This window comes from Labeo rohita, chromosome 14 (genome assembly GCF_022985175.1).
Source record: "Labeo rohita strain BAU-BD-2019 chromosome 14, IGBB_LRoh.1.0, whole genome shotgun sequence".
In the NCBI taxonomy this organism is placed as follows: domain Eukaryota; kingdom Metazoa; phylum Chordata; class Actinopteri; order Cypriniformes; family Cyprinidae; genus Labeo; species Labeo rohita.
Window position 1 is genome coordinate 30799785 of NC_066882.1, and position 120659 is coordinate 30920443.

Below are 120659 nucleotides of genomic sequence, written 5' to 3' on the forward strand. Positions count from 1 at the left end.
TCATGAAAACTGATTGATTACCAAAAAATTTTGGGGCGCAACGTAGTGACCAGTGTCACAAAGTAGAGTCTCCACCAGAGGACAATGACCTGAAACACACACGTCAAAAAGCACTCAGAAATGGTTACAAACAAAGCACTGGAGAGTTCTGAAATGGCCAGCAATGAGTCCAGATCTGAATCCCACAGAACACCTATGGAGAGATCCAGAAATCTGAATGACCTGGAGCAGTTTGCAAAAGAAGAGTGGTTCAAAATTCCAGTAGAGAGGTGTAAGAAACTCATTCATGGTTACAGGAAGCGATTGATTTCAGTTATTTTCTCCAAAGGGGGTGCTACCAAATATTAAGTTATGTGTGACAATTTTGTCCAGTGCATTTTTTTGGGTTCTGTGTGGAACTGTATCCGATTAGACTTTTCTTCTGTTTTTTTTTTTTTTTTTTGGGTTGTTCCAAAACATCTGCCACTGCAACAATTTTCTGACAGAATTGCAAGAGTGCAGATACTTTTGGCCATGACTGTACGTAACCCTGGACCACAAAACCAGTCCTATGGGCCATATACATCATCTGAAAGCTGAATGAATTAGCTTTCCATTGATGTATGGTTTGTTAGGATAGGACAATATTTGGCAAAGACACAGCTATTTTAGAAAATCTAAATATTGAGAAAAATCACCTTTAAAGTTGTCCAAAGTACGTTCTAGGCAACGCATATTACAAATCAGAAGTTTATACCAAGTTTTGATATATTTACTATAGGAAAACTTTAAAATATCTTAATGAGGCATGATTTTTACTTAATAACCTAATGATTTTTGGCATAAAAGAAAATTCGATAATTTTGACCCATACAATGTATTGTGGGCCGTACTACTCAAGACTGGTTTTGTGGTCCAGGGTCACATATAGTGATATTCCTATATAAGACTTCTGCAGATCCACCTGCCATTTATATGTAACAAGCCTATACATACATACACAGACTATATATATATATAAATATATATAAAAATAGATATATAAATATAACTACATTACATAAATGTCAAGATCATTAATTGTAATTTTTTCTTCACTAAGATGCACTAAAATTAACAAAAGCCATCAAATGGCTTGTTCGTGACTTATATTTAGTTTTAAAAGCTCCAAATGCTCCAGCACCATTTTTCGTCAGTGCAAATAGCTTTATATTTTGTGCTTAATGCAATGGCATTTTGGAGCGCGACTCGTGTCCAAATACTTTTCATGTTTGCCATGTACATGGAACTGAAAAATTCATCTTGTGCATTTGATAAAGTATTAACAGAGTCATCATGAAGTGCTCAGAGAAGCACTGATAGCAAACACATGCATCATCTTCAGCAGTGTAAAGATAAATACAAAGCATCTGATAAAATAAGGAAAGAAAACAAGAGACATGTGATACACTAAGAAAACTATTTTATTTAGAAAAAGCATACACTTTGTAGATTCTGCCAGATAAAAACTCCATGAAGTAATTTGGAAAGTCATGAATTGTTTCCTTTTTAATCCACTTATTTTCGGAGAAATCCAGCTTGCCATTCTTTATACAAATCGTTTAAAAACGTGATTGAACACACAAAAGGAAATCAGGAGGCGTACATTTGAAATGAAAGTAACAGGAAATGTCTTATTACATGGAACCATTTTATTTCTGTATACATAATATACAAATAGAGCATTTGTACTGCTTCAAACACCTAGACTAAATATCACACGTGAATTAAAAAGGGGAAAAAAAAGGTAATATTCAGGAAACCAGAGTTTTCTTTTTACTTAAAAAAGAAAAGGAAGAAAAAACAAAAGACAAAAGGAAAAGAAGGTAATAAGCGAGGTCATAAAAACGCAAGCATTTGAGAGCGACACCAATTCAACCTGAATCCGTTTGTGATGCAAGAAGCACATTGTGCTAAATATTTAAAGGAAACAAACTTTCAGTGAAGTACTGAAAATATCACAATAAAAATGGCAGATTAAAATACGAGCGACAACATTTCTAGGCAAAACAACAGAAGTTTGGATGCAGGCAAAATTCCTAAGTGTGCGAGGGAATCCTCTTTCCAGACGGTGACAGGAGAAGGAAATTAAGACGCCAACATGGTCGAGAAAGCTGGGACGACGATGAATCCTGCAGCCCGCAGCGGCCCCAGCACGAAATACTGCCGGAGAGGAGCGACCGCAGCCGACGCCACTCAGGAACGCAGAGTCGGGTCCGCAAAAAACTTCTGCATTATCCAAAAGCACATGGCAAATCAATTAGCCTCAATTTCCTCTAATTAAATGCTCTTTTTCATATTCACTGACCCATTTCTCCACTAAGTAATAAAAAGGAATGTGTCCTCAAACGCTCTTAAAGCGCTTCCTCCGCATTAGCGCTCACCTTGAGTGTCAGCGTGCACTATCTGTGCTTTTCAGCAGATTTATGAGTGATGAATGTTAAGGAAAAATCATAAAGATTCGCTCCAGAGTGGCAGCGGCGAGCTGAGTTTGTGTAAAGCCGATTTCTATACAAACAGCATGACTTCTTTGCATCTCTACACGCTGCCGTTGGTGTTTATGGCATCAAAGGATATTGTTTCTTCTCTTCTTTCGCGCCGGTGCTGTCTCTCTTCTTTTCTGATTTCTCTTTGTCATGCCTGGATTCCTGTTGCACAACAAACAGCACATGCACAAAGGAAACACAAGAGCACTGGTGAACACATGCAGGAAATCACAATCACAATGGATTTTTAATTGGTGCATTGGGTGTTTGAACGGTTTAGTTTCTGTGAAGTTAATAAGATCTTCTCTGCAGCTGCATGGATCATCAAGCAATGTTCATTTCTAAAGCTCTGTTTCAGTCACAGGGCTTGTCGCAAGAAAATGCCCCCGAAATATAGTCAGTATTTTGTTAATGATGTATTTTTTTTTATTGCATCCATATTAAAAAATGCATCAAACTGTAACAGCTTGCTACATAAAAAAAGAACATTTACTTTAAACGTTTTAAACAAAAATGATTCAAATAAAATATCAATTTAAACTGTCCTTGTGTATGTCCATGAGCCATGTTGTTAAGTTTTAGAGCTGTGTAGGATATCAGATTTGTATATTCACAATGTTAGGCATGTTCACACCAAAGACAAGATAACTATAAAGTTTTCTAATTCTATAAGAGTATTTGAATCAAAACTGTAATACAATAATCTAAACTATACAACAATACAAGCATTATTTACAACCAGTCAGGATTTATCCAGCTTTAAAGAGCCTGAGTATTTCGAGCAGCTATTGTAATATTTCGCTGTAAAATAACAAAAAAAGTATTATTTAAGAAATACAATAACATTCATAAACAACTGTAAAAATTACAATACTAATTAGTGCTGCAGGATTTTGGATAAATTGAGAATCATGATTGTTTGTTTTGTTTTACGATTCTCCCATGATTCTGAACTAAACAAAATAATGCAAGTATTATTCCAGTCTATTTAAAAGTGTTTAATTTGAACGAATTATTCAACATATACACTGCCGCTCAAAAGTTTGGGATCAGTAAGACTTGTGATGTTTTTTAAAGAAGTCTCTCATGCACATCAAAGCTGCATTTATTTGATCAAAAATACAGGAAAAAAAAAACCCTATAAAAACTAATACTGCAAAATGTTATTAAAATATAAAATTGTTTTTATTTTAATATACGTTAAAATAATTTATTCCTGTGAATTTTCATTAGTTGTTACTCCAGTCTTAAGTGTCCTTCAGAAATCATTCTAATATGCGGATTTATTATTAGAATTATCAATGTTGAATCAATGTCAGCATTCTTGATGAATAAGTTAAAAAGAACAGCATTTATTGAAAATATAAATCTTTTCTATCAATGTAAATCTATGCTATCACTTTTTATTAATTTAAATCACAGGAAAAATATTAAGTATATTATATTAAATATTTCATATATTTAATTCTTTTTTGGAATATTAAATATTAATATTCCACAAAACAACAACAACAACAACAAAAAGCAGCACTTAAAGACTGGAGTAACAGCTGATGAGAATTCAGCTTTGCACCAAAAGGAAAAATTATATTTTAAAGTATATTAAAATAAAAACCATTCATTTATATTGTAATGACATTTTTCAGTATTACTGATTTTTTTTTTCTGTTTTTGATTAAATAAATGCAGTCTTGATAGGCATAAGAGACTTCTTTAAAAAACATTACAAGTCTTACTGATCCCAAACTTTTGAGCGGCAATGTATTTAAAATGTAATAAACTTAATACATACATTTTTAATATTAAAATTATGAAACAGTGGTTTGAATTAATGATTTAATGACTCGCTCATAAATACTTCACTTGTTTCATTACTAGATGAATCAGCATTTTTTAATGTATCTCTTGAATGAATGATTCATTCAATGACAAATACATTTTTAGCAGTCGACGCAATTGACAATCGACACAAATGTTATTTGAAGCGCCAGTTACTTTCTCTATTTCGATCGCTGCTATAGACATCAATGTTTATATCTGAACTATAAACTTTCATTCCGGTGTTTCTGTGATGGTATGAATGACTGTAAGACAAAAATAATACAGTGTAGTTGAAAGGACTGTTCGTGAAGCTATTTCTTACCCAAACACAGATTTGAATGTTCTGGTATGATTTTTTCCAAGGTTTAATAGACATGGGTGAATCATTGTGATTTAAAAATGGGATTGCATGGGTGTTAGAATTCGAGATTGCAATCTTTTAATAATTATTCGTGCAGCTTTAATACTAATATTCATGGCTGTCTTTATTTCTTAATTTCCAAACATTTAACCATTAAACCTTTCGAAAGAAAACTGCAGGAAGCAATTAAAGCTCTTCTGTTCCATCGCTTCTCACTAAAATTTTTGTTAGGTGCATGAATTCCCAAATGCATCTTAAAGTGACCCAAACTCAGAGCAGATGCAAAGATTGAGTGTGTAAATTAACACAATGCCATGCTACAGTCTGAAACAGCACTTATATTTATTTAAGTCACAATCACCAAGTCATATCATAATTTTGATTAATCATGCAGCTATAAAACTCAGTGATTTCAATGATGAGATCAGCACTGCCTTCAGACGTTTAATGGAGACTACGATATTCTGCTCTCAGGATATGATTTTTTGTGCATTTTAAATTCCTGTCTAGCACAAACAAGCAGGATGAATCACAAGTCAAGTTAAACACTTAAGGTTTGGGGTTTTGTTTGACAGGGAGGTGTATCTGAACACAGTCACAGACCTTTTTGCCTCCAGAGGTCTTCTCGGGTTTGGCCAGATCGCTCTTGTCCTTGCTGGTGGACTTGGAGCGCTTGCCGTTGTCCTTGTCGTTGGAGTGTGGCGATTCGGAGGGACTGGCGCTCTTGCTGTGTTTGGAGGAGCCTGTGTGAAAAGAGAGCGCGCAGTCATGTGAGGCAGATAACACAAGAGCCGCGCCGCCGCGGGGAGGGCTTTCTGATTGCCTCCGCCGCAGAGAAAGAGAACTTTCTGGTTCGCTAGTTCGCCTCTCTCCTGCTCTCGGCAGCGGGCAAAACAAATTTAAAAGATAGGCATTATCGACTCACTCATTCCATTTTCATCTTTGCGGCGCTTGGCTTCCTGGCTCATCTCGCGCTCGCTGTTCGAGTAGTCCTAGAAGAAGCGCAGAGGGGAAACGGCGCAAATCAACATGACGCTCGTTGGCTTGACTTCTCACCTTTCACCGGCCATTCAATAACCGCTGTTTACTCAAAGATGTTGTGACTAAGACTAAGAAAAGTGCTTTGTGAACCTCACCCCACACGCAAATCCTTTTCTAAATACAGAAAGCGCGGTGTCGCAGCCACTTACTCGCTTACGGTCCTTCCGGTCTTCTTTCTTCTCCCTCTCTTTGGAACGGTCCCTGGATTTGTCAGACTCTTTCTTCTCGTCGTCCTTCTCTTTGCTCTTGGGCAGGACTGTGCTGTGGTTAGGGTGGTGCTGAGGGTCGAACGGAGAGAAAACAGAGGGTTAACGCCTCACAGGATGAGAGCTACAGCACTCACAGCGGCCCGCTGCCACTTCATTAGCATGCCCCATTAGAGTCGCACTCGCCTTCCCGTGAGCCTTCGCACCTCACGATGCTATCAGACACACCCACAGGAAGTCCAAGCACTCTATTAAAAGCTCAGGATTCCCGCTGAACTCGTATACGCGGCCCTTTCACGTGCCTCGCACCAGGGCTTCAACACACCTCAAAACGAGCATCAAACCTCCACGGGAAAAGTGTTACAAAAGGGCGATTTCACTGGGTTGCTAGGCAGCAAGAGAAAAGGAAGAAGAACCAGTCCAACTTTTGATTTTACACACCGACAGCAACTCAATGCACCACGCTAGTACAGTCTAGCGTTCAGTGGTCACAGTTCAAAAGGTCAGAGGCCAAAGAGATGAAAAGTGAAACTGATACTTGACCTATATGATAAAATGCTTATTTTGTTCAAAAATATAATCACGATTATTGACTTTCGTTTCGATTTTACATCTCTATAAAACGAATGCACTTTCACATAAGCACAAATACAGAGAACACTAATCTGAAGCACACGCACACAGACCGCATCGACAGCGTGCAGATACTAAATTGTGCATGGATTAAAAAATACAGACAAAATTACATCAAAATGTGCATTTTGGCAAATGTCCTAGTAAACACATTCGTTCAGGCATATGTCTTAAGTAAACAGTTGAGAAAGAAAACGCATCTGTATCATTATATTGGATCCGTGCTTTTGCTCTTAAAGTAGGGCCCTATGATTTCTACGATGCGGAAAACGCGGATGGAATCACAGAATCCAGTCATAAAAACGAAATTGACAAATTCTGTGACATTCCACGTTATTCAGTAAAAGTTTGAATGAATTAATCAAAAGTAGGTCATCACACTTAAATCAAACCGCAATATGGACCAGTATCTGTAAATATTACACCACAAAAATACAATTTAAATGTGAATCCTGTGTGTTCTGCGTGTCTCTGTTTTAATGAATGGAACAGCAGAGCGGTTTTGTTTACTACACACACTGAAGCGCACGTGACACTCACTGTGATTTCAGCTTCTGTCGTCTCACTAAATGAGGACATAAATACATGAACAATATCTGCTGAGAGTCACTTCATGAGCATTTGACCGTTCCATTTTAGGAAAACTAGCGTTATATCATATACACACAGAAATAAAAAAGGTAGACACGGCAACCCGTCAAACTAAAAGTCCGGTTTAACTTGAAGATTGTGCCAGAAATATATTACTACTATTACTACTACTACTAAAATGAAACACATTATTTTTAGGGTATAATCACACAACATTTCTTCCATGTTTTAATTTTAATAGTAAATTCCCCTTTGTTTGCCAAAAAAGTTTGCTTTATTTTCAAAAATTAAAAGAAATGAAATTAATGTTTTATGCCTTCATTTGATAACCAGAACATTTTAAATACATAACACGAATTTCTGAGGGTAAGAAAAAACCTTTCATAAGGCTATTTTAAGAATAAATTTGAATAAATTAAAGTATGCATTCAAATAATTAGACATGCTCAAACAGAATTTTATAACAATAAAACATATGGTGAGAAAAAATAAAACATTTCATAGGGCCCTAAACATGTCATTTTTGTAAACCTGTATTAAATTGATGTGAAATCGTATACGTTTCAAGATTTTAATTAATTAGACATGCTCTTTGATTAATAACTTTTAATTTAATTAAAAAAAAAAAAAAAAAAAAAAAAAAAAAAAAAAAAGAGTTGAGAAAAATTAAAACAGAAAATACTGATTTGGGAAAAAAATAAAACGGATTTCATAGGGCCCTATTAAAGTGAAAGCAAATGAATAATAAATCTAATGCTGTCAAAGAAAAATATAAGTGCTCACTGCTCCTGGCTAAATAACCTTTGTAACATCAAAAAGGATTAATCTATATTTAATTTATACAGTGAAGACTATGCAGTTATTTTGCATTTGATTATTACACTCTGTATCCTACCTGAAAATGTATTTTAGACTGAGCTGAAAAACCTGAAAAGCACTATTGAACTTGTCTTTGTTTTATTGTATTTATTTTCTGCTATTACTTGTAATTTGGTTGCAATAATCCATAGAAAAGATTTTTAGCACTGAGGCCATAGTAGCAGCCAGAAAAAGTCTCAAAGTTTTAAGAGCTTTATTTTTGTAATTATTTCTAATATTTATTTTTCTACATCAATGTATTTTTTTCTTACAACTGGAGTACCCCCGTTTTAGTTGTTTCCTGACGAGGATTTACACTGTTTTACACTCTGAAGCCTAAAGGACTTTCTTGACTGTTTGACTTGATTTTTTTTTCCAATTATTTACTTTATAAAAAAAAAAAGGATAAATGTTCATGTTGTATATATATTTGTTGCATTTGTGAGTTAATAAAAATGTAGATGGTTGTTTAAAATAGGCATATAATATAATATCCTCCTGTATCGAATCATTTTGTAATCATACCGTATAAATTTTTAAAGTGTATCGGCAAATATCGTATCGCCGCGTATGAGAATCGATATTGTATCATATCGTGACTAACCATCCGATTTACACTGCTAAAAGAAATAGCTAAATTCCACCTTACATGTGCTGGTGTTTTCACCTCATCAGTGCTTTTTCCTTCATGTAGAGAGAGCATGTGCAGATGGTTGCCTGCCAGGTTGGGAAGATTAAATAAACCACTAGGCAGAAAATGTCTTAATTAATGGAAAAAACTCTGATTGAAACTCTTGAAATTTGGCAGCCGCAACCATGAAATCTTGTGGTGGCTTGTTATCAATGCAAGACAATGCAAACGCCAAAAAAAAAAAAAAAAAAAAAAAAAAAACAAAACAGGGAAATATTGCATAATCAGCGATTACGCTTTATAATTAGAGAGATGCAGAAATCACGATCACAATAATAAAATTGGATTCATTGTTTAGCTCTTCTGTACGTCATGTGACAGAGTAACGCTGCAGCTTGATGCTTCAGTGCTTTGGGAAAGGCTGATAGGATTCATGTGAAAAATCAACCAACAAACACTTAACCTCTTCAAACAAGCACTGAGCAATACTGTTATGAAACATCACAATGCTCCTTAAGAAACAGAGGAAACCTTCCTTTTGCAAAGCAAAGAAGAGAACAACATGTGGATAATTTTCAGATAAAAACTGCCTGTCGTAAAGAATGTCTCCGCAAATTAACGATGATGTATTTTCAGGTGGAACCAGGTATATACAGTCTAATTTTATCCTTAAGACAACACAAGCTGCCAGACGCATGGGACACGGTAACTGAACTGCCCACATCCTGTTCGGCACTGCGCAACTCACGCTCTCAAAACAGGTTCATTAAAAATAAAAATTAATAAAAAAAACATAGCACTGCAGCGAATTGCTAAAGCCGTTTGATCGTTAGCCGCATATTCATGTTCCAGCTGGAACTGACACATACGGAATAAAGTAACTTAAATGAAGTGAATAAAAAAAAAAAAAAAAAAAAAAAGTACTGTATACTAGGTTTCATTATGTGCAGAAAAGCACAGACAATAAATATGATTCTTGTTTGGTATATAACAGCAGAATGGCATGTGGTCTGTGTTGTTTGGAAAACTGCCATTTCAGACGCTCCTACTGATCCGAAGATGCTCTGCTGATAAATGTGGGGGAGAGAAACAAAATGAGATCCAGCAGAGCAAGAGATGCTGGGGAAAGAAATCAGTCTTTCTGAAAGTGTTGAGAACAATTTGTAGCAGTTAACGATTGCTCTTCAAATGACCTGAGTGTTCACTTCACATCTGCTCAGCTGCTTTCCACCAGTTCACTGCAGCCTCTAAGCCTCCTTCAAAGGTCTAGTAGTGATTTCTGATATGTGAAACAACCGATCTTCGGAGCGAGATCACACGGATTCAGTCCGACTTGTGAATAAATTGGTTTTGTGGACCAGCTAATAAAAGTACTTTATTTTCAATTTCTGAAAGATCACTTGACTTGAAACTTCCAGCAACATTCAGCCATCTGTATCTGGTTGAGATATTATTTTTTTCCTTTCCTTTTATTTTCTTCTTTTCTTTAATGTACAGAGCGATTAGAATTACTTCATAATCAGTCAATAAATGACCAAGTATAGTGTTTAAAAGCTAAAACTGGTACATGTTCTTGATACGTTAAAGACGCTTGCTTTCCCAACATCATATAGCACCCATTTCAAAAGGGTACATTAGGGAATCAGGCATGTGTTTCAAAAACAGATTAATAACACAAACTCCCCGAGAGTGAATGACAGCAGAATTAATCACATGTACAAAACCACTTCAACAACAGAATCAAAACTGACAACTGAATTATGAAAACGTACACAGCTGACACCACAACTTGCAAGAAAAAACCGACTCCTGCAAGACCAACCCTGCTGGTTCAGAAAAACAAAAGATCTTGCGACTAACGCTAAATACATCTATACTGAGTGTCTATAAGGCCTCTGGATGATCCTGCAGTTAATGTGGGGGAATACACTGACAGCAGGCCTTCAGAGAGAGAGAGAGAGAGAGAGAGAGAGAGAGAGAGAGAGAGAGAGAGGGGAGAGAATAAAATAACAGGCTGCTCAAAATTCAGCTGTATTGCTTTTTCAGGTGGTGCCATCAGCATATTTTCAAACATCCTTCAGTGACCAAACTGCAAAAACACTTATCTCCCTGCCAGTTGACAGGAGCTGTTCAAAAGAGACTGGAGTGGCGGAATAGAAGACCAGAGTCCAATCAGACAGGGAGGACTGTGAGAGGAGCCCAGGAGAGCGTAGCCACGGGAAGAATGGAGGATATTGTTGGGCTGAAATTACATTAGCAGAATATAAAATGTCCTGGCAGAGGAGGAGAGGGATGTGCGCGCACAAGAGCGCTACGCGTGTTTCAGGGATATTCTGCCATCTTTTGAAGGGAAAAGGGACTTTTTAAAGACCAATATACCACTAGAAAAATTCCACACCTGGCATGTGGTGCCAAAATGTGCTGTAATCTACAGATGCATTCATGACAGACAGCGTGGAGAAAGTTTCTGCAGCGAGACGAGATAAATATTGGGAGTATCTCAAAGGCTAGCGAGCTGCCTACCCACACAGCATTTCTGGGCAACCGTTTGAAGGAATGCTGCCTACATAGCCTGTATTCTTGGGCATCACAGGCGGGTTTGGAATGCCTGAGCAACTGCTGCCTACCTAGATGGCGTTTCTGAAATCGCTTGGAATATAAAAATGTATACTGCCTACGTAGACAACAAATTAGCATTTTAATCTAATTTAATCATTGTAATGTTAGGGCCCTACGAAATCCGTTTTATTTTTCCCCAAATTTCGTTTTTTCCATTTGAATTTTTCTGGATTCCGTGTTTTTCAGTTTCAATTTTCTCAACTCCTTTTTAATGGTAAATTAAATTGTATTAAATCAAACAGCATGCATAATTAATTACAATCATGAAATTTATAAAATTTCACATCAATTTAATAAAGGTTTAACAAAAATGACATGTTCAGGGCCCTATGAAATTATTTTTTCTCACCACGTTTTATGGTTATCAAATTCTGTGTTTTAGCATGTCTAATTATTTGAATGCATACTTAAAGTTATTTAAATTGATTCTTAAAATAGCCTTATGAAAGGGGTTTTTTTTTACCATCAGAAATTCTGTGTTGTGTATTTAAAATGTTCTGGTTATCAAATGAAGGCATAAAACATTAATTTCATTTATCTTTTAATTATTGAAAATTAAGCAAACCTTTTTTTTTTTTTTTGGCAAACAAAGTAGTAATAATACTAATAATACATTTCTGGCACAATGTCTTCAAGTTAAACCAGACTTTACTTTGACAGGTTGTCGTGTCTACCTTTACATTCGTGTGTGTATATAGGATATGACACTAGTTTTCCTAAAATGGAACGGTCAAATGCTGAAATCAACACGAGCACCACGCGCACTTCAGTGTGTGTAGTAAACAAAACCGCTCTGCTGCTCCACTCATTAAACTGAGACACGCCGAACATGCAGGATTCACATTTAAAAGGTATTTTTGCGGCGTAATATTTACAGCTACTAGTCCATATTGCGGTTTGATTTAAGTGTAATGACCTATTTTTGATTAATTCATTTAAACTGACAAATTCCATGACATTCCGCATTATTCAGTAAATTCCATTTTTATGACTGGATTCTGTGATTACGTCCGCGTTTTTCGCATCACAGAAATCATAGGGCCCTATAAATGTTAATTTAATAATAATATAACTGTTAATAATTATGACTGTGTTTTAGTGGCACATAAAAAAAGAAAAGAAAAAAAAAGTAAAATTACGAGACTAAAGTCATAATATTTTGAGAATTAAAGTCAAAACTGTGATAATAAAGTTGAAATGTTTCGAGAATAAAGCTGAAATTACGAGAATTAAATCGTAGCAATTAGAGTTTATTAAGACTGGGAGCACCAGAAGTTGACAGGCCACCAGAATTTGTTTAAATATATGTTGGATTATTAGCAGAAAATCATACCATGTGTTATACTCGCAGGGACAGTATACTTGGAAATAAGGTTTCACATCTTCGAATGCATTCATTAGACCTGTTTATAGTGTGCCTGCCACCCAAAAACAGCAATAATACTTCTATTATAAAATAAAATCTCAGCATTCGAAACCTTTCAGTTTTATAGCGAAATACAAACAATGCAATGCAATAATGTGTTTTTCACACTCTTTAATGTGGGGTGACAGATCGCTGTATTCATGTGAATCAATCGTCTTTTCAATTACAATGAGACATTCATTTCATTAAATTATACTACTATATTTTCTTTGTGAAAATTCCCCTACCTACTCTGCAAAAATGACTGTGGTTTCCAATCTGTCATTACATATTTAATTAAAAACAACAAAACGCTCTAAAGGTCGAAGAGGAGTCCAACTCATTAACATAAGTTACACTGCTGTCTTTTCTGTTGTATATAAGTGACTATTCACAAGCTGTTTTATTCACAGCATAATACAGTAAATGATTGAAAATAACATTTAACGTCTTCCATTCATTATTTGTAGCACAATATAAACATGAAGGAACATCGGAAGGAATGAAAAAAACAATATTGCTTAATTTAATTAAACGAATGTCTCATTGCAATTGGAAAGATGACTGACTCACATACCGCTTAAACTGAGGCGAATACAGCGGTCTGTCACGCCACATTAAAGAGCGTGAAAAACACATTATTGTAATACATTATACTATACTGCATTGTTGGCCATTACAGGTCCACTATGGACAAACACTGCCTACATGGACGGTATTTTTGGGCATTGTTTGGAAGTTTTAAACCAGTACTTCCTGACCTAGAGGCCAATAGGTCATAGCTTGCATTTGTATTGATCGTTTGCATAGTGTGGGTAGGCAGTTCACTAGGTTTGGAGACAATGACAGTTAAGAAATAAGAAAAAAAAAAAAAAAAAAAAAAAAAAGGTCCAAACCTTTGAGGCTGAGTCCTTGAAGTCGTTGAGATTGTCCTGTAGGAATGAATGGAGATGACAGATGAGCTGGAGAGGATGGCACACAGCAGGAGAAAGGGTGGGGGAGGCTGGCCGTCAATCAACACATCCCCATAAAGACCTTCAAAGACTAGAACTTTCACATGGTTAGAGATGAAGAGACTGGACTATCGGAGCCTAACGTTAGTCTGCACTGGACTATCTCATCCTACATGTGCTTGGAGAACGTCACTGCACTGAGCATCACAGGTAAACGTCTTAACTCGTATCTTTGGTCTAAAATAGAGCATACATTCTGTAAATTAACTGTGGGAGTTCATGAAGATGATAAAACAAGCTAAACTCAGCTAGGATTCATAAATGAAGGGAATAGAAGGAGGTCATGTACACTTTGGCATGAGGTCTCGCTCATAGACAATTGCAACAAGATTCCTGGTCACGGACTGAGACATCCCTCTGGGAAGGCCGTGCCCACACTTTTTTTCCTGGTTGCCTTTCTCTTTATGCAGTAGTTGCTGGTGAAGTAGTCGCTCTCTGGATGCCGAAAGAGCCGTCTGCTGGTTGCACGGACGTCTGGGAAACTCTCGTCGAAAACCCTTCCACGGCACGAACCGGGTGTGGGAAAAAAATCAAGGTGGACAAAAAAAGCAAGCAGTGGTGGTGAAGAGCAGCATATTCTTGTCAGGGATCCCAGATCGGTGACGCAGCAAAACGAGGAAAACATTCCAGCTCCTCCAGGAGACGCAGACACGAAGGAGATCTGACTTGATCGTGATTTCTTCCAGCAGAAACATTCTCTTGTCTCGACGTTTAGTTTAAAAAAACAAAAAGACTGATTCTTACTTATTTCTCTTACTTTTCGCTTTCTCAGCAAGTAATATGCTATGATTCAAAAAAAACTTCAAAAAGGGGAGAGCAATTTACAAAAATAAATATTTATATTTACAATCTTACAAAAAGTACCGCATACGAAAAGGAACAAACTTGTGAGGCACTTGGGTAGATTTTCTTAGCATGTAAAAGTGAGCAAAAACGAAGCGTGTGCTATAATTTAAGATTTTGGCAAGTCCTTGGAAATTTATCTTAAAAAAAAAAAACTGACATCTATTGAAAAATATTTCTCCAAAAAAATAGTCCATGAGATGCAAAATTCCCCCCACTGCTCTCCTACAACGGCTGGGCTCCAGAGGCCTTCTCTCAAACTCCAATGGGTGACGCCGAGGGACGAGGAAGGTTTGGAAAACACGTGATCTCCGACAGGTAGGGACAAGAGGAAAGAAGTGCACAGCTCTCCTCAGGCCATACTAACCTTAACTGCAGAGGAGTGCGATGGTGACGAGTGTGTGTCAAGCTTTCGTCTTTTTTGCTCTGCTGAGAGAAGAAATACGAGGTTTAGGTTCAAGAAATACTTTTGATATTGCGCTTTGAATGATATGAAGAGACATTCGGTGAGCATATGACAGAATTTTTTCAAAGCGAACAGCACCAGGGCCGTCTTACCCCGTTCAGACTCGACTCCTTCGGATCTGGGCACGAGGGACTTCAGGCTTCCGGCCCCAGTGTTCTTCTCCACCTTGCTGCCTTCCTTCGTCTTGCTGTCGTTGGACACCTCGCGTTCCTTGGACCACTCTTTTTCGGCGGATTTCCCATCGTTCTTGCTCTTCTCTTCCTTCTTGTCATCCTTCCTCTTGTCCTTTTCGGCCTTGGGCGTCTTCTCCTTAGTGTCAGTGGGCTTCTCCTCCTTGGATCTTTCCTCCTTCTGTTTGTCCTTCCCTCCTGCCTTGGCCTCTGGAGTGCTTCCTGGGTTCTTTTCTTTCTTCTCCTTTTTCTCCTTTGCGGTCTTCTCTTTATCTTCCTTCTCTTTGCTCCCTTTAGTGCTGTGGAGAGATGAGGGATCTACTGAAGTCTGCTGAATCTTTATTATTTTTTAATATGATTTTTGGCTTTGAAACCATTACAAAGTAAACTAAACATACGGCCTTCGTTCAGAAATATAACTTTAAGTTGGAGGTGTTCTGCATTGACACTACTGATATGTAACATAACACCACTTACGATCTTGTAAAACCTAATGAATAGTACATATTGGTCTCCCCTGACTTTTTTTTGAAAGGAACAAACACTTGAAGTTGAAGCATTCTTTAGATAAGAGTTTATCTAACACAGCTCTCTCCTTAATGTAAAATTAATGGAGTGAAAAGCTAGTAGCTTTAGAACAGAAAATAAATCTGTTGCACCTCAGTCTTAAAAGCATTAAAAGCACAATATGATAAGTTTGATTTAAAAAAAAAAAATTGTCACAAGGACCAATTCTTACTATCAGCTAACTAGTATCTATGACTTTTGCCTCAAATTTGCTGCTTATTAATAGTTAAGTTTAGTTATGGGGTTGTATTAAAGGAGAAGTCCACTTCTAGAACAATAATTTACAGATAATGTACTTACCCCCTTGTCATCTAAGATGTTTGTGTCTTTCTTTCTTCAGTCGTATATTTTATGTTATGTTTTTTGAGGAAAACATTTCAGCTTTTTTTTTCCCCATATAATGGACTGATATTGGTGCCGAGTTGGAACTTTCAAAATGCAGTTTAATTGCGGCTTCAAATCCCAAATGTGGCTGTAAATGATCCCAACTGAGAAAGAAGGGTCTTACCCAGCAAAACAATCTTTTATTTTCATAAAAATAACACAATTTATATACTTTTGCCAAATGCCAAACGCTCGTCTTGTCTTACCCTGCCTGGACTGTTTTTATTCTGGTTCATGTCAGTTAGGGTATGTTGAAAAACTCGCATCTCATGTTCTCCCTCAACTTCAAAATCATCCTGTATCGCTGTTTTACCTTTCTTGTTAAGGGTGTTTGATCATCTTTGCATGTTCACTTTGCAAAGACAGAAAATACGATGTTTTTCGACATACCCTAACTGTTTTGAACCAGAATACACAGTTAAGGCAGAGCACAACAAGATGAGCGTTTGAGATTAAAAAGTATTTAAACTGTATTATTTTTATGAAAATAACACAAGCTAGATAAGACCCTTCTTCATCGGCTGGGATCATTTACAACTGCATTTGGGATCGTTTGAAACCGCATTTAAATTGCATTTTGGAAGTTCAAACTCGGGGCACCATATCAGTCCATTATATGGAGAAAAATGCTGAAATGTTTTCCTCAAAAAACAATTTCTTTACGACTGAAGAAAGACAGACATGAACATCTTGGATGCGAGGGGGTGAGTACATTATCTGCAAATTATTGTTCTGGAAGTGGACTTCTTTGAGGGATCTAAAATATGGTCATGCAGCTTTGTAAGTAACAACAAACAGTCAATATGTTACAGGGCTGTACTGTGCGACATATGTTGCACATGCTATAAATAAATGTTTAAGAGCCGCTTAACAGCATGAAATAATTTCATTGAGCGCGTTTGTGTGTGAGATTGATTATACTAGGGGTGTAAGATATGATTTTCGATCATAGAAACACTCAGATCTACAGATAGTATAACAAAGAATTAAAAAGAGCGAGCTCAAGAAATGTTTCATTTGACCTCCTTAGGTCAACTAATATCATTTTCCTCCGATTAATCACCTCCCTTCAGTGATCCTTTGTTGAAAAGAAGAAAATTATTTTGATACTCTAAAGCAGCCTACAGTGCTCTACAGCTCACTCAAACCAGTATACCTAGCCAAAATTAAACTAGTCTACTGCTCCCATGTAAAAATGAGGTGAAAAGGAAAGAGTGTAAACCAAAGTTCTGAAAGCTAATATGATCTTTTGGACCAAAAAAGCGCTGATATTAGGCTCTTTGTTTTCTCAAAGCCCCTGAGCTACGGGCTGAATTCTCTCGACTGTGTCATTCATTATTAAAACGGAGCACATCGTGACCTCTCTGTCCTCTCATCTCAGGTGAATTACATATTCCTGACTATGCCACTTTCCCTGACCCCGCCAAACCACGTTAAAACACTCAGAAATCCATTACAATCTCATTCCATTCACACAATTCCTGAATGGAAATTAATGGGGACCTTTCTTCGCCGCTCTCCCATTGAAGTATTTCTTTCGAAATGATGTTTTACACAGCCAATTTGATGGGCCATCGTGCAATTGTGTGTTGTAACAGCCATGCCTTTCAGAGATGGTTCCTTTCAAGACATTTCTCTCCGCAATTGCTCACTTTAATAGAATTGTAAGAGGATTCTTGCCTGGAACACTGTTCAATTTGATTACACAGTTCATAAGGAAGGTAGACTTTGATAAAGGATTGATTTATTTGGCGAGTAGTTTGAAATAATAAGCCCCTGCTAAACTTTCTCACCCCAGGGCTTCAACTTTTAATGACATTATATAAGAGATGAGAGCAGTACATCATTCGGCGAGCCTGAGCCTGCGCTGCGCCGCGCCGAGAGTCGGGCCTTGTGTGCGGTACCTGTTTGGCGTGCTGCTTCCGTTGCTGCTGCTCACTTTATTGGCTGCGGTGCTGTTTTTGCTGGCAGTTTTCTGAGCCGCCTGAGATTTGTCCTTGGATTTATCTGCAAACAGACCAAGCCGACATGGACGTCATTATTTTGTCCATACCTACCAAATGAGACAAACTATGGCGTGACAGCACTTCCTGATGAAGTGGAATAATGCCAAAGCTCCTCCGTTTGGTGACATAGTGAAGGAGTTATGGCATATGCTCTTGATTTAAATATATACAGCTATTAAGCATGCTGGGAAATTGCAAGCATCCTTCATGTGCCATTGAAAGCTCATTAAAAGTGAATGAAACACAGATTGTGCTTCACAGAAAGTAAATTATTTAAACACTCCCGAAAATGTCCTTTGAGATTCAAGGGGGAGGGTTAAAAAAAAAAAAAAAAAAAAAAAAAAAAAAAAAAAAGAGGTGCCACAACGGTCATTTTACAAAAAAGTGCATCCAAAGTGTCATGCTAAAATATTTGCTCATTCACCTGCTAATGACTTGACTCCAAAAGACAGGATTTTTAGATTTTTAAATAGCACTTTGTTAGTGCTTAGTGCCCTTTTTATGAAAATTATGCTCAGAGAAATAAATATCACTGCTACTAACGTGAGGCAGATTTGACCTGATGATGGGGGATTTCACCTCTCCGCAGTACTGTGCTGCAGTCAAGGCTACTTATACCTGCCGAAATGCAACAAAAACTCTGAGCAACACCATGTCTCACAACAGAGGTGCTGTTACTTGGGTATTGAGCCGCATGTGGTTTTTAGTGGATTTCGTTTGAGTGCCAAACACAGTGGTTTCCCAAAATTGTCTTCTAAAAGGTTGTCACGCTGCTTCCAGGAAATCCAGGCGTGACTTAACTCAGGCCTTTTCTAAAAGTGGATATGCACTACCATTCAGACGTTTTGAGTCTGTATGCTTTTTTTTTTCTGTTTACTAGTCAAAAGTGTCAGTAAAGACATTTTTTAAGGTTATGAGATTTCTATATACAGTTCAAGTCAAGAGTTTACATACACCTTGCAGAATCTGAAATTTTACCAAAATAAGAGGGACCATACAAAATGCATGATATTTCCATTTAGTACTGTCCTGAATATAATTCACATAAAAGACGTTTACATCTAGTCCACAAGAGAAAATAATAGTTCAATTTATAAAAATGACCCTGTTCAAAAGTTTACATACATTTAATTCTTAATACTGTGTTGTTACCTTAATGATCCACAGCTGTGTAAAAAATCCTTCAGGTTTACAGGCAGATGTATCGGTTTTGCCAATTAATCGGCACCGATAATTGATTGGCGGAACTATCGGTTATCGTGGTTGGGTCCGCTGCTGGAGCGGCTGAAAGGGTCGTCATTATACAGCCAAGTTCCTACAGTCTTTGTTATACAGCACGAGAGCGGCCTCTAGTGACAGAAATCACTGACAGCACGTGCCGTTTGTTTAGACACGTAACGCTGTACAGAGCGGGACAGTTCAAAAGAGGATTTAAAACATTGACAACGAAACGGTGTGTACAGTATACTGTAGTGCATGTTTTCATGTCATTACTAAGCAATGAATTTGTTGACCAGATGCTGCATTAGTGGAGAAAGGACAGCAGTATACTTTTGCCCGTTTGGTGATCAAATAAAGTCTTGTAGACCGCCGCTTGAATTGAACGTGTCCAGTGTGTGTGATGCCGGATAGCTGCGAGTCCTTCCAGACGCAGCACTGCACTTTTGCCGGTTGTGTGACTAACATATTTTTATATTTTGATTAGATAACCACAAATGTTCTAGAATAGAAGCAGTTAAATTGTGAAAGTACACAATATCCATATGTATGCGATTTTAATACTGTGGCCTTTGTGTAGATATTTAAAGATGGCCATCTTTAGCTTGATTGTTGATGTATCGATAACACTTTACAATATGAGTCCATTTATAACATTAAGATTGATAAAAGCTGTAGAATAGAAGTATTGTTCCTTGTGAGAGTGTGTTAATTTCAGCATTTACTGATTAGTTGCTTTTGTTAACATTAATGAACAATGAACTAACTGTAATGACTGTATTTTTATTCATTTACAAAGTATGGTTCAGTAGGCTACTTTTTTTTTTTTTTTAATAGTAGAATAGTAGAGCACTATTTATTTTCCATTCAGTCATATTAAAAACTATCAGCCGATTAATCGGTATCGGCCAGTGTGGTCCAACCTTGTTATCGGTATTGGTAAAATCCAATATCAGTTGACCTCTATTCAGGTACCACAAATTCTTTTTTTTTTTTTTTTTTTTCCAGCATTTTTGTGTATTTGAACTCTTTCCAACAGTGACTGTATGATTTTGAGATCCATCTTTTCACACTGAGGACAACTGAGAGACTCATATGCAACTATTACAGAAGGTTTAAACACTCACTGATGCTCCAGAAGGAAAAACAATGCATTAAGAGCCGGGGGTAAAAACTTTTGAACAGAACAAAGGTGTGTACATTTTTCTTATTTATTCATTTTTTTTTATATAGTACTGCCCTTTAGAAGCTACAGAAGATACTTACATGTTTCCCAAAAGACAAAATAAACTAAATTTACTCTGATCTCCAAATTCAATTCCAATTCAAGTTTCACCCCAATGCACTGTTTTCCCTTCTGGAGAATCAGTGAGTGTCTGAACCTTCTTTAATAGTCGCATACGAGTCCCTCAGTTGTCCTCAGTGTGAAAAGATAGATATCAAAATCACAGTCAAGTGTATGTAAACTTTGGAATGGGGTAATTTTGTAAATTCAACTAGTATTTTCTCCTGTGGAGTATATGTAAAAATCTTTTACGTGAAATATCTTATTCAGGATAGTACTAAATAAAAAATAACATGCATTCTGTAGCACCAGCACAATGGTTCTCAACACTGGTAATAATCAATGTTTCTTTGAGCAGCATATTAGAATGATTTCTGAAGGATCATGTGACAATGAAAACTGGAGTAATGATGCTGAAAATTCAGCTTTGATCACAGCAATCAATTACATTTTAACATAGATTCACACAATAAACAATTATCTAACAAAATAACTCCTTTGACTATTTTTTGATCAAATACATGCAGTCTTGTTAAGCATTAGAGACTTCCTTCAAAACCATTTCAGTATACTACCAATCGCAAAATTCTGAGCGGTAGTGGGATTTCTTAATTTTTTCCAAAACCAACTTTAACCTGTTCTTCAAAACAACTTAATCTCCAAGTTCGGCACGCACATGCTTGGTCACGATGACACTCACCTCTGAGCTCCTGTTTTATTTGTGACACCTCAGTGATACTCATGATGCGATCAAGTAATGAAAATCAGTAGATTCAAAATGAACACGAGTTTTAGAGCAATCCCACAAGATAAATGAAGGTCTGATTGTAGCTGCTAGAGCCGTGTGATGAACCGAATCCATCCTGAAGAGCCTGGAGTCATATGACCCGCGCTTCTGTTGTGATCAGTCCTGCTGGTGTACTTGTTTTTGTGTTAATGGGTCTGCGTGAGGCATTTCTGTTCTAATATCCGCTGCAGTTTTACCCCAATTCACACAGTAATTGCAATTAACTCCCTCAGGGTGGCAATTCCCACAGCGAGCATTGTACGCCATGGCGACGTGTTTCATTTTAAATGAGTGTCAAGACGTTCTCAATAAATGGACAAACAAGTCCAGATGCTACCAAATCAATTCCTGAAGCTTCACAGACAAAAAATAGGAAAATTATTCAAATAAAGTCACCTGAGTCCTCGACGGCACCCTCCTCGGCTTTGCCAGCGCTGGCAGCGGCAGTGGTGGCAGGCTTGCCCGCGTTGCCAGGTCCGTTCTGCAGAGTGCCAGGCGTGGCGCTGCGCACTGGCTGCTCCTTATGGTGGAACTCATTTTCAGGCACCATGTGCACTTTCCTGCCTTTCAATTGGCCAGAGTAGCTGCAAGTCACACACATGGTTAAAATCACGGCAGATGGTAATACGAAGTGTAATGCTTAAAATCACTCAGAAATGGATGGATTCAAAAAGAAATCCTCAAGAGGGGTTGTGTTCGTCGAGGCCGGCTTTTATGACAATATTAACGTAACTAGATTGCCATATTTTAGAGAGGCTGAACACAAGGTCTGATTTCCCCCTTTCATTTCTTGTTGATTCCACGTGTCTACAGAGAAACACAAAGTACAGGGCCCATGTCTGCCCAATAAGATGAGGTGTGCTGAGAAATCCCACTGGTGGCATGAACGCAACAATTACATGTCAACAGTTATTACCAATTCTGCGAAGGAAGAAACGCCAATTTAAAAAGAAATCAGTTCTTCATTATGATTGGACGTCTAATCAATTTACAAGCACTTGCACATTTTCTCTAAACTTTGTGACCTTCTCCAACAAAACTATTTTAATCCAATATACACTTTTGTTCAAAAGTTTGGAGTCAGTAAGATTTTTTTTTTATGCTCATGAAGGCTGAATCTTTTTGATTAAAAATACAATAAAAAAGTACTGAGAATTATTTTTACAATTATAAATAAATTTTCTATTAAACATATTTTGAAATGTAACTTATTTAGGGCCATATGATTTACTTATGACACTTAAATCAAATTACACTTAAATAATATAGAATCATATTTGCCATTTAATGCAAGTAAAACTAGCATCATATCATACACAATCATACACACAGAAGTTTAAAGGAATTCATGGCAACCCATCAAAAAATAAAAGCTCTGTTAACTTAGAGACAAAAATAATAAATAAAAATATTAAAACTTTATTTTTAAAGAAATAATTACATAATATTTCTTTGATTTCATGCTGATTTGATTTCTGATTATTATCAATGTTAAAAACAGCAGTAATGCCTAATATTATTTTTTTTTTAGTTAAAAAGAACAGTATTTATTTGAAATGCTGTATGTTTTTGTTTTTGTCAAACTATGTCAAAATCTTTACGGTCACACTTCATGAATTTAATGTGCCCTTATTAAAAAAAATAATAATAAATCTTACTGACCAAAAACTTTTGAAAAGTAGTATATTCTCAATGTTATGTCTAGTCCAGAAGGTAGGCCATAACATTGTCACCTAACAAGCTTATTTAAAGATGGAAAATGTAGATTACAAAAGATTAAGAACATAAAACTTTCTATGTTTCATGTCATTAGCTCAGCAACATCAAACTCTGCTGGAGTCAACTGAGTTCATTCTCTCATGTGCTTCATACAAGAATGTGTGTCCTACACTATTTTAAATTGGTTACTCCTATTTTCGGATACTGCCTTAAATGTAGCCGTCTATGTAGGGAGCAGACAGCAAGGCATCTTCACTAGGTTTTGTTAACAGAGCTGCCGTGTCATTCAGGAGAACAGCGGCTGCCCTTGGGAATCAGTGGGGCACGATCAAGTCTTTGTCACTAATTCTAGCTCCAGTGAAGCAAAACAGCCCATTACAGCTGATAACTGATAAAGATCGTGCTATCGTGAAACAACAAAGACCTTCCGGTCTGCAAAGTCCAATAGCAGAATGTTCATTAAGCAGCAATGAAGAGGCTCTTTAAGAGGCCAAACCTTCTCTTGCAATTTTGGCTGAACGACCGCAATGAATTATGAGCCTTCGAGTCTCCTGCTCTAACAAACGCCATCCCTTCACATGCGCCCGAGATGACCAGCCACTCCTGACCGTCTTCAACAGCACCAGTCCGACACATTTAATCAATCCCACTGCAGAGCGCATGCTAAAAGCGGCAGAAAAGAGCAACGAATAAATCTGCCTTAATGTGGCTAACCTCTGCCAAGAGAGACGCCCAGAAACTCCCTGCTGATAGTTAAAGAACAGCTGATGGTTGGCGTACGGGGACTTCCCTCATTAATGATTTATTTCTACAATTATTCAGTAATGTTTTAAGCCTACTTGTGCTCGCACATTGTAAGGCTGAGTGGATTTATTTGGTCACAGCACCCCTAGCGGTACAGTTAGGAAAAGCGGTTTAAGGCTGAGCAAATATAGGAAGACACAGTAACCAGATTTCTAATGCACTATGGCAAAGATGTGCAAATACTTTGCATACATGTATGACATAGGGCTGCACGACAACGGTTGGACTGTTAAGTACTGTTATTTTGTGCAAGAATATATTCACAATTATTTACACTGTAATTTTTTTAAACCTTTTTTTGATCAAATTATTGAACCTTTATATCAGCATGAATCAAGAGCATGTCAACTTGCATTATTTAATCACAAACAACTGTGTGAAAGAATTACACTTTAATTTGTGCAGAATATCTCAATAGATAGCCAAACCCCGAACTCTAGCGTTTTCAGCTCATCAGTGCTTTTTCTGTGGTGTAAGAGAGAGCGCGCGTACTCATGTTTGCCAGAATAGGAAGATTAAGTGAACCACTCGGCAGAAATCGTATTGATTTAAGAGAAAAAAAAAAAAAAAAGCTCTGATTGGGGGATTTAAACTCTTGACATCTGACAACCGCACACACAAAAGCTTGTGGAGGCTTGAATTAAATTAAAGGAAATTAAATTGAAACGTTTCCAGGACAAATAACCATCGGGCAAATATCACATACAATTAATAAATCAATAGAAGTGGAAATCGTGATCAGTGAAAATTCTTCGTGCAGCCCTAGTACAACATGTGCCACAGGTTTGTGTAGAGAGATATTTCAAAATATTTCTTTCTTTTGTGCAGAAATTCAAGAATTCACCTGCAACTTTAAGGTTTTGCTTGCAAACTGGGTAAAAAAAAAAAAAAAGACCTCTGTAGGGATTGGACTGAAGGTGATTAATAGTGGGGCTGTGAGAAAGTTTCAATCAAGTTTCAAGCTAATTTCATGTCTTTACATAAAAGCCTTGCAAAGATGCCGATTCACCCGTGTGTTTGATCAAATATGATAATGTGCTACAAGCAAATAATTTGGTAAACCCACTGATCAAATTTCACAAATTTGGGAGATGATCTAATGAAAGCTATGGGATTGAAAATTTAAAATGGCAGAGAATCTAGCTGAACTAAAAAAACAACAACAACAAAAAAATGTTAACCGAGTAAAAAACTGGCTATTGGATTCAGAGAGACAAATTGTGGGCCACATTTCAGCATTTAGTTCTAGGCTCTGCCGTAGTCTTCATATTTATAATCTTAAAACAAAGCAGGCACAATTAAAATGTGGAAAACACTACACTACCACCAGCTAGACTCCTGAAAGTGAAAGATAAGACTGGACCCTCTAAACCAGTGTGGTGAAAGCACTTCAGAATGCTGAGGCCAGCCGGCTCTCGGCTCAGTTACCCCATGGCTAACGCATAGAGATCGGGCCTCTTCTCTTTCTCTTCCTGGCAGATCTTGTGAACGCGGCACTCCAGAGCCTGGCCCAGGTTCAGCACCTTGGGGTACCAGGGTAGGATTTTGGTGAGCACGATCAGGATGTTGCGGATGTGGGTGTACTCGCCCGTCTCGAGACAGTGAACTGACGCCTGAGGAAAGAAGCAGAGGTTTTTTCTGTACATGAGGCGCTAACAAAAAGTCACATTTACACAAAATACAAAGCCTTATATAAGTAGTCTGAAATGACAGGAACATTAAATCACATTAAATGAGAACCACAGAGTTTTTGTGTAATAACACACATTCGTTTCACATTTGACTCAAAATATTAAGGCACAACGCAAACTGCTAAGCAATGACTACAACATGGGGATGTAGCGATATTATCAGTATTGTGGTATTATGAAATATTATTGTGGTCACATGATGATATGAAACGATATAGGTCTTCTGGGCAAAAACTGTTGATTTTTACAATATTCTAACATAAAAGGTCTTTAAAGATGTGTTTTGGACCATTATACTTTGGCACAGTATCTGTAAAACAAACTCAACCAACTAATGAAAGCACAACATGGCTTAATCCCTTCATCAAGTCTGTTTTTGCTACACGGGAAAGTGCATGAATGCAGTGAACTCGTTTATTGCATGTGCTGTGAGTTTAGCGCATGTTTAAGAACGCAACAGCCACCAGTTACGCTTTATTTTCGTGGCAGATCATTACCGTATTTGGTAACACTTTATGTTAAGGTGTCATAATACAGAGTAATTACCTAATTAAGTACTTGGTAGTAACTGCTGTACTTACATGAAACAAAATGTACTTACCACGTAACTAAGTTATGGAACAGCCTGTGATTACAGACTGAGTCTGTTACACAGCTACATATGTAACCAAAAGACCGTTACATATGTGTTGCACACTTTATTAATCTATTAAAAATGTAAGTTTACAGACATAAGCTACTTAAAATAAAGTATCAATATTGACTTAAGTGTACTTTGTGTGTATCTATACTGTATACCTCATTTAGTTGCAGCTTAGTTTGATTTAACCCACTAGTACACAGCTTAAATACATGAAATATTTTTCTAATTACATTAAAATGACAGATTACACTGACATAAGCACTTAAAATAAATGTACTTAAGTGTACAAGTAGCTGTGTAACAGACTCAGTCTGTTACATATGTGTAACAGTAGCTGCCCATTACATCTACATAATTACAAACTGTAAATACAGGCTGTTCCATAACTTAGTAGCTGTTGTACAAAATGTACTTACTATGTAACTAAGTACTTAATTAGGTAATTACTCTGTATTAAGGACACCTTAAAATAAAGTGTTACCCAGTATTTCACTAGATTTGTAGTGAGATGCCCGTTTTCACTGAAGCTGGAGTTTTCCTTCAAAATAAAAGCTCTACTGCTGTTTCCGTCAAAACAGAAGCTTGAAATGTGCAGTATGAATTGCTGACAGCTAGCAGTTTAAATGGGTAATGTTACTGCATTTCATATTCAAAATATCTCTTTCAAGTGTAGAAATGAGAAAAGTAGTATTGTAATTTCCCTGCTGTAGTGTAAAGCAAAAATTATGTACCTTTGAAATACTCATTTTCATTTATTTTACAGCGCAATATACGGCTATTACTGTCATAGAAATAAAAATCATATAAAAAGTGTTATTGTTATTATTATTTTTACTATTATATTATAATTTGTTTGGCTTCTAAAGCACCAGTGTGGATGTAATTTAGACATCCAGAGTCAGTATAGCACAACTACAAGGAGGGTTGAGTCATCTTTAAAGCTCAGGTACAAGTCAATTCACCGACTTTTTTTTTCTGACTCAAGTTTTCTTAGTTAAGAAAGTGGGATAGGGCTCTTAATTTTGAACTCTTTAAGTGCATTAGAAGAATTTAACTTCAAAATGTACAAAATTCTGATCTGGAGGAAGTGCTGTCAATTTAATTTAACCCTGCTGCATGCAGTTGCTGATGAATGTGACGCAGGAGAACGACAGACTGCGTCATGTAGCCTATTACAGTGGTTCTCAACTCCAGTGCTCGAGGCCACTGCTCTGCACATTTTGTATGTTTCTGAATCTGACACACTCAGTTCAGTTCATAGATCTTTCGCCTAACGAGCTGATGATCTGAATCAGGTGCGTTAAATGAGTGAGACATACAAAATGTACAGAGCAGTGGGCCCTGAGGACTGGAATTGAGAACCACTGACCTATTAGATTATCTGCATGATTGCAAATGTGATTTTGTTCACTAAACAATTGTATAAAAGCATCAAATTAATAATGTGTTGAATTTTAGACAAAATAATTGTCAATATTGCCTGTTTTGCTCAATTTCGCAAATGGAAATAGTTTTCTACCGCAGAATTGTTGCATTTCCAGGCAACGCAGCAGTATTTAATTACTAAATTAATCTGCAGTTTTTAACAATTTAAGTAAGCCAATGATTTAGTGACCTGTTCTTAAAGAACCGTAAACCAGTCATTTGCTTTGTTCATGAATTAAGCAGCTGCCTGAATGAATCGGCTGAATGAACATCTGAACGCCTCACTTAAGACAGTGACTTGCCACCACCTACAGGTACATTCATGTATGTATGCATGTATGTGTTTATTTATTTAATGTTGAATCTAAATATTTACGTTGAAAGCTACTGCTCTGTAAGTTCTAAATGTCTTAAATGATCTTTTGATCAATTAATTTGTGATTAATTTAATAATATCATTTACAATAATCAATTCTAATTCTATTAAATACATATTCTCAAGATAGCTGAATAGTTAAACATTTTGAAATCACTCAGTTCTACAACATGATATTCTTTTCTGTTTTCCCAGGAGTTACTAACTTTAGTCAACTTGTAATGCCATTTGTGGACAACATGCCGGAAATTCTCATAGTCCAGCTGATCTGCTTTGTTCCCTCCGTCAAAACCACTGGCTCGGAAAATAGTCAGGAACCCAGGATAATTGCCACACTCCTAGTGAAGAACGCAGAAACAAATCAGACAAGACAAATAACACCAGCCACGTTTAACCTAAAACCTCAAAGTATATAGGAAGAAACGATTTCAGCTGGTTACGTAATAAAAGTCTATTAGAAATGTTAAAATGGAAGATGATTGAACTTTAAAGATCAGTTTGCTCCTAATGAAGATTTAAACACTCCGATCCTTCAGGGAAGGGACGCACTGCCAACTCGTTTTCACAGATACCAATTTAGTCGTGACTAGAACGCGCTGGAGACAGCGCTGACAGAATAATTTAACCGGAGTCTAAACTGAGCTTTAGTGGTGAAAGCACACCATACCTTCTCATAGATGGCTCTGTCACTGTGCCATCGAGTCACAGTCTCCAACATGCAGCACAGAAAACGCCCGTAGCGGCGCGACTCGTTTTCCGTGCAGCTCGCTACCGTATAGATGATATCAGAGAACACCTAGATGAGCATGGATAGAAACACAGGTTGAGTAGGCTGAGAGAGAACTACTGCCGTCATTAAAAAAAAAGACCCCGCAATTCTCCAATCAACATAATGGAAATACTTCAAACATTCAGATAAAGGCGCAAAAGAGCAACACATTAACAAACAGAATCCTAGATAAGCTTGTGGCTCTTTGACTATAGCCACTGGCACATAAACAAGGCAAACAAGCCATTAAAAGCCCCGCGATAGCACTTTCCATCAAGAGATTAGCAAAGAGGGAAACTCTCTGAAACTCCTACATACAATGAGATTTGCTCATTTTTGCAAACTTGTTACTGAAATCTGAGACATAATCAGAGCACAATTTAAAAACCTGATTTGTTGATTTCATTATTTTTTAGCAATTAACATTTTAAACAAACAAAAAGTCTGGAATAAAGGTTCCAAACTAATTAAAATACACCCGAATGATCACAGGGCTGCAGACTGAGCCTAACTTATGTTGTCACTCAATAGGGACTAAATAGTTTGGAAAAAAATTTGGTTTAATTATTTATAACCAGTTTCCCATATGAAGATAAATGGTCGCTGTGATTTTGCAAAGTTAGACATGTTCCTGGATCAACATTACTGTCCAAAATTATAGACTTAACCAATCCCTACCCCTAAGCCTAACCCTAACCATAATTTATTCCAAATATCAGATGGAAATGATAGCTCCTTAACAAGGGTGTAGAAGAATTTGGTTCACAAACCCGTTCCGATCTAAATCAAATGATTTGCGATATGCACTCCGAAGTCCCGATCTGAATTTGCGATACGCAAAGTCCTGATTAAGTCAACCCACTCTGAAGTCGCAATCGAAATCAATAGATTCGCAATGTGCAAATTTGAAGTCTGATCTGAAACAAATTCAGATTTCACATTGGAGCACTTCAAAACACTGAACCGTTTAAGTGATTCACAGTTCCGAAAAGCTCTGTTTCACCCATCACTATGTGCTTTTTACAAGTCATTACAAGCAAATGTCAAAATTAAAAAATGAAAGGGGCCTTTTAATTTGATTTGTTTTTGCCAGCGAATCGCTTGAAATGAATGAGTCATGAGTTTGAATCAATCGGAGAGGTTCCAGCGTAAATGACTCAGTTACTTTTGTTTCATCTGTTCCTCTTTTTGCGTCTTCAGCCATGTTTACACGACATTGTCAGTATTACTAATGGCTTAGCTCACTACTTTTCTGACAAAAACATTTGTTTTTTTGAATTGCGAGAATTTTGCGTAAAAAGATGTGTGCTTACTGAAAAAATTAAACACTTATTTCATGGATACATTGTCTTTCAACATTTCAACCACTTTTCAAGTATCTTCAGGAATATTGATGTTTTCAATATCAATATCGGTTTTTCAGGCCTTACATTCAAAAAGTCAAATGCAAGTACTTCAAGCACTTAAAGTACCTTGTAAGGACCAACTCAAATTCAACACTGTCGTATTAAGTTGTTATGTAATTTAAGACTAGATTGGTTTCATATCACATTTATGATAGATAACAGTTTAACTTTTGACCGTTCTCATTTTAAGGAACATGGGATTTGTGCTTTTTATGGTTCCAGAGGGGGAAAAAAAGGAGGAGACACTATCTTGTAGCCTATTTGTTGAAAGTGCATGTACTGGTTCAGCATACTGCAATGAACTCACTCTGTCGTAGCAGAGCAGGGTGCAGAAGTTGGGCGTCTTCTGCTGGTGCACCAGCTCCACGAAGCGAGCGCAGTAAACGGCATCAATGGCTGAGAAGACGCAGCGGGGGAAGATGCAGAGCTGCAGGAACTTAGTGATGGTTTCATTCTTAGTGGATTCTGAGAATAGAGAGAATACGGGGGTGAGTGAGACGCGAAGAGCCTTTGAGCACTGGAGAGATCCTGAGAGAGTTATCTGAGGACTCACTGGCAAGTAACCAGTTGTCTTTCTCCAGTTTGAGGCGGTGCAGAACTCTCTGCACATGCTCCAGCTGTTTCTTCTCCTCTTCCTGCAGCTTGTCCTGCAGCGCTGTGCAGCGTTCCTTCTCTTTCTTCTTTTTGTTTAGGGGCTGCAAATAGAGAAGAGCATTGCATGAACAACACAAGAGTCTGTTTGACATTGCAGCGCTTCCTGCACTGATATTTAACAGTGACACTTCTGAATCAACAGCCTCAAGGCAAAACAACTTTATATTTTGGATGAGCTTTGAGCTTAAGATGTAAAAATTGATTTGTGCATCACAAATCTTAAACACTGCTGTTGCCTGTCACTAAAATAATGTTATCAATTACCCGACACAGCCAAACTTGTTAATTAATTAATTTTTTTGGCAAATATAAAAACACATTTTTTAAATATAAAGACAGGTTCAAGGTTTGCAAGTTGAAAGTTCTCATTGTTGAGAGCTGCACTAATTGAATTAGCAGTTACTGAGTTATGGGACTCACTGAACCAAAAGTTAATACATGACTTGAAAAGACTCAAGAACCGTTACTTTTGTGTGCACTTTCAGAAGGCATTGTTGAAAATGCCAATTTGTAAGGTTCATGCCCGGCTGCAAAACACAATCCTGTAAGGAAACACTGAGCTGTTCTCTCTGAGACCTTTAAATCGTATATGGAGCAGAACATTTCACAAAACCTCTGATACGTGGCTCACAGCATTACTGTTGAAGAGAGGCTTTAAAGCTATTATGAGCAACTAAATTTAGTGTGGACAGATCACGGGGTCAATGTGACTGCATACTTTACACTGAGAGCATAAAAGTGCTTTCATGAGCTGTTTATTATGAGCTTCACAGCAGCATCATTATAGCAGCAAATACAGGCTGTCAGTGAAACTTCCTATTAAACTGAGTTCTACTCTAAATATTCATTTAAAAATTAAACACAAGCAGTCATCAAGTATTTTAATAAGCAAAAACTGCTTAAACCTTTAAGAAACTATTAAAGTCACTTGTTTTATTCCTGAAAGAATCAGCCGTTCAAACAAATCGAATGAATGAATGATTCAGTAATGATCAGTGACTTGCTGCCACCTACAGGCAGTTTGTTTCATTTTTAAAGTATCTTTTCAGTTATTTAAATCATTTAATATTTTATATTCAAAACTGTATATTTGAAAAAAGTGTATCTGAATTGCACTCATGCCACCTCTGAGCCCCATTAAACACATGAAAATACACCTACAAGCCACTTTTGTGTTGTTCTGTGCCACCTCTGTAGTACAAATTAATTTAGTTAATACCGATTTCATTTGATTGGTAACTTATTCTTCGTTGTTTTAATTAGACTTTTAAAAAGCTTATAAAATATATATGGCTTTAAAATTGACATAAAAGATAAGTCAGAAGATTAGAAGGTGCTCCTGAAATTTTGACCGTGCTCTTAAATTTTTTTTAAGTTAGAGAGAAAAATGAAAAGTAAGCGTAGAGCCCTGTATTTAGGGTGGCAAAACATTCAAAAAGTTTCTAAAAATGACCAATATTTTCAGAAAGCTTCCAAAAAAATCCCAAATATTTTCCAAAAATTTGGGACAGTTTTGGAAATATCCTACCCCTTCCAACCCTGAATTTAACACGTTTAAAAAAAATTGCATTACCAGGGAATAATAATGCAAGCACAATAATCCTCTATTAAAGGAGAAGTCCACTTCCAGAACAAAACTTTACAAATAATTTACTCACCCCCTTGTCATCCAAGATGTTCGTGTCTTTCTGTCTTCAGTCGTGAAGAAATTATGGTTTTTGAGGAAAGCATTTCAGGATTTTTCTCTATATAATGGACTTCATTGGTGCCCCAATTTTGAACTTCCAAAATGTACGGGCTCTAAACAATCCCAGCCGAGGAAGAAAGTCTTATCTAGTGAAACGATCGGTCTTTAAAAGAATAAAATAAAAATTTGTATACTTTTTAAGCACAAAAGCTTGCGTAGCACAGGCTCTGGGATGCGTGTCCATGACACTACGTACTATTGAATCATGTTGAAAGGTCACGCGGAACGTAGGCAGAACTACAGACCCAGTGTTTACAAAGCGAATGCGCAAAGACTAAGGAAGTGCAAGTAAGTCAAACGAGGTTCACAAACAAAAAGGCACAATGATGTCGGATGATTCTGAAGCTGTAGGAGAAAATAAGATTTTTCGCCATATTTTCATTTTTAGACATGATTCGTAGCGCCGTGGATGTGTATCCCAGAGCCTGTGCTACACAAGCTTTTGTGCTTAAAAAGTATCCAGATTTTTTATTTTTCGAAAAAACAAACAAACAAACAAACAAACAAAAAAAATGACCTATCGTTTCGCTACATAAGACCCTTCTTTCTCGCCTGGAATCGTTTACAGCCCTTTGAAGCTGGATTTAAACCACATTTTGGAAGTTCAAAATCGGGGCACCAATGAAGTCCATTATATGGAGAAAAGTGCCGAAATGCTTTCCTCAAAAAAACTATTTCTTTACGACTAAAGACAGAAAGACATGAACATCTTGGATGACAAGGGGGTGAGTACATTATTTGTAACTTCTTGTTCTGGAAGTGGACTTCTTTAAGTATGGCTGCTTGATAAATGAACAATATAGCAGACACAGTTTTCACTTCAAGGTCTTTAGCGTCTCACCATCTCTGTGTTTTCATCGATAGCCTTGATCTGCATCTTCAGCTTGTTGACCTCACGGTCGTAGGCGTTGTGCGGTACCGCCAGGTCGTACATGGTGAGGGACCAGAATGTGGCGTAGAACTGAGGTCGAAGGTCATCCCACACTTTGGGCAAGTGAAGAGACACAACAGCCTCGTGAACGGGGGCCATAACCTGCTCGCAGGCTGCGATGTACTTATGGACCTTCTGCTGCTGCCTGTTGCCCTTCTCTGCCTTCTTCAATTCGTCATACTTGGACTGATGGGAACACAAAGACAGCAGGCAAGCTTTATAATTCACTCAAGCACAACAAACAGGCCTGAAGAGGAGTGTACACAGAGGCCTGCACGTGGAATTAGGGGGGCGGTAAATCTTGTTAGAGGTGAAGAGAGATGGGGTTAACTTTACACCGCCCTGGAGAGCTGTAAGCAGGGGTCTGGTGTTGAGGGAAAACACAAAATGAGCTCTGTATGAAATATTCATTAGGCAGGCAGTATCATATAGAAGTTATAATACTGCAAAATACAACAAATAAATCACAGTTTACTGTAATGCAAGAGTTTTATTGAAGCAAGAGCAAAGCACTGTGGTAATATTGCATTATTGGATGCTTTGCAATTTCACCCACTATTAAAAACTCCTCATGCTTCAACTGTTATTGTCTGTTGCACTGTTACTTTTCGCACTAATCACGCCTTTTTCCAGCTCAGTTTGGATCATTAAGTACTGCATGCATCCATTTACAGATAAAACAATCCTTAAATGCGCTGTCAAAAATCATTCACGGTCATGCATGATTTTGTTTGTGGCTGATTTTTTGTGCTTCAATTATTGAACCATCAGCTCAGCAAACATGCTAGCATCAAACCTTTGGATTCAGCTGCACATTTTAAGGCCTGTTCCCATGATGATGAATGTTCAGTGTGAAAATTTCCATTATAGAAATACATACTGTGGCCGAGAAATGCAAAACAATTCACAAGGCTGAAAAATTAGAAACGCAAATGCAAATCTAAAAAACACAAATCAGAAAACTAAAAACAATTCGAAAACCTAACTAGTGGTGACGTATATAACGCCAAGGCCGATATAGTGGCCGATATTTGTTTTGTTTTTTTCAATATAGGCATCAGCCAATACGTTTTTCTGTTTGGCCGACGTGTTTGAGACATTCATTGTGATGGCACGCTGGACTTTAATTTTAAAATATTTCTTTATTTGTAAAAAATACTGTAATAGGATTACAGAATTAGCAAGTTTTCATGATTATTTACAAACATCAATTAAAATGAATAAAAATTGTAAATCTAAATTATAATTTAAATAAAAATACAAATATAGATATCGGCATTATTGACTCATTGACTTGCTCTCTAAGATACCGGCATCAGCTGTCAAAAAACCAGTATCAGTTGACCACTAATTATAACAAGTCAGAAAGAACAATGATAAATGCAAGTATAAGTCTCTGCGAAACAAAAGGGGCGGCATTTCTCAAACGTTCGATGCCATTTTCATTTCATCTTAAATATAATGCCTGAATAGCGGCTGATAAAGTAGTGTTTATTAGAGCCGTACAGCTTTGTGTACAGCATTTATGAAGGAAACCGTTACAAAAGCGTCTCCTACTGGCAGAGAATCAATTTTCAATAAGGCTGTTGCTGTTTTTGCACTATGTCTTAATGCCGTTGGATATAATGCAATTACAGTTTAATTGTCCTAATAAAAAGACTGTTCAACTCTTAATATTTTGTCTTTAATGTTTTATTTATATTCTCCCCTTTAAACTCCCTCTGTTAAACTCCACACCTTAAAAAAAAAAAAAACATCCCCATTTAACACCTCTGCCCTTTTTTTTTTTTTTTGCATTCCCATATGCTCAAATAGCAAAAGAAAAATCTATCACAATAGTGTTTTCACGACTTAGTAGTTTTTCGTAATCTGATTCAAAAGTAATACAATACTGGGTCAGTACCATGTTATAAATGTACATGCCTAGTAAAGGCAATTCGTACAACATATTTATACTAAGCTACTAATGAATCTACAAACTATCTTTTGCTTTTTGCTCCTGTATACCTTAATTGACAGATGTCTTGTCCAGTCAGCGTTAAGTAATCTATTCTCAAACCAATGGCACTGTCTCAAACTGTACCTACCTCTTCCATTTTGTCTGATTTGTCGTTGCGTTTTCTGACTTGTTCTTGTGTTTTCGAATTTGTTGTAGTGCTTTCTGACTTGCTATAATGTTTTCAGAATGGTTGTGTTTTCCAAATTATTTAGTTTTTTAGATTTGCAATTTCAGTTGTAATTTGTTGTTTTGTTTCCAGAATTTTGATTTGTTTTTCACATTTCTGGAGCACCGTAAGCACAAGCCTAAAATACACAGACAACGGGGTACAGCGAGGGTAAACACTGACAGCATTTTTGCAAGATCATGGACCTTAATGGAATGTTTAGGTTTTAAATGAGATGCTGAACTTGCAGTTTCTTCTCAGCAGGTAAGCTAAACTCAAGTTTTTTCCACTAGGTGACATTAGAAGCAAAAAACTGCATACTTCACCTTTCATTCGAACGAACGGCTGTGAATGCATCTCTTCAGACTGACACAAACATTCACATGCCACCAATGTGACAAATGTTTGTTCCAATCTCTTATATTTCTGAGTTTTTGTTTACATGCCCAAAGCCACCGCTACCACATAAAATTACAAATGGCACTCACAAGCAGACCATTTCGCTATGCATCATTGAATGGCAGAGGATGAAATTAGGAATTGGCCTTTTTGTCTAGTCTAAACAATTTAGCAAATCCAAAAAAATCTGTCTTTGTGACAATTGGGTGCCATGCTTTTTGTCCAGAAGTAACCAGGTTATTTCAGGTTTTCTATATATGGACAGCCTACCATCATTCACTCAGCCCATCTGCCTTTATTTATTTTGCATCAGCTTAAACTGACAAACTGATGTGTGAAAACTGGACCAAATGTTTGGGTCGAACATTTGTGTTGGTGTCAACAAGCATTAAGTTGGTACTGAATGTATCCAAATGGCAGACAAAACAATCCCACAATGCACTGCACCAAAAATCATCAAGTGGAATCTGTTGAACATACATATAAGCTGTGTCCCAAATGGCACATTACACACTATACACTATACACAGTTTTCATCACATACCTCGATTGTGGGTTGCACCTATATTTTTAATTTACAATGTCAAAATTTATTACAACAAAAGTACCAGAGGCACATATCAGTTTAGATCAGAGGGCCTATAAATACTGCCTTGGATGAAGGGGATTGGGTTAAGAATCATGCAATAAAGTGTAAAAATGTAGTTTTGGATACTCACCAGAATCTGATGGGCATACATGGGCCGTGACAGGAAGAAGGCGGCGTCGTGTGGCGTGTGGAACTGGTTGCAGAGGACATCGACTGATGGCACCCTTTTGATGTAGTCTTCTGTACTGAGGTTAGACGCCAAGAAGCCACCAAACTGTACAAGAGTGTCGTGACACTTTGGGGAGGAAGCACAAAGAGAAGCATTCATCATTAAACGCGTCTCTCCCTCTGGTCCACGTTTCTGTCCCAGCCAAATGCAGATGCTCTTAATAAATCCTAAGGTTGCTCATTTATTTGGGGAACTGCACCTCGCTTTATTAAAGCCATTCATCACGGGCTCTCCATTGGAATCGATGGGATGCGCAGTAAAGCAATTTAGAGGGAGCGAGACGCTGGGGAGAGATTTTCCAGAGGAAGCTGGTGGAAGAGAGGGAGGTACGGCCTGACCACTGGGTCAACTACACAAATGTTCCCAGACAGCTTTTAATGCCAGACAAAGTTAAAGAGACCTAATGTACAACAACACTGCCTGAGTTTCAGACTGGAGTGTGCAACATCTCATACAGCAGTTTAGGGAAGATGAAGGAAAAAGGTTTGACTCAACATTTAGTCTACATGCTCAACGACCATCGGGGGAACAGTAATGCAAAATGTTTGAGTCAGAAAGCATGGATATTTAGAAGTTTGGCAAAAGCCAAAACCTACTTGCTGCTATAAGCATCTAGTCAAGGTTCATGACATCAAGAGTTTTGAGACCATTAGTAGAGAGTAAGCAAACATGCATATTCAGTCTTGTCCACAAGAGTTACATCGGCTTTCATATTCACGTAAAATGGCCTATCATACCAGAGCTGGGTACTGTTGCACATTTCAATTTTTCTTTCAATTCAGACAATCGTTTTTTTTACAGGGTTTCTGCAGGTTTTATGAGGGTAAATTTAAGACCTTTTTTAAGAATGAAAGAAATGAAAGAAAACGTAAGGAAAAAAAAACCCAACAAAAAATAAAAAATAAATAAAATGAAAATCGAAAGAAAACAATACAGCAATATGTTCTCCAAGTATAGCTCGAGTTTTAGCTTTCACTTTCAAATTAGCACCAATTCAGCATCTAACAATTGATAGTTTTTCGTTTGTTTGAGTTTCCCCTCTTTTCCTCGCTTTCCTTCGGTAAAAGCACAGTGCACATTTTACTTTCACTTTTAAATTAGAGGCAATTCGGCATCAAGCAGTTGTTTGTTTTTAGGTCGTTTGAGTTTTCCCTCTTTTCTTCACTGTCCTTCGGTTTTAAGTAGCTTGTGAATGCGTCATGCGCATTTTACTGTCAATTTTAAATTAGCGGCATTAATGTAACAAACATTTAACAAAACAAATAATACACCATGTTATATGTCTAACATAAAAAAAAAAAAAAAAAGTATAAATGGGTATACAAAACCGAAAATCAGTAAACACTATGTAACCAAATAAATAAGAAACACAGAACAAATAAGAAAGCTTGGAAGCATGGCATACACCTTGATGCAATATATATATATATATATATATATATATATATATATGTGGAACCAAATAAATATGAAACTTCCACCATCACCTTAGATAAATGGCAGAAGTCAACAGGCTTTTCAAAATCCAAAATATTTTTTAAAAAAGGCGCTTTTGCATTTCGTTTTAAAACTCTTCCGCCATGGTCTTATCTTTCTTACCTCTCTATTCTTGTCAGTCAGCTCAACTCATTCTCCTCAAGTGATAAATGAAATCTAGTCAAAACGACAAGTTCTTCTTCGGGTGACTGACAGATGAAGCAGCACATACCGCCATCTACCATGTATTGTTTAATGAATATTGAGCGACCTAAGCCATGTAGCACAGAAATTACGCTTTTGCTTCACTTTAAAATGAAACAAGAGGAAACAATCTCTCACAGAAATTAATGTCATGATCATATGAATTTAAGACTTGTTGCTCTGATTTAAGACCTTTTCAAGGCCTTAATTCACAAAAAAACAATTTAAGACTTTAAGACCTGCGGAAACCCTGTTTTTAAATGATTCACTGAAAGAACCTGTTCATGAGTATACTTGTAAATCAGACTGCATTAGTTGTGCGATATGCTATTGCATGCAATCTGTGAGGGCAATTCTGCGAGGTTGTAGATTCAGCAGCAGGAGTGCGCTGACACTGAAAAGTAGGAAATAAAGTAATATCGATCTTGGGCTTTTAAGAATCAATATTAAGATTCATTAAGTCAATATTTACACCCAGCCCTTAACCAAGGTTCGCTTTTTTACATGCAGTCATCCCCTGTCTAAGTATATTTTCAGACCTGCAGATCATTTGCTTTCTTTAGAAACAGGGGCTTAAATAGTAGCATTTGCAAAATCTGTGGATGCAAGCTACATGCGAGTAAAACTGTCCTCTCATTGATCAGAGAGCACCTGTTAATGTTGCAAGATTGCACTCATAGCACCATCCATCAAGATGAATTAACAAGTTAGCTTTGCACACCAGCTTCCCTGCAAGGCAAGACAGCATTTTGGAGATCAATGACATTAAGGCGCTCTGGTTTTCAGCTGTGATACTAATGTGCTCACCCACAGAATCAGACACTGCTGCTTTTTACGTAACACATTTCCCATTATGAATAATGCACAGCTTGGTTAGCTGGTACATTGGGTCAGATTGCTTTCTCACCACAACTCTACCACTTCAGAGTTTGTTTTCAAACAGACCTAGACTACCTCATTCAGACGATCTCTGGGCGATTATTTGTGTAAAAAAAAAAAAAAAAAAAAAAAAAAAAAAAAATGTTCCAAAACAAATATCTGCGAAAACTCCCTAAAAGCGCATTCAGAACATGCTGGACCAGACTTTGTCTAAAGTCCAAAACCTAGGCATGTGAACGTAACAACTCAATCTAGCAGTGCCTCCTCAAACAGATGCAACAGACAGGAAAAGATGACACTTCTCTAAACCTGTGCAAAGAATACGCGCTCTGTCTAGAGTGTGCTGACAACAAAACTGGACATCAAACGAAGATGAGATTAGTTTGGCTTCCTTTCATTGCTCGAATCATCTCAGACCGACAGAACGCCTCCTGAGGAACTCACTGTCACAATCACAACTTTTCCACCTCTCATTTTGAGAGAGAAAATTAATGGCATGCATGAGTTGCTTTGAGTCATAGTTAGTAGGGGGAAAAAAAGAAAAAAAAAAAAGAAAAGAAAAAGTTTTCCCCAGCATTTCTAGATGTTTTTTTTCATGCGGTGGAGAAATGTAGCAATACATATGCATCCAAAATAAGTCATCTTTAATGACATTTAATTTGCATTATCTAGCTAGTCTTTCCTTTGGTTTAAAAGCAGTCGTAAGTGAACAGTCAATGATTCTGGACAACTAGAACTCTCTACAAATACAATCACATAGGCAAGACAACATAGATCAATGTAAGCTAATACCCATTTAATTTTCTGACGAATGCATCAGCGGTTCTTGTCCATGTTAATCTGCCACAATGGCAGGAAGCTGCTATATGGTCAAAACAGCTACACATAAAACTCCAGGTATCTCCAGAATACGTCTTTGGTCGGCTGCTAGGTGAGAAATCTGATCACCTCTCTTCAGCAGGCCACGTGACCTTAGCAGGGTTTGTACAGATATGGTAAAATGAAATTCCAGGACTTTCAAGAATATTTCAAGCACTACTTTTTTGATTTTAAAGGATCTCACTTACGGTTTAATATTTTCCACTGTTTAAAGGGGTCATCGGATGCCTATTTTCCACAAGCTGATATGATTCTTTAGGGTCTTAATGAAAAGTCTCTAATATACTTTGATTAAAAATTCTCAATGGTTTTGTAAAACAACACCCTTTTTACCTTGTCAAAATGAGCTCAGCAAGAATCATCTCATTCTAAGGGGTTGTTCCTTTAAATGAAAATGAGCTCTGCTCACCCCGCCCCTCTCTTCTCTCTGTGGAATGGCAAGTTTGTTTACTTTAGCCGCATTTAGCCACTAAACTTCCTAACTACCACATTATAAGGAAAGGCGATCGCAAAGACTCATAAAAAAAGGCTTATACACACTTCTGCTGTAAGTGAAGCTGGATCATGAATGATTCGCTCGAACATAGATGGATATATGTAGATCGGGAGGTGCATTCCATTCACAAACAAATGTAATCCACTGCATCTTCAGTGGCTCAGATGTCGGGAGTAAATGACGACCACTATGTTTATCATTACATCCAGCAACACAACACCTCAATCGCTCAATAGGAGATATTCTTGTCTAACTTACATCCCTGCTTCGGCATCAAAACAAAGAAAGTTACTGGACTGTGTTTTATGATTTAATTGAAACAAACAAACAAACACTTATTTCACAACGTCTTTCAATAATTCAAGCACTTTTTTTTTTTTTTTAGTACCCCTTCATGAATACTGCTATTTTCAAAGGGTTTCCAGGGCTTAAAAAAAGTCCTTGTAGAAACGCTGCTTTATGAACAATTTATGTCCATAACACAAACGACGCATGGCAAGTTTAATATTTGTGGTCTGGAGTTTGTTCAAATCAGTAATCTTAAGTCTGAGCAATAACAGTGATACTTGGCCTGGCAAATATCACTAGCAAAATATAAAACAGTAGGACATATTAAGTGCCAAAAGACTATATTAAACATGCAAAATGAGGCAAATTTATACAAATTATTAAGTTGTTCTAATATTTTTCAGGGTGCTTATGCATAAATCATGCAATCATGCTGAATGCATATTTAGTCTGAGAGATGAGTCAATCAATCTCTGTGGTGCATCAGAGGCGGTGGTAGCCGGGCACAGGAGCCCCACACATTTCTGCTGATTGTAATGAGCTGCACACAACTTCCTGCAAAGTGAGTTTAAAAAAAAGAGCCAAAATTAATAATTAAAAGCTTCCCCACTGATGTCAGGAAAAAGCGTGTTTCTCATTCACACCATGAGCAATTATTTAGACAATCTGGCATCGCGAGAGGGAATTATTTGCTAAAGGCTCTAATTTGAGACATTGAGAGAAAGATGAAAAAAATAAAACGCAAAAAGGATCGACCGGCGGCATCATTTCGAAGTCCCACACAGAATGGAGCTGATGATGTTAGTTTTTAGCACCATCTGCTGTGAATTGCGACATGTCTAGAGAACATGGGGGGGAGAGAGGAAACAGTCAATTGGATTACCCAGTGAGTAATTGAGCTACGCAGCTGCTGAACATGAAAAGCAAACTGCCAGTGTATGTGGGTGGATGAAAATCACAGAAGTTCTGTACAACTCCCTACGTGAGTCTTCCCGTGGCTGATACGGGCCACTGTCACTCCCAAACCGAGACAGCAGCAACTGAAAACTTTCTAAAACTCAGTCATTCAGTTTGGTTTGCTTTGGAAAATAGCATTTCTTTTAATGACTTAATTTCACCCAGAAACTCAAAAAGAGAGATGTTGCAGTGTGTTCATGCAGCTCTTTTCCCTGCAGTGAGATCAGGTGTAAAAAATTAGTTTAGGGACCAGATCACACAACTGTAACAAAACCGGTTGCTTATTAACATGCATATTACTAGCATATTAGTGGTTAATATTTTGAAACCTTTAATCCTAAACGCAACAACTACCTTACTAACTATGAATAGCTCTCAAATGAAGAGTTTGAGGTAAAGGTTGTTAAAAGTTAACACTTCAGTTATCTGTGAGAATTGGTTCCCAAATTAAAGTGTGACCAAAAGTGGCCCATAAGATTAGTGTGGCATATTTTCAGATTTCTGAAGCCATAATAGCTTTCTGCAAAGAAAAGACAAAACTTTAAGTCAATATTGACCTTTCTGTTCTTCCCTTTCAGCCCCAGCTTTCCAAACGGATTACCATTTGCATGGATTCAAATATGCCAGATGTGGACATTGTGCTGCTTGAAAGTTTGTGAACCCTTTAGAATTTTTGCATAAATATGGCCCAAAACATCAGATTTTTTCAGTCCTGAAAGTACACAAAGAGAACCCAAGCAAACAAGTGAGAGAAAAATATTTTCTTTGTCATTTATTAATTGAGAAAAATGATTCAGTGTTACATATCTTTGCATTGCAAAAGTATGTGAATCTCTTGGATTAGCAGTTCATTTAAAGGTGAATTTAGAGTCCATCTGTGCAGATGTGTTTTCAGTCAGTGCAATGACTATCAAATGTCAGTACGTGACCTGTTTTATTCAAAGAACAGGAATCTATCAAAGTCTGACCACATTTGTGGAAGTGCATCATGTCACGAACAAAGGAGATTACTGAGGTTGTTGTTGTTCATCAGGGCTGGAAAAGGTTACAAAACCATCTCTAAAGAGTTTGGACTCCACAAATCCACAGTCAGACAGATTGTGTACAAATGGAGGAAATTCAAGACCACTATTACCTTCCTGAGAAGTGGTCGACCAAAGATCACTCCAAAGCAGAATGTGTAATAGCCTGTGAGGCTGCAAAAGTTCCCAGGGTAACTTCTAAGCAACTAAAGGCCTTTCTCACATTGGCTAATGTTAATGTTCAAAAGCCCACCATCAGGAGAACAATGAACAACCATGGAGTGCATGGCAGAGCTGCAAGAAACAACACACTGTTCTCCAAAAAGAAAATTGCTTGCTAAAGATCATGTGGACAAGCCAGAGGACTATTGGAGAAAGGTTTAATGGATGGATAAAACCAAAGATTCACATACTTTTGCACAGATATGTAACACTGGGTCATTTTTCTCAAATAAATGACAAAGAAAATATTTTTCTCTCACTTGTTTGATTGGGTTCTCTGTCTACTTTTCAGGCTTGTGTGAAAATCCGATGATGTTTTGGGTTATTTATGCAGAAATAAGGAAAATTCTACAGGGTTCACAAACTTTCAAGCGGCACTGTAATATAGATACACATCATAAATAATAAAATATATGTGCGAGTCTCTATGCCCGAAATTGTTTCCCAGGCCTGCCCTAGGCAAATCAAAGCATTGCAAGTCAAAACAGATTCATGATTTATTATCAATTTAATATTGAATGCTGAATTCAGAAATCACTTTGGTGCATCAGGCAGGCAATAATATAAAGTAATAAGTAAATAAATTAACAAAAATGAGTAAGGCAGCCGGCCAAAACGCACACTAAATCACCAGAATTTCTCCCAGTGATCCTGACGGCCAATTTGGGCATATCATAAAATATATTTTATGAAATTAGCAATTTTGGAATGTACCAAAAGTCTTGAACAAAAATATGCATTTCACAGCACAGACGGATCTTTTTCGTCCAATGAAATTAGGTGCCTGTTAAAAAATACATAAACTTACAATTACAAGAAAAAGTAGTAAGGATTCAGAAGGGGGAAAACCTCAAAAAGATACAAACTTGCAAGGACTGAAACGCACAGAAGCACATCTCTGTTGCCCACAAAACGCTATTAGCTATTAAGTATTTTAATGGTGTTTATCAGCATTTTTTTGTCTTTTTCAAGAGCTTCACAGCTTTTGGGCACTAAGGAAAAGAGCAGTGTGAACTTTAACGTAAATTACGTGTGTTCCACAAAGAAAGAAAATGCATGCCGTATGGGTAAATGAAACTTTTCACTATCCATTTAAAAGTTTGATGACTTAGACAAGCTGTCAAATGCTACCGATGTGAGAAAGACACTGATGAAGGGTTATGCTATGCTGAAGAACTTCTACTGCATGACTTTTTAGTCATTAACATCATTAGCACATTTTCTCATGTAAAAGGCGGATCTTTCCTAATTGGCAGCCTTTACCTCATTAAAACGGGCAATTTTATATGCCGTTTCTTCCCGAACGTTCCCTCCAGGAGCCCCAATGTCTGACTGTCTGTCTATCTATATCACGGCACCATTTTAACTAGTCTGAAGAGTAAACAAGCATCAAACTTGAAGTAAACAGTTTTTAAGAAATGTATGATCAGTTCCACCGCATGAGTTCCGCTGCCTGTCATGTTTAATTAGCACTTATACTCTTTTTTAGAAACCGCAGTGATAGGGAGATGAGGAATGCACGAATCTCAGTCATCGTGATTTCTAGACCAAGAGCCGCTCGTTAGTTGAATATACCTGATCGTAAAGCTTTCCCACGAGTTTCAGATGCTTCTCTCCCCCCTCAGAAAAGACCACGCCGTTCCTCTGCTGAGCCATCAGGAGACACAGCGGTAATGCCAGTTCGTGATCCAGAAGAGCATCCTTCAGACGCTGAGACGACTTCTTAGTGTTCCTGATCTGTCCAAAGTAGCCACCCTACACACACACAAGCAATTAGAAATGAACAAAACTGCTTCCGATCAAACACTGCAATCCATTATCATACTGGAGTTAACATGCACAAGATGGAGGCACGTTCTCGTAGCTTCCGTAATCAAGTCTGAAGTCACGACCAGGTGAATACGGAAGCTGCACACACTGAACTCAGCAGTTTCTTGTGCTTCAGTAAGTGAAGTAACTCCTGAGTTGACTCATTATGAACACCTACTGTCCCATGTGGTCTCACTTTAATTGCCTCAGAGTTTTCAAAGCAGCACTGTTAAGGCAAACACCATCTGCAATGCATAAACTTGGTACACGTTTGACCTGCGAAGCAGCGCTGGTTTGCAGACTAATAGGGTAACGCATGAACTCTAGCTATACCTCATTACAGGAGCCTCGACTCTGGCATCACAAAGTTACCTACGTTTCAGAGGAGAACTATTTTCATCCCAGAATAACCTGTTAAAGTTCACCCAGAAATGAAACTTCTGTCATCTTTTACTCCCCCTCATTCCAAACCTGTGTGACTTATGGAAAACAAAAAATGATATTTTAAACGACGCTGTTAAACAAACAGTTTTTGATAATTATCAAATAGAAGTCTTAAAACTCTGCAACAATATGAGGGTGAGTTAACAAGTAGGAATTTTCATTTTCAGGATGCATCAATACTGTGCTCTACAGCGCAACTGAAAGCTACTGCGTGTGACTACGAAAAAAACATTAAGCAGTACCAGTGCGAGTGACCCGATCAGCATATGTGTTTGTGCTGAGGGGAGCTTCAAAGGTTTCTACATGTTTTTGCAATGTTGAGTAACGCATCACAGACATCTCATGAATCCATTTTTAGTAATGAAGTGCAGGCAGGGTATAAATAAGACCTTCATTGCGCAGTGTAGAGAGCTTCGTCGATTATAATAGAACTTTGTGAGATCACGATGAACTAAGATGAGTGACAGCTTCTAATGATTTTTTAAGGGAGTGTGTAAATGAGATATTGATTTAATACAACAGTTCAATAAACAAGAAGTTAATATTAAGTGACTTACATTGTCTGACTAAAACAGTATTGCCTGATTTCGCTCTATTTCTTTGACGAAAATAGTTTGAAACAAAGTCACAGCTAAGCCGCTCCATTCAAACACAGCAGTGTTTTGTTTATGAATGAACGTGCATTTTTAAATTAATCTAATGAGTCAATGATTCAATTTCCCATTCATAAAGACAGTCAACTTGCTTATTCCTGTTCGAACGAATCAAATGAATGATTGATTCAGTAATTAAATCAGTGACTTGCTGCCACCTACTGGCAGTTTTACTTTCATTTTAAAGTATCTTCATTCAAAATGTTATATTTAAAACATTAATCTCAACATGAATTTATGAATTTGATTGCACATTTATGCCACCTCTGAACCTCATTAAACATATACAAAACATATACCTACAAAAGTATGGGTGTGCAATATTGACAAAAAATAAAAATCTCGATATTTTCTGGGATTTTATCAATAATGATTTTTGTGGTGGTCAGTTCACACTGATAGAAATTAATCTTTTCCATTGAGTTTAAATGGATTTTACCTTTTATGGGCATAAAAAGCCTTTTTTTTTTTCTAAAGGTGTGCATTGTCTTAAGCCAAATTCTCACATTTGGGCTGTTCCCAAGCAAATGAAATTAGTATCGACAAAATTCGTCTTTGCAATGCAAAAGAAACACAGAAGCTGCATTTGAAACGGCATTCAGATGTATTTACACACTGTTTAAGGCAAGTCATGAATGCATTTAGCCTGCAGTTACAAATGAATTAATAAATGTTTTGATATTTTTAACATAAAACGTTGAATCCTGATATTTAAAATTATTTAAATCATAAAAAGATTCTTTAAATGTGGAATTAAAGTCACAGTTAATAAGTGAGTCATTGCAATTGAACCGAATCATTTAAACGGTTGAATCATCCAGGAATGAAACAACGTCATGTTGCCCAGAGATGCAAAACAGTGCTGTGGCTGTGTTTGGAATGATTTTTGTTGGCAAAAGAGAGCAAAAACAGGTAATATAGTGTCTAAAACGTAAGTCTCCTAATTCTTGTATATTGAACTGTTGCAAAAAAAAAAAAAAAGAAAAAAAAAAAAATATCAATATTACATTTGTAATCACTGTAATTTTTGTGGAAGAAAACGGCACTCTTCATGTGATATTGATTAACTATATGAAGTGGAATTAATCTATAGGCCTACATTTTATGTCCCCATGTCTTGAATTTGTGATCTTAATGTATTTTAATAGACAGAATCACGCAGTGAAAGAGTGCACTGTTAATGCGTACGCGCACTAGTCTAGACTTCTCGTAATGCGTGCACTGCACTCCGTTGGTGTTTTGAATGCTTTTTGCAAAATACTCGATGTTGTCAAATTGAACATTGTTAAAATCAAATTTTGATATTATCGCACACCCCTGCCTACAAGCAACTTTTGTGTTCTTCTGTGCCACCTCTGTAGTACAAATTAACTTTGTTAATACTGATTTAATTTGATTGGTAACTTATTCTTATTCTACTTGTTATTCTGTTGTGTTAATTAGAAATTTTAAAACGCTTATAATTTTTTTATTTTTTTTGAAAAATGACAAAAGATGACATACTGCCATTACAAAGGTAAAAACAACATTCCCCTGTAAATCACTTTAAGGAGTCACATATTATCTTGCAATGGGAAGGCTAATTTTTGATTCGATTTTTTGATTATTGATTAGAAGGTGCTCTTGAAATTTAGACTTTGCTCCTAAATCTTTTAAGTTAGGAGAACAAGTGCTCATAAAAAGAAAAGCACAGAGCCCTGCTAGCACGGTCCTGCTCTATGAATAAAGTTTCTGTGCCAGTGCTCTAGATACAATGGCCCCAAAGTGTATGAAAGTCATTGCCTTAAAGAAGTCCACTTTCAGAACAAAAATTTACAGATAACGTACTCACCCCCTTGTCATCCAAAATGGTCATGTCTTTCTTTAGTTGTAAAGAAATTATGTTTTTTGAAGTAAACATTTCAGGATTTTTCTCCATATAATGGACTGATATGGTGCCCTGAGTTTGAACTTCCAAAATACAGTTTAAATGCAGCTTCAAACGATCCCAAATGCAGTTGTAAACGATCCCAGCCGAGAAAGAAGGGTCTTATCTAGCGAAAGATGATCAGTTATTTTCAAAAAATGAATACAGTTTATATACTTTTTAATGTCAAATGCTCGTCTTGTCTTACTCTTGCAGAACTGTTTTTGTTCCGGTTCATGACAGTTAGGGTATGTCGAAAAACCCCCATCTCATGTTCACCCTCAACTTTAAAATCATTCTATATCACTGTTTTACATTTTTTGTTAAGGGTGTTTGATCATCTTTGCATGTTCACTTTGCAAAAATTGGGTCGGTACTTCCGCAGTGATGTAGGATGATTTTGAAATGATTTTTGAAGTTAAGGGAGAAAATATGATCAGAGTTTTTCGACATACCCTAACTGTCTTGAACCAGAATAAACAGAGTTCAGAGAGAGCAAGACAAGATGAGAGTTTGAGGTTGAAAGTATATGAACTGTATTATTTTTTATGAAAATAACTAATTGTTTCACTAGATAAGACCCTTCATCCTCAGCTGGGATCATTTACAAGCAAATTTTGGATCGTTTGAAGCCGCATTTAAAATGAATTTTGGAAGTTCAAACTCGGGGCACCATATCAGTCCATTATATGGAGACAAATCCTGAAATGTTTCCTTCAAAAAACAATTTCGTTACAGCTGAAGAAAGAAAGACATGAACATCTTGGATGACAAGGGAGTGACTACATATGTGAATTGTTATTCTGGAAGTGGACTTCTCCTTCAAAGTATCAAACCAAGTGGCATTTTAGAAACGCATACACAAGCATACTTCGCATTCGACACCTGAAACGTTGCTGCAGGCCTAATCTATCACAATGTCATCTATACATTCATAAACGGGGCTTGAGAGTGTAAACGCGGGCTGTCTGCTAAATGATGACTATGTTTGAAAGGTGTGGCGTACCTCCGCTTTGAGCTGTTCTCCGCCTGTCATGGCCTCCAGCTGCTCCACAGTCATTTCATCTGTGATTTCAATTCCTGCCATCTTCTGCACCACCTCCTTCAAGATCAGTAGGTCAAAACTGGCAAAACATAAAACGCATGAATGATTAAAGAGCTCGACAAAAAGCTGCTCTTCGGGAGCTCTGCATGCTTAATGACACTGGATAAAGAAATTAAATAGAGCTGTGATTCTTTGGTGTTAGAGAACATCCAAAAATACGGCTCTAGCTCTAGTGTTTTGAATTTTATTGTACATTCTGGTTGGTAAAGCACGACAGTATTAGCATAGTCTTTTCAGACCTGCATGCCATTTTTGGGTCTCAGGCCACCAGTTGTGATTCACATTTTCAGCCAAAATTAATACTACTTTGCTATGCTAATTGCAAACTAGAACAATTTAGCTACACTGCAGCATTTTAATTTAACATCTCAGTTTGATTGTTTTTACATTCAGAGAAAAATCAGCTACTTAATGAGAAATCACCCCCCACTGGAATCATCTGTGTCAGTCAAATCCTTTATCTAGCATGCATGCAAGTTATAAAAGCCCATTCGCATGTATGAAGTTCAGTCCAGATCTCAGAGTAAGTGCTAGTCAATTCTCCCGTCTGTCAGTGAGGGCTTTAACTGCCTGCCTACACATGTCTCTCTGGAGTGTTGGAGGATAACCCACACCTTATTAACGCTGCGGCTTGCACATATGCGCAACAGCCTCACATCCAGCTGTGTAGAGAAATATACTGCTCTCTCAGAAGAGCACTGGGATTAACCTCTCTAGTTCTGAGAAATGTACTGTTTTAATTATTAATTGCTGGAGAGTAAATATATCGGGCATTTGTACTAGTGCAAACTAGTGTTGCAAAACTTTTAACACTGCTGTTTAAAATACAACTCGCTCTCTTAGTCCTAACATTCAGTATACTTGAACTGACATTCATTGAGAAAATCAAAAATGAATCTAACCAGGGCACTGAACGCTTGGAATGAAGGGGTTAAATATCGAACAAACATTGTAAAAGTCATTGTTGGAAAAAAAAAATAAAAAATAAATAAATAAATAAACCTAAAACTCAATGAATGCCTTCCTGTACTTTAAGGGTTAATATGTTTTGAGAAACAGTATAAAATATCCTTTTCAAACTAATTTGGGTTTGGAAATGTTACTTTTCTGATAGAGCACTGGCCATATTCCAGAGGTCCTCTAAAAGTTACCACAGAAAATGCATCCTAGCATTTAAAAAAATAAGATAAACATTCCAGAGGTCCTCTAAACAAAATTACTACAAAAAAATGTAACCTAGCATTTAATAAAATGAATAAATAAGTAAAATAAAAAAAAGGGGACTCTGCAGCAGCGACTCACTCCTTTTACATACATTTTTATTTTTATTCCCCTAAGCTCCATGCATGTCATTCAAATATTTTTTGTGTATCAAGTATTTTTTCAAGTATCAAGTATTATTACATAACTTAGATTAGTCAAATCCAAAATATTAGTTGGTCAGACTAGCTCTTAAGACACTAAGGCATTATCATAGATGCTAAGGTTATGCAATTGGCCCTTGGGATCAGACTGAACTACTATACTGCTGAAAAGTAAGTAAGTAAATAAATAAATACAATTCTCTTTAATGAAACACTTATTGAAAAACACTTTAATGAAACTCATTTAACTGTGGTAACGCATTGTAAGATGGGAGATGGGATTATATTAATTTGTAAATGTTGCATAAATTTAACCAGGCATTTAAATAAACAAATAAATAAAATACATTCCAAAAGTCCTCTAAACAAAATTACTACAAAAAAAAAATTACTAGGCATTAAAATAAATAAAATAATTACAAAACAAAACAAAACAAAAATAAAAATAAAATAATAAAATAAAATAAAATAAAATAAATTAAAATAAAATAAAAAACTCCAACTGAGAAATTACATAAGTAGTCAGGAGAATGGGCAGTAGGGCTGCATAATATTGGGTATCACTGTTTGGGGAAAAAAAACAAAACAAAAAAAACTGGAATTATAATCAGTAAAATCCCATTTCACCTATAGACAATTTTACCACTGTGACGATAAAATACTGCTTTTATTGTGGCTATTGTTTAAAAGAAAAAAGAACAAAAAAAAAAAAAAAAATACATATTTCTTATTTTGTAAGTCAGACATTTTCATGCACCTTTTAAAATTTGCAAAGTGTTTCCATTTTAACAAAATAACAGGGATCATAATTTATTTATTTATTTTTATTTATTTATTTATTTTTTGCCATTTCTCTCCTTTTTAAGTTTAAATATAGTCCACAAGATAAAATTATAGAAGAATTTATATATAAGAGACCCTGTTCAAAAGTTTACCGATGCAGGATACTTTCCATCTGTACTTGAATGATCCACAACGGTTTTTGTGTTTTGTGATAGTCTGCATATGTTCAACAGTTTCTAACAGTTTCAATGAAGCGTGGGGTAAAACCACCACCGTGACACTTTAAAGAGCAGGTCAGGACTTAAACACCGCAAACATGTAAGCGTACCTCTTGCCTGCTTTCAGCTGGTTGGTCACATATTGCAGAAGACCGGCTAACTCAATGGGATATTTCCTGAAAACAGCTCCACAAAGACTAGCGAGACCTAGGGAAAGATGCGACGACAAAAGCAAAATATTATCATAAGAATGAGCATTCGAGTCTTTACGAGGGCAAGTCAAGAAAGTCACGCATTTGTGCTCCAAATTGGTTTCCGGACACACTCTAGCAGCAGGGTCAAACCATTTCAAGAAATGACATTTAGCGTCCATTAAGAACGCCGGGCAGAAGTTCAATTTATTCAGCATCTCGGCACATCGAAGAGGCGTTTCAGAGGAAAAGCGGCACTCACTCTGCAGCCATGATGAAATGGTCGTGTCATCGTGTTTCATCTTCTCTTTCTCTGGGTTGGCTAAAGCTTCAATAATGCAATCTGCCCACACGGTCAAGGGCTCAAACACAGCACGTCTCGCTCTTTAAAGATAACACGCGGCACACACCGCTCAGGCTATTACTCATACGGTCAGACATTGTTTTGGCATGTTCAAAAGAAAATTAACAGTCTATTTTCCTCCGCTGCTCTCCAAACTGCACAAATGCTTTTTCTCCCCTTTTTAAACACACAAAGCTGTCACCCTCAGTGACGACGGCGAAGTCAAGGTGAGCGATTACATGCTATTTTAATCACGCGCAAATTACGGGAGTTTCGAGGAGATCAGCAAGTTCCTGGGAGAGCTGTTATTAGCGGAGGGGGAAGATTATCATACAGTGGGAGTGTAATTATAACAGCTGTCTGAAAGGATACAGGCCAGAACATCATAGTTGAGAGAGGTGAGGTATTTGAGAGAGTCCACCACTGGAGTTATGAGGTTATCGTACCACTGGATCTGAGACAGAATCTGAAAGAAAAGAGAGAAACGTTACACTCATTACCTGACAAAAGAGGACTCAGCAGCAGTGACTCACTCCTTCTACGTACATTTTTATTTTTATTCTCCTGAGCTCCATGTATGTCATTCAAGTAGTTTTTTACAGACATTTTTAATACATACCATTTTCACTCAAGCTTCTGTGGTTGCATAAAAGGTTTAGACTAGTCTGAAAAATTTGTCATTAATTTATTTTCTTTAAGACTGGTCAACATTTTTACAGAAAATTACATAAAAACTTAGATTAGTCTATGCTGAATCCAAAATATTAGGTGGTCAGACTAGTTCTTAAAGGAGAAGTCCACTTCCAGAACAAAAATTTACAGATAATGTACTCACCCCCTTGTCATCCAAGATGTTCATGTCTTTCTTCAGTCCTAAAGAAATTGTTTTTTGAGGAAAACATTTCAGTATTTTTCTCCATATAATGGACTGATATAGTGCCCTGGTTTTGAACTTCCAAAATGCAGTTTAAATGCGGCTTCAAACGATCCCAAATGCAGTTGTAAATGATCCCAGCGGAGGAAGAAAGGTCTTATCTAGCGACACGATCGGTTATTTTCATACAATTAATACAATTGATATACTTTTTAATCTCAAACACTCGTCTTGTCTTACTCTGCCTGGACTGTTTTTGTTCTGGTTCATGACAGTTAGGGTATGTCGAAAAACTGTCAAAACCGCCCTATATCGCTGTTTGATGATCTTTGCATGTTCACTTTGCAAAGACTGGGTCGATACTTCTGCAGCGATGTAGGATGAATCTGAAATTATTTTTGAAGTTGAGGAAGAAAATATGATCAGAGTTCTTCCTCGGCTGGGATTGTTTACAACCACATTTGGGATCGTTTGAAGCCGCATTTAAACTGCATTTTGGAAGTTCAAACTCGGGGCACCATATCAGTCCATTATATGGAGAAAAATGCTGAAATGTTTTCCTCAAAAAACAATTTCTTTATGACTGAGGAAAGAAAGACATGAACATCTTGGATGACAAGGGGGTGAGTACATTATCTGTCAATTATTGTTCTGGAAGTGGACTTCTTTAAGACAGTGCCTTAACATAGAGGCTAAGGTTATGCAACTGGGCGCTGGGATTCAAAGATACTGCCAAATTATGTGATCAAGTGAAAAAAAAAGCAAATAAATAAATAAATACAATTCTCTGTAATGACACAAACTTACATTTTACTGTGGTAACGCATTGCAAGAGATGGGATTTTATTAATTTGTAATAGACCTTATTGTGATCATTACTACATGTGTATCATAGTGATCAGTTTCACAAATACTTTCCAATATTTGTAACATTTTTTCCTTTCCTTTACTCCTTTAATTTTATAATATTGGATCCAAAGTTTTTTTTTTTTTTTAAATTCATTAATTTATTATTATTGTGATATGAAGATGAAATTCAACAAACACACAAGTAAAATCTAAACTAAGATAAAATAAAGAATTATTCACGTCATTTAAAAAAAAAAAAAAAAAAAAAAAAAAAAAAAAAAAAAAAGTTATCAGATATACATTTTTTGTAGACCAAAACCCAGACACAAATTTGTGTTTTTCCAGTTTAGCTATACTAAAGCCAATGTTTTTTTTTTGTTTTTTTTTTTTAGGTTTTTGGTTAAATGCCTGTTTAAAAAAAAAAAAAAAAATAAAAAATAACTATTTTTTGAAGATATTTTACGTTCTTTTGCATGACACACACCCATTTAGGGATGCAAATTTTAACCAGTTAACCATTATCCAACAAGGAAAGGTTAAAATAAAACTGCAGTTTTTGAGAGAAAGAAAGAAGAAAAAAATAAAAATAAAATAAAATAAAAATAATAAATAATAATAATAATAATAAATTATTATTATTATTATTATTATTAGACTAGGCCTATAACATTTAGTCGATTTTATTACATTCAAAAACTAGACCTGATGCCAACACAAAATGTTTACAAACACTATGAATATAGGCTAGGCTATTTTTGTTCCACTCACTCCACAAAAAAAAAAAAAATCTTTCAATTTTACAGTATTGAGAAAAGAACAAGAATGAAAAATATAAGACACTAGGCTATATAATACAGCCAAAACGAATTAATTTAGGCTAAAGCAAAACTGAACCTAATATTGGGTCTCTCATACGACACAAATCTAAATGTTTCCATATTTGAGATGTGCTAAAATGCCGAAATATTATGTAAACCTGGTTTTGTACTTCACTCACATTCCAATATCCACATTATACAAATTATTTGGCATAAAACCTCTGCAGTACGTTGATAACGATTAAGCAGTGTGATTTTTCCATATGTCTGGCTGACTGTATTTTATTATAAGGAAAGGGTGCATTGTCAAGTTAGCAGTGCTTAACTGTGTGTGCGCGTATGTCGCCGGTGCAATCACTTGATTTTTTTTTTCCCCTTCTAACAGTGGAAATGACTCCTAGTCAAACAGATTAAACAATTAGTAAATGGTTAGCTTTTATTTGTGTACACTCACAATAAAAACAAATCTGTGTGCTTTTGTAAAATAAAGAAAAATAGGATGCCGCAAAAATGAACCAAAACTCTGCATACCAGCTACTTGTTGCACAGTTTTTTCTTTTGGTTTGTTAATTACAATAAAAATATTTATGACATAGGCCTATTTATTCATTATATACAGCTTAGCTTTATGATGTTCTTCTCTGCTCACAGAAGCGCTGCAGGAGTGTGATGTGATGCGTCCATGTGAATCCTCATGTTCTGTTTTTTTGCGCATGTAAAATTAATCCCTGGAAAACTAATCTTGTTATTTTTAAAGGGTCACAGATATTTATCCTTTCTAAATTAATTAAATTGTAATTTAATTAATCGGTTAACGAGCGTCGACTGTCGGTTAGGAAAAATGACCAAAATAAACATCCCTACACCCGATACCTTTTTATTAAAGGCTGTTAATAGTGAGAGTCTAAATGGGACTACAAAGGTTGCCTGGGACATTAAAGCTCCTCACACCAAACAGGTTCACTGTTTCACTGCAGCAATCAATATTGGTCAGTATCAGTCAACTGCTAAACTTATCTTTGCAAACACCACTAATTATATTTCCCTGGTCATGTGGAATAACTTATTGCTCAATTAGACCAGGGACATTCATTCAAGCAAACTGAATCAATTTTGATTTGATGTTACACTGCGGCAAATGTTTGCCAGTTCAGAGGCAGCAGCATCAGTCAGTGGCCTCTCTCTCGAGGAAAGGCGTAAGGAAAGCGCGGTCCTCAGCCAGCGCCTGAATAACACAGCCTTCATCAGAGCTCATCTCTGTCTTTTATTTCAGCACAGAACCTTCTGATTTTGTTCAGAAATGCTAATGAACTCAAAGCCTTGCCAACGTCAGCCACTTCCAAGTCTTTTCTTCTCAGTACACGAGAGCAAAACTCATGGAGTCTCTCATCGCTGAAGACGTGCGCAGCATGAACGGTGACAGCAGAACGAGACTCCGCACCACTTCCTCAGAACTAACCCAGCAGAAAGACGCATACAGATGAAAACTTTCTGGCACACACAAAGATCTGTCGACCCAGTCATGAATTTCTTACATTCGATGGAGATGAATGCGATTACCGCTAGCCTGCTGACTAATACAGCCTAAATTTAGCCTCGTGTTCATGCTCTCGTTCTGATGTTGGGCATTAGGCCACTGGTCTGAGCTTATATACGTGCTTTTTAATCTCGGGAGCAATGAAAATTGATGGCACACTGCAGATTATAAAGTAGCCCTGTAAAAGCACGTCATTAGTCTAGCGGACCATTATGGCCGTCACAAGCAATAAAATACTCACATAATCAAAGAGAATGGTGGGGTTACTGTGGCTTAACTTTCCAATCTGCCTTCCTGAGGGCTTCACATTCTCCTTAGTCAATCGCCTGGGGAAAGAAAAAAGCCAAAGAGAAGGTGAGGAGGTGAAAACCAAGAAGACTGGCACAGACACACCAAAAGGAACAGTTAATAACACTCACCACTGACTAAAGACAGAACTGTAAATTGGCTATACTTAATAATCAGACAACATTTGGCTGGCATATCGCCACCAATCATAACACCTTATCCATTTATGTGTATTGGTGCCAAAAAAATAAAAATATAACAAGATCCTGGTCAAAGGGCCGTGCATATTTTGTGTTCTCAAATAACTAAGCAAAATCAATATTTCTACAGCCATCACATCACATAAAGGCATTATTAGTAATGGCACAGCATGAAGCTCTGGAACGTTTACAAATCTTTTGTTTTGAATCTGTGGTTTGGAGCAAACTTGCCAAGTTACGTCACGTCATGCAGATTTGAACCTTGGTTTTCAAAAAGAGTAAGAACATGAAAGCTTTTCACATATTAAATGGAACGCTAAAATAACATTACTAACCAGTTAATGGCCGTTTCAAATTTTCGATTGTGTTCGGAACTATACAATTTGATTTTGTTTCTGTTTCTGTCAAAATTTCGTTCGTTTCCAGTTTTCATTTTCATTCCTTGAACCAGTTCAGAGCCCCGGTTTTAATCTGATGGTTTTTTTTATACTCATGCATGTTTAAAACAAAAAAAATGAATGATATTTAATTGTTTCTAACTGGCCTAGTTTGAAAAGGCCTGCCTAAAGGCCAGTTCACACTAAGACAAATGTTCAGTACAGAAATGCAGTGCAACAAATGTAATTATTTAATTCTTAGAATTAGAAGAATGGCTGATCATGCATCGATACAGGCTAGGGGTGTGACGTTACACAAATGTGTTGGTTCGGTACACAACGTCACGGTTCAGTATGATTTCAGTACAGCAGGAGGAAAAACTTTTTTCCTCAATTTTTAACCCAAACTTAAATTTAATTACTATTTATTTTTAAATATAATAATAATCAAAACGCTGTTTTGTCAATGTCTTTCCGTGGTTGAAACTGATCGAGCGGTTACATGAGGCATGAGATGTTCATTCATGTGTTCATTTATGTTTATTTGCATTAAAACTAGTAGTACAGAGGAAGGAATGATCGTGTTCACTCATGCTCCGCGCTGCCATTTGAAAGGACCGCATTTACACCGCACAATTCGGCGGCATGTTACGGCTCTGACGCGACCACTCTAGTCATGCCACAAAGACTGTCATTTATTGTTTGAATTTCCCGGAAAAACAAATTAAAAAAAAAACCCAAAACAAAAGCTGCACTTGTTCGGTACACATGCGTACTGAACCGAAAGACCCATATAGAACATTTCCGGTACAAATATGTGCACCGTTACACCCCTAATACAGACCAACACAAACAAAGCTGGTCTAATCTTTTTCCATATCACTGCTAAGAAAACTGGCCAACCAATAGGATTTGGGCTTTCAGTCATGCGCCCAATGTGGAATTTACTGTATAATATGGAATATCACAGAATTTGCCAAATTTTGAATGAATAAAACAAAAGCACGTTAGTACACTTAGATCACAATGCGATATGGAATAGTGTCTATGAATTTTAAGCCGCAAAAAAAGGTTGTGTCTGTGTGGCACAGAAACATGGTTTCCTTTACTAAAGTGCATGTGACACTTGCGGTGTTTTTTGCCTCTGCCACCTCAATACGAGTACATGAACACACCTAATCTCTAGAACTGCTGAACGTCACATCATGAGCATTTCACGGTTTCATTTGAGAAAACTATCGTATTCTATACAAACACAAACTTAAAGTAATTCAAAGCAACCTTTTAACAAAAGTTTGGTGAACCTTGAAGAAACTGTGACAGAAATATATTACTTAATGTAATGATAGTACTACTACTTAGGGCTGAGTACTGTTCAAAAATTTTCGATATCGGTGCCAATATTAATACCTTGACTTCAATACAATACAAGATTACATTATCTCAATTTTTATTTTTTTTTTCTCAGCGTTTATACAGATTCAAAGACTCCTGAGCCACTGCACAAAGGAACAAAATATATCCACCACAATAAATCAGTGAAATAATTTTAATAAAGCTCAAAAAATTCAGTTAACACATCTGTTACGCTACATTCACACTAGTGCATGTTCGTTTTAAAATGCATACCTCAGAATCATATCTTCTATTCATTTTCCACTAATTTAATGACAAGCATTAGCACCTTCCAGCGCTGTCTGCCGGTGTGTATAACGTTATATGCTTCCTCTCTTCTGCAATCGCTCTACTGACTCAGAGGACATAACATATTTCAGCAACATTAAACGAAAGTTATTGCAAACACTCGTTGGTGGTTTAAAATGGAGTTTTGAGTAAAAGTGGAATATAAATCTTATTTATTGTCTTATGTAGCATAATGCCTCAGTGTCCGTGAATGATCACATAACGTACACTTTTGGTTGTGTAGTATGTACAGTTATCTTCTCTGAAATGCCAGTATGGATGAGGACTGTTTTAATTTTTTAAACAAAAACGCACCAGTGTAAACGTAGCCTTGCATCTAAGGGGCTGTAATGCTTTCATGCTACAGCCTCACGTGTGAGCCACATCTCTGAGCGTAACCGGTGTAAACTAGCAGGTGTGTTCGACTTTGTCACGGCCCTGCGCAGAATCAAGAGAGCTATAGAGAGCAGACTGCTTCGTATGTTTTCAGATCGCTCTCGTGGATGCGAGCAAGCCGCGCTCAAAGTTCAAATTAGTTCAACTTCTGCCGCTATGCTCTGAAGGGCTGCGCATTCCGCGTTTAGTGTGAAAGCCGCCGATCTGTGCTGCGCCACTTCTAGTCGAACACACCTAGTGCTGCGGGCTTATTGGCACACTGATGTTGACGAGATTAACCCCTATATCGAAGTTTGGTACAGAATGACAAGAGGGTTTTTGATACTCGATGGTATCGAGCCATTTCGGTCAGTGCCTAAAAAGTATCAAACTTGATACCCAGCCCTACTACTACTACTACTACTACTACTACTACTACTACAATAATTATTATTAAAATATTTTTTTAACCATATTTTTAACCATTAAAACAGTCTAGAAAAAACAATCAAACAAACAAACACGCAAAAAAAAAAAAAAAAATAATGGAATCCAGAAAAATTAAAGCATAAAGAAAAGGAATTTGGGGAAAAAAAAAAAAAAACAAATTTCATAGGGCCCTAGCATAATAATGACAACACTGCTCCCTAGATATCAGTAATAAGTGCCATAGTTATTTTTGCTGGAAACACTGTTTAAACAGCTTATATTTTAAAAATCCAATGACAAACCCATTGTCGACTACTTGTTAACACGGCCTCCCAGTATTGTGATTGTTGCATAAATTCCAATATTCACGCCATGACAGACGACAGACGGGTGTCTCCGCTATTGGTGAGAGTGGACGGCTGTCTAGGTCCTGTCTCGCTCATGTTTTATGAGTCTTCACGCCTCTGCACTGATTTCTTATCACACATGCCAGCAGGCGCATGATGGACTGTCACGTGAAGTGAAGCGCCTCTCGGGCCGTTCTTTATAACGCCGTTAATTGTGAGCGCGGGGGGCCGTGTTTTCCCGCAGACTAGCAGAGCTGCTTTGTCTGAAGTGTGGCACAAAAGGGCCAATTAAAAAGTCAATTAATAAAGTAGCTGGGGAAAAAAAAAAAACACACACACACACACACAGGAGAAGGGCACAGAGCCAGCACTGGCGTTGTGGAGTTTCCATTTGAGTTGGTGAGCCGACAGGAGCTGCTGACTGCTGAGCCATGACGGTGTCATTGGTCTTAATAAGGAGCCCTGTGTGTGTGCGTGTTCCTGCACATTCCCCACGTCACATCAGGTGGCCTAATTGGTTTGCTTAACCTTCAGAGCACAATGAACAAGCTCTAATGACATCTTCTGATACCCAGAAGTCTAATAAAGCTCACATGAACCATAGGACGTCAGCCACCACACTAGTACATATCTAACATTTTCACTAAACTCACTTTTGGCACACCAATCAAACACGTCAAGAAAGAGATGTTAAAAAACAGGGGTGGGAGGAAAAAAGATTTGACGCATCACAATTCTCTCTTCAACGATTCTGAATATGCAGTAAAAACTAGGCTCAGAATTGATTCTGAGCACTTTCACGCACTAGAGACAGCCATATTAGAGTTGCTGCCAAGTACTCACACACACACAAAATCCCTGAACAAGTATCTAATATTACATTAAGTTCGGAAATGTTGAACCAAATTACAAGGACAATCACAGGCTTAATTTGCTCGATTTTACAGCACCTACAATGTGCGATTTCACCAGTACATCACAGTTTTCTCTTCCAAATGTTCTACAAAGACACCATTAATGCTGTCTGGAATGCAATTAGATAGTATATTAGATACGCGAAACTCACTCACTGACAGACGGCTGCTTTTTAAATGCTCACATGCACTTTGAGTATTCACTCTGAAGGGCACTCGTGGCACGAGGCTGTACGCATATTTATGTAGTGGTTCCATGAATGAAATTCATCTAAAAGTCAGTCATGTCTTAAAGGATTAAACAGACAGGACATCCGAAATGTCAAAACACATCTGTGCATTAGTGTGAATGTGATTTCCTGTATAGACTCCATTCACATATAATACTAATCAAACAGCAAAGATGCTCAGAAAGAGAGTAAAACCCCTCAATGCAGTGCAGCGAGTGTTCAGACGGATTTCGGAGAGTGTGCACGTCTCTTCACCTCCTCCAGTCATACTGCTGAATGAAGCCCTGCTACTCTGTGTTTCTGCCTCAGTGCTCACAGATCCTCCGCAGCAGCACTGCAGTCTCACACACCACCTGCACCTCCCTACAACTCACACACTCCACTAATGTCTGCCAGACCGACTCACAGCACACACACACACAGTCACATAAGGCTACCGAATGCAAAATAATGCATGCAACACTTCGCTTCCAACTAGTCAGACTGGAAAAATAACTGCTCAATTAAAGCTAAAATAAAGCATTTAAACAGTAAGATTTTGGAGAACACAAAAAATAATTCAGTAGTTAAATTAAAATGTTATATAGAAATAAAAATGCTTTAGAAATTCATCTAAACTTGTATAATGAATGTACTAGTTTGAACTTAATAGCTTTATATTTAAACTAGGGCTGTCAACGATTAAATTGCAATTAATCACATACAAAGAAATCACATACATTTGAGTTTGCCTAATGTGTGTGTGTACTGTGTGTAATTATTATTTATATATAAATACAAACATTCATGTATATATTTAAGAAATATTTACAAGTATATGTATTTATTATTTTTATACAATTTATATTTTATATAAAAAAAATATTTTGTACATATTTCTCTTAAATATCTACTTTAATTTGTGTGTATTTATACACATCATAATTACACACACATATATTAGACAAACTCAAACTTTTATTTTATATGCAATTAATCGGTTAAGAGCCCTAATTTAAACATCATATGTATGACTATCAGATGCTTGGGTTTAGGATAATATTGCACAATTTTTTGTTGCTAAATCTGAGCAAGCAAATCATCTTTTGTAGCAAGCTTTCAGACTCAAGGCTGTATCCTCACAGAACTCAACAAATATTTATTTCCTTCACACGACTCCAATCATACTAGTTCCTCTCTGTCCTTGATGTGATGTCCTTCAGATTTCTGCAGCCTCAGGCTATACCACTGATTAACGGAGAAGTCCACTTTCAGAACAACAATTTACAAAAAATTTACTCACCCCCTTATCATCCAAGATGTTCATGTTCTGTCTTCAATTGTGTAGAAACTACAGTTTTTGAGGAAAGCATTTCAGGATTTTTCTCCATATAATGGACACCCCGATTTTGAACGTCCAAAATGTAGTTTAAATGCAGCTTTAAAGGGCTCTAAACGATCCCAGCCGTGGAAGAAGGGTCTAATCTAGCGAAATAAAAATGTTTACTTTTTAAGCACAAAAGCTTGTGTAGCACAGGCTCTGGGATACGCGTCCATAACACTACTGAATCATGTTGAAAGGTCACGCGGAACGTAGGCGGAACTACTGACCCAGTGTTTAAAAAGCGAACGAACAAAGACTAAGGAAGTGCAAGTAAGTAACGCTGTTTACAAACAAAAAGGTACAACGATGTTGGACGATTCTGAAGTTGTAGGAGAAAATGAGATGAGTTTTTCGCCATACTCTACCTTTTTGAGGAGTACACAGACGATGAACTTAGACGTGATTCGTAGCGTCCTGAACACGCATCCCAGAGCCTGTGCTACACAAGCTTTTGTGCTTAAAAAGTATACAAATTTTTATCTTCCGAAAAAAAATGACCGCTTATTGCGCTAGATAAGACCCTTCTTCCTCAGCCGGGATCGGTTTAGAGCCCTTTAAAGCTGCATTTAAACTACATTTTGGACATTCAAAATCGGGACACCAATGAAGTCCATTATACAGAGAAAAATCCTGAAATGCTTTCCTCAAACACCATAATTTCTTAACGACTGAAGACAGACAGACATGAACATATTGGATGACAAAGTGGAGTTCTCCTTTAAAAGCAGACTACTGACCAAGAAAAATGAAGGTAAACCATAAAAATAAGCGTGACAAAAATAAACATGTTGGATAAAACCAAACATTTATATTAAAAAAAAAAAGGCAGAATGAATTGTTGGATGCAGGTGTCACTTGTAAGGTTTAAAAACCTTAGCCTGGTCATTTTCATGAGTTTCTTTCAATTCAACACCTGAAAAACGCAAAACTACTAGCACAAGCTACAAGCGACATCCGAGGAGAGAGACTAAACGGTTGAGAGCAGTCTGACACATACGAGGCCTCGACTCGGCCCGTTTGACAGGCGACCTTGAGCTTCCCTCTCTTTCTCCCTGAACACTTTTGACGTGTTTAGCCTCAGCTCATTCTCCGCTCCCTCCCTCTCTATCCAATTATCTGCCAAAATATCATCATTTATTCAACACACTTGAAAAGAAAGCAAAGAATCTGATGCAGCAATTCTGCAAGCCCTTTCAAAGTGCTCATCTATATGCACAGGGGGCTGAACACACACACACACGCAGGGCAACATAAACCTTGTTCAAGGAGAACTGCCTTTAAAGTTGCACTGTTCAGGGGATGTAACATCCTAAATCTACACATTGTCTGAGGGCAATGGTTGGAACGAGTTGAGAAACTGCAGAGGTAAAAACAACAAAGAACAACCTCAGAGCTCAATATAGGTCTGTCTGCAATTATAAAAATAGATACTTTAAGTGGATGCTCCTATTGAAAATCAAATTTCATACCTTAAAAGAAAGCGTGTAAAAAGATATTAAACTACACTACCCATAATTCTGTGAGGAGACTCACCGATAAGAGCTGTTGCCATAGAAACAGGGATTTCAGCAATCCCCTCAGCAGCATCTTAGAAGTTAGCTAGGTGAGGTTAACCCATGTTTGTTAGATGAATAGTTCACACAAAAATCAAACATTCTGGCATTATTTACCTTATAAACTTGTATGACTTTCTTCTTTAGAACACAAAGGGTACTAGAACTCTTTACTAGAACTTCACTAGAACACTGTTTTCACTTTAGAACACAAATTGACACTATTTTAATGTAATGACAATGGAAGGACAAACTTTAATGTGATCACACACAGTCATCATAAAACTTAAGTACAGCCTATGAGTTATTATGGGCTATTTTAATGGATATTTTTCAACATTTTGGAAGTTGACAGCCTCCATGCAGTTCTTTTGTATGGAAACAAGCAGCAGACAGATTTTGTACAGTCTTTCTATTATTGTGCTCCAAATAAATTTAATTTAGATTTAGAACAGCATGTGTGAGTAATTTAGCTTTCTATAGACATATTCTTTTAATGCAGGATGTTTTAGCACTAGAGCCTAAGAAACGATGAAGAAAAAAAAAAAAAAAAAGTTCAGTTATATCTGCAGTGCTTCATGGAATGGGTTACAAATGTAAACTAAATACTTTAAAACCAAAATACTTTTTGGCTCAAGGTTTTGGTTCAACTCTTCATAAAACACTTCAATATGAAGGAAATAAATGGAATAGCACCTGCACTACAGTTCACTACAGTACACTACTTTTATGGGTTTGCTTCAGCAAACACCGACAAAACGGTATTACTGTGAAATATTACTCAATTTATTGCTGTGATCAAAGTTGAATTTTCAGCATCATTACTCCAGTATTCAGTGTCACATTATCCTTCAGAAATCATCCTAATATGCTCATCTGCTGCCAAAAAACACTTATTATTAATGTTGAAAACAGTTTTTGCTGCTTAATATTTTTGTGGAAGCTGTCAGACTTTATTGTCAGGATTTTTATGAATGAACAAAGTTCAAAAGAACAGCACTTCTATGAAGTTATTAGTATTTATTTGCTTTTATAACATTGCAAATGTCTTTACTGCAACCTTTCATCAATTTATCACATCCTTATCAAGTATCCATTTCTTTATTTAAAAAAGAAAAACTCTCAAACTTTCGAACGGAAATGAAACAAATCATGCTTTCCTTGTGCTTTTTAGTCAACGAAGACCTGCTTTTGCCACACTGGCATGCTCACTAGGGAGGTCACAATACTAAATATAATATCGAACCGTTCGGTACGGCATCCACGGTTCAATATGCGCTTGTGAATTGCGGTTTTTCGGTTTTGCATTTAAATAACTTCCTTGTTTTATTTCTCTTGGAATTTGCTGTATGCGTGCCCGCGATTTAACGTGAAATGAGGAAGCGCTTCCCCGCTTATATCTGAAAAAGCAACACACGAGTTAAGAGTTATAAGAGTTATAAAAACAGAAGTTATTAAAAAAAACATTATAACTTTTTATTTAACATTATTTAACTTTTTTAATTCACAACATTAGTCGAGTGTTTGAAATAACCTCCTTATGTGATCTGATGTGGATTCTTATCGCAGAATGAGGCAGACAATAAATTCTATACTCATATTCTATGCATGTCGATTAGCTATAGCTTATGAAAATACATGAGATGGCTTGAAGAACAGAGATAAATGATATATTATTGCAGACGAGTGTTTATTGTCCTTAAATTTCCTCATTCAAAATGTTTAACGTTATAGCTTGTTTTTATTCAGTTACAGCAATAGCAATGCCTTTATCCATATTAGAGAAGCTGGAACAGAACGTCATCAATGATACTACTTTGACGCATATGTTGATTTTCTGCACGAGAGCCCCCTCTGGTGTCCAGTATGAATTAAAACCCATCCTATTTTGCGAAAAAAAAAAAAAAAAAAAAAAAAAACTCTAAAAATAATACCGAAATGAAAACCGTGGTTAAAAACCGAGGTACATATTGAACCGTGGACTAACTATGTTGTTGCGTCCCTAATGTTCACAAAAGTCAAGAAAATGAAGAGAGAACTCAGAATTAGTCATGACAACCTACTAAAAACTGGGAATGCTTCCTCTCACTACAGGTCAGAGATGTGCAGTTACAGGAGAGCAGAGGCTTATTTATGCAGTTCAGAAGAACCAATCTAGATTCTGACAGAAAGTAAACTTACTTCATGATGTATTTGGCTCTGTCTACCGTCTGAGCCTTGATCTTCACCAGGAGTGGATGATTGCCATACGTCTCATTCTTCCACTGCCCATAGAGACGATACCTAATTACACAACACAGATCCTTATGTAAAGTAATGAAAATACATATCATGTTCATCAAGGCATTCTGACAGCGTTTAGATATTTGTGTACGGGGGAATATCATTAGGGAATAGGCATGCAATATATAGTGAGGCAGTAAAAACATCATGTTATAAAACATGTGTTATATGACACACAACAATCATTGGATATAATGACTCCCATGATAAAACAGCCCATAATGTTACACATTTGACAGTTACCAACAGATACAATGGGCTGAAAGCATCCTTTAAAAATATCAAAACAAAAACCAGCCCAGAAACAGTGTGCTGAGATTTTTAACTCTTGTACCAGGTTATGAATTATTGTACACTGGCCTTGTACACAAAACACTGTGACGTAGAGTCCTACATGCAATCCTGTTTGGTAATCCCAAATCTGCAGTACTTAAAGGGACAGTTCACTCAAAAAAAAAAAAAAAAAAAAAAAAAAAAAAAAAAATCTATAATTTACTTTAAGTTTCTTTCTTCTACTGAACATATAAGAAAAGTATCGGCTAAAAAAAAAAAAATTATATATATATATATATATACACACACACACATACAGTGGGTACGGAAAGTATTCAGACCCCCTTAAATGTTTCACTTTTTGTTATATTGCAGCCATTTGCTAAACTCATTTAAGTTCATTTTTTTCCTCATTAATGTACACACAGCACCCCATATTGACAGAAAAACACAGAATTGTTGACATTTTTGCAAATTTATTGAAAAAGAAAAACTGAAATATCACATGGTCCTAAGTATTCAGAACCTTTGCTCAATATTTAGTAGAGGCACCCTTTTGATCTAATACAGCCATGAGTCTTTTTGGGAAAGATGCAACAAGTTTTTCACACCTGGATTTGGGGATCCTCTGCCATTCCTCCTTGCAGATCCTCTCCAGTTCTGTCAGGTTGGATGGTAAACGTTGGTGGACAGCCATTTTTAGGTCTCTCCAGAGATGCTCAATTGGGTTTAAGTCAGGGCTCTGGCTGGGCCATTCAAGAACAGTCACAGAGTTGTTGTGAAGCCACTCCTTCGTTATTTTAGCTGTGTGCTTAGGTTCATTGTCTTGTTGGAAGGTAAACCTTCGGCCCAGTCTGAGGTCCTGAGCACTCTGGAGAAGGTTTTCGTCCAGGATATCCCTGTACTTGGCCGCATTCATCTTTCCCTCGATTGCAACCAGTTGTTCTGTCCCTGCAGCTGAAAAACACCCCCACAGCATGATGCTGCCACCACCATGCTTCACTGTTGGGACTGTATTGGACAGGGGATGAGCAGTGCCTGGTTTTCTCCACACATACCGCTTAGAATTAAGGCCAAAAAGCTCTATCTTGGTCTCATCAAACCAGAGAATCTTATTTCTCACCAACTTGGAGTCCTTCAGGTGTTTTTTAGCAAACTCCATGTGGAGAGGCTTCCATCGGGCCACTCTGCCATAAAGCCCCGACTGGTGGAGGGCTGCAGTGATGGTTGACTTTCTACAACTTTCTCTCATCTCCGACTGCATCTCTAGAGCTCAGCCACAGTGATCTTTGGGTTCTTCTTTACCTCTCTCACCAAGGCTCTTCTCCCCCGATAGCTCAGTTTGCCCGGATGGCCAGCTCTAGGAAGGGTTCTGGTCGTCCCAAACGTCTTCCATTTAAGGATTTTGGAGGCCACTGTGCTCTTAGGAACCTTAAGTGCAGCAGAAATTTTTTGTAACCTTGGCCAGATCTGTGCCTTGCCACAATTCTGTCTCTGAGCTCTTCAGGCAGTTCCTTTGACCTCATGATTCTCATTTGCTCTGACATGCACTGTGAGCTGTAAGGTCTTATATAGACAGGTGTGTGGCTTTCCTAATCAAGTCCAGTCAGTATAATCAAACACAGTTGGACTCAAATGAAGGTGTAGAACCATCTCAAGGATGATCAGAAGAAATGGACAGTACCTGAGTTAAATATATGAGTGTCACAGCAAAGGGTCTGAATACTTAGGACCATGCGATATTTCAGTTTTTCTTTTTTAATAAATCTGCAAAAATGTCAACAATTCTGTGTTTTTCTGTCAATATGCGGTGCTGTGTGTACATTCATGAGGAAAAAAAAATGAACTTAAATGATTTTAGCAAATGGCTGCAATATAACAAAGAGTGAAAAATTTAAGGGGGTCTGAATACTTTCTGTACCCACTGTACATATATATATACACATACATACATACACACTATATCTAAATAAGTCGTCAGTCAATGGGAACAAAAAAAAAGTTCGGTTACCCATACTCTAAGTATCTTTTGTGTTCAGCAGAAGAAAGAAATTCATACAGGTTTGGAACAACATGAGGGCAAATGATGATAACTGCATTATATATTTTTGGGTGAACTATCCCTTTAACAGAACATGTCATCCAAAATACATTTGCATTCAAATAAATCTGCATCAGGTGTACAAAAATTGGAGGGCTCCTGTGTAGCACAGCATCTACACGTGTCAATCAAAGGACCGAGGCCACTTCATTTAAAAACTGTGAACCTCACAGCAAGCAGATTTTGTAAACAGATGTTGTACAAATGTAAGTTTTTTTTTTTTTTTTTTTTTTACATTTAGGTAGCAAGTTGTAACTTTTATTCCAAGTGACAAAGTACATTTATCACAGACATGGAAATAAGCCAACAGCCTTACCAATTAGGTCACTGGTCTGATGCAATTAGATAACCAATTTATTTTTGCTCATATAATTTCCTGTACACTTAGCAGAGCAGGAAGGCCTAACAGTTAATAAAGAAGCTCTGTGATGAACTGACAGTACCTGTACTGGTAGGGGAAGAGTTTAAAGAAGCCCCAGAGCTCCTCAGACATGCAGGCGTTGCACTCCATGAGCGAGAGAGAAGGTAACAGCACCTGATCAGCAATACTGAGAAAACAGCTCAGCAGACAGTCCTGCCAGAGACACACACATATCCATCACTTCATATACATCCAGAAAAACACAGCTGCACTGCTGCACACCAACTACACCAGCACACACACAATCAACGGTCTGCCATAGCCATCTGGATATAAAATGCTCCAATGGCTGGAAAAGGATTTATAGCTTTAAATCTAGACAACTCATTTGACCATTACAGGAGCATCCAGTAATCAAATACAATTACTTAGAATAAAATTAGTGGCTGTTCAATGCTAGTGTTAAATGCTAAAATGGTTACCAGATCATTTGTTTGGAAGAATCTATTAAGGGTTTAAAATGGGTGATAAAAATGTCAAATACACTTTACAGTCAGCACTGAGCTTCCAGAATTTAGCAAACAAAAAAGCCAAAAACCTGTGCTGTTCCTCATACAACTTTACACTCCCACTCAGGACTTTCCATGACTCACCATTTTGTCCTTGGTGTCTTGTCTGCTTTCACTTTGGTACTGAGAGAGAGGTAGAGAGAGACAGACAGTGATCAATAGTGGCTAACCGACAATAAAGTGAGACTACAGAACTCACACAGGTTACATTGAAACGAGCCGGAGAGTTAATACAGCCCTGATATAGACCTCATCAACCCTCTGGGACACACCATTACATTCTCTGCCCACCAAAACACACACAAGGACAATACTGTAATAAGACTGGAGAAAGTGCATCTATCTGGCAATCAAAGCAGAATCTACAGCAGTCAGAAGTGCTTGAATCATTTCTACATTTGTGTGAGCTAACAACACATACAACCATCATACAGCCACTGCAGAGTTAATATATGTGGATGTCTGATTTACTGCAATGATTGTTTAAAATATTATTCATCCATACATCATTCAAACTGATGTTGCGGCAGGATTGTTTTCATTAAAGGAGAAGTCCACTTCCAAAACAAAGATTCACATATAATGTACTCACCCCCTTGTCTTTCTTTCTTCAGTCGTAAAGAAATTATGTTTTTTGAGGAAAACATTTCAGCATTTTTCTCCATATAATGGACTGATATGGTGCCCCGATTTTGAACTTTCAAAATGCAGTTTAAATGCAGCTTCAAACGATCACAAATGCGGTTGTAAACGATACCACTTTTTAATGCCAAACGCTTGTCTTGCTCTGCCTGGACTGTTTTTGTTCCAGTTCATGTCAGTTAGGGTATGTCGGAAAACTCCCATCTCATGATCTCCCTCAACTTCAAAATCGCCCTGTATCAATGCTTTACCTTTTTTGTTAAGGGTGTTTGATCTTCTTTGCATGTTCACTTTGCAAAGACTGTGTCAGTACTTTTGTAGTGATGTAGGATGATTTTGAAAAGATTTTTGAAGTTCAGGGAGAAAATACGATTGTTTTATGTCGAGTATGACACATATGAGTTTTTCGACATACCCTAACTGTCTTGAGTCACAATACACAGAGTTCAGGGAGAGAAAGACAAGACGAGCGTTTGACATTAAAATGTATTTAAATTGTATTTTTTAAAATGAAAATAACCGTTCATTTTGCTAGATAAGACCCTTCTTTCTTGGCTGGGATCATTTACATTTACCGCATTTGAGATTTACTTTGAAGCTGCACTTAAACTGCATTTTGGAAGTTCAAAATCGGGGCAGCATATCAATCCAATATATGGAGAAAAATCCTGAAATGTTTTCCTCAGAAAACAATTTCTGTACGACTGAAGAAAGAAACATTATATGTGAGTCTTTGTTTTGGAAGTGGACTTCTCCTTTAACTAGTTTACCAAGTTGTTGTGTGGAGTAATATGGTTTTTATTAGGGTACTGATACAACTAGTGTATGTAAGCATACACTATCTCAAATATGTTTGCTCAAATGTATAATAGCAGCTGTATCAGCCAACTCTAGTGTCAGTCTTTACCTCTTTCATGAAACTCTTGCCCAGTCGTACAATCTTGGCAAAAAGGATGGGGTCATGGGACAGGTGAGGGCCCAGGTAGCAAAGCATGGTGAAGACGTCTCTGGAGAGATCTTCAAAGCTTTCGGCCGGCCGTGGTGCCTGTTTGCTCCGCAGAGGCGTCATCAAACCGCCTTTGGCACCTTTGGGGACTCCAGCCCTAAAAATACAGGACGTTCAAGGAATTCAACACACAGCTGTCTCTGCTGTCTGACTAGTGCTTTCTGTCCCAGCATTTCATGCCGACTGTGCCCTGATCGCCTTAAACTGTGTGTGTGTGTGTGTATAATATATATATATATATATTTATATATATTTATATTATATAATAATATATAATATAATATCATATAATATATATATAATATCATATAATATATATATAATATCATATAATATATATATAATATCATATAATATGTGTGTGTGTGTATAATATATATATATATATATATATATATATATATATATATATATGCACACACACATACACACACAACTGTATATATCGTATACACTATACTAATATGTGACCCTGGACCACAAAACCAGTCATAAGTAGCACAGGTAAATTTGTAGCAATAGCCAAAAAAAAAAACAACAACAACATTGTATGGGTCAAAATTATTAATTTATCTTTTATGGCAACGATCATTAGGATATTAAGTAAAGATCATGTTCCATGAAGAACATAAATTTCCTGCTGTAAATATATCAAAACTTAATTTCTGTTAATTTCTTAGTAATATGCATTTCTAAGAACTTCATTTGGACAACAATTTTCTCAATATTTAGATTTTTTTGCACCCTCAGATTCCAGATTTTTAAATAGTTGTATCTCGGCCAAATGTACAAGTCTAAATCTATGTATACATCTCGATTTCAAAAAACTGATCCTTATGACTGGTTTTATGGTCCAGGGTCGCATACAAATTAGTGTATTTATGGGTCATTCCACGAAAATGGGTGCTTTTTCCACTTGGAAACAAATAACATTTTTTCTTTTAAATATCCATGAAATGAAGACACCTTAAAATGACAAGAAATTGTATTGTGCAAGTAATGTAATTTCTTATTTTATGACTATTTTTCTACCTCATGTTTTGGTATTTTTGTCAACACTGTTACTGGATACTATAGTTTAATCATAAATCATATGCCACTGAATGATATAGCCATTAGCTTAATGAAAAACCGAGGGCAACCTTTAAAATGTTTGAATTTTACACAATCTTTAAAAACAGGGTCAAACCTAATCAATGTCACCCATGCCACCCACTTGTCAAAACCTGTTACTCTAAAAAGTAACAGGTTGACAGAAACATGTTTGATGATTTTGAACTAATTTGCTAATTGCTAGCTTATAGTCAAGTTCAAAAAAGCACATTGTACACTTTGAAAGGATTTTACTTGTAGATATTGATTATATTAAAATGTAAGAAATAATTGTTTAAATGTACAAAAATGCTAACAGGATTGACATTGCATGACGCCCTCCCTCCCTCAGTCAAGCCTGAAATCAAAAATAGTTTTAAGTGTTTGAATCCTGGTTGAGAGCTAATGTAACCTCCTTGAAGTGATGTCACTTAAAGGTACTATTATTTTACAAGGGTTTTTGATGAGGGTAACAGGGCTGACATGAAATCAGGGGACACCGATAAAATTATTTATATTTTATAGACAAAAACAAAAAATGCATACGTATGCCAAAAACATTGCTTAACCACGAGACTATATTTAGAACGATATGCAAATGTGAATTGATCCCATTTTGCCTTCATTTTGCAAATTAAAAGTCCTGCTGAAAAAGAAAAATCATAGCTAGGGACAGGCCCAAATTTAAATTCATTTAAGTTATTTAAAATAACTTTTAATTGACTTTTTAATCCAACATTGATTAAAGCATACATAGTATTGTTATGTTTTTAAATTGCACATTTATTTGTTATATTAAATTATGTCTGAATATTTCTAAGGGACGTAAAAGGCACAGATTCATGGAATAAGAACAAAACATTTTTCTTCTATGGTTTCCAAGCAACTGCCACTATAAATAAAGGGTAAGAAATGTGAAGACAGTAAGTCAGATATGGAGCTTTCAAGAAAAAAAAAAAAAAAGGCCTATTAGGAAATTATCATTATTTTGTGTGTGCGCGCGCGCCAGATTTAGCCTTCACACTTTTAAAAAACAAAAGCAAAATGTAGGGTGTTCTAGCTAAACAATAACCTAATATATTTTTGTGTACATTTATGTTTCAGAAGAAAGCTGGCTCCCTTGATTGATTGTACTTCAGTTTTGTTTTGATTTTTAAAATTGATTCACTTGAATGGAATACAGAAAAATGAAAAGTGTATTTTAAAAGTGTATTAAAAAAAAGGGCATCGACTGAGTGGATGACCATGGATATACATAAACCAACACTAAACAGCGGTACAGGCCTAAAACAGGACGCGCATCTGAACGCTGTACCTGCGGTAGAGCGGCTCCACGGTCAGGTGGAGCAGTTGGCACAGTGCGATGGCGATGGCCTTGTGGGAGGTGGCGTAGAAAGCTGGCATCTGATCCATGATGCTCTGAGCGTGCTGCCAGTCACCGATCCTCAGCAGCGCCTCCAGCAGCCCCAGCTTCTGGTTATCAGGAGGCTGACATGAGAGGAGAGACAGATTAGAGGAGCGGAGGACACACCTCCACATACGGCATCATTACATGCTCTTCTATTCATTATCTCTTCTGGTGAGCAGTCTGAGGGGATTCTTATCTTCAGAGACAGATGACACACACACACCATCTGTGTTGTTTCAAACAGCTTACAAGCCACACTAATGCAAAGCCACAACAACGCCTCTGAAATATGGATTTTCATATATTCAGTCAGAAGTGTGTGTGTGGGGGTGTGAGTTTAAATTAGGCTGCAACTAACAACTATTGTGATTACTTTGTGAATTTTCTTTATTCATCTGATATTCTCTCACTGAACCACAATGCACAGTAAAAGCACTCTGTCAAAGCACAAGATTAAACAAAACTATATGCACAAGGTATTCTTTGCCTTTAATGTAAACCTGCTTTGAAAGTCTTGTTCTACTTGCTTGCTTTCTTTCAAGTTCTGCAAAAGTGATGTCACTGACACAAGTTTTCCATGCCAGTTGTTCTGATTTCACTTCAAGTTAACATGCTTGAAATGGCAAATTGTTTTGGTCGAAACAGTTTTATTTAGTTACATTAAGTAAGACAGGAGGAGACGACAATCCTCCGATTCAGTGGGAATGAATATATGCTTTTTATTCAAATCAATTTGCTATTATTCAACACCACAGCAAATACACTACTGAACATACTCCTTTATTTATTAGCTAAATATTAACATTCAATTAAATCAATGGTCTGTAGTCTTATTATTTTGTTTATTTACATATGCACAATTAAAAGCAGTCATAGCTTAACAGCCTGCTATTATTTGCATGTATTTTTAATAAGAACTTGGTTCTGAAGTACTGGTACTTCTGAGACCCTTGGCCAAACAGATTTAAAAATGCTTTAGGGTGGCAACTGGATGTCATCCATTTTAATTTAGACTGTGCATTGAAAGATGAAGAGTTTTGAAAAGTCTCAAGGCTGCATTTATGTGCATAAAGTACATATGCTTCTAAATAACTAACGGAAGTGAGATTAATTATATTCTAATTATAAGCAAATATTATTAATGTCTAATTTGTCAGGATTTGTGTGCATACTGTATGCATATTCAGTCACTAAACACTAATGTAAATTAAACCATTAACTAAGTAAACAGCATGTCTAAACCGCAGCTTATCTCTGCATCTAGAAGTGCATTTTGCGAATCCGAGGCTGTCAGATGCAGAGTTCCTGAGTGCATGCTGAGTGTCTGTGCATGCGCTGCTGTAATCAAGCATCTGATCAGCCCCGCAAAAGCCATTTATGTAACGCTGACATTTACATGCATTTATACCATTACATCATAAAACTCTTCTGCGGTCTTCTGCAAGTGTTATTCTTGTAAACTACAACTAAGAAAATTCATTTAAAGTAAGCTGATATGAAATGTTAGATAAAAACCCTAATGAGAAGTGTTGCCTTAGTAACTACCTGAAATTAGTTACAGACCACATCTATGGCCTGCTGACAATTACTACAGGCAACCTTAGGAACAACCTTATATTATGAACAAATATAAAAACCCATTTACTTCCAATTAAAGCCTATCAGGCAGGCAAAGCCAAAAAGTGATGTTTGTATTTTTGTTCAAGCTCTTCTTCAGTGTGGGTTTGGAACTGCATGATTAATCTATGGATGAACTGTTCCTTTAATAGCGACACTGAACAGTCATTTTTCACATTTCTGTCTGGCGCTACTAGTGGTGCAGAATCAGTTTTAATTTATTGAATACACTACTAAAAAGGCAAGTTACCTTCTCATTCTTTTCCTCTTCCTTCTCCTTTTCTTTCTCCTTGTCCTCTGTTTTTTCTGAGGGGACGACCACCATGGTGAGTTTGCGGGCGATCTGCTTGGCCTCCAGGATCTCTCTCTTGTGCTCTTCCACAATGCTGGAATCCAGTGGGAGGAGCTGCGTAAAAACACATCATTTAATCAACCCATTTATTTTTAGGTTTAGTTTAAGTTGACTACAAAGCTGGGAATTTTAGTCTAGATTTAGTCAGCTAAAACGTTTAGTCACACTGCAAAAAGGTTTAAAATGATAGTCACAATTATCTTACTCCATCTAGTTTCCTGATTTGTTATATGTGACCCTGGACCACAAAACCAGTCATAAGTGTCAATTTTTCTAAATTGAGCTTTATACATCATCTGAAAGCTGAATAAATAAGCTTTCCATCAATGTATGGTTTGTTAGGATAGAACAATATTTGGCCGAGATACTATTTCAGTATATGGAATCTGAGGGTGCAAAAAAAAAAAAAAAATATTGAGAAAATCGCCTTTAAAGTTTTCCAAATTAAGTTCTTTTCAATGCATATTACTAATCAAATTAAGATTTGATATATTTACAGTAGGAAATTTACAAAATATCTTCATGGAACATGATCTTTACTTAATTTCCTAAAGATTTTTGGCATAAAAGAAAAATCTATAATTTTGACCCATACAATGTATTTTTGGCTATTGCTACAAATATACCCCAGCGACTTAAGACTGGTTTTGTGGTCCAGGGTCACATATTATCAGAAGTAAAAACATGGTCTCTACATTACGTAAACTGCTTAAATTCAAAAGCTTCACTCAAAAGCCAAAACACTCATTAATCTCAATAATTCCAAACTATATTCATGTCTTTCTATTAAAACAACAAGGCTTTGTACTAAGGCACAGAAGTTGTGTAGGTGCACTTTTTTTTTTTTTTTCAGCAACCTTAAAATCACAAACAGTTCATCAGCAAACAGTGCAAACAACCTTGTGAATATACACAGACTGGCTGTATTACACTTTCACTTGAGCAAAATATCTCAATGGAGAGGGGTAAACTTGCTCATGGTTGCCAGGTTGTGAAGACAAAGTAAAATAGGACAGAAACATGATGGGGGATTTAGGCTCTTGACATCTGGCAACCGCAACCATGCGTCTATTTTTTTCTGCTCTTTTTTGTTGACGAAAGTATACAAAGATCTGATGCACAGTTCTTTTTTTTATTTCGATACTGCACGTTGAGAAAAAAAAAAAAAAAAAAAAAAAAGGTTGTGAATAGTATTTTTTGTTAGTTTTCATTAATAAACACTACTGGTGGTCACTAATGGTTTTACCATTTCTATTGCAATTAATGGGTCATAATGACCAAAACCAGTCACTATTCAGTACAAATCCGAGCTTGAGAGCACCAAGAACACACACTCATTTGTCCAGGACTAATTACACTTGTCATGTGTAGCTTACTGAAGCATCCAACACACATTTAACCCTGGTATTAAAACACATACTGGGCATTTCTGTTGCAGATTTCGTAACTGCATTTTCGGCACTAAATGGCATTAACCCAAGCACGACATTAAGCTCCTATTATGCTCTGAGCTGCTCGATTATAAGCATGATGCTCCAGATGCATGTAGGCCACACTTCAACTGCAAATATTCAATCTCGTCCACGATGACGCACTTAATACCATGTGTAAATGGAGCGAAAGTGCACCTGTAACTCTAATAAGCAGAATTATATTTTTAACAACTTAAATGGATCGCATTTACTGCTTGTTCTGTTCAAAAGGAAGTAGTTATCTGACAATATTGACTGACAATACAGATTCACCTTTAGCCAACAAAAGGAAGTGCAGTATGAACAAGTTCAACAAGTTCTTTCTCTCAGAATGAAAAGGTGCATAACCTAAGCTGTCCAAAAAAATGAAAAATAGTTTAACATGGCTAAAATTAAGGGTTCAGAAGAATGATTCATTTACAAACTTTTCAGTTTACAAATCTTTTCATAAGACCTCAACATATGTTCAGAAGCCTATGCTGCCTGTATGTGCTTTTTTGACTCTCAAGTGACTGCTTTGCATTGTTTGAATCACCAAAGACCACGCTTTCAGCGAAAGATCTTTTATGTTCTACTGAAGAAAAAGTTTCACCTACATCTTGGATGACCTGCAAATTTTCATTTCTGGATGAACTCTCTCTTTAAATCTACTAAACATACTCAGCCAAGACTTTTGTTTATTGCAAAGTTCTATTAAGTCTTTTTGTTCTGCCCATTGCTATGGGAATCACTGTCAATCATCACACACAGCAGTAATTTACTCATGCATTTAAATGCAGTTATTCCCATTGCTGTTGTACTCTACGCGTTGCCGTTGGCAAGCTTAGCAACATGAAAAATTGAACTTATTCAAATTATGAAAGTTAAAGCCAGCAAAGAACGTTCTGCACTCTGGTCAACACTCCTGCTATAGTCAAGGAAGCTTACTACATGCTCTTAAATTGTGTTTACACTTTGCATTTTAAAGAATGGATTCATGACCGCTTACGTTTAAAAAAGCTGCCATTCTGAACAGATTGCTTCTGTATAGCGACTTACTTAAAAGTTCTTATCACCCACTGCATTAATGGGATCAGCAGACATGTCTGCTGATCAAACATAATTTGATCATCCTAACAGAAACCTTCACTGCCACTGCACTCACTCGAATGGAGTGTTTGAAAGCAGCTGCCAAATTGCTAGTCAGCACTACCAAGTACTGCAAAAAGTTCCAACATCGCCACCAGTGTTGGGGGTAAACGCATTACAAGTAATGCGAGTTACGTAATAATATTACTTTTTTCAAGCAACTAGTCTGAGTTAGTTACTTTTTTCCCCATTTATTGATTGACAAATCTCCTGTCAGGAAATTGGGAGTAAACATGATGCTACTGTATTCTAGACTAAATGTGAACATGCATTAATTCATCTCACTCAAAAAAACAGATTCAGTATTCCTCAAAATGAATAAAAACTGTCAGAATATGACACAACCCTACAATAATTAAATGTTAAATAAAACAAATATCCTTTATGTATTTAACTCTTTTTATTAACCAGTGTCTTTGCTGCTGACCCTCAATGATGCAACTCAACCCTACTAATAAGCAAAAATTACTTTAGATAAACTAACATTTTTTTTTATAGCTGAAGAGTGATCTCCTGCATAAATGTACTTTTCTTTCAGTCTGAGGTGAATTCATTTCACTTTTGGTGTAAAAGAGCTTTTACATTAGAATTGTTTTATATTAAAAACAAAGAAGCAAACTCCGCCCAGATTTAAAAAGTAACGCAAAAGTAACGTAACATTACTTTCCATAAAAACAACATAATAGTAACATAATTAGTTACTTTTTCAGGGAGTAACGCAAAATTGTAATGCATTACTTTTAAAAGTAACTTTCCCCAACACTGATTGCCACATTTTTAAATGACACTACTCCACCTGACACGACTCTTCCACTTACATGAACATAGAGGTCTTCAAGAGCGATGAGGTTGTGTTGAAGAAGAGCAGCAGCGATGTGGTACAAAGATGATGGTGTTTCTCCATTTGGTTCCTGGGAAGAAAAAAAGAAGAAAGAAAGAAAGAAAGAAAGAAAGAAAGAAAGAAAAAGGATGAACATGATTACAGACAGGATCTCATCCAAGAGAAGGGCAAACAAACCCAGCGGCAAAATATGTTGACTATGTGCAAACGATTATTTTCTATTCCTTAGAGTATGAGAGTATTTGCAGTGGGTTCCTACTATTTTTTATTCATTTGAGAGAGAGAGAGAGGAAGAGGGAAAAAAAAAAAAAAAAAACTTATGACAGAAAATTATACTTGACACAGCAGTCATCTTGTATGAGTCAGTGAATATTACTGCACAATAACATGAACTAAAACTAAGAGTGATCAGTACAGTTGCTATGCCAACTGATATACTCTGTACTGCAACGACAAATGCTCAGAAACAATGACTGGAAATATTTCTGAAATGTTGCCCAGCACTGGCTGGTTTTAAAACCTACATGCCTACATTTATATATGCTGACCAAGGTCAGAAATTAACTTTCACTAAGGGCAATATTTGTCTCCCGAGATGTGATTTTTTTGTAACCTTTTTAAGGAGATTTTTTTTTTTTATAAATGTCCCTCTTAAATATGTCTGTTGTATTTTGTTACTTCAACCAATCAAAAAGGCAAAATACTATAAATTATCAATAAATTGTTCAACAATTACAAAAGGCATCTTTACAAGGTGGAATAATAGCTGGCATGGAATGTTGTTATACACAAATGGTACACAACATCTGCATAAGGTGAATGCATCATTAATATAAAATAATTAAAGTGCCCCTATTATAGATTTATTAAATTTACCTTTCATGCAGTGTGTAACACAGCTCTAAGTGAATGAAAACATCCTGCAAAGTTTTAAATCTGAAAGTGCTCTCTGTATAAAGTTTTCATAAGAAAGTCGATTCACAGTAATGAAAATGAATCTTAAGTAGTTTCATATTGACGTCAACTTGAAACATTAGCATATTGCTCGCCCAGACCCGGGAAAACTTAAACCCCTCTCCCTCAAACACTGTAACGGATTCCTGTGGAGAAGACGAGCTCTGCACTGTAGGGGAAAACCAGTTAGGGTAAAGTTGTGGTATGTCAAAAAAACTCCCAACTTCAAAATCATCCTACATGACAGCATACGTACTGACTCAGTGTTTACAAGGTGAACGTGCAAAGAGGGTCAAACACCCTTTACAGAAAGAAAAAAGTGAAACAGCAATGTTGGGACAATTTTGAAGTTGGAGGAAAAAATGAGATGGGAGTTTTTAGACATACCCTGTTTTGAAAAGGAGCGCAAAGAGCATCTTGGAGCTAAAGTACATGAGCTTTTGTGGTTTAAAAAAAAAAAAAAGTATAAATATGTTTTTAAAGAAAATGACATCGTTTTGCTAGATAAGACCCTTATTCCTCGGCTGGGATCGTTTAGTGCCTTTTGAAGCTGCACTGAACCTGCATTTTTAACCTTCAATCCATTGAGCACCACTCAAGTCCACTATATGGGGAAAAATCCTGTACTGTTTTCCTCAAAAACCTTAAATTCTTTGTGACTGAAGAAAGAGAGACATGAATATCTTGGATGGCATGGGGGTGAGTAAATTATTCTGAAAGTGGAGTAATCCTTTAAAAATTGTTGCTCTCGTGTACTCTGTAGCATGCAAAATACATATTTAGTTGTGCGTGCTGTGTTGCTCTGCACAGCTTGTAGGTCTCTGGCTAACCGGCTAACAGCAATATCTGTTCGCTCGCAACTGTCTGGAAATGTGTCGATGAATAGTGAATATTTATCGCTGTCATTACGTAGAGTTCTGATAAAGAATAGAGCAATACGTTGGTGTACAAACTGCAGTGCTTTATCAGTACGTTTCTACATTGGGTTAATGCATATACCATGGCTATTTGGGTGTTTACCACTGAGCTGTAGGCTTAAATAATGGTGATGGGCGTTCTGTTTCTGACTTTCTCTGCACATAGTAGACCAATCACAATAGACTGGGCCATCGGACCAATCACTGCAGATTAGCTTCACGCAATGGAGTCGTTGAGCAAATAAGGTAAAAATAAATGCATATAAGACAAGGAAAGTGTTTTTTGACCTTCCACGCATGTCAACCTGTTGTTGGGGACTCCCAAAACCAAAATACGAACCTTTCATAATCCATAATAGGGGCACTTTAAAATTGAAAAAATAAAGAACGCCATTACAGGGATGCTCTTGATATTACATTAACAATGATTACAGCTGATCAAAACTGTAGTGTTTGGGGAAACAGCATGTCATACTCTGGCTATTAGGGGTGGGAATCTTCAGGCACTTAATCCGATCCGATTCCGAGAGTCCAGAACGATTCTTGATATACATTTTTCCCCCAATTCTTCTGCTGTGCAAATACATCTTTACAACTTCACATTTTAACCAAAATTGCAGTTTCTTTGCTTTTTGTTTATAATTGGAATCTCTGTATGTCAGTGCTGCCATCTTAAAAGTAGGTATGTGAATCTTCACTGGTTTCATGATTCAATTCAAGTACAATTTTCATTATCAACTCAACATCACTATGCATCACATTCTCATTTTTCAATATTTGCGCATTTGAGCCGAAATTTTATATCAAATTTATTTTGTGCAAACGAGCATTTAACCACAGCCGCAATCGATCTTCAGGACAACAAACACAAAGCGCACGTTAAAGACTATTAACGAAAGCATATCTAAAGTAAAACACAGCGGGTGGAAGAACACACTTTCAAGCAATGCACACGTGTTTAACTGCTTTCACACCGACCCCGGAAAGCTCTGCGCTATGAAACCCATTCATTGCAATTGCTTGCGCCGCCCAGGGACGGCTTGTTTCTGCGTCGAAATATTCAGAATTTCAAAAAATTCAGAAAAAGAGAGAATCGCGATGTATCGGAGAATCGATTTTTTCTCCCACCCCTACTGGTTATGCAGATAAAACAAGTTAAAAAACATTTATAAATTAGTTAATTGGTTTTTACACATTAGAAAATCAAGACTTTACTTTAGTGAAAGTATAGAAGCATGAAAAACAACACTACTAAAAAAAAAAAAAAAAAAAAAAGTTAAACTTGTAACACACACACTGTCTAGGTTTAAGGCAAATGCCTTCTGTCGCATGTCTTAAATTGTAATGTAACAAAGATATTGGATCTGTGTGGGTTTGCATATAGGAACCACGTACCTGGTGGAACTTGAACTTGAAGCCCAGCATGTGGCAGAGGGTCTGGTGCTCACACATGTAGGACTTGATAAGAGGGATGAAGAACTCATCGTGATCAGAGCGGCACTCGTACACCTCTAAAATAATGTCCAGCACACGGTTTGGGTCCAGATTGAAACATCCTGAGGACAGAACATGGACGTCATTGACTCATGATCTCAATGACAGTCGGCACACATGACAGCTATAATTATCACAGCTGGATTGAGCTCAGTCAAGTGATCATAAAGTTTTGTTTCGGACCACTGCGCCAGTCATTATCAGGGCTCAACAGAGATGATCCAGTGACCCGAGGCAAGTATAAGAGTTTCATCTGTCATTTGCCCTACTGCTCTACTGCTGTGCTGACACTATGTATACATTGTTATTTTAGTAAGGATGGCTTGATACCACTGCTTGATACAGATACTGCAATCATGATCATCTGTTGATAATTATACCAATCCAATATGCATACTGTTTTTTAACAGATCAGTTTGGAATAATTATTCTTCATTAACTTACTAACTACACACTGCTTCATTATAAACAGAGGAAAACAAGTACATAAAAATGTATCTAAAAATATAACTTATTTACTAAAAACATATTTAAAAATATACTGTAATAGTTAACACTACATAGACCAACACAAAAGGATTTTACGCACATTTCAGGCCAAAAAAAAGTGAGAGGGGAAAAAATAAACTAGGATTCTAGCTTTGATCTTGATTGTGTTTTTACCATTTCAATTAAATGACAGTTCACCCAAAATGAAAATTCTCTCATCATTTACTCACCCTCAAGTTGTCGCAAAGCTTCTTGAGTTTACAGCTGCTGGTCCCCATTTCCTTCCATAGAAAACACCAAGGAAGTCAATGGCTACCAGCAGCTGTTTGGTTTCCAATATTCTTCAAAATATCTTCTTTTGTGTTCAACAGAACGAACAAACTCATACAGGTTTGGAACAACATGAGGGTAAATAAATGATGACTGAACTTTCATTTTCAGGTGAACTGTCCCTTTAAGTTATAATATTTACATATATTTATCTAACTATACATTTCGTTATTAGTAATATGCGGACCACAACCCTGGACCACAAAACCAGTCTCAAGTAGCACGGGTATATTTGTAGCAATAGCCAACAATACATTGTATAGGTCAAAATTATTGATTTTTTTTTTCTTTTTTATGCCAAAAATCATTAGGAAATTAAGTAAAGATTATGTTCCATGAAGATATTTTGTAAATTTCCTACCGTAAATGTATCAACGTTCATGTCTTTCTTTCTTCAGTCGTAAAGAAATTGTTTTTTGAGGAAAATATTTTTCTCCATATAATGGACTGATTTGGTGCCCCGATTTTGAACTTCCAAAATGCAGTTTAAATGCGGCTTCAAACGATCCCAAACGCGGTTGTAAACCATCCTAGTCGAGAATGAAGGGTCTTATCTAGCGTAACGATCGGTTATTTTCAGCAAATAAATAAATAAATAAATAAATACAATTTCCATACTTTTTATTCTCAAACGCTCATCTGTCTCTCCTTTAACTCTGTGCATTCCGGCTCAAGACAGCTAGAGAATGCCAAAAAAAAAAAAAAAAAAAAAAAAAAAAAACGTTTTTTTCTCCCTCAACTTCAAAAATAACTTCAAAATCATCCTACATCGCTGCAGAAGTACCGGCCCAGTCTTTGCAAAGTGAACATGCAAAGATCAAACACCCATAACAAAAAAGGTAAAACAGCAATATAGGACGATTTTGAAGTTGAGGGAGAACATGAGATGGGAGTTTTTCGACATACACTAACTGACATGAACCGGAACAAAAACACGGATTTGGGATTGTTTGAAGCCGCATTTAAACTGCATTTTGGAAGTTCACCACATCATGCTGAAATGTTTTCCTCAAAAAACTATTTCTTTACGACTGAAGAAAGAAAGACATGAACATCTTGGATGACAAGGGGGTGAGTACATTATATGTAAATCTTGTTTTGGAAGTTGACTTCTTTAAGAAGCACTGGTCTAGAGAAGAAATTCAAGATCATCTACTGTTACCAATCATCATCATCATCATCATCATCATCATCATAATCATAATATCACATCTGGAAGTGCACAGCAGTATTTAAGGATGAAGTTTAGCTTACAAGCCATTATGACGGGTGATGCAGCACATACTGTACCTATTAATGACTTGATGTTCTCAAGGACGAGGTGGCTGGTGAGATTCCCGGACAGATCCTGCCCAAGCTCCGTGATCAGCTTAGCGTAACCTTCATTCTCCTCGCGCAACAAATTGAACTTCTGCTGTTTGTAACTAGAGAGTGAAAGATGGAAGGTTACGCCGGAAAAAAACTTCATGTAGTCATCTAAAAATGATGATGAACATCAGAGCTGAGGTCTGCTGGTCACGGGCAGGAGTACGAGTCTAATTCCACCCTCAGACATATGGCAGGCATTTTATAAGATGACATGAAACCAATTAATCCATTATAACATGCTTATGTTAATGAAAGGACTGTTGGATAGCACGTAAAAAACTGTGGTGTGAGAGGAGAGAGAGAAAACGGGGGCTTTCAGGGCAGAGTGCTCTGTAATCTTGATAAAACTCATTAAGAAAGACCTACACAGAGCCATGAAATTAATCATCATCAAGGGAGTTCAGCACTATGCCTTTCATTTACAGCAAAATGAGACTGGGGACATTTTATAGATGCACAACATCATGCTGAACGTGCAGAAAGCAGTGACCCACGTCTAAAAGAGAACAACACGCCACATTTCAGCACATGAACTCAAGGTGTTTTATACCCAGTGACTAAATCTGAAACTCGACTGTCATCTGAACTCCAAGCAGTGGTCAAGCAGAGGTCAAACTCTGCAATTCAGGTGCAAATGATCACAAACAAAAGTTGTTGCAGTTACATTTTCTTACATGCAAGTCATTAAAATAAAGATGCACTCATTCCAATTTTCTTGGCCGATTCCTATTCCAGTTTTTCTGTAAGTGTGACCTGCTGATACCTATTTTTGCTGATTCCGATTTTCTTTCCAAGAACTATAATTGAGAATATACAAATAAAAATCTATACTTTTCAATGCAAAAAAACGGTTTACATAATTTATTAAACATTACAAGACTAACTGGACTAAGTTACAGATATTCTTTATAGACGCATTTACACTGCAAAATTTCAAAGGCATAAATAATTTTATAAGATTCATGTTGGGAAAAATGCAATGATACTTTTAAATATGAAACCAAACCACCAGTAGGTGGCAGCAAATGGCTAAGTCATTTAGTCATTCATTCAAGTGATTCATTCAAACAGCAGATTCATTCAGAAACAAAAGCAAGGGCCTTTAGTGAATGGATTTCTGAATCACTGACTCACTTGATTTGTTCAAAAACGTGGATTCATTCAGTAACAAAACATGGCTGCGTTGCCCAGAAAACTGGCTAATTCCAGTCCCTGGCCGGTCGATCGGTGCATCGCTATTAAAAACAAGCATACTGTTCTCTCTCAGACCACAGCATGTTTAGATATTAGTGCTGTCAAATATTGAATTTGATACACATTCCTTTGGAATATCTGAAACCATTTCAATACTCATTTTCTTCAATATTAATATACAATTACCAGCTGTGTTTCTGGCATCTCTTTTCTGTGACAGCATGTTGACACACAGCACAGTCTGTATTTTATTAGAGTATATAGTCCATAGCACTGTTTCAGAACAGTTCACACGCACATGTGAATTTAGTGTTATCGAATTATGATTTTTTTTTTCAAGGTATTTCATCAAGGTTAGAAATTCCAGTATCCTGACAACATTAACATACTATAGTTTTTAAATATTATGCTTGTGTAAAGTGCTAGTTTAAGAAGTATTTTTTTCTCATTTAAAAAATGGTTATAGGCCATGATTCAATCCACCCAGTACAAGGTGATTCACAACATTACAAACTTCCTTTTGAAGCAAAATAAATAAATAAATAATAAAAATATATTATACATATACACGTACAGTTTTACTCTAAATAAAGTACTGATATATATATATATATATATATATATTATTAATAAAACACTGCACATCCTTTGAAAGTAAAGCACTTGCGTCTGAAGAAAAGAGACATGGTGGAGGAAGAGCAGCAGGCGGTGCTTCAAAATGTACCAAACATCATGAAAGCAGATATTTGGGCACATTTCGGTTTTTACAAAAAGAACATGCATGAATGAGAAAAAGTGTGGGACGTGATAGATGTGAAAAAGAGTTTGTGTAATAAACTGTGAAAAGGAAGTCAATGCGACACTTGCGCTGACTGACACACAGCTAAAGCCACACACAGAGAAAGCCTCTCAGAAAGCATGCAATCCTGAATTCAGTTCTCTTTCACAGCAGACTGCACTTGAACAGTCAAATACACGCATGATTATGCCAAAATATGTCCTGGCAAGTATTCACAAACATTTTGGAAATGATTCAGATGTACATCATCATTTTAGATCTGCGCATTAGGTATGACATCATAAACCTGCTGCTGTCTGTCATTAATGCTAACCTAACAACAAAAGATAAGAAGAAAAGCATGTGCCGTTTGTTTAGACACGTGACTGCGCGCTGCACAGAGCGGGACACTTCAAAGGCAGATGTAAAACACCGACAACAATACAGTGTGTACAGTATACTGTAGTGCATGTTTTCATGTCATTACTAAGCAATGAATTTGTTGACTAGATGCTGCATTAGAGGAGAAAGGACAGCAGTATACTTTTGCCCATTTGGTGATCAAATAAAGTCTTGCAGACCGCCGCTTGAATTGAACACGACGTGTCCAGCGTGTGTGATACCGGATAGCTGCAGGTTCTTCTAGACGCGGCGCTGCACTTTTGCCGGTTGTGTGACTAACATATTTTTATATTTAGATTAGATAACCACAAATGTTCTAGAATAGCAGCAGTTAAATCATGAAAGTACACAATAACCGTATATATGCAATTTCAATACTGTGGCCTTTGTGTAGATATTTAAAGATGGACATCTTTAGCTTGATTATTGATGTAAAGGCAACACTTCACAGTATGAGTCCATTTGTAAAATTAAGATTGATAAAAGCTGTAGAATAGAACTGTTCCTTGCTGTAGAATTGTTCCTTGTTAGAGTGTGTTAATTTTAGCATCTACTGATATATTTTTAAAATTTTAGTTGCTTTTGTTAACAAACTGTAACTGTAATGATCGATATATAATTAATATCAATATTTTTATTCATTTACAAAGTATGGTTCAGTAGGCTACTTTTTTTTTTTTTTTTAATAATAGAGCACTATTTATTTTCCGTTCAGTATCCATTTTAAAAACTATCGGTCGATTAATCAGTATCGGTCAGTGTGGTCCAACCTAGTTATCGGTATCAGTAAAATCCAATATCGGTCGACCTCTATTTAATACACTACGCAGCATTTATTTCTACATTTGGTCATTCAGTTCTTTTAGGCCTATTAATTTTTTTTTTTTTTTACTTACTTACTGCTTCTGACCTACTGTACTTGGAAAAACTGTAAAGTGTTTATTTCTTATTTTTCAACTGTTTATTATAAGCTTATTTTATACAAAAATAAAATAACAAAAAGAATATATATTGACTATTAACATAAGAATTGGATAAAGCATTACCTCTGAACTACAATCAAATAATGAGGGAAGTAAACACTGACTTCTCCAATATACAAAAATGCAAGTAGCTTGAGAGCGTAGGTAGACTATGGCATTTGCTGTGCTTCATGAGAGTAGGCAGAGCTTAAGAATTCTTTTGGTGTGATTTGCTTTATTTGAATCCCTGACTGCAGGAGATTTCTTTGCAGACTCATGGTTCACGTACTGATTAGCAAAATCGGAGCTCTCACAGTAGGTCTGTTTTTGAAGGTTAATAAAACCAAGTTAAAAAAAAAAAAAAAAAAATGAACTCCTCTATGAAGAAAATGAATGGCATTTTTACCTCTGGAACCTGACTGTTGTACTCTATAGTCAGGCATATGGCCATCTCTCAAAACCCAGCATCCTACCTAGACAGCATTTTTTTTTTAGAAACAAAGCCTACATATTGTATAAGCAGGCACCTTACTAGAGTGAAAGGATTGAGGCCGTAAAGCCTAAATATTGTCTAGGTAGGTCGCACAGAAGGAAAATACGACCTCGATAGGCAGCACATTCAGTTTTCAGGTTGTCATGCCCTTGCAGACTGTATAAACAAGCTGCACACCAGTTGAAGAATAAATGCTGTGCACAAAATCTGTGCATTAGTAGTGTATACCTATATTCAGAGGGAAAGACACAATCAAACCTATTTAAGGTGGTGAGAAAAGAAGGAAATGTGACTTACAATAGTTTGGTCTTGATTTTGACAATCTTCTGGTTGAACTGCTGAGCTTGTTTGATCAGCCCCAGAGACTCCAGCGTTTCTGGATCTAATCTCTCCTTCAGCATACCATCAGGAACACAGATCTGAAAAGGACAGACAACAATGCCTTTAATTAGACACTCTTCACCAACACTGCTGGGAGGATAAGACCAGTATTAAATTCATCAAAACGCTAGAATAATATCTCTGCATCCATCAGAGTAGCACTGCCCACATCCAACCTCAATGGCCTTCAGCTACACTTACATAAGACACTAATAACACTGCATAACAAGCCCATATTTGCATACTAATCAGGCGTACAGTGGTTTAAATGAAAGAGGAGAGCAGGCGCACTGCAGGTCTCGATGAGTCACCTCGACTGCCATTACAAACCGTTCCCTTCGCAAGCGCGTCGTGTTCTGCCGCAGCAAAGATGTGAAACACGCTCCGGTTTGAGGCCTAGCTCAAATACCCACAGCCGCCGTGAAAGTGTCTCGTTTAATTCCGGCACAGTGCTGGAGGTTCGTTCAGGGGAGCAGAGCGGCCCTTTGTGACTACAATTTAATTTTTCACTGGAGGACAGAATTTGAGCCACTCAATACTCTAATGCAGCTAATCTTCAGAGTCAGGGGATCGGCCACCCACTTACGTATGCACGCAAAAAAAAGCATTTCGTCAACCGCAGTGTGTGCTGTAGTGCAGGAGAGACGAGCGACGTGTCTCAAAGCGCATTACTGCCACACAGTGGTCATGAAGACAATCGCACGCTGCTCTACTCACCAAACAGGCTCCAACCAGCTGGGTAAAATGATCTCGCTTGTGTTTCTCCTCCAAACAGCCAGTCTCAATATCTGCAAAATCAACAATTACACATGAATTTATATCAAGTCAGATACGTAACGTATAAATCAATTCCTGATGCGTTATGTACATCTACTGCCATTTTAATTGATGGTTACAGCAATTATTTGTAAGCACACACTGTTCTTTTAGACAGCCCGTTAAATAAGCTTTGCAACTAGAAATGAATCCAATAGATCTTTGTCAGGATAGGTGCCATATTCAATTTAACACACAAGCCATTGAGGATGTGAGGGATGGACTTAGTCTTTACAATGGCGTGCAAATGCATAAAGGTTTTAGATTACATGTCATTTTCAAAACTCCCAAATTGCTTTATGGAGTTTTTGTCTACTGAACGGTTTCTGTAAAGATGTTTTATTAGCTGCCATGTCAGGTTAATTTCTAGTATTCATGATTCTAATATAAAAAGGGCATACAATTTATAAGGGTATTTAAAAAAAGCTTTAAGTTTTTACCAGAATCACTTTATCAGTGAAAGTGTTTTCTTAACTGAAACTCTCTGTCTGAGACTCCTTAGGCCCAATAGCAGTTTTATACAATAATAGATTGTATGATAAAATAAATGTATCGTTATTTTTAATATTATTAAAACAGAAATGTTATCATTATACAAGTGGCCTTTAAATTAAACGCAAAGAAGAGAGAGGGAGAAAGCAGTTGTATCAGTATAACGATACTGCAGAAAATGAGTATTAGAACCATTTCAAATGCTCCGAATATTTATGCATTTGAAAAATCAATACTCTGACATCACTATATTGAGCACGCTGTAATTCTACCCCTTTCTTTTTAGTTTTTTAAAACAGGCCAGCAAAATCAATTTCAGACAAGCTGGTGGTTAAATGTAAGTGGATATTCTCATCATAAGGACATTTTAGTAGTAATGACTATTAATAATATGTCAGTGAATGGGTGCCGTCAGAATGAGAGTCCAAACAGGTGATAAAAACATCACAATAATCAACACTAGTCTATCACTTAATGTCCTGTCAAGCCAAAAGCTGTGTGTTTGTAAGAAACTAACAATTTGGAATTGCAGTTAATATTATGAATTTCACTGGTTTAGCTTTTTGAAAAGTCTTCATGATGTAAAGAGTGTTAAATTATATATAAAAAAAAAAAAAAATCTAAAAATGACAATTTTGCATAATTATGATTATAATTTGAGGTGATTTAACCATTGTGCATCCCAAAGCATTTTTCAGTAGCAAACTCGCATGCGTTTTGTGTAGGTTTCAAGAGCTGTAGTATCTCCACATAATATTAAATTAACATTTAAATCAATCACGCTGGGCCTGACAAACGAACAGCAGGGAATTTGATGAGAGCTTCATTAGGATAAGTTCAGTAAGACTCTCCAGCTCCTTCAAATTCATAAGCTGAATTATGCAAACATCTGTCAGAACAGCGATCTACGTGGACACACGACTGCAGATTAATAAGCATGTTCACTCATGCACGTAACAAAACTGTCTTTCATACAAACGCATCCTGGCTCTGCTTCACCAGGACAAATGAGATGACACTTAAATGAACTGTTTGGCACACTTACTTAAATCAGCATTAGCCAGGAGGACTTACCTAATATACAGAAAACATCAGCTAAAATAGAAGGCATATCGTCCCGCAGCTCCTGAAAGACAAACACAATTGCTTTCAATGGCACATTGCACAAATGTTTACAGCACTTCAATTTCACAGAATTTCAACATCTCTCTTTTTCCCAGTGGAGATTCCAGTTCACTGGAGGACGGTGGACAGAACTAGATGTAGCAGAAGTACAGATGTGAAGTGGGTGATCTATCACTGGTACACTTCAGCTGTGTTTAGAAGGCTAGTTTCATCTGGCTGGATGAGATGTCACAGCGGCAGCAGCAAAGCAATCTGTGGAGGGATTCTGTGTCCACGCTCCATAGATCAAACGTCGCTACTGCTGCGAACGAACTCACGTAACGTCTGATTTGAAAGTTTAAAGAAAACCTAATTGAGATACACATGGGACAGCAAACTTCACATCTCAGTGGGATGGATTTTGTGAGAGTGCTGAGGTGGAACAGTCCTAGCAGAACTTCACAAGGCGTTTGCACGGTAACATGCTGTTTACTTCAGTGGATTTCCATTTATGTGTCAGGCGCCAGGGTACTTCTGTACCGATACCGTTTATTCAGCATTCACAACAACTCTTGTAAAGCGAAAAAAAAACAAACTAAAACAGTCGACCATGAGTAAATAATTTGACTTACACAAACACTTCAAGAACGGGAATAACAGGCTAATTTCACTGGTAACACTTTTCACTATTCACAACTAAAGGATTAGTTCATTTCCAGGACAAAAATTTACAGACAATTTACTCCCAGTAAGTCATCTAAGTCATCATAGGACAATTTTGAAGTTGGAGGAGAAAATGAGATGGGAGTTTTTCGACATACCCTAAGTGTCTTGAGCCAGAATACACAGATTTCACGCAGAGCTAGACAAGACGAGCATTTGAGGATAAAAAAAAAAAAAAAAGTATAGAAATTGTCAATTTCTTTTACAAAATAACCAAACGTTTCGCTAGATAAGACCCTTCTTCTTCGGTTGGGGTCGTTTGAAGCCACAGTTAAACTGCATTTTGGAAGTTCAAACTCACAGCCACCACAGAAGTCCACTATATGGAGAACATTCCTGAAAGGTTTTCCTCAAGAAACAAGTTCTTTACAACTGAAGAAAGAAAGACATGAACATCTTGGATGACAAGGGGTCATAGTAAACTATCTGTAAATTTTTGTTCTGGAAGTGAACTAATTCTTTTACTAGTTGCTTATTAGCATGCGTATTACTAGCACATTGACTGTTGAATAGTACTTAAAGCACATATTCTGCATGCCTTGCTCTACATCTCTTAATCCGACCCCATACCTAACCATCAAACTATCTAACTATTAATAAGCAGCAAATTAGGAGTTTGAGACAAAACTAATAGTAAATGTGTTCCTCAATCCAAAGTGTTATTTCACTAAAAAAAAAAAAAAAAAAAAAAAAAAAAAAAAAAACTTCAAAGATGCATTTTTTTCCACAAACAAGCAAAGAAAATCCTTATTTGCAACCTTTTAACCTTACACATTTTCTTAAGAAAATATGAGCGTTGTCTGCCTGTGAAAGCCCTTTCTAGAAAGTTGTTTTCTGGCCCATGTCAATAGTCTCTACGGTATTAATGTGCTTCCTGTGACCACTTGTGGTCTATTTTCTATTTTCTTACACCCTACATCACTTTAGTGGGAGGACCAAATGCAACACTTCTTAAAATTAGTTTTAAAACCAGTGTTTGAAGTTTTAGTTAAGAGGTTTGCTCTGATCAGTATAACCAAACATCACTAACAAAAAGCTGTTTCTAGGTCAAGGTCATTGTGGTCGGAGGTTTCTGATATGCAGCAAAGTGTCATTTTTCCCTGTAACCAGTACAAACTTTTAGAGTGGTTGAAATTTGAGTAATGTTCTCTTTTGTGTGCAGCTGTAAAGTGATAGTTCACCCAAAAACTAAACACCTGTCATGTATTTCACAATCACGTCATTCCAAACCCTTATGGTCTTATGTGAAACATATAGTAATGCATTTAAAGACTGCTCATTGTTAAAATGAATGGGGGAGACTTTCAAGCTTCAAAAGGTCACACAAGCCCAGAATATGTAGCATTAAAAGCATCCCATATATTTTATTAGCTATGTTTTTGAATTTACATGGTAGCTTTGCATAAGTAACATACTGAATAGATAATCTTTCATGCTGACGTGCTGTTAACACCTGCTACTAATCATTGAGTCACGCAAGAATCAGATCAGTCCGTTTTGTGAACAAATCATTCACACTACTTCTGTGAACTGAACAAATTGAGTCATTCTTCACATAGAGCTATAATACGACTTCAAAAAAAAAAAATAGAGCATAAGTTGTATGGACTACATCTGGGTTTTCCTTTTAGTTGTAAAATTTACTTGAAATACAGCAAGAGTTCATATTCAAAAAAAAAAAAAGTTAATATTTAAATAATGCAACGACACATTTATATACAAAACTATAATGTGATTTCATATATTGTTATTTAAACTGCATTTGATTTTATATGAAAATCTCGTAGTGCCCCTGTTGAGACATGAAGAACACAGACTCAACTGATGGAACACTGATGGTTACTTTTAAGGGGTCTGAAACTTGGGTTCATTCTTTAAAGAACCAAATAACACTACAAGTAACAATACCAATACTTGCGTCTTAAAATCTTCACTTTCAAACATTAAACCCATCAAGCTTTTAGCATATCAAACCCTCAAGCTTTTTACTTTTTTTATATTTATTTTTGCTGGAATCACCACCAAATCAAACCTTTTTCCTGAGTAACCGTTGAGCGGCGCTATGATGGATTCTAACTTCCATTTGGATGCTTTCGTGTATTTTCCATAGAAATCCATTAAAACAGAATATTAAAAAAAAAAAAAGTCAACTAAACTGAAACTTGCAATGTAACTAAATATAAAACTGTGCACAGGTGTAACCTTATCGGCTTAGAAAATGTTAATTTGACTAGAAACACCAGAGACTGGAGACATAAAAAACAACACTGTTCCAGCGGGGCGAGACTTCCGCGTTCAGAAAAAGGTGGATATTAGTGAAATGCTGGAAATTAGGCAAATGTAAATATGAATGTATATGAAGTGAACTTTGCACACATTGCATTCCCAAATGCATGTTAAGATGATTGTACAAGATGTAGTTTGTGATCAGCAGCACAACTGTAAATCATCCGCTCGGAAAACACAATATAATAAGTTGCATGTGTGTAAAACACAGTGACGCTCTTTACTCTAACACAAAGTGCACACACATTATAATGTTAAATTGTATTTAATTAGCTGTTCATTGACTAACATTCACTCACAAAACTGCTAGGGGTTCATGAACCACAGTTTGGGAAACCCTGGATTACACTAATAATGCTTTTTTGCCATTTTGGAGCTTGAGAGTCCTGAAAAGTGGCCAGAATGCGTTTACATTATTGTGTTCCACACAAGGAATCATGAAGGTTTCATATGACATACAATGGTGAGTAAATGATGACAGAATGTTCATTCTACAGTCAACTATTGCGATTAACTAAGAGCTATTAAAGCTATCACTAGTAAACAAAGTATGTAATTAAAACAAACAACACAGAGAACAGTAAATGTTTACTTTTATTTTTCCCCTAACATAATGGTCTTTACATGTGTAAAAATACAGGCAGTCAATCCTAACAGGTGAGGCAGGGGTTGAACATTATGAGACAGGATCAGGACTCACCATAACATCTGTCAGGAGACTGGCAGCCACATCCACCTTCAGATTGCCCTGGATAACATGCCAGCAGAGCTCATACAAGGCTGTCTGCAGATCTGCAAGACAAAACAAACACAGCAGACTCAATAACAGCTTTCACTTCCTACAGGCATGCTGATAACACCTGCACAATATTAAACGGGGCTTCTCACCACAACCCTGTCAAGAAAGCTACTAAGGCTTACCTATAAAAATGACCCAGGACCAGGCAGAGAATGTTTTGGGCAGTTGACAGAACGCCCCTTTTTCTATAAGGGCCAGTGCTTACATTCCTTTGTCAGTTATTCACATGCTTGTAATTTTTTTTTCTTGTAATGCATTGTTGTTGTGAATCCAGTAGATTAAATCTGTCTCCAAGGTTATGTAATCTATTTTTTTTGTTACTGTTTGTTTGTTGTTTTTTAAATTGCAAGAATGACTCATTAACATTTCATCCTTTAGAATCCATGATAATAAATCAATAAGTCTTGCATTAACATTTCCCAGTGACCGTTTTATAAATATAAAAAAAAAGTAAAACTTGAAACTTTGTCTGCAGGACAAAAATAAATAATTCTTTATTGTTGGGCCCTGAACACATAAAAAGTAATGAACACTGGGGCGTGAAATCTTGTGCACAGAATAATGGATGATCGGTTAATTGTTTATAAGGCAGTGCCATGCCAGCTACCACAGTTATATTCATGGCAGGAAACAAGTGAAAAATCAAAAATGTAAATTAATGAACTATATAAAATAAACATTTAAAAAAAGCAAATAAATCTTTTATAAAAGCCTTTTTTTCCTGTGTTCACAATAACAGCCATTCAACAACCAATCTATTATCCACAAGTGCACTGTGTGTACCTCAAACACACCAATTTCAGCTCAAATAAGGGCAAATATTCATGAACATCCAGACATTTGCTGATGCAGTTTAGACTCATCTAAGCAGCGACAGGGAAACTCTTCACACGTCACCTCATGACACTGGCTGTCACTGTGGGAATTGCCTCCCCAGACGTGTGAATTGGGATGAAAGTGTCAAGGTAAAGATGTTAAATGTTGTTACAAGCAGCCGTCAGACGCTGAACACAGTGAACTGAAACATCTGTAGCGGACACGTGACAGGTACTAGAACATTTACCCTACATTATAAACACTTACATTCATTAGGGCTAAAATGATTAGCCAGCATTGTTGAGAATACAAAAAAACGGTTAACGAATATTTTTGATCTCGTATGACTTAATGTAAGGGTCTGCAATAACATCCTCTAATTTTGTTAAAGCTACTAACATCTTGAATATTGTGCAAGGGTTATTTATGCTTATGAGCAGAACAGCATACCACAACTCTCTTAACACGCAAAGAGGGTATATGATTTATCTTCATTGTGAAATATTAAAATTGGCTTACTTATGAAATTTCCTTTCATTTGTATTGTTTTCCATGTATACTGTTTACATTTAAATACAATTTCAAATTTTTATTTACAATAAAAATCAATTTAAATTACAATTTGGAAAAATAATCATATATGCAAAAAAAAAAAAATAAATAAAAATTAATAATAATAATAGCCACTGTCACAAGCCCTAAAATTAAAAATTATAATTTGAACTCACCTTTAACAAACTCATGACTGCTGGGTTTCCCTGCAAGGTCCTGGAAAAACTGTAAACTAGAAACAGAAAAGGCAAATAAGTGAACAGGCAAAAAAATAATAATAATTTCAGTTATAAATAATCACATAAGCAAAAAAAAAAAAAAAAAAAAAAATGATAAAGTCATTTGCACTGGATTACCAGTGAAAAAGGTATAATCATTTTTAGACATAATTCTACATTATGCTGGGTTAAACTATTGATCCCATACACCCCTTATGACACATTTAAAACGTGTTTTTATCATACAAGGGCAGTCTGTTATCCAGCACCACAATCACATGATGCTGAACAACTTTAACACATTTGTACAGGTTAAGTTCAATATCAGCTAAATACTGCAAACAAGTGCCATTTGTCTCATCCGTCTCACAAACACCCACATGGATCAAACTACCTGCAAAAGGTGCATGTAAATACAAATCAGGCAGTGCTCAAATCCTAGTAAGCTACCTAACAAGACAGCATTGCATGTGACAAGACTAGAGAAGAAAACCACTAGGCTTAGGATGCACTAGCATCCCACTTCATCACAAGCGCTCAAAAAGCTGTGTGCATGAGCAGCTCACATGGTCTTGACACTCTGCTGCACTATGATCACTAAAATGCAGTCTAAGTAGGCAGCTCGCTGGGTGACAACAGTTAGCCCGCTCAGTAGATTTTAAAGCTGTGCTGCTCATAAATGCTGTCTAGGTAGGGCAGATCACCACGTCTGAGACTCAACCAACATCTCATATCTTAATCTAACGGAGCGCTTATGAAAGTGAGCTTCAACTCTTTAGCACAGTTACGTCCACACAGTACACTGCACACAACCTCCTAACATCCTATAATATTGACTTCAGGTCCGCTCGGGGCGTATGAGATCATGTTTACCAGGATGTAACACACATTAAATACTATGTAACACACTGATAAGAAGATACATGCTAATGCTAAGCCAGCTAACTATTAGCACACTGACGTTACATTCATGAAAATTACTAAAGTGCCCGATAAAGTGCCTTACATATCCACGTGTAGAAACTATAGACTTTATATTCCTTATTTGGTTAGTGATATATTTAGGTTTATTAGTTATTTTGGTGAACTTTAAGTAATGAATCTTTAACGCGCACTAGCTGTGGACATTCACAATGAGGAGAACATGATTTGTGATTTCGACAATCACCCGCGGCGATACCGCCCGAATAAAATGTATATGACTTTATGTTCATCCCCACTTCCCACCTAATTACTGAACTCTTACTCACAACTCATTTTTGCCGGATTTGTCCCAGTTTTTTATCCAGTCAGACGGGAGGATCAGCGCCGCCATCTTCCTCCACACACACTCACTCACAGCAGCGGCGGCGCGCGCCGGATGTTTAGCACACACGCTCGCGCGCGTCAGTGCATCTCGGGATGTCGGAGTGTTTGAATATACACAATTTCTATTTCATTTTTTAACTAATTTGATATTTCAATTTTTATTTAATTTTTAAACACATTTAAACTTCTAAGAAAAATGATACATGTTTAAAGACATCCCTAATGTGATTCTTCTTTCTTCTGCATATGAACCTAGGCTTTGTTTTCATAATATAATTGTGTCTTTTGACTGTACAGTCAGTTGTATCCGCAAGCTTTAACTGTAAGTAAATTATTTATAATATTTAATAAAACATTAAACATGTTGGTGTATCGTTCTGGGCACCTAGGAGGAAGTAGATAAAAGACACACTGTTCTACACACTTTGCTATCAACAGCAAATACAAAACTGATAATCATCTTAAAAAAATAAAATAAAGTACACGACACAGAAAGTGGACACCGCAACACCAGCATTAATAAATTATATATTTATTTTCTATGTTGCATATTTCCGAGAATGTATGTTTTATTATTATTATTATTATTATTATTATTATTATTATTATTATTATTATTATATAACAACTCTATACTCTTTACTCCGCTTTACATACAAACGATCGGTTTGAGATTTTTTTTTTTCTTAAGAAAACAGTCAGGGACAGCTTGAAGCTTTTATTTTGAAAATACTAACGCATTTTCCAGCTTTTGGTTTGTCGCTTGAGACTTTTATTTTGCAATTGCTCCCCAGACACGTACCCTTCCGCATCGCTGAGCTCCACCAATAGGAAGCGGACAGGAGTTCCTGCAGGACTGTCGTGGGCGCAATGGCAGCTTCAGAAATGTTTTATAAACTTTTGATAGTTGTTTTCCTCGCTGTTAGTTTATACAGCACGCCATCAGATGGACAGAAAAAGAAGGAGGTCAGTGGATGTTTGTTGGGTTTTTATAAAATGGTTTTTATCCCTCATATACATGAGCTCACTGCTTACTCAAATGATTTTATGGTTCTCATAGCTTCGCTCTGTCTCAAAACCACAAGGGATTAAATGACAGATTACTTTTTGCATTTCTTAGAACACTGTGATCCATCTATTGAATTACTTAATTGAATTATTGATCACGGTTGTACTCGCGTTTTACGAGCTGACACACTTGGCCCTGTATGCAAACTAAGCTAAGCTTCCTGCTGTACAACTGACCTCACTGCACCTGAATTATTGACTAACTTAATAATACTATTTTTTGCTGGTGTGTATGTAATATAGGACGAAAACTTGTGGTTACTGCATAAGGTCTGAACCAGTGATAAATGTGCTGTTTCTTTGAATAAAAGCATGATCTGAATGAATGGGTGATATGTTTGTTTTTAGACCCTGCTGTCAGAGAAGGTCAGTCAGATGATGGAGTGGGCCAGTAAGCGTGCAGTGATCAGGCTGAACGGAGAGAAGTTCCGGAGGTTGATCCGAGCCCCTCCACGAAACTACTCCGTCATCATCATGTTCACAGCACTGCAGCCTCAGAGACAGTGTGGAGTCTGCAAGTAAGAGACACTGCAACTCAATGCACAAACACCTTACTCTACTGTCTAGCAGTTGTTATTGGTAGTAAAATGTAAAAAATCTGAAACAAAATGTAATAGAAATATTAAACAAATCTTCAACAATAATGTCAGATGTTTTGGAAACTAAATGTTAAAGTACAATTGAAAAAAAAAAAAAAATAGAAATAAATAAATAGTACAAAATAAAATACTGCTGTTGTGTAGGTTACAATATAAAATACGGCTGTACTAATAATAGTCATTTTTCAGTCGCTGTATATTTTGGAGGGGCCAGTCGCCATCACTGAATTAATCGAAATGATCCGAAATTAACTTAATCCATTTATTGGTTAATTTCCATGAAAAGTGTAAGACTGTGGCACTATCAAACACTGTTCTGTTTGTTGGAATGTCTAAACCATCAACACTGGCTCTGTCCCAAATGGCACTTCCTCATGGTGTATGGGATTATTTTTGTGCCAATAAGAATGAACGTAACTTTATAAAACTGAACGTAACTTTCCAATAAACGATCAAAAATATGCCACTGCAAAAGAAGAAAAACACAATGAAAATGAAAAAATGAACTCAGTCGCACGAATTTAACATGCTCTTCAAATATGCTTCATTCTTTGTTAATGATTTTCAAAGAATCGTTTTCGCGAATCATGGATTCTGAATGCGTTGCCACAACTTTCGCTTACGCTTCGCAAATTTTCGTTTGCTGTTTTGGCACAAACCTCTCGTGGGGGCGGGCTTAACAGCGATCTACTCTGATTGGCTAATGAGCTTTTGATGGACAGTTGCTCTCTGAACTGGAAGCACGGACGGTGACGTCAGTGGCGCAATACGTCGTGCTTTGTTTATAGAAACTATCAGAACTGTTGCACACTGTACATGAATAAAACTTTTATCGATGTTATTGATTAACGTTACTTTAGCAACACGAACTTACTTCAAGCTGCCCTGAGGGACAAGCTGAGGTGGAAGATGATGCTGCTCCGTGTCTTTCCTGGGAGCTCATCTTTAGAAACTAAGAGACGACCGTAGGTGAAATACTAATAACATTAATACTTAATATAAACAAAGCACGACGTATTGCACACTGCAACAACTTTCCAATATGTGCGCCACTGACGTCACCGTCCGTGCTTCCAGTTCAGAGAGCAACTGTCCGTCAAAAGCTCATTAGCCAATCAGAGTAGATCGCTGTTAAGCCCGCCCCCACGAGAGGTTTGTGCCAAAACAGCAAACGAAAATTTGCGAAGCGTAAGCGAAAGTTGTGGCAACGCATTCAGAATCCATGATTCGCGAAAACGATTCTTTGAAAATCATTAACAAAGAATGAAGCATATTTGAAGAGCATGTTAAATTCGTGCGACTGAGTTCATTTTTTCATTTTCATTGCGTTTTTCTTCTTTTGCAGTGGCATTTTTGATCGTTTCTTGGAAAGTTACGTTCAGTTTTATAAAGTTACGTTCATTCTTATTGGCACAAAAATGATCCCATAATGGTGCACACTTTCATGGTATAATGCTGTTTTTACTATCAGGAAGTCAAAGCAGTACAAGTCTAATAACAAAACTAAAATGGCAGGTGGGACACTGTACACCATATGTAGATGTGGCAGCCATTGTAAGCCCACAAGGCTTTTTCCCACCAATGGCAGATGGTTAGTGTTCAAGAAATGAGCCATTCAAAATGAGTCATTCATTTGTTGTTGCACAAAAATGACACGCTTTAGATTGAAACCTAAATTATTTGCGTTGAATATACTTGATATTTAAAAATCCTACAAACTACAAACAGATTATCTGGAGAATGGATGAATGAATACTTGATATTTTATGTGGATAATGTCATTTTTTGTTTTTTACTTTTGTTTTCAGACAGGCAGATGAAGAGTACCAGATCCTTGCGAACTCTTGGCGTTATTCGAGTGCATTTACTAACAGGATTTTCTTTGCAATGGTGGATTTTGATGAAGGCTCAGATGTTTTCCAGATGGTAACTACCTTAAATTTATTTTACCTTTATACTCCGCTTCACATTTGTTTTCACAAAATGTACATAAAAAGCATTTGCAACCCTTTTTTCTTCTATAATGTGATTATATTTCCAAGTGAAACAGTATAGTCAATGAAAAAAGAAATGGGGAGCAGGACTCGATTTTTATCCATTTAAAACTGAATGGAGCCAGTGAAGTTAACCAATACAAATGTAGTAGTCATTGACTACCACAAACCTTAGAAAACTTTTCTCCCATAAACTTTGTGTCTGAAAGGGAAACTCCTATAAACGCATAAGCCACAAAAATAACGCATTTTTCACTGTGTGTTTTTAGAAAATTGTGTTTTTAATGCCAATAGAGGGTTTTAGGCACAAGCTGCTAGTAGATATGTTATTACTTAATACTTATTTAATTCCACGCGTGTCCTCTACAGCTCAACATGAACTCGGCTCCGACATTCATCAACTTCCCGGCCAAAGGCAAACCGAAGCGAGCGGACACGTACGAACTGCAGGTCCGAGGCTTTGCGGCCGAACAGCTGGCTCGATGGGTGGCCGACCGAACGGATGTCCATGTAAGGCTAGTGCAGACACATTCAGAATCTGACGAACTGAACGCTCCCATCGGTCCTTAAAAAAAATCGGTCGCTTTCAGATCCGGGTGATCAGGCCTCCTAACTACGCCGGGCCGCTGATGCTGGGTTTGTTGCTGGCGTTCATCGGCAGTCTGGCTTACTTGCGCCGAAATAACCTGGAGTTCCTGTTCAATAAGAACGTCTGGGCTTTCTCTGCACTGGTAGGAATTTGTGTTTTATAATATTATGGCTCTTCTGAGAAAATTATTTTTCTTCTATTGATACCCTTGTAAATGTTTTTAGATCACACTTTAGTTTGGGGACCAAGTCTTACCATTAACTAGTTTTTTTGCCTCAATAAACCTATAATTCACTGCTTATGTATAGTTAGGTAGATGTGAATTAAGGCATTTAAAATATGCTCATGCAAAATAAGGCAGTAACATCTGCTTTGTAAGTACTAATAAACAGCCAATATGCTAGTAATATGCATGCTAATAAGTAACTAGTTAATAGTGAGCATTGGTCCTTAAAATAATGTGTTACCAGATTTTAATCAAGAGAATACAAATTTAGCTTGAGAATGTTTAAAAAATGGTCTTAAATATCTCATTTAGTTTCTATTTTAAGTTAAAGCTTATTAAATATGATGCAAGCATGTTATGGAAATGGAAATTATTATTATTAAATAATAGAACGGAAATGGAATTGTCTGCCAGATGCAAATGATAGAATATAATAGAGACCCAAGTGTTGGGGGGCTTCATTGTTTTTTTTAATTTAAATTAGCAACTGCATAGCAATGCATTAACAAATATTCTGAGAACATTAGAAACTGCATAGCAACATGCTAGTTTCGCATAGGCAAGCTTTTATCATTTCTACAGAATATATAAAAAATTTGTACAAATTTCTCTCCCTTTCTTTCCATCCAGTGTTTTGTTTTGATCATGACATCAGGTCAAATGTGGAACCACATCCGAGGACCTCCATACGCTCACAAGAACCCAAACACTGGCCAAGTGGTAAGACCCTGTACTTTGTGCGTCTTTGTATAACTTTTGTTTGGTTTTATACTTTACAGACCCCATGAAATGGCTTAATAATCCGAGTTTACTCTGCTATGTTGATGTATTTCATATTGAGAATTGCCTGTCACTTTTGTAATCATTCTATAGACCATTTAATTGGGCAAAAATTAATTCATCAGTATTTCTGATCCAATTCCCTTAAAGCGAAAGACTGTAAATCTTAAATGTGTGTTTAAATAAAGTTGCATAACATCTTGCATAGACTAAAAGCCACAGAATTCTTCAGTTTCATGAGGTCTTTAAACAGGTTATGACATGCCTTTTTTTATTCTTTTAATGTTCTATGAGTTTAACTTATAATGTTAATGATGTTTAAAGTTTTTGAACAGTAAGATTTTTTTAATATTTTTTTAAAGAAGTCTCTTCTACATTTTAAAATCTAATTTATTCCTGTGATCAAAGCTAAATTTTCAGCATTATTCCAGTCTTCAGTGTCATTTAGAAATCATTCTAATATGCTGTATTGCTGTTCAAGAAACATTTGTTACTACTATTTATTAGCAATATTTAAAATAGTTAAGTTTTTTCTTTTTTTTTTTTTTTTAAGGATTTTTTGAATAGAAAGATCAAAAGATCAGCATTTATCTGAAATAAAAAGCTTTTCTAACATTATACACTATACCATTCAAAAGCTTGGAGTCTTCTTTTTTTGTGAGTTATAGAATGTAAAACTTTTATTTAGAAGGTATGTCTTTAAATTGATTAAAAGTGATGATAAACACATTTATAATGTCACAAAATATTTATGTTTCAGATAGACACTGTTTATCAAAGAAACCTGAACAAATTCTACTGGGCTGTTTTCAACAAAATAATAAAAATCCTAAATATTTTTGAGCAGCAAATCAGAATATTGGAATGATTTCTGAACAGTGACGGCGCTACACTGGGGCTTTTGAATAGAATTTTGAATAGCCCTGGTTTATCCCCCCCCAAGCAGTTGAGATGGAAGAGTGCTGTCCTGTGCTGTTTCCACATATCTGTCACACAGTAACATTCACGTCATGTGAAGTCTTTCACCTTTGCGTGTAAAAGTCTTTTTTTTTGTTTGTCGTTGTCTTGTGTCGAGCCCTGCATGGGCCTCAAATCTAGGCCCTAGCTTGGCAGCTTATCAGAACTCTCAGGCTCCGAAAACCCCCTTCTCCCAAAACAGATTTACTGTTTCAGTTATTAAAAATTTGTATGTAATGGCAAAGTGATTTATATTTTGTTTTTTTTTGTTTTTTGTTTAAGTTCATTTAGAAAAAAGTTTAGGGCATTTTTTTCGTTAAATATAAGTTTTTGATTTTTAAAGTAACGGCCAAGCCGTCAGCGGCAAACAGTGAGATGATCATAACTTATGCTTGACCAATTTAGACTTCTCAAATCATCACGACTTGCCTGAAATAAAACTATAGATATTAAACAGTTAGTTTAAACGTTTAACCTATATAAATGTGCTTTGTTAGACACATATCCAATCGTTTGTGCGGTGAGTGGAAGCTAAAGCGCGTTTTACACGACATGTAGGCGCCAGCGCGATCACTTGCATTGGAAACATCTTAAAACCTTTAAAACGAGATAATTGCAATCGAAAACAAAAACTCTTTCATTATGTAATCAGCAACGATGCATTTCTCTCTAAAGGCGACTCCACTGAGGAAATGACGTGTCAGGAACGTCAACTTTATCTTTGCGACACTGACTCAGAAACCAGTAGTTTATTATTAATTCAAACATATCCTTATTTCATCTCTTTTTCAACATATTCATGGTAATTGCTTTTGCCGGTGCTTTGTGCCAAGTTTTAGCCTATTGTGTGCGCTTGATCGCAGATTTGCGGAACTCTTCAAAGTGAAAAAATTCTGGCGCCGTGCCTGTTTCTGAAGAATTATGTGACTGGAGTAATGATGCTAAAAATTCAGCTTTGAAATCACAGGAATAAATTACCTTTTTAAAATATATTCACACAGAAAACAGTTATTTTAAATAGTAAAAATATTTCAAAATGTTACTGTTTTTGCTGTACTTTGGATCTTTGGATAAATGCAAGCTTGGTGAGCAGAAGTGACTTCTTTAAATCACATTAAAAATCCTACTGTTCAAAAACTTACTGACTGTTAGTGTACACATGCACAACATTTTCCACTCTCATTCAGACTCTCTAACAACAAGCACACACAGTTTTTGTGTTTTGTCTTCTTTAAAGCTTGTCAATCCACCTTCTTCTACCCATAAGAGCAGACGCAGCAATTTGTAAATATTATGGGTCTTGCTTCTGGTCTCATCTGCGTCCAGCTATTTTTAGCTGTACAAAATAGCTCATTTCGCTGGTTGATATTGCAAATTGGTGTGTCTTACCATATTATTTTAGTGTAGTATCTTAATTACGAAGACACTGGTTTGAAGTGCGAACAGTTTTACCGTGTACTGCACTTTGTTATTCTTCTAGTTATTTCCCTATAGCGGCTAATGAACCGGAAGTTTTGCCCATAGGCTTACTTCCGTGTTGAAGAAAAAGGTGGACAAACTGCCACTGTTATGATTGAATAATGCCACTGCATTGCCTCACTGCACTGAAAATTAGATTTGTCATGTCATGATCCTTTTAAGTTTTCGTTTGTTCAGGTCTTATTTCAAATGACAATCCACCGTAACATCTTTCTCATTTCAGAGTTACATCCACGGCAGCAGTCAGGCTCAGTTTGTGGCAGAGACTCACATTGTGCTCCTCTTCAGTATCCTTCACTACATAATTGCAGTTATTTGCTGAATAAAAGGTTTAATTTCTCTTAAAACAACAAAACAATCGTGCTGACCCCACACTTTTGAAATATAGTGTATCTGTAGACATAGCTGTGTATTAAGCATGATATATGTTGTGATTGGCTGTGGTTTTATGTCTAGTTGTCAGTCATAAACTTGTTCCTGAACTGTGGTTCAGATGCTGCGGTGACTTTAGGAATGGTGCTGCTTCATGAGGCTGCGACCTCTGACCTGGACATCGGGAAGAGGAAAAGTATGCTGTGGCACGGCCTGTGCTCTAGAGGTTATAAACGCTTGAAGTCAGAACGGGTTTAATTGTTGTCTTGTTTTCTCTGCAGTCATGTGTGTAGCAGGAATCGGGCTGGTGGTGCTGTTCTTCAGTTGGTTGCTGTCCATCTTTAGGGCCAAATATCACGGATATCCTTACAGGTGAGATCATTAGACTGCTGTCTAAGAAACTGCTGTAAATATCAATGCAAAAGTCTGAGAGCACTGTAATGCAATATTGCAAAATTAGCACTGGAGCTAAATCTAATGTCACTAATATTTATTATTCTCGGCATGATTTAAGAACTAAAGAGCATGTCGACTTTCAGTGGAAAAGAAATCTGATTTCCATGTCACATACATCTCACAAATTTACATGTATTTAATTATTGACCTTGACCTGATTACGGTGCAACAAATGTATTATTCAAACTTTGGGATCTGTATGTTTTTTTTTTTATATTTTTTTTTTTTATTGTTTTATTAAAAAAGATTGCATTAAATTGACCAAAAGTGACGCTAAATACATTTTTAATGATACAAAGGATTTCTCTTGCAAATAAATGTGGTTAGATAAACATTCTATTTATCAAACATTTTGAAAAATAAAACGTATCATGGTTTCCACAAAAATATTCAGCAGCACAACTGTTTTTAACATTAATAATGATCAGAAATGTTTCTTGAGCAACAATTTGGCATATTAAAATGATTTCTGAAGGATCATGTGACACTGAAGGCTTTAGTGATGATGCTGATAATTCAGCTTTGATCAGCAATCAATTACATTTTACTACTATTTTTGATCAAACAAATGCAGACTTGGTGAGCATAAGAGACTTGATTAAAAACAAAATACTGTGAATTGCACATTTGTGAATGATAATTTAAGATGTTATATGAATGATGAGCTGAATTTATTTACTGACATAAATGTCTTTTCTTCTTTGTGCAGCTTCCTGTTTGGTTAAATGAAGTCCTTTGGAGGAGCCCTGGCAAATATTAATGCGCAAAGTGCCTTAATGTTTAAAATGAGAGATTGATTTGGTAAAGTTCTGCTTGAACCTGTATGTGCCTTTTTGCTTTTTTATATAAATCCCAGACTGCATTTTAAAGGTCTTTCATGAAAGTTTAATTTTTGATTTCTCTCCCTGAGTGGTCTAGTGTGAGGAAACGTGGTGTCGGTTACACAGAGGATAAACTGAAGTGGATACACTGTCTGGCATCACTTGCTAATGAGGTTTTATAGCTAATCAGATGTACAGTTTTATATTGAATTTGGTTCGGTTAAAATGCGTAGATTTGGAAGACGCACAAAAGCGAGCAAGGTGTTTTCAATTCTACCTCATAAATGTGCATATCAAGTGTCCAAAGTCAAATCACAGTGGGTGTAGCTTCTGAGGTAGTTCGATATGAGATGGATGGAAAGCTCAGGGTGAATGAAAGTGTCCTAAATGTGGAATGTTTGCTGTTGTCCTGCCTCAGGTGATGATTTCTGCCATTAAAAGTGCCTTGATTGCTCACTGCGTTGTATTTCTTTTGACTGCTCTTCCAGTTCAGTCTTCTCATTCTGCTCTGAGTCATTCAGTTGGAGCCTTCAAAGCGATACAGTATAATAATATTAGGTGCACTAGGTAATTATTGTAATAAGTAATTATTGATTTATAGCTATGTCTAGAACAACGCATCATGCTGCCTACTAATTCTGCAGTATTCTGTATCTAATAATATCTGCTGTACTACTCAGCTTCATTAAGTTTATTGTGAACAATCTCTGAGACCTGATACATGCCACACTGCCAACACAGCCCAGTGGAAAAGTGTATCACACAATGCAATAATCTCAACTTGATCGTCCATTTCCTTTGTATGTTCATGCGTGATCAGACTAACAAAGTTAAAGATAAAATAAATAAATAAATAATTATTTATGAATAAAAAAATGTACTCACCCCCTTGCCGTCCAAGATGTTCATGTCTTTCTTCAGTCGATAAGAAATTATGTTTCTTGAGGAAAAACATTCAGATTTTTCTCCATATAGTGGACTTCAATGGTGCCCCCAAGTTTGAACTTCCAAAGTGCAGTTTAAATGCAGCAATGGCTCTGACCAATCCAAGCCGAGGAATAAGGGTCTTATCTAGCGAAATGATCTGTCATTTTTGAAACAAACTGGCAATTCATATACTTTTTAACCTCAAACATTTGTCCTGTGTGAACTCAAAGTTTTTTCCGGTTTCTCGTTTTCTTCCCCAGCTTTAAAATCATCCTATATCGCTGCAGATGTACTGACCATGCAAAGAAGATCAAACGCCCTTTATATATATATATAAAAAAAAGGTAAAACAGCGATGTAGATTTTGACGTAAAGGTAGAAAACGAGACGGGAGTTTTTCAACATACCCTAACTGTATTGACCCGGATTACACAGACTACGCATGCGCATCGCAGAGACGATACAAGACGAGCATTTGAGGTCAAATTGTTTCAAAAATTACTATTTTAAGGCATTTGAAGCTGCATTTAAACTGCATTTTGGACGTTCAAACTCAAAGTTCAAATATGGAGAACATTCCTGACTGAAGATAGACATGAACAACTTTTTTTTTTTTTTTTTTTTTTTTTTTTATTCAAGCAAAAAGATTGAACATTACAAAAAAATAAATAAAAGATAAAATAAAATAAACAAATAAACTATATATATATATATATATAAACATAAAACAAAAACCATTGAAACAACTAAACAATAGTTAAGATTTTCTTCCTTTTTCCTTAGGACATATTCAACAGTTGCAGCGGGGGAGCTATATCAGAACAGAATTTCTCCATGAAATCTAACAATATGACATTCTTTTTATTATAAGTTTGCATTAGAGACTTTTTCAAAATCTCCATTTCTCATAAAAATAAATTACACTTTCGTATCCATTTCGCAAATTTCTGTTCATGAATATAATATTTACCTTGTAAAATGTAAAAGTTAACAACATACTCAATCATTCTACTTTTGTGTGAATAAGTACAAATCACGTCTTTTAAAGAAAGCATATAGTTGACATTTCTTCGCAGAAATAGAAAGGCACTAACATCAGACCAAAATCTAAGAGACAAATCACAATCATAAAACAAATGACACAAATCTTCCTCATGTGCATTACAGAAACTACAAGTATTGTCAGTGTCCATGAATTTAGAAAGAGCTAATTTACATGGGTAAATTTTGTTAAGTATTTTGAAATGCACCTCTTTAACTTTATTCAAAATACAAAATTTATAAGGATTTGACCAGGTCGTTTTCCAATTAATATCAGAAATTTTTGCATTCCAAAAGAATTTTCCTGTGAGATTTTATGTTTTGATTACAAAATTTGTCTAATATAAAGTGTTTCTTAAAAAGAATGTAAGAAATTATACCTTCCAGCTTTTACTGCATTTATACATGAAAGTCATTTAAATGCAAAATAACTGCGTTTTTACGTTTTTTTTTTTTTACCTCGGAGATCTGTGTTAATCTACACACATAATCCTTAAGATTACTATTTTTATGCATGCTATTAGTATATTATGTAGTGTTTACTGTTTCACATAGTAGTAGCGCTTATTTTCTAGCACATCTGCTGATCGCCTCATGTGAGTCTAAAACATTTTTGCAAGTCCCTCTGGATTTGCAAAAATGCATTCGATTTAAATGTTTTTTAATGATATTTTCATTGTCTGTCCAGCAGGGGTCAGTGCTGTCTCTCTAAACATTTCCATATTGAATAACGATTAAGAAACGATGAGTCATGGAATAGCAAACGACCTCTCTGATTTTTTTTTTTTTTTTTTTTTTCTATTTTCACCAACCATAATTCCTAATGTACATTCAACCAAATTAGCTTAGTTTTAACCGCTGTCATAACATGATAAAGAGAAAACATATGTAAACAGGATATAAGAAAAAAAATAAGATGAAAATATAAGATGTACCACCCACATCATGAATATGGGCAGAACTTCTGTTTTATTTAGTAATCATGACATTTTTATTGTTCTTTTGCCTGCATTCAAAGGCATCCCTAATTTTTCCCTGTTTTCGTCTTGTAATGTCTGTCAGAGTAGGTAAATGATTAGGATTACACAACTGAAACAATCCTTTCTCATTGTGTTGTCCTTTTTGATTTACATGCCTTAACAGGTGTGCTCAGGTCATTTGCCGCTGCACATCCACACGTTCTGGTTTAGATGTCAAGGAGCCAATCAGGCCAGACGTTGTCTTTAGCTCCATATAAGGCCAACCCTGAGTGCTCTCGGTAGTGAGCAGCGGGTGTTTCCCGTGCTGAAGGCACACATTGTTCCTCACAGGGACGCTGCCCATGCTAAATGTGTGCAGCTCTCCACGCACCACACAAATAACCACTGTTACTGTATGAGATGCACACACCAGCGTATACATGCAGCATCAATATATAGAAGTTTCAAGCATATGTCATTAGGATTATTGTTTTATTTTATTATTATTTTTATGTATTTATACAGAAATTATTTAAAATATGATTTTGAAGCAGAGCTGGGTAGTAACTGATTACATGTAATCTGGATTACATAATCAGATTCCAAAAGTTAAGTAGATTAAATTACATTTTAAAATGCTCGTAATCAGACTGCAGTTACTTTCTTATTGATGACATGATACCATATTATTCACATAGTAGCACTGAATGATTCATCATTTATTGATTCTCCCTATTTCCTCTTTTTAAATATTTAAATGTTCCTTTCTAAAATAGCTTATACTGCTTATATACATTTAGAAAGTATCCCAGGTTTGTGGACATTCACTCAAATACAAGTCACTAGTCAGTTGGCCATACAGCATTTGACCATTAGATTTACAAAAATCAATTCAGGTTTAAGAAGTGTTTCAACACTGCATCAACTACTGATAACCACATTGATTTTTTTTATTTATTTATTTATTATTTTTAATTAATTGAATTATCACTCAATGGGTTATATAAACTTGCATTACTGTGATTTCTTTTTCTTTTCTTTTCTTTTTTCTTTCTTTCTTTTTTTTGTTTGTCTTTCAAACATTAAAATGCACAAAAAAAAACAGATTTTAAAATAAATATTTTAATAATAAAGTATCAGATTTGCATGTTCACTGCGTCTTTGTTGGTTAATGGTCACGTGGTATGCAGGTAAACAATTATTTATTTTTTTAGTAAATCTTTTATTTTGATTGATGCTATTTTTAAACGATTTAGTTTAATTTGACATTTTCAGGACTTGATTAATCATTAGCTTTTCATTAAATTCAACCCGCAGTCTAGAAAACCTTAATAATCTAATGTTTAATGCACTTCACGTTGTTACTGACAATGAATGGAACATAAATCTAATAACATTTTAGGAAAGCTTTTACTTCAAAGAGACAGAGATCTCTTCCCGACAATAAACTTAATAATATAAGATACATTGAAAACTATCCCTAATGTACAGCAAAATTTTGCTTCTCAAGTGAATTCATTTTATTTCTAAGGTAGTTTGAATATTGTTACAGAAAATCTATAAAATATAGAAATAAATAGAAAGTCTCTCAGGTGTCCAAATAGCCAAAGGTCGAGGCTGTACAGTGCTCTTCTGTTGTGTGAAACAAGCCCTCAGGGATTGGGGCGGCGTTAAAATTCCTGCCTGCATTGTTGAGATGTGCAGAAAAGCTCTTTTTAAGGTAGCATTTTCTGAGAGCTCTTCCTGTATGACATAATCTCTTCCAGCCTTTCCTTTAGCCACGAATGAAATGGCTTGTTTGGTGCTTGTTCGGAAGGCAGCGAATCGTGCCAAGCACATTTGTGAGGAAGGAAAAAATTGTGCAAATGCTTTTAGCAGGTTTGTGTACAAAAGCGCAGTCAAACCGCTAGCAGGAGAATTCATCAATCCCACTGCGCACTGAATAACCCACACAAACCGCACGAATGAAGCACAGCAAATAATATACTCGCGCAACTGCAACGTAATTAAAGGCATCTGATATCCTGAAAATCAGGTCTTGCTGTGAACACTCCCCCTTCAGGACACCTGTCAAATGAGGGCTGAGGCACACAGGACACTGGGTATAAAAGACACATGATTTAAAGATAAAAACAGGTCCAGCTCAGTTTGAATGAAACGCAGCGTCACACCCTCGCCTTCACGTCTCTGTTTGTGTTGTCTTGGTGTCTACAGACGTCCCTCCGCGCATATTATTGTTGTAAAACCCTGCTATGTGCTTCAATACGCTTTTAGTTTTGTGGCTGACAGAGACTTTTCTTTTTTTAATGATGCACTGGGTGGGTCAAAAGACATAACAGCTTACCACAGTTTATAAGTCTTTGTGAAGACCACAAAACCAAACCAGCTTCTTTTGATACAGTTCTTGTTAGATCAGCTTCATGTTACCCATCAGGTTAACGTTGCATGTACAGGGAATCAACGTAAATGAGATTTGACTAAATGAGGGACTACACCCTGATCAGGCATGTCAGCTTTGTAGTAAGGTGTCAATCAAGCCTGCCTTTCCTTAAAGAAAGAATATATCTCTCATGTGAGAAGCTTCTAGCAAGGGCTGAGATGAATGTTGAACGTTGACTTTTATTAACTGGTAACAAATTTTAATCTTAGGAAAGGAACTGTGTGTGGGAATTTATGAAAAATTATGAATATCAGTGCATTAGATAATTCAGTTAAGGGCTATTGGCTGCTGCCAAATAAAATTCTGAATAATTAATAGAATGTATCTCATTAATAATGGGAATATATAATATGTATGGTATGTTTTTATACCATACATAAGATTACGGTCCACAACAATCCATTATACAGTTAAGTTTGACAATCTGCTCAAGGCTTTCAATCATTTGCTTACTCTAGAACCAGACCAGTCTAAAAATACTGTTTTTTTAGCCTGATTTAACCTAGAGCATAATGAATGGTTATTGTCTGATTGTATTGCTGATTGTAAAGAGCAGCTCACATGTTTTTTTAAAGTGCCCTCACTTCCATAAGCCTACTCTGCTCTGAGTGGTCAGCTGGCCAAGCCTGTTGTAATCAGCACAGAGAGCGAGTGCTACCATCTGTTATGCCAAGTCAGTGGTTGTTTTTGATGTTGGGATTGAAGCAACCCCAATAACGCCATATTTAGCCCCTGGAATGCAAATTTATCAGGGGAACCACAACAAAAAGTGTGTACTTAACACCCTGGAACAACCTGGCAAGCCCTGAGCACCTTTACTACAACGTTTGTTTTCCACATGCAATGATGTCACAACGCGGCCAATTAGAATATCATTAAATTAAAAATTATCCCGCCCAATGAAATTCAAATTGTTGGGGAGGTGTAGGGATGAGGTGGGGGATTAGCCTAACTTTAGCGATGCAGCACGGAGAGCAGCTTCAACGAGCCGCAGTGCGGCGGGTATAAACACAAGCTTTGACTAGATTGGCCGCTTCAGAGCAGTAACGCGCCGCAGACGTGTGCAGTACAGGGGGTCGAAACACATGCCGAAGTCGCAATCTACTCCAGTTGCCGCGTAAATGCATAAACTTGCACTAGAATAGGCTAGGCTGATCAGTGATGATGTTCTTTGATAATGTTAGGCTGCTTTTAGCCTTATGCTGGAACTGGTTTCGGGCAATGAGATTAAGCATGTAAATAATTAAATGCATTAGCACAATAATATCATGTACTGGTGATCTCGCAGGCTGATAATAGGACCCAACACTACTGTAGCGTATTATTTACTCACCCTCCATGCATCCTAGGTGTATACAACTTCATTCTCGGGGGGTTAATAAAGGCCTCCTGTAGCGAATCAATGCGTTTTTCTAAGAAAAATATTTATTTTTAAATCGTAAGAATGTAAATTATACAGCAAAGTCCATCCAAGTCCATCTCCAGAGATCTTAATATTCCTGTGTCCATTGTGCACAATATCATCAAGAGGTTTACAGCCCATGGCACTGTAGCCAACCTCCCTAGACGTGGTTGGAAGAGCAAAATTAATGAAAAATTACAATGGATTCTTCGAATGGTAGATAAAGAACCCAAATTAACTTCCAAGCAAATTCAAGCTGATCTCCAGACACAGGGTACAAGAGTGTCAGCTCATACAATCCGTTGAAAAGGGACACTATGGTAGGAGACACAGGAGGACACCACTGCTGACACAAAGGCATAAAAAAAAAAAGCAAGACTGGAGTTTGCCAAAACTTGTGACAAAACCACAATCCTTGTAGGAGAATGTATTGTGGACAGATGAGACAAAAGTAGAGCTTTTTGGTAAAGGACATCATGGCGCTGTTTAAAGAAAAATAAATGAGGCCTTCAAAGAAAAGAGCACAGTCCCTACAGTCAAACATGGTGGAGGTTCAAAGATGTTTTGGGGTTGCTTTGCTGCTTCTGGCACTGGATGCCTTGACTGTGTGAACGGTATCATGAAATCTGATTTGGGGCGCAAAGTAGTGGCCAGTGTCAGAAAGCTGCATCCCCACCAGAGGTCATGGGTCTTCCAGCAGGACAATGACCTGAAACACACTTCAAAAAGCACTCAGAAATGGTTTCAAACAAAGCGCTGGAGAGTTCTGAAATAGCCAGCAATGAGTGCAGATCTGAATCCCATAGAACACCTATGGAGAGATCTCAGAACAACAGATGGGAGAAGGCAATCTTTAAATCTAAATGACCTGGAGCAGTTTGCAAAAGAAGAGTGGTCCAAAATTCCAGTAGAAGGGTGTAAGAAACTCATTCATGGTTACAGGAAGCAAATGATTTCACTTCCAAAGGGGGTGCTACCAAATATAAAGTTAAGGGTGCCAATAATTTTGTCCAGTGCATTTTTTGGGTTCTGTGTGGAATTGTATCAGATTTGACTTTTTTTTCTCTGTTTTTTTTGTGTGTTGTTCCAATGCAAAATATAAGTAAATAAATAAATAAATAAATAAACATGTGAGTACCAAAACATTCGCAACTGCAACAGTTTTCTGAGAGAAGGGTTGCATTTTCTGACAGAATTGCAAGGGTGCTGATATTTTTGGCCATGACTGTAACTGTGATGTACTACAAAACAACAAACTTTAAAACACTTTTTTTCTAACCGCTGAAAATTAGATCATTTACTGTGAAATCTATTTTCTCTCCGGTATATCACCATTGTAAGCTTCATGGTGAAAACTTCTACATCACTCTCAAAATGTGTCTTGATTTTACCTTGTGTTTTTTGGGGAAAAACAGTAGGGGGGTGTTTTACCTGACCCTACCCTACCATTATAATGGCATTTTCAGAGCTGAACAGGTAAGAGGGACAAATTACATTTTCAATTTATGACTACATTTAGGGTTGCTGTCTATGACATGTTATATTAATTTAAATATAAAACACATGTATAACATCATATCACAATATTCAATATTCCAATATTTTATGTAAAAAACATCTCAAGAATTGTATTTGCCGGATAATTCTCAAAGGATTCCAAATTAACTTTTTGTTTACACTTTATTTTAACGGAAAACCTTTAGAAATTCAGTTGACTATAAGTGACTTTACAACTACATGTTAACTAAATACTATTAGAGTATTAGTAGACTGTTAGGTAAGGTTTAATAGAATTAGTTGTGTACTTAGTTGACACAAAGTTACTTATAGTCAGTGGAATATGTGTTAGCAGATATTAAACAGACAGTCTACTACTACTCTAATGACTGTTAGTTGACATGGAGTTGTAATTTATAGTTCGTACAATGTCTGCCAAAGTGGACTTTTTTATGATATGAACTTTAACAGACATCCCCAACACTACTCAAGGTCCTGAGAGTTGTTTATTTGTCCTATCTAAAAAAGAATTGTAATAGATGCCCACAGTCAAATCTACTCATCGTGTTTGTGCACCGAAGGACAGAAAGCCTTAATCTTAATGAGACTGATGAGAAATGATTACATTTACTGCTGCTTTTTATTTTCACAACGTGTCAAGCTTATATTTCACAACTCTAAAAAAAGTTTAAAATGCTTCCTTGAGAGACTTTAGTCTGTAGAACTTGAGCAATATAGGCCTAATTGATGACACAATATAGATATAACCTGTTCACACAAAACAACTGGAATGGTACTAGAAGTAATAAAAGTTAATGAATTCTGTCACCTGAAGTCATTCTACCTTTATTGTGCATGCCAGCTCTTCACCTTTGCCCCAGAGCTGGTGTATATGCTCTGGATGACCCTAAATACAGCAGACAAAACTTTGCACTTTAGAATCATATTCTGTAAATTGTAATTTAAGTGTTTGCATATATAAACCACAAAAAAGAGTAATCATAACTATTGTAATGAATAAACAAGCAACTAAGCTCGTCAAGAATCCTTTCTTGGATGATGAAGGCATTGGATATAAAGCAAATGTGGCAGCCAAATTTTAATGATGCTACTTTGTCTAGTAAATCCTTAAAAAATGGGCGGACTATGTGTAAACTTAGTCATTTGTGCATCGGGGTAGAGTTGCAGGCTGTTGCACTCAAACAGTTGTGGTTTCATATGAAGTTCTTGATGTGCTTGAGAGCTTCAACTATAAAACCTGTGTCACTAACCAATCACGTACGGCGCTATGTGCACCATCACTCAGAAACCATGCCCGTCATGCCAGCAAAGGTTTCTGTTGATCATTTACACTTTAAACCCACATTTTAAAAAAAAAGAGACAGGAACAGGAATTTCTTGATAAACTTCAGTGTGCTTTTTACAACAGTTTCCCAAAGCTGTTTATATCATTGTGCTCTGTTTGAAGGTTTTTTTAATATATATATATATATATAGTTTTATAACATACTACGTCATTTCCAAACCACATTGACCCATTTATAACAGCTGAAAAGCTGAAAACCTCAAACTTTCAGAAACGGTTAACTTACTTGCACAAATACCATGCAAATATCATGTTCTCTAAAAACAATTAAATACCAATTTTTATATAAATTGAAATGTTGACAACAATACAAAGTTCAGCCATGAAAATCTTCGCCAGTTCTGCAGCCTAATCAATCGCAATTTCTATCTATGCTCGCCTTAATTTGGACAACTTTGAAGGCGATTTTCTCAATATATAGATTTTTTTGCACCTTCAGATTTCAATTTTTTAAATAATTCTATCTCAGCCAAATATTGTCCTGTCCTAAAAGACCACACATCAATGGAAAGTTTCAACAAATTGACCCTTTTGACTGGTTTTGTGGTCCAGGGTCACAAATAAGAGATTAATTGTGCCTGATTATAGCAGAATTTTCTGATATCGCGATAAACTGAAATGAGTGACAGCTTAGTAATTAAGAGAGCGCTCTTTGCGTGCTTTCTTGTCTATATATATTCCATTCCGAATTTAAATAAAAAAAGGTGTTTTTGATGCTGCTAAGAAGACCAATGTGGCGTACATGCTGCAAGTTTCAGGAGTGACATCCGCATATAAATCATAATGACTGACATCTTTCCTTCTTTCTTTCTTTGTTTCTCTTTATATATATTTATGTATGTGTAGGGCCCTATGTTTTATTTTTTTCCAATTCTGTTTTTTCCATTTCAATTATCCTAGATTCCATTTTTTCCCGTTTCAGTTTTTCTCAACTCCTTTTTAATGGTTAAATTAAATGTTATTAATCAAAGAGTGGGTCTAATTAATTAAAAACGTATTAAAAACTTTTTCAATTTCAAATCAATTTAACAAAGGTTTAACAAAAATGACATGTTTAGGGCCCTATGAAATGTTTTTTTTTTTTTTTTTTTTTTTTTTTTTTTCACCATATGTTTTATTGTCATCAAATTCTGTGTTTTAGCATGTCTAATTATTTGAAAGCATACTTAATTTATTCAAATCTATTCTTAAAATAGCCTAATGACATTTTTTTTTTACCCTCAGAAATTCTGTGTTGTGTATTTAAAATGTTTATTTCAAATGATCTTTTAATTATTGAAAATTAAGCAAACTTTTTTTTTTTTTTTTGGCAAACAAAGGGGAATTTATTATTAAAATTAAAACATGGAAGAAATGTTGTGTGATTATACTCTAAAAAATAAAGTTTGTTTCATTTTAGTAGTAGTAATAGTAGTAATAGTAGTTATATATATCTGACACAATGTCTTCAAGTTAAACCGCACTTTTATTTTAAACCTAACTTTACATTTCTGTGTGTATATGATATAATGCTAGTTTTCCTAAAATGGAACGGTCAAATGCTCATGAAGTGACTCTCAGCAGATATTGTTCATGTATTTATGTCCTCATTTAGTGAGACGACAGATGCTGAAATCACCGTGAGTGTCACGTGCGCTTCAGTGTGTGTAGTAAACAAAACCGCTCTGCTGCTCCATTCATTAAAACAGAGACACGCAGAACATGCAATACTAAGATAAAATAATAGTCCATATTGCAGTTTGATTTAAGTGTAATGACCTACTTTTAATTAATTCATTCAAACTTTGACAAATTCCGTGACATTCCGCGTGATTCCATCTGCGTTTTCTGCATCGCAGAAATCATAAGGCCCTATAGGTGGGTTGCGTCAATTTAAAAAGAAAAAAATAGGGTCGCTCTCAAATAATTTTGAAAACTACTGGTCTATGCTCTATACAGTCCTCTTCCTCCCGAGCACCACCTGTCTAGATCTGCTACAGGATTCTCTTTTGTCTTGTGCCAGCATGTTTTGCTATCAATTACTCTTGGGCTTCAGTAGGACAAGTACTTTGCTCTGCAGCAGCAAAGTCATTCTCTGTATTTGTTTGTTTGTTTGTTTGTTGATGGGTTGGTTGGTTTAACACTACCCACTCCACAGTTACAGCAGCAGCATCTAGTCTGCCAAAACCAATCCTATTTACTTTTATATTTACATTAATAAAATGTGTGTTACAAAGTACTCTGAGAGTTGTCATGACTGATCTGCAATTTCCAGTCATTCCAATAGGAAAAAAAAAGTTTCCCACACAGAGTGTGCTCATGACCACACTATAGTTCACTCAAATAAAAAAGATGTATACATATTTACACAGCTGAATGTGGACAGTGAGGATCCCCTCTTCTATTTTATTTATTTATTTATTTATTTATTCATTTTAATTTTACATTTATTTATTTACTGTTTGTAGCTAGACACATAACTCGAATCACAAATCTGTACTGAGAAAAATTGGTAAATTTGGTCAAATGCAAATAAACAACATTGCAAAATTACAAACATTACTTAAAATAAATATTTTCTGTAATATTTGATTTGGTCAGTTTTGTAACCTATTCATGAAAAGGGTCTGTTAATGATGTCTGTATACTGCATGTGAATGCATTGGAAGGTCTCTGTAAAGGAAAGTTTATTTAGTGTTTACTCACAGGACAGGTGTCCAAATTTGTTCTTCCTCTTGACGTCTGGTACATCTGCTATTCTCTGTCACTCATTACAAGAAAACGGCCACAGCTGACATAACACACGCTGCTATGATCACAGTGTACCTTGTGGATGATTTCATTGGTAATGTTTTTTTAACTTTTGATGCACTGTAAACATCGGTTTATAACTTGTCGTGTTACTTCAGTTTGTCTTGGTGTCAAAGGGACTGGAATTTTTTGCTTGACTGATGCTTAAAGGAGTCTTTTGGTCAGTAAGCAACCATCCACAACATCCAAGCACAAGCAAACAGCCCTCACATTTTCTTCGAAAGATGTAAAAATCTATCTGGTGAGGTTTTAATGTTGTGGTGGTTTAAATGTTTTTCCAGCACAGAGTGACTATTAGTCTCTCACATACTGCGTCTCCAGCCAGTGGCTCAATATTACATTACTCTTCAGCGACTGCACTGTCTAGGTATGTAAGTGTGTTTGTTGAGTCAAAACAAAAGACTTTATTAGTATAACCGTTAAACCTTTAATATGCCCTTTATATGCTCAACAGCTCAGTGTTTTCTTACCCAGCTTGTCTGGTTATGTTGTTTTTCAGAGCAACAGTTTTATGATGTCATTCATGCATTTCCATAAGGAAACACCCTGCATCATGATGAAAGACATGAAATATATGATGAAATATATGGCAATATTGTCTCTAAAATAGACCATTTTACACAATAGACATGGAACATGTCCAAACTGCTTGCCCTGTTTAGTCATGGGTGCTGAAGCCAAGCCATCTCACTGCATCGGGCCATTTACATAAAATATGGATTTCTCAAATAGGAATAAACGCTGTTGCATTTACTCTGTGTGTGTTTTCGACATGCTCCAGCCTGTGTGATGTTGAAATGGAATGTGGTTTCTGATAGAGTTTTGATTTGTTGATTGTCAGTG

The 120659-nt window shown here is 36.5% G+C and overlaps 2 protein-coding genes across 3 annotated transcripts; one reads left to right on the forward strand and one right to left on the reverse strand.

Moving 5' to 3' along the window:
- Nucleotides 1–1424: 1424 nt before the first annotated feature.
- thoc2 (THO complex 2) lies at nt 1425–98093 on the reverse strand. 2 transcript variants are annotated; one of them, XM_051127672.1, is made up of 39 exons: nt 97996–98093; nt 96704–96759; nt 95061–95152; nt 91322–91373; nt 89657–89727; nt 88856–88977; nt 84652–84785; nt 82444–82604; nt 79155–79247; nt 75635–75790; nt 73675–73847; nt 71169–71364; nt 69704–69742; nt 69133–69263; nt 66214–66315; nt 56515–56599; nt 52568–52661; nt 52115–52195; nt 51772–51868; nt 49198–49315; nt 44955–45134; nt 36858–37022; nt 33485–33760; nt 30796–30937; nt 30550–30707; nt 28735–28863; nt 28274–28405; nt 25361–25545; nt 21806–21993; nt 18018–18120; nt 15085–15461; nt 14894–14952; nt 13567–13602; nt 5877–6005; nt 5612–5678; nt 5290–5429; nt 2596–2666; nt 2403–2448; nt 1425–2247 (listed from the first exon to the last, which is right to left on the reverse strand). In XM_051127672.1, the coding sequence occupies exons 1-38, from the start codon at nt 98058–98060 to the stop codon at nt 2421–2423; spliced, it is 4683 nt and encodes a 1560-aa protein (XP_050983629.1). In that variant the 5' UTR covers nt 98061–98093; the 3' UTR covers nt 1425–2247; nt 2403–2420. The 2 variants fall into 2 exon arrangements, with proteins under 2 accessions (XP_050983629.1, XP_050983628.1); XM_051127671.1 differs by having other exon boundaries at nt 14894–14955.
- A 769-nt stretch (nt 98094–98862) lies between these two features.
- Nucleotides 98863–107850, forward strand: magt1 (magnesium transporter 1). The gene is made up of 10 exons (XM_051127678.1): nt 98863–99019; nt 99470–99639; nt 101529–101646; nt 102084–102224; nt 102305–102445; nt 103160–103249; nt 105969–106032; nt 106239–106313; nt 106399–106489; nt 107283–107850. The coding sequence occupies exons 1-10, from the start codon at nt 98924–98926 to the stop codon at nt 107296–107298; spliced, it is 1002 nt and encodes a 333-aa protein (XP_050983635.1). The 5' UTR covers nt 98863–98923; the 3' UTR covers nt 107299–107850.
- The last annotated feature ends 12809 nt before the right edge of the window (nt 107851–120659 follow it).

Bases quoted from the DNA above. Each gene is read 5' to 3' on its own strand.
- magt1 (XM_051127678.1), top strand. From the start codon at position 98,924: ATGGCAGCTTCAGAAATGTTTTATAAACTTTTGATAGTTGTTTTCCTC. The intron at 99,020-99,469 runs GTCAGTGGATGT...GTTTGTTTTTAG, and splicing joins ATGGACAGAAAAAGAAGGAG to ACCCTGCTGTCAGAGAAGGT. The intron at 101,647-102,083 runs GTAACTACCTTA...TGTCCTCTACAG, and splicing joins GCTCAGATGTTTTCCAGATG to CTCAACATGAACTCGGCTCC.
- thoc2 (XM_051127671.1), bottom strand. From the start codon at position 98,060: ATGGCGGCGCTGATCCTCCCGTCTGACTGGATAAAAAACTGGGACAAA. The intron at 79,248-82,443 runs GTACGTGGTTCC...TTTTCTTCCCAG, and splicing joins TCAAGTTCAAGTTCCACCAG to GAACCAAATGGAGAAACACC. The intron at 28,406-28,734 runs GTATGGTGTGCT...GTTCTTCACTAG, and splicing joins ACAGAGCCATCTATGAGAAG to GAGTGTGGCAATTATCCTGG.